This window comes from Anastrepha obliqua, chromosome 1, assembly GCF_027943255.1.
Source record: "Anastrepha obliqua isolate idAnaObli1 chromosome 1, idAnaObli1_1.0, whole genome shotgun sequence".
Classification (NCBI taxonomy): Eukaryota; Metazoa; Arthropoda; class Insecta; order Diptera; family Tephritidae; genus Anastrepha; species Anastrepha obliqua.
The window spans coordinates 127,360,435-127,504,613 of record NC_072892.1 but is presented as its reverse complement, the minus strand read 5'-3'; the positions used below and the strand labels follow the sequence as shown (position 1 = coordinate 127,504,613).

The window sequence follows — 144,179 nt, the reverse complement described above, 5'->3', positions numbered from 1 at the left end:
AAAAAGGTTTTAAATATCAGGTCAGTCCATAAGTTCGTGCGTTTCTTAAAGGTGGTTTTAAATTAATAAAATGTTTAAAGTATTTATTAATATATTTTCCTTCATTATTTACAATGTCTTTCCAACGTTTACGCAAATTTTGAATTCCCTACTCAAAAACTTGTTTGTCCTTTTAGCCAAAATACGCTTCGATATCCCTTTTAATAGCTTCTTTTGAGGAGTAGTTCTTCTTACTCATATCGGATTGAAGTTCACGGAAAAAGTGATAATCACAAGATGCAATATCCGGAGAGTATGGTGGATGTGGCATTAGCTCCCATCCGAGCTTGCCTAATGTTTTACCTTGCGGTATGAGGTCTTGCGTTGTCGTGGTGAAACAGAACTTTGCGTATATTCACTAAAGACGGTCGATTTTTGTTAAGTGCCTCATTCAGGTTTGAAAGCTGATGGGAATAATAATCAGCAGTTATCGTCTGGTACCGGCCATATCCCACCAAATAGACAGGAGAATCTTCTTGGGGTGAAGGCCATCTTGAGGGATCGGTTCTGGTGTTTCACCTTTATCTAACCATTGGCATTTGAGAACAGGTTTATTGTAAAGGAAACATTTTTCATCACCAGTAACAATACGGTTCAAAAAAATTTCATTTTCAAGCCGTTGCAGCAGCTGAGAACACCCATTCACTCTCTGCTGAAGGTTGGCGACGGAAAGTCTATGCGGAACCCATTTTCCCAGCTTTGTAACTTTTCCCAACTGAACCAGCTGCCTGCGAACTGTTCCATGCGATGAATTTAACCCCTGAGCTATCATATCGACTGTAAAATTTGGCTCAGCTTCCAAGAGTTCGAGCAAGGCGTCGGAGTTAAAGACTTCAGGACGACCAGCGCGCGGGGCATCCTCCGCGTCGCAGTTACCACTTCGGAATTTTGAAAACCACTTTTATGCAGTCCTTCCTCACGGTATCTTCTCCGTGAACGGTGTTTATTTCTACAGCAGCAGTTGTTGCATTTTTATCGCTTTTATACAAAAAATACAAAATATGCCTCTTATACGCGTTCGAAGATTCCATTTTATTTTTTAACAACACGTGCTTCTATCCGCGATTAAAATCACTTGTTGAGTGCGCAATATATCAAAGAAAATATAAATAGTTCCGCTATATTCCGCGAATAGTTTTTTGTATATTAGAAAAGTGAAATTATTGGTAAAATACGCACGAACTTATGGACTGACCTAATATATCCACGCTGGAAAAAAATATAGTAAAAGTACCTCTAAAAGGGGAGGTTAAATATTTAGGAATTATCCTGGATAAAAACTCACCTGCGAAGCCCACGTCAACCCAGAAATAAAAAAGGCAACGGAAAACCTTTGGTCAACAAAACAACTTTTCAGACCTGAGCCCTAAAACGATCTTCTGGATCTATGCCCAAATAGTAAGGTCTATCCTACTATATGGGGTATTGGTATGGTGGACAGAAACCAATCACATTGCAACTATATCAAACTGTGTATAATACAAAGGCTGGTGTGCCTAAACATAATAAAGGCTATTCGAACAACCCCAACCGCTGGCATAGAAGCGCTTTTAAATCTACCACCGCTACTCTTAGCAATACAAGAGAAAGTTGCTATGCAAGCACTCTCCTTTCATATGAAAGAAAAACTTCAACCAGCAGATCTTACTGGACACCTCAATATCTTGATGCAGTATGCATAACCCAGGCGAATGACCACACGGAACCCATACTCAATTTTTTAAAAAGATACCAGGTTATCTTCCCGCCTCGAGAAGAGTGGAACACTGGCCCAACAAGCCTACATGATGACTCGCAAAAATGGTATACAGATAGAACCAAAAGACTCCAGGGGGTAGGGGCAGGAATAGTGGGGCCTAGAGCATACAAATCTTTAACACTGCGTACAGATACCACAATTTTCAATGCGGATTCTTTCGCCATAATGGGAACAGTAGAAATCGTAAAAGTAAAAATTCAACAATTTCAGGCAGTCAATTAGCCCTCAAAGCCTTAAATAGCTATGCGTTTAGTGCAAAAGTTCATACAGAGTGTAACAATGCACTCAACAAACTGGCAACTCTCAATCAGGTTTCCCTTTTTTTTGGGTACGAGGACACGAGGGACACGAAGAAAACGAAAAGGTAGACTTTTATGCTAAAAGAGGGACGGAAGGGCCAATTATTGGACCAACTCCGTTCTTCGGCTTAAACAAAAACAATCGAAAACAGGAAACCAAAAAATGGAACCAAATAAAAACTAAGGTACTATACTGGAACGGCACAAACGGCCTTAATCTCTACCAAAACTTCCTGAACTTTAATACCAAAAGTGCAAAACCTGCTCTAACCCTGGGCTTCAGACTACTCTGCCGAACACTTACAGGCCACTTTGCCTGCAATAAACATTTCAAAACAATAGGACTATCAGGTACTAGTTTATGCAGGTTCTGTTGTGATGAAAAGGAGTCCACGGAGCACTGCATCACCAATTCGAAGCACTAGGCCATAGGAGACACATAATACTGTGCTCGTAACTACGAGAGGATGAAAACAAATGCAGCTGGGAACATTGAAAAAGCTGCTTCTATTCCCAACAATAATAAATAATTAAAATTACGCACTTAGGGGCGCACGATAGACCAATCTAGCCGGAGTGCATAAAAGCCTTAACCTAACCCGTACAACCATTACCATTACCCAGACGCAATAGTATATTGTGAAGAAATATTTTTTAAGGCCAAGCAATGAATTTGAAGATTGTAGGCTTGATCGCAAAATCTAATATATCGGTTTCGAAACAAAAAGAAACATTAAAAAATATGTCTATTGTACAGTGTGCTAAGAAATGATGGCACCAACCACATTTTCTACGATAGTTTCCCAATTACGTGCGAAAAATTTAACTGGAGCTTTCTTCTGAATATTTATATTTTCTTATTATTTTGAAAGCTTTCAAAAATGTAAGCACCACTGCAGTTATTTTAAATTCTAAAAGGCTTTGAGCGTAATATCCTGCATTTTTATACATAAGAGGGTCGCTCGAAAAGTCCGCGCAAAAATAAGAACTACTTAATTGTTTGGCGTAAACCTGTTTTATTTACCGAATTAGTCTCCTTGAAGGCTTATACACTGTTCTATTGGGTTGGCAACTAAGAAATTCCGGATTTTTTTTTAGATAAGACAATCAAAGACAATTTTTTCATGGAACTAAATAACTTTATTCTGTAATGTATTGCCCATTTTGATCTATGACCTTTTGCGATCTTTCAAGTATCATAATCCCACGTTTATAAAACTTCTGGTTTTTATGAACGAAAAACTGAATCAGGTACGATTTGACATCATAATTATTGAAATGTTTACCATTCAAGAAGTTTTGTAAAGATCGAAGCAAAAAGTAATCAGATAGTGCAAGGTCAGGACTATATGGTGGATGTGGCAAAACATCACAACCGAGCTCCAATAATTTTTGCCGAATGGTCAAAGAAGTGTGTGGCCCTGCATTGTCGTGATGGAATACAATACCTTTTTGATTTGTCAATTCGGGTCGCTTTTCTTCAACTGCATTGTTCAATTTCGTTAGTTGTTCAATGTTGACTTCAGAATTGTTCGTTCGGTTGAGTGCTAAGTGTTCAAAGTAGACAATTCCTTTGTAATCCCACCAAACTGGAACAAAACCTTCTTTTGATGAATATCAGCTTTTGATGTTGTTTGATGTTGTTTTGCTTGATATTCTTGTCAGCAACCCATCTTTTATCGCCAGTTATCAGTCGTTTTAAAAATGGATCATTTTCATTACGTTTCTTTAGGAAATCGGAGCTGTTAATGTGTTGCGTTAAATGCGTTTCTTTCAGTTCGTGAGGAACCCGTGTATCGAGTTTTTGAACATAGCCAAGTTTAAATGATTTTCAATGCATGTCTGCGATAAATGAAGCTTCTCTGCAATCTCACGAGTTGTACTGTGACGATCCGAATCGATTATTGTTTGGTTAGGGCGTCATTAACTTCTACGGGTCGACCAGAGCGTTTTTCATCTTTGAGTGAAAAATCACCAGCACGAAATTTGGCAAACCATTTTTGACACTGCCGTTCTCTTAAGGCTTCGACACCATAAACAGCATATACCTTCTTATGAGATTGCGATACGGTTTTCCCTTTGCAGAAATAAAAAAGCAAAATATGACGAAAATGTTCCTTTTGATTTTCGATTTCTTAACGCACGCCAAACGAAAACTACGAAGCCGATCAAAATACTTTTTTTTACTGATTGACAGCTGAATTGTCAACTATCAAATAACAAAATGTGTTTTACATTTGTACTACGCAATTACTTAGTTGCCAACCCAATAGTTTGTTGATTTCTCACGAATAATAATAAGATTTGTTCAACTCTGAAAAATAGTCATTCGTTCCTGCAATCACCTCTTCGTTTGAATAAAATCTTTTTCAAGACAGCCATTTCTTTAAACTGGGGAATAAATGGTACAGTAAAATAAGCGAATGCATGAAAATTCTCTCTTTCTCCTTGTTTTGTACCTATTTGGGGTCGGCTCTCCTTGTTCTCATGCGCCAGGTTTCTCTGTTCTGCGTCGTCACATTATGAAAGTGTTGCTCTCTTAGTCTGCCTTCTCTCATTTTCTCCACATGAAAGTTAACGTCACAAAAATTTTATTTCGGAACAATTTGTTTCAAATTAAGTTTATTTGGTAGAATGAAAAATGGTATAATCTCGATGGTTCTGATCGTTTTCGTCATTACCAGACTAGCCTGCAAGAAGAGCTTCGGTATTTCTTCATCTGTAATGATGACAGCGTTTTCTGTCCATGGAAAAGCAACTCTTACCTTTATTGATACGGAAATGAACTCAGAACGAAACCAGGAGCTTCTTGAAATATATTTTATCCAACATGATATATAGAGCATTCATTACACATTGAGCATTCACGTTCTCTCTAAAGCGGCCGCATCTCTGCAGGCAGTGACAAACATTCCAATGTATTTCCAGCATGAAAAAGCTTGGCACTAATTGCCGGGAAAGGGTCACAAAGTGTATACTCTCAGGTACAAACATATTGTATAACGCTGTCGGAGCCCCGGTACGGCACTGCATCTTTCTGAAGATGCTGCAGGAGAACTAGTGATGAGAGAACAATTAAATAGTATTTTACACCTCGTCATGGTAAAGGGTGTTTTTTTAGAGGTTAGGTTTTCAAGTTGGCACTAATTTTTTCGTAGATGGTCTTTTTGACAGCTGTCACTTGATTTATGCTCAGTTTGGTTTGCCATTTCATAATGAATAGACTTACACCTGAACAACGTTTGCAAATCGTGCAAATTTGGGCCCAAAACGAGATGGCCACCGATCCCGATTTTCACAAGAAAATTTTGTTCAGCGATGAAGCTCACTTTTGGTTGAATGGGTATGTCAATAAGCAAAATTGTCGCATTTGGAGTGAACATAATCCACAAGCCATTGCTGAGACGCCGTTACATCCTCAAAAAGTCACTGTTTGGTGTGCTCTATGGGCAGAGGGAATCATTGGTCCATATTTCTTTAAAAATGAAGTCGGCCATAATGTTACAGTCAATGGAGAGCGCTATAGAGCCATGACTAATGACTTGTTCGTGCTTGAATTGGACGATGTTGATGTGGACGACCTTTGGTTCCAACAAGACGGCGCTACATGCCATACAGCCAACGCAACAATCGATTTATTGAAGGAAACTTTTAGTGAGCGCATTATCTCGCGCCGTGGACCTGTGGCGTGGCCTCCAAGATCGTGCGATATAACACCGCTGGACTATTTCTTGTGGGGCTATGTGAAGTCGCTTCTCTACGCAGATAAGCCCGAGACGATTGACGTCTTGGAAGAGAATATTCGGCGCGTTATTGCTGACATACGGCCCCAATTGCTGCAAAAAGTGGTAGAAAATTGGGCCTCTCGGCTGGAATTTATTCGAGGCAGCCGCGGCGGCCACTTGCCCGAAATCATTTTTAAAACATAATGGCAAACCCTTATCTTTATAATAAAGCTAAATTCTTGGCCATAACATTAAATTATATACGTTTTATTTCATCTTGAAAACCTAACCTCTAAAAAAAACACCCTTTATAAAAACATGCTGAGGTATTTATATGGGGTATGATCTCTGCGTGGCTTCGGCCAACCAGTATAACATAACCTAACCTTACCTTATATTGCGGGTCAATGCTTCTAGGAGACCCAATTCGTATAATGGATATCGTCTTGAGATGCCTAAAGCGATTCATCAGACATACTGAATAGTTCGGCAAGGCGGACAAATAAATATACAAGCATTTTCAGCCATGCACAGCCAGACAAAATGATATCACATCAACATTTTGACCAACTCTTCCAAATTTTTTTTTTTAATTTTTAGCAGCAGACCAACTCGGGTTAAACTGGAAGCAGATGAAGGCGTCAACCAGTAATCGGACGAGATGATGCGTAGATGTTGTTGGTACCCTATTTCTCGCTAGGGTTTCAAGGGAACAATGATGATGAAAGTGTAAACTTGACCTTACTAAAAAATCCCCTTGATTTTATATTATTTTTCCTCTGACAGTGTTGCGTATTTTACTACCTAAATGAAATGTCATGCATTTGTTATGGGGAGAAAATCATAAATTCAAAATTTTTATCACCCAATGTGCCTTTATTTTTGGCCTTAAACCACATACTTTCATTTCGATTCACATCATTTCTAATTATCTGGCAATAGCCGTGGCAATCTGCTACACGTAAATGCAACAGAATAACTATTCATATGCATGCAACCATATCTTTTGATTAAATCTCGTCATATCAATGGGAAAATGCTTTGCTCTTCGGCCGCTCATAAATCATGAAATTTTGCATCAGGATTTTTGATGCCCACGCACAATGTGTTTAGATGTCCATATATACATATTTGTGTATACCTAATAGATATGTCCTTGTACAGACATTTGGTTTTGTGCATTCGTACATTTGGTACAGACTTTTGATTTCACTACGCTTTTCACTACCGTTAACCGAGCGAAAGTGGAGTTGGTTGATTTTGTGAGACAACTTTTAGACCTGAAACTTCAAAAAGTCATGGTTTTGCTAATTTTTCTAATTGCAGTCGATAGGCATTGATCGAATAAGCTTCGTATGGGCAATTATAATGGAATGAAACTATTTGAAAAGAAGTTGCAGCGATGTAGAAAATTCTATGGTGATTTTTCAAAATCTTTACGCAAAATTTCAGACATCACCAATTATTCAAAATTTTACTTGCTGTGTGTTTTTCTCTTGGGTTTGGGGAATTTGAGGAATATTCATTTATAAGGAGGTTATAAGGCAGGCAAAAATGAAATTAGTTCGAGCGTATGCAGAAGTACGAGTATATTGACTTGCAAAGAGAATATTTTGAAAAGCGGCAAAGAGAATTTCATTATTATTTTACTGTGTTTCACAAAAATTCAGATGAATTGGACGATCTTTATTATTTTTGTTTAGAAACATTCATGACACTTTTTTTTTTTAAATAAGCCCTTTGTTGGCTGCGACTGCGCCGTATTTTGGCCATCCGTAAACACCAATTTTGAATGACTCGCTGGAGGACTTTGGTCGGTATATCGTGAACACAAGACACTGCACTCGAAGTGTAACCAGTGTGTTAGTTGTCTAAATGACAGTCCAGAGCATTGTTTACAAGCGCGCGGAAGTATTTTGCGAGAGTGAGAGAGCCAAAAAAGAAAAGCGATTATTCGTGAACTCGAGCACCTTAAAATAAATAAAGTTTTTGTTTATCGCACCATTACTTGGTTCAACATCACAATGATACTGGTAGCACCGCGAAACTCATGGAGGTAGTCATCAAAAGAGTGAAGAAGCGACTTGAGCGAAATCCCCGACGAAGTGCCAATCAAATGGCGAAAGAAGTGAAAATATCTGACCGTAACATCCGCCGCATACTGAAGAATTATCTGAAAGTCAAACCTTACAAGATCCAAAAGGCGCATTATCTCACACCAAAGCAGCAATAAGTCAGACTTGAGGGAGCGGAGGTGTTGCTTCGCTTCGCCGAAAGTGGTCAATCTCCGACCATTGTGTTTTCTGACGAGAAAATTTTTTAAATTAAGCAATTTGTAAACTCCCAAAACGATGAGATTTATTTGACCGACCATTCATACGAGAATTTGAGTCATCGATTGGCCACCAGGAGGCAGCTTCAGCCATATGTAATAGTTTGGGTCACCGTAACCGCAGATAGGCACTCTCCAATCGCCTTCATCGAGCCTGGCGTCAAGGTAAATGCGAAATATTATCGGGAAATTATTCTGAAGGTTGCTTTGAACCCGTGGGAAGACAAAAATTTCAGTGGCAGACCAAGGACAATTCAACAGCACTCGGCACCGTCTCGCAAAGCTCGAGTGAACCAAGAAAGGCTAAAAAGCAACGTTCCGAACTCCACAACGTCCCCAGAATGGCTTTCAAATTCACCAAACGCGAATCCGATGGATTATCTCTTTGGGCCATTTTGGAGCACAAGGTCCAAACTAAAAATTAACCAGTATCGAGGCGTGGACCAAAATACCTGCAAGTCAAATTCGAGTAGCTTGCGATTCGTTTTTGGACCGTCTCAAGGCCGTAGGCAAAGCAAAAGGTGGTCATATCGAGCAAAAGTAAACTGGATTTAAATTCTGTATTATTTTCACACATTTCTTACTTTGAATTAAATGAAAGTAATTTTCCGAACTAAATTGATTGCCTTTTTAATTGGTTACACTTCGAGTGCCGGATCCTGTACCTTTAGTAAAATTGGCTTCCAATGCCTCAATCAAAGCTAGTATATCCACGAAGTATTTAGACTTTACATATCCCCGGTTGTCACTAATAAAAGTCCAAAGGTGTTATATCACACAATCTTGATGACCAATAGAGAGTCCGAGACACGAGATGACCTGCTCACCAAAACGACAATGCAGTAAATCCATTGTTACACTGGATGTATGGCAAGTAGCGCCATCTTATTAAAACCAAATGTTGTGGAGATCACAGTCGTCATTTTCCGATATCAAAAGGTCATTTATTATGGCGCGGCAGCGTTCGTCATTCACTGTTACATTGGCGCCAGTCTCGTCTTTGAAGAAATATGGGCCGATGATTCATCCAGCTCATAGGCCGGTTGTTTTTAATGGATGTAATGGCTGTCCTTGAATGGCTTCGAGTTTCGCTTCAACCTCAATACGACACTTCTGTTCTTTGACATATCCATTAAGCCAAAAACGCGCCTCATCGCTGAACAGCGCTAAGTTGGCGTGAGCGCGCGTTGAACACTTTTCACTGAGCGTTGATTTTCGCAAAACAATTGTACGATTTGTTAACTTTGTTTAGACGTAAATCTTTCCATGATTAAATGTCATTGAATACTAAAAAAAATATGTATTTAGTTTGACAGTAGTAACGCGTGATCTGTCAGAAAACCCCAATTGGAAAAAGTACCACCAATTTGTTTACTCTTTGCAATATGAAACAAAGTATTCTTTGATTTGGAGAATATGTAGTGCCTTTAGAGCATTAGAAGCATTTTTTTGCAAATTTCAATGGTTTTTGAAATTCAAAATTTCGCAACTTTGCAGTTGGTAGTCACTGAAGCTGAGGGCAGGTTTTCTATAGCATCGCCAGCCTGATTATTTAAATACTTGAAGCCAACCAGATATATAAGCTAATATTTAGATGGAGGAAAATGTTGCTTAGATTTTGCACACAACTGTAGGCAAGTTCTTCTTAGCGAAACTCAATAATTATTAACGAAACTCTGCTGCTCACGCTCTCGCTAAAGTCAAAGTGAATTCAATTAACTGAAAATTTCAAGCACATCTTTCGTCTTTTTCAAATTATCAATTAACAAAGGCAACAACAACTCTGTGCTCAGTGCAAGAACGTTTTAAATTAGAAACAAAGCAAACACTATTATTAACGCTGAAACCCAAGAAGACAATCAAAGCCATTCATTCGCCACCCACTTAAGCAATCCATTAAAAAGCGAAGTTCATTAAGAGCGCGCCGAACTGTCAATTCGCCATCGAAGCATCTTTGCCATGGCACACAAAATGCCTTGGTCGGACACTTGGCTGAAGGGTGCGCTCTTCATTGTACAAGTAGACCGAGCGGTCATTGTGGCAACTATTGTACTCGTACATACAAGTTGTACAACAAAACAAAACAAATGAAAAAAATTAAACACAAACTCTGATCTCACGGTCACGCAACGCATCACAACGGTATCTCGCTCGTATCTTTCGAATCTGCTATAACGCAATAAATGAAATAAATGAAATAATAAAGTGATATAGAAATGAAAACTCATAATTGAATTCTTTACTTGACTTCATTTTGTGATTTACTTTACTGCTTCCTCTTCAACTTTGTTTTGCAATTTAGGAAGGCTACAATCGATGGACACCCACACATATGCACGTTCTTTGTTGCATTTGCTGTTTGTTGTTTCAAGCGTTTATGCTGCGCAATTTGACAATTAAATGTATACTATAAAACGACACACACTCATACAGCTACATACTCACTTGGCGATGACCCACTAATATTTCGCTTTTTTCGCCCACTGGCTATGGGAATCCTATGAAGCACGTTGCGTTGTGGTTTATTTCTTAAAAGTGGCTACCACAGTTTTTCTACATGTATGGAGTAGTACACCACACGAAAAAAATATTCGGCCAACTAAATTCTTTTAATTTTTATTCACCCCTATTAGGGTTGCCAACGTAAATGTCAACGTCAATTCATTGTCAACACCACTTCGTATCAACATCACGTCAATGCCGAATGGGTATTTACCAAAACATTGTATTGATGTGGACGTGTTATCGATAATTTGACAAAAATAAATACGATCTTTGCATTTTATCCGTTACCTTTTGCTTTTGTGTGGTTTTTCATTTAAAATGTATGCTCAAAAATGATTTTCCTGATAGTTCAAGTGATGAAGAGAAAAAACAAAAATTGCGGTTTGAGAGAAAGGGAATGACAAAGATCCAACATTTTTAATTTGCCAGATACAAAGTACGTACAATAATGCGCACTCTTAAAATGTGTAAAGTACTGCATATATTTCATTTGTTTTAGATTTGTAGATTACTTTCGAATAAGTAAGCCAGCATTGCAGTGAGACTTTCGAGCAAGTTTTCTCGTTGCCTCCGATCGCGAATACGGCTTCTTGTACTAGTAGAAGCTGAGGTTGCATTTTGCACAACAGTTTCATCTATTGAGGGTAGAGTCCGTTCGTTAGTACTGGCTGTGATGTTGTGATCAGTGAAGTCATACTCTTCTATCTCTTCAACCTCAATGGTTGTATCTTGAACTTCTTCAAAACTTGTATCTAATACACTTTGATTTTCATCTTGCTGCACTACAACTTGGGCGACTGCAACTTGTTGAAATTCAACTTTCTCAACTTGGCTATTTGATACACCCTGCAGCATTCCTTTGGGACTTAACTGTTTTCCAAATTGAAGAAGGTTAGCAACCTGTTCTTCTCTTGAGACTCCCCTCTCCAGTTGCTCTGCACTTTGCCTTGTTGTGAATCAGTTTTCGCTTAACCTTGCATTTAAGATCTCTTGAAATACCTTGAAATTAAATAAGTTGAAAAAAGTTTCCTAAAACCTATGAACCTTTTATCTTTTGCCAACCATCGCCATCTCTTAATGGAGGCGCTAGAGCATTTAACTTTGTTGCTATATCTTGCCATTCCTCTTTAAAATTAACAGGTACTGTCCCCTATTAAAACCTTGGGCAAGGGTGGGATTTTTTTCCAATTCTGCAACTAGCTCCAAAAATTGATTGGGATTTGTTATCATAACCATTTTCCTAAATTTAATAAAAATTAAATAACGCACCTCTTTAGCAAAACAGATTAACTTACAAACTTTATTACTGTCGCTGTCAAAAACTATATCGACAAATTGTGTGTCAACACATGTCGATTTAATAACAATGTCGCGTTAGCCGATACCAAAAAGCTGTGAATACCTATCGATAGTTACAGATATTGACAACGCTGATACCGATTTGTGAACATCAACATTGTTCATGCCAATATTGACAAGCATAATAGGGGCGATTATCTGTTTCAGGCTAACAATTTATGTTTTTAATATTTAAACTTTTAATGGTAAATGTTTTAGAAATGTACAAAAATAAGCACACATTTCACGATATTTCAATTAATTAGTAAGAAAAGTAAAATCTACTGAACGAAAAAGTATAAAACCAATGCTATTATCTTTAATAACTATAAGCAAATAGAATTCGATGTATACACAGATGGCTCAAAGCTCGAAGGCAAGGTGGGCGGATGTGTATATATGGAAAATCTTGGCATCTCCTTCATTTTTCCGCTTCCCGACTACTGTAGTGTCCTTCAGGTTGAAATGATGGCAGCAATGAAAGCCGTAACACTGGTACAGTGTGATGCGATACCTGGAGCTGATAACCACATTTTTGCCGATAGCCAGGCTACGATAAAATCAATCCCAAAGCAGTCGACAACCTCCAGCATTGAAATACTGCACATCTCTTAACGAGATGGCAATGAAATTTCACTTACAAGTAGCATGAGTCTCTGCCCATTATAGCATTGAGGATAACTGCAGAGCCGATGTGCTGGCGAAACTCGGCACTAAGTTGACTGGATACACAGAGGAAATTGAAAGATGGCGAAATGAAACGACTTGAAGAATCGCCCGACAATTGTGGCCGATTCTCAACGCTAAACGCACAGAATCTCTGCTAAGACGAGATAAGCACAGTCTTAGTACACTAATCTCAGTTATAACGGGCTGCTTCATAATAGTAAAGCACGCCCAAAGGATGGGTGTTCAAACGCATGACGTCTGCAAAAGCTGTCTAGATGAGGAAGCGGAAGTGACGATCTTGCACCTATGCCATTGTTCTGCTCTATACAGACGTAGATTTACCGTTTTAGGCATAAAGTTTTTTAATAAATTGGAAGAATTCAGTACTGCGGAAATCAGGAAATCAAGAGAACTAAGGACAAGTCCCTCACGCAGCATCAGAACGCGCTAAAAGCCTGGGTGTTTGCCACAGTGGACAACCGCTTCAACCTAACTTAACCCATTTTCGGCAGCTGGTCGATTTTTCGACCACCAACTTCGGACTCCAATATCTCAGAAACTAAATGTAAATTTATTGATCAGTTTTCACAAGTTTTAAATTTGGAATTTAATTAATTTCCAGAGCATAATTTTTTAAGAAAAAAAGGTTTAGGGCAGATTTTTGTAAAAGAATGAAATTATCACTATTTTTACGTGTTTTTTTTGCAGATGAAAAAATAATGAAAAGCAAAAAAAAAAAATAATTGTTACTAATTTATTGTGAAGAGAAAAGATGAAATTGAGAGAAGCAAAAAAGTAACATATCGATATTGCAATAATTTTTACTGTTTCATGGACGTAAACTTTAGTGGTCGAGAAATCGACGCTGGCCAGGAACTGTCATGTAGGATAGAACAAAATCTAGCAATATTTTTTCTTATTGAAAGAGATGGAAGTGATTATCTTTGTGGTATAGGAAAGGTAATACCCCTGCAGGGAAAATCGCTACTAGTGAACCAAAATTCTAGTTCAGCACTAGTACCTTACCTCCAAAAACGAACCTGTCCTATATTGGATGGTACGGGACTATTAGAAAATACCTACAAATCGAACTAGTTCTCATTCGTCTAATATCGAACTAGGGCGGAACTATCCTAAAAGGGATGCAGCGGTGGAATGTTGGCATTCCGCTAAGATTTTTAGTTCTAGAGTTTTTCGCTTGAGTAAATCGGATTTTGCCCGTCCCATATGGGCAAGGACCGCAATTAATGTGGAAGCAATCAAATTGGAAGAAATGTTTTCAGAAATTGGTAAGCAATCAATCCTTTTTTTTAAACGTATATATAATTGCACTATTTTGTAGGCTCAAAATCCCCCTATGATCTCTTTACATTGTTTTTTGATCACAAATATTACCACTTTCACAAATGAGTATGCAAACCAACACAATGCTCCAATTAACATCACGCCAATCGAAATACGTAGGTTTATTGGAATATTGTACCTATCGGGGTACCATACTTTGCCACACATTGACCACTACTGGTCTGTTCGACCGGGCATGGGAGTTCCAATTGTGAAGCGGGCTATGAGTCGTAATTGGTTTAAAAAAATTAAGCAGTTTTTCTATCTCGCTGACAACACGAATTTAAACGCAGCAGACCGTTTTGCGAAAGTTTGTCCTATTACTGACGCTCTCAACAAAAAGTTTATGCAGTTTGGAGTCTTTAGTCATAATCTCTCTATAGACGAACAGATGATTCCATACTTTGGACGCCACTCCTGCAAAATGTTTATCAAGGGAAAGCCAATCCGGTTTGGGTTTAAAACATGGTGCTTGTGCTCTGAAAGTAGGTACTTATTTTCTAGTTCATTGTACGGGGGAGCAGCAATCCCTCACGATAAAACTATTGGTCTAGGCGCACAAACAGTCTTAGACTTGCTTGCCAACGTATCTGACCCTGAGTGCCACATCATTTTCTTTGATCATTTTTTTCTCTTCATACCATCTAATGTGCCCTCTGAACGAACGTCGATTTTTTGCAGCTGGTACTATACGCGATTCTCCTTTAAGAAAAGAAATACGAGGAACATCTGACCAACTACTTGATCATCAGCAAGAAATATTTACTGTTCGGTGGAATGATAATGCTGTAGTCAATGTTATAACTAATAACTCCACAGTCAATCCAATTATTAGCACTAAAAGATATTGTCGGAAGAAAAAACAAACTTTCACTATCCCGCAGCCAAAAGCTATTCAAGAGTATAATTATGGCATGGGTGGTGTGGATCTCCATGATAATGCGGTGGCAAATTATAGAATAAAGTCACAACAGAATTATTGAATTACGACAAGGACGAGGACGAGGACGAGTATGAAAACGAACATGGAGATGAAGGTCCATCGAACCTTCCTCGGATCAATGAAAGGGTACACGCCGTCATGAGAAGCATTGAAAACAAATTTTGGCGGTGTAAATTTTGCAAGAAACATACTATTTTTACTTGCAAAAAATGCAATATTCCTTTACATACTAAATGTTTTGATGATTATCATAAAAATTTGTAAGCTGACTTTTCTATCAATAAAACAACAAAAAAATATTTGTATTTGAAATAAAATGAAATAAATTGACTTTGTGTGCTAAATTTTTTTCATAAATGTTGCATTTTTTTTAATATATTTGACGGTTTTTGGCCAGTGGTCGATTTTTCGACCAGTCCATATCTAAAACACCGATGGTCAGAATTTTTTTTTTTTTTTTAATTTTTCTTGGTTGTGGTCCTATAAGCACTGACTAAAAAGGAAATGGAAAAATTATGTCGAATTCTTGTAGCGGCCGAAGATGGGTTAACCTTAACCTTAGTAATTTGTGTTGGATCCACCTTTGATTGTAACTGTAGTTGAAGTCGTCGTGGCATCGATTTCTTTCTTCTTGGCATCTGACATCTTTATTTCTCGATTCTTGCGCTTCTTCGGAAAGCTGACCAATAGGAACCATGCATGACGATATTATATGTCTTGAATGGAACAGTATTTTATGCAGACTGACTGGCATATTGTACCACTAATATTCCCTCAAATAAAGATCGCGTGTGTCTCTCACGTATACCTCAAAGGCCTCAGCATTTATTTGAAATTCACACCCTAAGCAAGACAATATGGTGAAAAGCCTTTTTAAGAGACATTAGTTAATGCCTGTAATGTCTGCAGTAACTTCTGCATTACTAAAAAAACGTCGTGCTGTGTTTCCGTCATTTGTATTGCAAGATTTCTCTTTTGGCATATCAATTAAAAGCCCAGTTTCGTTTCTAAATCCGCTTTGAATGCTTTCCTTGCTCTGTTTCAGTTTTTCCTTATTTTCGGCGCCGCTTACACACCATGTCCTTAGTTCCAACCGATATGCAATGTGCAACATACACTCCATGCACCGTATCCATGAGTGAAGTGGTGAAATACCGAATCTTAGCATGTTTGCGTCAACTTTCCGTTCCGACAAAGCGCTAAAATTATTCATATCCTTCGCTGAAGCACCACATATATAGCACGCTTGAGATGAGGTATATGCTGAAAGTGCATTACATACTTTACCGTCAATCATACACAAAAGTAGTGTACTAGTAACTTTAAAGTTTAAATTTTCCATCTTAATTATTGTAGGAAGAAGATTAGAAATTTGGTCTTCCACAATCTTTACTTCTCTCACAATAGCATCTCGCGTTTCTTTTTCAAACAAAAATTTATTGGGTCGGCAATATCTGGTTGATGATGGAACAGAGTTCCTCCATATAACAACTCTACGTTCATTAACTAGAGTATACATTTGGAGAAGTACGAGTGAAACAAAAAACATGCTGCTATCAGATTGATTTTCTTCGCTGAACTTTTGCTTATACCGTTTTTGCTCCGAGCCATCGCAACCCCATTTGAAAGTCACGAAAACTTCTTGAATACTGGGAATCGACAGCAGTACTTCTTTTTGTGTGTTACACAACCTTTTTATACTATGATCAATAAGCGCTTGCAACTCAATTTCGGTTACTGTGATTTTTTCTGGGTAACATAAAGCTTTGGACTTTTTTATGCAGTTATACGACGGATATAATTTGGGATTTATTTCTGCTGTATGCTGTCTATGCATATTATAGTCATGTCTTGAATCATTTGCATCTATTATCAGCGCAAGTGCTTGGTCTGGCGATAAACTTTTGTTGCGCTCTTTCGAAAGTCGAGATTTTTTCAACACAGTACCTCTGACGGTGAAGACAAGCACAGCTCTTTAAATAATATTGCGGAATTTATCTTACCGTTTGATCTAAGTCCCATTTCTGCCGCCATTAACACTTGTTCGCTATTTGATACTACTAAAAGACTCTTTGCTTTTCTTTTCTTTGTGCGAAGAGAAGAATCGGAAAACGCCACATGTGGTCTACCTACATTGGATCTAATAGAGGATGAAGTTGATGGTCCAACATCAAGACGGTATTTTCCAAAGTCTTCACTCTTGGATAACCAACTATAATTACGGGCTAGAACACGGGCAAGACCCCTCCCACTTTGAAGAAAATTGGTAACACAGTTTTTTTATACGCTCTCCTAGCTTTTTAGTATCCACGTCTCTTCTCTTTTCTCTAACACCGCATCACGACCCGTTTCTTTTGAGCTCGTCAGCCAAATTTCAAAAAGTTCTTTCCGAGGACTCGCCATGAAAATTTCTTTTAAAGCTGTGGTAGCAAATTGTAGCAAAATTTTATTCCAGTATCTGAAACACAGAATTCTAAAGGTCGTTTCGCTGTTAAAGAATGGACGGAACTCGATGGATCAATATAAGTTTTTCTCAGTAAAATATCAAAAATAATATTAAGCTATGGCTGTTTTAGTGATATTTTACTGAGCGGATTTGTATCGATAGTAAAAACTTTATAATCCCCTTACTTACCCCTGAAGTACAAAATTGTTGAAATTTAATCAGCAAATACTCAATTGAAATTGATACTTATTCGTATTATATTATATCTTTTGACAAACTTCACAGCGATGTTCGGATAATAAATAAAAATTATTCAATTGACGCACCGGCTTGTGTTTGTAAACGGTTATCTTTCTTAAAACTATTGTTTTGATAAATTTTGAGTACACTGTCGTAAAATTTGGTCATTTTTACACAACATACCGAAAGAAAATCATTTTCGCAGAACTTTTCTTTTTTAATTTTGGCATCCTAAAACGATAAAAAGTCACAGTGTGCTTCGGCGGGAAGTACTTTATACTTGACACTATTCATTTTATGAATATGAAACATATAAACGTTTTGCCTTTGACGTTAATGGCTGTCCAAACTTTGACAGTACTCCCTCTGAAATTGCGAGCCATTCTCTCCTCGTTTTTATTTCCTTTATCATCCAAAACGTTTGGGAGCCATGCGGTCTGTCCAGTTTGAATTCTTTTTCATCGAAAACATTACTTTTCCCCCCCATTGGTAATTGTATGCAAATGTAAGTCTGGCCTGTTTGTGTCGCCTGGTTAACTTAGATTCAGATATTCGTTTTAGATATTCTGGTTTGGCATCCATTTCCAAAATTTGTTGCAAACGACTGGCAGTAATTTCGAAATGAAGAGTGTATTTAATTTCAGCAGGGCTATTTGATTTATTTATAGCTAACGTTTGATCTCCCGCACATCTCTAGCGCTAAGTTTCGGTTTTCTACCACTTCGCTGGGTACATCCGTACTTTTCTTTCAAATGAAAGTAATGCAAAATCACAGTTTTGCTTCTTTTTAACATTAAAACAATCTCTCGCATTTAAGGCTTCTCTCTCTCCATACTAAAATTTTTCCCACCTTATGGTCAGACAAAGTTTGTCCGCGCTTTTCGTTTTGCACGGAACAATAACTTACCCGTTACTAAAATACCAACTATAAATGCGGAATAATTTCCATTAAGAGATACTAGATAAGGCGATTCCTTATCGTGCGACTTTTTCAACTTGATGATGGAGAAAATTTTTCGCGACGCCACTATTTTGTGTAAAAGCGTCATGCTGCTCGCTTACGCTGATGGTATCAACATTGTTGGCATTAGTCAGCGGCCGGTCAGTGCAGCTTTCTTCAGCCTTGAAAAAAATTCCGTCGAGGAAGTCTTGCGGTAAGCGAGGGCAAGACAAAGTACCTTGTGTCAACACCCAAAAAGTCTACGCGTATTGGAAAGCAAGCTGCTATTGTCAATTATGCGTTCGGCGTAGTTAAGGACTTTGTCTACCTATTATTCAGCATTAACACCAACAACAACGTCAGCTAAGAGATCCAGCGAATAATAAGTTTTGCCAGCAGGCGCTCCTTAGACTGAGAAGTAGAGCTCTCTCTTAGAAAAGTAGAGCTCTCTCTCAATGCACGAAAAAACACTATCAATCCGTCTCGTCTGTGTGGCGCTGAGTCTTGGATGGAATGCGCGGTTATTATTAGCTTTTGAGGGAAAAATTCTTCGCGAGATCTATAGTCCAATTTGCGTGAATGATGCATACCGAATAAGATGGAACCACGAGCTGTACCCTTACACCTTCGTAGTGAAGCACATTAAAATTCAGCGGTTGCGCTGGCTAGGTCACGTTGAGCGAATGGACAATAACACTCCAGCAAAGATGGTGCTCTTTTCGGAATGTACTGGTGGTACTCACAAAAAAGGTCGTCCTCATCTACGTTGAAAATACCAATTCGACGTCGACCTGTCCGCACTTGCGGTTTTTAACTGGCGTCAAAGCGTGCATTGCAGAGGCGATTGGCGCAACATTTTGGTAGCGATCAGGACCGACCATCAGTTGTATCATAGCTAACAGCTAACTAAGTAAGAATTGTGTTGTTTCTCGAAGAAATTAAATATACCGGAATCGCAAAGAAACTGCGAAGAGGTCGAGTTAGAAATATAGTTTTTCAAAAAATTGTTTTTTTTCTATTATGCCTGAGATTGATTAAAAAGCGTTCTTTCGTATCTCAGTAAGTGCCAACAATCTGAGCAAAGTTCTAGTATTTTTCCCATGTTTCCAACCTAGGGTTAGGCATTCAGATTTTTAGCCCTTAGATTGGCATCCGCTCTCCTACAATATATTTATTTCAGTTGAAAACAGAATTTGTTTTTGACTCAAAAGAAGAGGTAGAAATGCCATTATGAGGAACATAATTTGAGCTGAAAAACTTAGCAAATAAATTGGCGACATCCTTTGAGCCATGAGCAAAACTAATATTTAAAGATCTGCGAATGGTTTTCTATGACCAGGTTTTTGTGAATTAATAAAATGCCAAAAAGCGAAATTTCTAGCGAAAATTAATCGAGACAGTTCTGGCTTCCAGTTGCATTAAACTTTCTATAAAATTGATTACTGAAATTCTGGTACTATTAATTCGTAATGAACAAAGCTTCAAACCTGTCAGAATACTGAAATCAGCTCAATCACGGGTTGCCTCCTTTTGTCTCCTCTGCAACATCTCCACAACAAAGCTTCCATTATGACGGTTAGGAGGCATAACAAGATACTTAGCAAGCAATTCCTGCTGTGTTACTACCGTAGGAATCACCCTTGCAGGCACTTACTAGAGGCTGAGCGCCCTTAGGTAAGTCAGGAGATTATTATGACAAGATCCAGGATCAAACACGGCCACAAATCAGTCGCTAACCCCCTTTCTAAACTCGCAAATCCAACCAGCACCTAACGTAGACGAAGAGCTTCAGCTGCCTCGTGAGAGCCGCGTAATTTTGGCTCCATTACATTCTGGATATTGTAGCTTGCCAAACTCCTATCTATCAGAATCGATACCCAAATTATTGAGTAAATGTTCGGCATGTGAAGGACACCCCGCACGATACTAATCATCTCTTTTCATGCCCCCTCAAACTCACTCACCGTTCTGGCAGGACTTTATGAACTACTGCAACAACAATAACAACAACAATCGATCATAAATCATGAGAGTTTTACATTTTAATGAGTCAAATGCGGCAGTGGCGTCTGCTTGAAAATGAAAGAAAAAGAGTCGAAGCGACGCCGACATTAGATTCATTTCTTAAAAATATTATACGAATAAAGTAGGTGCACTTAATAAAAATATGCATTAAATACAGAAAAATACAAAGGAGACTTTTTAGTAATACGAATCTCGTTTTACGATGATATAAATAATTGAGAAAATAATTGAGAATGGAATGAATGAGTGTAAAAAGTGAAGAGTGGTAAAAAAATGTATTTCATTATGAATCCCATACAATATCGAATAGAACAACAAAGCAAGGTGAAATATCACCTTGACAACGAGCATAAACCTTAAACTGTTTGATTGATACTTTACGAGATATCGATCACTTCAGCCATCTACCGAGAAAATAATGGATTTTTTTAGTTCTGGCCAATCAAGTCAATTGAGCCAAGCGGCAACAAAGATGACTATTAACCGTCTATTTACATGCCACCTTAAATCCATTCATCAAACACCCCTCTTCCTTTGGATCCCACCCGTCGAAAAAGCATGTTTCCTGGGCCTATCGTGAAATGAGGTAGACGATGACGATCGGCGACTGCACCACACTGGCAGGGCTTGAAGAATTGCTACAACACCAACAACACATAAACCACAATATCTAACAACAACAACATTATTAACATCAACCAAAACAACAACAAAGCTGTAAGCATCATTATCAACCGAAACAACACCAACAACAAAAAAACTATTAGCATCATTATCAACCAAAACAACAACTGAAGTTTTTCAACTATTTTAATTCAATGTTATAGCATGGAAACATAACTCGTAAGTTTTCGACTTAAGAACTGGAACATTATTTATGCAAAATTCGAAAAAAAAACATTTTTTAAAAGCACTGAAACATTTGCATCATCTTAACACAAATGTAAATCATCCTAATTTAATTGGAAAAATTGGAGGTAAAACTGCTTTCCGCTTGTTGTTAAAAGAAAATCACAGAGTCAAAAGCATTGGCATTGGCATTAATTTTTTCCAATTCCATAAATTACGTAAAAAATTATTTATCCTTATTGCTCATTTAACATGATTTTGAATCCAATCCACTCGATGTGGACTCATTTGCATATCACTAAAAGCAGAGCCCGAATTTTATCAGCTTAATATTGAGCTGATTATTCTAAATAATATAAAAATACATATAAATTTGTTTTTTTTTTTTTTTGTTTTTGAAAATGTATACAGTAGAAACTTCTGCAAGCTAATAAAAGTGTATTGCATTACATTTCATTTTATCTCAACAACTGCAGACGCACGCAGAAATCTTGAAATAAATGTACACATACATACATATGTACGGAAAAATGTATTGAAAATATTAGGAAAATGACCCGGCAGGGAAAATCTGAATCGGTGAAAAAAATCTTCATTCAAAATTTATAAAGCTTCGTCGTATTCGAATCACTTTACTATTTGTTTTCTTATTAACGAACGCTCGGGAGTATAGAGCCTCGACAAGACTTTTCAATCACAAATGGTACTGGGCTGTTGTTTTTGTGGCGTCCCATATAATGTCTTCATCTGCTAACTCGCGGAACATAGACTTTGTCTAAGTATTCTTTGGCCGACCGCGACCTCAGCTCCCTTGCGGGTTCCAGTCCAGTGTCATTCTCGTGATGCTATCTGATAGTTTCTAAAATAAATGGCCTATCCATCGCCACTTTCTGCATTTGATTTGCGATAAGATGGTCCGTTGATCTCCATAGCGCGTCGTTGTTGATGGTGTTCGGCTAGAATATGTTACTGATGATAAGTAGGCATTTGTTGACGAAAGATTGTAGCCTCTGTTTGATGGTGAAAGAAGCAAGCCATGTTTCACTTCAGTACAACAATACTGATTTCACACTTGAGCTGAATATTGGCAGTTTGGAGCGCCTGGATGTTTGCGAAGTCGCTCATAATGTATGAATTCAACCGATCGCCACCCTTGCTTTGTTTAGTCTCCTCATCTGCTCCCCCGTCTGCCGTGATAGTGCAACCGAGGTAGCAGAAACTTTCAACAAATTCCACCGGATACCCGTCAACCACTATAGGTCTCGCTTTATTGTGGTTGACTCTCATAACCTTCATCTTGGCGATGTTGACCTCGACAAATAGTATAAATTTATACCATGCAGCGTCATTTGGGTCTTAAGGGAATTTGAATTTATTAATTGTTTTGACGGAAAAACAATAATCTAAGAAATACATAAATAAATAAAGAAAAAAGGGCTATTTCAAAAGTGACACCTAGACGTTGGTGATGAATATTTAATAAACGGTGCCGTTTTTTATGTCATCTATGACATTTGGCAAGTAAAGATCCACAATTTAAGACGATAGAACTAGGCGTAACATTTATTGAAGCTTATTAACTTATGCACACAAGTAATTTTATGGAAATAAAGAGTGCTTAAGTTTCAAGGGCCGGTGTTGACATTGAATAAAATACAATTTTTTAAGAAACCATTGCCACTTCTCTTTATTATGATAATATTAGTATGGCTCAATTATGCATGGAAGAAAATATCGGCCAAACGGCTGCCGCGGCCTCGGCAGCACACCTCCATCCGATGGTCCAAATTTTCGATGACGCTGAGGCATAATTGAGGTTCTATGCCGTTAATGTGCCGTATTATGTCATCCTTTAGCTCTTGAATTGTTGCTGGTTTATCGACGTACACCTTTTCTTTCAAATAATTTCAAAGAAAGAAGTCCAACGGTGTCAAATCACATGATCTTGGCGGCCAATTGACATCGCCGCGACGAGAGATTATTCAGCCATCAAATTTTTCGCGCAAAAGAGCCATTGTTTCGTTAGCTGTGTGACAAGTGGCACCGACCAGTTGAAACCACATATCGTCCACATCCATACCTTCCAATTCGGGTCATAAAAAATTCGTTATCATCTCACGATAGCGAACACTATTCACAGTAACTGCCTGACTGGCCTCATTTTGGAAAAAATACGGCCCAGTGATGCCGCCGGCCCATAAACCAAACCAAACAGTCACTCTTTGTGGGTGCATTGGTTTTTCGGCAATCACTCTTGGATTATCATTCGCCCAAATGCGGCAATTCTGCCTATTGACGAATCCACTAAGGTGAAAATGTGCCTCATCACTGAAGATGATTTTCTTCACGCGATATGCATTTTATTTGAACGCTCGTTTTCATAATAAGCATGAATAACTTTAACGCGTTACTCGATTGTGCATCTTTCCATGGTTGAAATTGAGCTAGTCTCAAATTGAAAAATGTCGAATGAAATGCAGAAAAAAACTTGACGATTAGGTGTGGTTTACTTTCGACATCGGTCTTTGAAATTTAACCACCCTTTATCTCTCGCAACTTTTAAGCTTCTCATTAAGGCCGCACTAATCAGTTCTGCAAATCAAAGATGGATCAGTGTTAATACCTGTGAAATTGCCAGGCAAACATGGCCAAGGCTAAATCTAAGCTTGTCAAATTAGGACCTTAGTAGGGGCCCTCACAGGACATTGTGTCATAGGAAATCTTGCAAACAAATTAGGCGTTTATACGCATGATTTCTGTCGTAGCTGCAGAAATTAGGAGGAGTTGGAAACAATTCAACACCTTTTTTGTACATGACAGGCTCTAGCCAGAAGCAGGTGCCGATTTTTAAAATCCTACTTCTTAACGAATATAGATAATCTATACACTTTAGGTATCAACAACCTTTTACGCTTTGTCAAAAGCTCAGGATGATTCAGTTTGGAGAGAGAAATTTTCCCAACCTCCGCGGCTCAAAACGGACCCATTTCGTGGTCTAAGTGGCATCGCTGTCTCTATGTGCGATGCGGCTGCCAAACCTAACCTAACCTAACTTTTAAGAAAATAATCGATCTTAAAGAAAAAAGCATATCGCAAAATTTGTTTATTTTTTTTTTTTGAGGAAATAATCATCCGAATGAGTCGACAATTCAAAGGTTGGTGAAAAAATTTCAAGAAAGTGGTTCGGGCGTAGGTAGAAAAAGAGAAAATGTAGATTGAGATTTAATCTTTATTGAAAATTTGTGTATGGAATTTTTTAGAGTTCCTTTAATTATTTTTAATTTTTAATTTTTAGGATAAAATATACTTGAACAAAAAAAGTACTTTCAAAAAAATCTAAATTTTTCCTAAAAAAATTTGATATGGGGTTGTTTTGCATTATTTTCATAAATTTTAAATTTTAATTTTTTTATTTATTTTTAATTTTTCTATAAAAAATTTTCGGGAATCAAGTTTTTAAAGTCAAATGTTTTCGGTTCATTTTATTGTTTTTATAATTTTTATATTTTTTAGTATAAAATATACTTTTTAACAAATATTTTTGGGAAAACTTTATTTTCTTGTGTTCAAAGTTTTGGGGAATGATTTTTTTATTAATTTATTATTTTTGTAATTTCTAAGATAAAGTATTTATACTTAAATCAAAAAAATGTTGGAAAAAATTAGATGTTTTTGTTTTATATTATTATTGTTTTCTATAAGGCAAATTCTTTAATTCTGACCATTATTTTTAAAAACTCTACTTAAAAAAATTTATAAAAAAATTTAATTATTTTTGTAAATGTAGTTATTTTTGTATTTTTTACGATAAAATCGACTAAAAGCAGCAAAAGCTGTAGCCCAAAGTGTTGCTGTACAACCTTCAACATCAATAACTAATATCTTGACGTTCTCAACAATTAGGCGTGTTGTAGACGTGGTCATGGTGGGCATTTAAATGATGTGAAACCTGAGTTTTTATATATTTTATTTTAAAACAACACATAAGCGCATCTTTTGAAACACCCTTTAGCTAACCTTTTGACTACTGCAGAAGCGTGTGATAAGTTACAGCTTAAAATACTTAGCAGTTCCAAACCATCCAAAAGGGATGCCGAGCTTATCAGCTGCCAAATTTAGTACTGGCTTCGTCCTATCAAAAGAAACGCCTAGCTCGTGGAGGCACACTTCCCAGAATCATTCTGTGCATATTCCGCTGGTTTCTTAAATGGGTAAGAAGTGGAAAGCGAACTAAGTAGTCATAACACCAAATTCACTCAAAGCACATCATTTCGGTAATAAGTGGATTACCCTGCAGGGGCGTTACGCGTATGCTTCGTTAATAAGTTGCTTCTGTTCTTGTGACGCTTCAGATATGCGTTTAAAAAATTAATATTATATATAACCTGCTTAGGTATGTGTGTATGCTTTACGTATGCGTATATGTGCCATGTATATGGGTGTGTGAGTAGATGGGGGTGAGTGCGCGTTTTTAATCTCACACCAAGTTAGGAATGCGAAATTCTCATATCAATATCTCACTTGGAAAAAAATAACGGAATTTTACGAAAGCGTAGCACAACAACACCTTGAAACTTTATATCGCAAGCAAACGAGTAATATGCGGATTTTTCGACGAAGTACGTCGTCGCCACTTTATGTTAATAATCCTAATAAGTTTATAATGTTACACATCAGAATACATATTTGGGTATGTGAGGTAGCTAAACGAATTTACAAAGGTGCATATGTATGTATGCATATGTATTTGTGTGTTACAGAACCAAGTAAACAATTTGCCTGTAATCTGCCAAAACAACTGGTTAGAGACTAATCTTACAGTAAGGATTATTTCGGACTGAAAAGACAAATGGGAAATAAAAGAGCAGAAAAATAGATCACCTTCGACCGAGGGTTAGCACCCGGCATCCTTCCTTTCTGCCAGTTAAAATATAGCAGTGCCAGTTGAAAGCACGAGAGGAGACTAAAGTAATATAATATAAAAAGTTGTTTTTAGGCGCGACTTGCTATTCTTTTAAATATAGGGCCCGCCATCTATCGTTACGGATTTGAACTAGGTATTATTTGAAGAATGGTAACACTTAGCTGCCATCTGATTTGACAGAAAATTAGTTTTATTCTTCAGCTGAACGAAAATTGTTGTGTATACGCTCAAAGAACGCTGGGAAATATTGCCACATTACTTTGAAAATCATGGTGGAATGTGTACGAAAATTACGTACGGCAATGGGAAGAATAAAAGCACCGAATGAAGCGTATGTGCGTTACTTTGCGAAAAAAGCAAGAGAAACTGGGTTGCTTATTGACAAACCAACGCGTGACCGACCAAAAACCGTGCGTACACCCGAAAATATTGCTGCTGTGGCCGAGAGTGTTCGTGAATCACCAGGAACATCAGTTCACCGTCGTTCTCAACAATTGGACATTTCGGAGACATCATTGAGACGAATTTTGCGTAAAGACCTTGGTATGACGCGGCATGAGATGGTGCATGGCTAGCCGAGGCGGCCATACGGAACGATTGTACTTCAAAATAAAAAAAACAGTTGGGAAAAATATTGAGTAGTTTCTTTTTTATAGCATTTTTATTTCCGTAAAGTTATATGGCGGACCCTGTATTTCAAGTTGAAGAATAACAAAGTCCACACTTATTTTTATCAAATTTATATACGGAGGTCGTTTATCTGCGCAAAAATAAAAACTACTTAATCGTTTGTGGTAAATTTTTGTTTATATTTCAACAGAGTCTCCTTCTCTACATTTCCTCCAACGCTGTTGTAGTTTGTTCATCCCTTCCGAATAATAGGATTTGTTCAAGTCTGAAAAATAACCATTCGTTTCTGCAATCCTCGTTTGAATAAAATATTTTTCCTGCCAGCCATTGCTTCAATTTGGGAAACAAATAGTAGTCCGAGAGATCTAGGGGATCCGAGGGCGCCAAGTTTGGATAATAGGCGGACTGTGGATTGACTTTAAACCCTATTTCCCTTAATTTTGCGACCACAGTTGCTGAGGCGCGAGCTGGTGCATTGTCGCGATGGAAAAGTAAAATCATTCGTCTTCATCGATTCAAGCGAATGCCAAACGCAAAGAGATATACCGATCTTTGAAACTTCGTTTGTGTTCTTCTAAGAGATGCTACTAACTAAGCTTAACCTCAGTACGTATCAGCAGTGCCGTCTCTTTGATTTGGTCACCAGTAAAGTTCCGTACGTACCGTGCCATGTACGTGTACTCGCAATTCACCGAGTATTGGATCCAATCTAAAGCTAAAAGCGCCACTTTTGTGAAACAGGCGTTAATTCTCAAGCCTCTCAGTTTCTCTGTATGCGTATATCAGCTGTTCGTTATTATTGTCATTTCATATATACGTATGCATGGTCCACACGAATTGTATTGCCTGTAAAATCCTTTGAAATTGAGTGCTACTCGTGCACCGGAAAATAGATAAAATGGGCAAATACCTCATCAAGTATAAAAAAGACGAAAATAGTCCCAATTTTTCGCAATCAAATAAAAATTCGGCATCACCGAGTGAAAGTGCCAACAAAGCAGACTTCATTCAAGGTTCGCTAGCCCAATACTCGGAATTTTCCTCTTTCGCCGACCCTGTGTACCTTGATGTTGACTCGAAAATGAAGATAGCTAAACTTTTATGCTGCCTTCAAGCGCCGCACGAAACTTATGAGAAACATTTTCTTGGCAGGAATAAAGTATTAGCAATGCCATAACCTTTTAAATATTTTGTATTAATTTAAATTCCTCAAGTTTCTCAATGTGTTTCGAACTCAGACCAAACGAATCGTAATCACGCTCAGACTCAGCTATAGCAACTCCAGTGAGAACATATAAAAACTATTGAATACATTCGGCCGCTGAAGCCGAATTGGTTGGGCGCTGACGACCAGACGGAAGTACACAGGCGTGAAGTCTCGGGCATGAAACACATACTGATAGAAAAAGTTTTTTCTCATAACGGTAGGCAATGGCAAACCTTCGATTGGATCTCTGACATTCCAAAGCTTTTCATGAAAAACTATCTGCCGTTCGGGGCCGACTTAAAACTGTAGCGCGTACAATTTGTGGAAAACCATCAGGACGCACATCACAAATAGCAGGAGGAACTCGGCTAAATGCCCAAGCACAGGGTTCAAGCAACAATTATATCAAAGCTTCCCTAACCTATTTGTTATGTGTTATTTGTTAAATTTTTCAGCTTTCGGGTAGATACATTCATGTTAATGGCTTTGTAATATTGTGATTTGTAAGATCTAAACTAATCAGACTAATGAAAACGAAGTGCCGCGTGTTAAACCGTGAAAACACAAATTAGTTTTAAGCCTCCAAATGCAGTTTGTTTGTGTTTTTATGCGCCCGGCAAACACTGTTTTCGCATTTTCACGGATGGCTCCAGGACCGAGCACGGCTCCGGCTCTGGGGTCTACGTAGAACCCAGCGGGGAAAAGCTACAGTTTACTCTTGGAATTCATGCATTTGTGCTTCATGCTACGCTCATGGCCTTAGATAGTCCTCCCAACCACTTGAAGTGTAGTCGAGACCTCTAAATTCAGGCTGAGCTATGTCGATAGACATAATAGCCTGATGCTAACGGGGGTTCTGGGACACGTGGGTATCGTGGGTAAGGAGATCTATAACTCTTTAGCCAGAATAAGCTCTGATGCCAACTTCATTGGCTCGGGTTTGGTTTCTGCCACTCCCTTATGCCGCCACCTGAGCCACGGTTAGCAAACGGGTTACTCTAACCCACAAGCGAGTTTGGCAGGCAGAGAGAAGCTGCAGATGGACAAAACTGATGTTACCTGTAATGTCCAACGCAGTGGCGCAGTTCCTCTTGTCACTAAGCAGAAGGGACTGTAGGAGGCTGGTTGGACTGGTGACGGGCCACTTTCTGTGGGCGAAGCACATGGAAAGGTTGGGCATCTCAGACAATGTAGTCTGCCCAGCTTGTAAAGAGGAGGATGAGATGGCGGACCCCCCCGTCTTTGCTCGAATCAGCCTTGAGGTATTTGGCACTGCTGTGTTACCACTTTGGCTGCTTGGCACCACAAGATCTACTCAGATTTCTTCGGAGGTCGCGTAGATTTAAGAAAATTAAAAAGCGCTACACTCGGGGCACAATGGACTTAATTGTATCTGAGTGCTGTGCTTCTAGTCTGTCCCGCCAAAAAAGAAAAAACAGAAAAGGAAATGTGGAAGACGGCATGGCAAGAAAGTGTGTGTATGCGTATAATTTCCTGTGTTTGGTTGTTTCCACTGCTTTGGCCTGCTCTTCTTCTTCAGCAACAAGTAATTCCCATTCCTTTTGAGCTTTTACGACACAGTGAATTCCGAAAGCGCAGCCTGTATTCTATCATCCTTGGCCACACGGACACGGCAAAAAAAAAAGAAGTCTACTGGTTTTCAAATACCACCTTTAATAGTTTCGCCTTGGATACTTTATTCCATCAAAATAGATATTAGCTTAATAATTCTTTTTCATTAACTGAACAAACTTACTTGTCTCTAAAACAATTTTCACAATACAGGGTTTGATTGAAAAGTAATGAGCCCTATTTTTTTAAGCAGTTTTATTAAACCTATACAACTCATATTCTTCAAAATAGAACCTTTGAGCGTCAATACACCGCTGGTAGCGGTCCTTCCACTGCAGAAAACATTTTTTAAACTCATCCGCCGGAATCGCGTTCAATTCAGCTGTCACAGTTTTTTGGATCGCCTCGATGGAGTCGAAACGCCTCCCCTTCAGCTTTCTTTTCAAGCGCGGGAACAAGAAGAAGTCCGGAGGAGACAGGTCTGGCCTGTAGGGAGGGTGGGGAAGCACCGGAAGCCCCATCTTGGCCAATGCAGAGGTGCAGAGGAAGGCGGTGTGCGCCGGCGCATTGCCGTGATGAAGGGTCAAATTGTTGACGAGGTCGGGCCGAACCCACGCGACGCGGTTTTTCAGCCGAAGGAGCACTTCTTTGTAAAATGCCGCGTTTACAGTGCTTCCCGGAGGTACAAACTCCTTGTGGACGATGCCTCGAGAGTCGAAAAAGATGATCAGCATGGTTTGGATTTCGACATGCGCGCCTTGTTGGGTCGTGGCGACTGGCTCGTGTGCCACTCCACACTCTCTCTCTTGCCCTCAGGATCGTACTTAAAGCACCAGGTTTCGGTACTCGTTTTCTTTAGCATTACGCAAAATTCGATCGAGTAACGTTACTCCAACGATCGCTGCATTTTCGCCACTGCAAAATCCTAACACACTTTTAAAACAGCTTTCACGTGCGGAGCGATGTTGACTGCACCGCTGTTGCCAGCGAACTGTTACCGGTTTCTAGTGGAAGGGGAAGGTCCAACGATCATTTTCCCACACCAGCTGATTCGGTTGATCGCTTGGCAGACGCTCCGCGCGGAAGGGTTCATTACTCTTCAATCAAATCCTGTAGTTTCCACAATTTTTTTGTTTCGTTTTATTGATGAAAAGTAGGAGGCACTTAGCAAAAATTCGTAAATTTAAACTTGAGAAAACAGCCATTTTTAGCTGTCAGTGTTTGGCAGTGCATGATTTTTAATTTTTGTTAATTGAGTTGCTTTCTATCTGAAAAAGGAAAGAAATACAACTTTCGAATTAAAATAAAAAAGGGCTATAGTCTTCAAAACCAAACATCTCGAAAACTGTTAATCATATTACCTAAGCAAATTAAGCAAAAATAACTGAAGTATTTTAGACGACTCTACCGGTAAACTTGTATTTAATCCACTACCACTACCTGCTCACTATTTTTTTTCTCTACCACTACTTTCGTACTATTCTCCTTCTAATTAGGGTTCCTACATACACCTACATATACTTAGGAAGGACAGAAGATCCATTTCAGAGTGCCCATTTATTATTAACATCAAAACTGGCTCTATTCACTTCCCTTTTCTTTAGAAAACTCCCTCTAGAACTCTTGGCCATTCAGAATACTTTAAAATTCCTTTTTCTAGAAAAAATTATGGTGACAACGCTCTCATATCTCAAACCATTGCTGAACTACATGTAAACTTAGTATTCAATGCTTTAGATTTTGATTTCAGGCAATCAAGTAAAATCTTTGCGGATGTTTTTCTCGGTGAGAAATCACTAGTATTTTATCTTAGTTTATGTATTTAATATTTGTCCACATTTTAAAATTGATTCACCTTAAGTTTGTAAGAATATTTTGTATTCCAAGGCTTGAAACTAAAATATGTACGTATAAGTAATCCGGCATTGATTCAATGACCCGTCAAGAAAAAAATCGTTCTTTCCATTTTTCTATCAATTTTGGTTACATGAGTCGAATTCCTTGCTGCGATCTCATCAATTGCTGACAGTAGAGAACAAAATAAATCATGCAACAACGCGTTAGTAATTCACGTTACCTTCCACTGCAACCACCCGCACAGTATTGACTTTCTTTACCTCACTACGGACCTATTAGCATCGGAGAAGTTACAGCCTTCGTACTCACAAGCCTCTGTTAAAATTGCGGCTGGGTATGCAAGTTAGCAATTATGCTACTGCTTTCCCTATCCACCCCTGTTTCAGCCACTTATTTGGGTGTGAGTGTGCAAATATATGACTCAAGTGTCATATAAATTTCGACTTAATTTTCGTTGAAGGTGCCACAAACGAGTATTAAAAATTTTCTTACGTGGGTCATAAATAATAAGCGCTGCTAAACCGGGTAACATTTTGTGTTGTATACCTACCTTAATGCAAATACATACAAGCATATGTATGTATGTATGTATGTATGTATGTATGTATTTTTGTAACTACATCCATTCAGAATTGCTGAAAATTTAAACTGAAAATGAAATTGGATTTTGCAGTAAAGTGTTGCACAAAATACACAGTATCATTGGTGATTTGTCTCTTGTGGATTTTCCCCTCAAGTATTAAGTTTTATCTGAATTTCAAATTAATTAAAATCCTATTAGCCATGAGCGAATAAATTGAGAATATTGAATTGCCGAAAATGCAAAAATGTGAAAAACATTCAACAATATGCACCTAATAAAATAAAATAGAAAACTTTTACAAAGTGTTTTTTGCTTATCACAATTCATTTAAAACTTATGAGCGGCCGCTGCAGCCGAATGGATTTATCTCGTGCTCCCGGTAGGCAAGGAAAAATCTCAACATACCTGCCAGTCCTCGTATAAAACTGTAGTTTTTGACGTGTGCAGCTCAAATCAGGGCGTTTATTTCACTTAAGAGAAAAAACTAAACCGAAGACCTACAAATAGCATGTAAGGAAAACTAAATCCGGTATCGACAGAACTTTCTATATATCAGCGCATTTTAATTTGAGCTGGCTGTTAATATTTGGAATCAAGCACACTTGTAGATAATAAAAGTTATAGCTTGTAACATCAGAAGAACGGACGGAAATTTAGTTTTATCATGCGAAATGTGGGTGTGGTTTTTAACCGTTATCAATAATATTCAAATCAGGTCTGAATAATGTGGAGTGCGATAAAAGTCCCAAGTTTGAGCAAGTTTTCTTAAGTCGTCTGCCGAGATATATGCATTTGGACGTGGCACCTCGGCGAACACAACTAACACTCCATCAACCCCGTCCTAACGTATGTCACAGAAGCGTGGACGACGACAATATCCGATAAGGCGTCTCTCGGAGTGTTTGAGAGAAAGATTCTGCGAAAGATTTTTACACCTTTGTACGTTGGTGACAGCGCGCAGGGTTTTATGTACCTGACTTACTTGATCTCCTGCATATATCGTGCCTTCTTTAGCTATTTCGTCCACTATCTCATTTCCCTCTATGCCTTTATGCCCCGGAACCCAATGTACACAAAACCGGCGGTTACGAGCGAGCTTTTTAATTGCTTTCTCGCATTCATGGACATTTTTGAAGGATAAAGATATAGCTTTCTTTACAACAAAGATCTCAGCTTGAAGCACAAGGCAATATTTAAGGAGCCTAAATGATATTTTAATGCTTCGTTTCGTACAATATATGCGAGCGCCAACCCCTCATTCCATTTTTGATCCATCTGCAAATGCATTCATGGTGCTACTTCTGAGAACTAAGCCTTTGTGCTATCCATCGACTTCGATAACAGTCTTTAGTGGTTTTCTAAAACTCGTAACTAGAGCCATATAGTCTGAATTAACCATACCATTCCCAGTAATAGAGCTATGTGCAAAGGTTCTAGAGGTAAGTTGATCGGCTGTATGTAGCCCCACAGCTGATTCATAAGTTACCTTAAAAAATCAATCGATTCTTATATACGGCGCCTAAAATTTGCTATATCCATACTAAGATTGCCTTTTCCAAATGTTCCACATATTACTTTTTTGCAGCTTCGGCTTTTTGCACTTGCATTTTGAGTTCTTAAAATGAAAAAACTCTATTAGTTTCATTAGATGCAGGCTTGCTGCGCTTCGCACTTCGCTGAACTCTCAGTAGGAATCGTACTCTACGTTACCCGATGTGTCTATACACAAGCTTTCAGGTAGCTGTGTATTAGAGTTGTCAAACTACCGATAACTGAGACCATCGATAGTTTTCGATAGTTGATATATAGCTTATCGATTCTATCGATACTACCGAATAATACACAATTAATTATCTTGATAAGCGAGAATGGAAACACTGCTGCACGAAATCGCTACTGCACCTTAGGTGCCAGAATATGTGAAACACGATAGGGCTACAAACAGAGCATTGTCTGATTGGCAGTCGTGTAAATAGACCCGGGTTACCACAAACTGACTTTTGGCGAAGCTGTCAAGATATCGAAGAAGTGGAAACCGTGGGCACCTCCTATGTGCATTCATTGATCTATTTATAACTAAAAAGGCTTTGTAAGCTCGAATTCGCCTTTCTTGAAGAGATCTCTCAAATAGGGTTGCCAAAATTATTTAACGAAATTGATTAAATCCACAGGTTGGTTCAGGAAGATTAAAAAGCACAAAGGACAATCTCCAGTGGTAGCACAATGGGACTCTTCAGGTATAAGTCTGTTGGATGACACCCCCTCAACCTAACCTTGCCTAACCTAGGCTTTAAGCTTGGCCGCCGCGCACTCATAATTTAAGGGGACCGTCTAGTTTAGCACTTTCAAAAAATCAATTTTTTTTTTACATTTTTCGAAAGTATATGTATGTAGAAATATTGTGTTTAAATTTCAGAGAGTTCGAAGCAGTGTAAATATATTTTTTTTCTTACCTGAACATGACTACCTAGAAGCGCTTTTTATATTATATTAAAACAACTTTAAACGCGTTTTTCTCAAAACAACGTTTTAAAAACGGTACCAAGGAGTTTACAAAAACTGTTAGACCGATTCTTTTGAAATTTCAGCCACATAATCTACACATACTAAACGAGGAAGTATAAAATATTAAAATATTAAAATTTTGCATTCTTACTAATTGTTTATTTAAAAAAACAGCGAAAAAATTGCATTTTTTTCAATTTTTGTCCGCCATTTTGATATTTTTCGATAAATATTGATTTTTATAGGTGAATTAACTAGTATTTATTATACTGCATATAAACCATTTTGATTTTTTTTTTCAGACTAGCCGTTCCCGAGATCTGCTTGGTACCGTTTTGCACTTCGATTTTAAGGCGTTTACGCGCGGCCACCATTTTGTACATTAAAATGCAATAAAATGAATAAAAAAAATGTTTGTACACAATTTAAGACTTTATTTATTATATCTAACAATATCTACATTCTTTCATCTTTCATTCATTACATACTCAAAAATAATTCCGAAAAATAGCTTTTTTTTTAACGCATGATCTGGACGGTCCCCTTAACTCGCCCTGCTGAAAATTCATTTAGACTCAATTGAAAACGAGGTCATGCAAAAAAATGTCCCTGCCAAACTAGGCAGCGACTGTCTGCGGATTGTCTTCCATTAATCTGGAATAATAAATTTAAACAAATAAGAAATAAAATATTTTATAATTATAAAAATTTGCATGTGAATTTGGCACGATAAAATCGATAACCACAAAAGCATCGATGTGTCATAAAAGAAACACCCTAGCGTTAACCCTTGTACTCTTAACTACAATAAAAAAAGTATTGACATTTTTAAAAACTTTCGAACATACAAACTTCTTCGATTATCCTCTGAAAAGAAGAGACGTTTTTATTTTGGTCTCGACATAAATACATTTAAAATGAAAAGTCAGCGAGCAATCAAAGGAATTGCTAAAAATCGCCATCTTTTTTTAAAAAAACTGAAATTGGAATAATCCAAGAAAATTATTAAGAAAAAAAAAAACAAATTAAATAAAAAAACATCCATAAAATTGAGTTTATAAAAGTCACGTAAAAAATAACATTCAAAAACTTAGCACAGCTCTGGTTATTGGTCTTAGCCAAAATTGGTTCAATATCATTTTGTATGAATATGTATGTACGTATGCTTTACTGGGTGCTCCAAATCCAGTCATCTTTTTTAACAATTGAGAAATTCTTGATCAGCAATCAGTATTAGTATTGCATAGGAAATCAGTTTCTTTAGATTTGAATAATATTTTGAGACGTAGCTCAAGATCTGCATTTATTGAGAAGGCATTTTTGTCAATAACCTGCTTGCGGTATACAGTTTATGCGTCACTGAATCGTCCAATTGGTCAGCACTCACGTACCTCATTGATGTACTAACAAAAATACAGATACTATCATTTGAGCTCTTCGATCTGCCTATGACTGATTTGTGCACTCTAAACTTTAAAAGTCACTATCGATCCAATAACTTAAAATTTTTCATATCAGTTTTTGTTTCTTAAGTCCAATAGAAAAGCTGTCAAACTTTCTTCTAAAACTTTTAAGAAAAGTTGGTTTCTGGTCGATATTATCACCGTACACAACCCATGGCCACCAGTGGAATCATTGAGCGTCCGACTTGCATGTCTTGCTTAGAGAAAATGAATAGCAATGAGCATTTGCTCTGTGAATGTCCTGCCTTTGCTGGAGCAAAGCTAAGAATTTTGAGTTCCAGTGTTATGAGAATGAGTAAAATTCGTTCTCTCAAACTGGAGGATATTTTCAGATTTGCCAAAGATTCAGAAAATTATCACAGGACTTGCTATCTCTGTATCTGCCTCTATTCTACCCTATCTCTTTCTCTTTATCACTTCTCTCCTTTACTCCTTGACTATCAACCCTTTTACTTTCCAAAGCTTTGAATACAATGGGACTTTTAGCCTGAGTGTCTTAGGAATTGCAATCTCTCGGTGCTCTTGGCTCGCTTTTTTTCAAATTTCAAGATCAATAGACTACTTCTGGTTTCGCAGCTTGGGTCTTACAGCCCCAGGTTTAAAATTGAATCAAATAAAAGCTTGAAGCTTATGATTACAACAGTTGTTGTTGTTGTTGTTATTTTCATATGCATGATTTGACTTTATGTGTGAAATATAATTGAAGCCAAATGCCGTCAGGGCTCCGCTGTAGATAGCACCACTGTTGAATGATGGTCGCAGCTTCGACGTAATACGGCCGAAATAAAGTTGCCATTAAACAGTATTTTTTTTGGTCTAGAGACGCCTGATGAATCTGCCATGGAGTTTGCTCATTTACAAATCCCCTTAACTACAAATGAGCCCCATAACTGAAGAAGACTTTTTTCTCGAAGTCGGCGCATGTAGCGTTTCGCGAACACAATTTGATTTTGATAGCAAATTTTAGCAATTTCAAAGTGTTACTGAAGCCCTCCATGGTTAAATACTGAGAGTAAGAAAGTATTTCCTCCCAATTTGAGAGCTGTGGAGTAGCCAGAAGCTGGCACGATGACAACATCCGATGAGGCGTCGTTTGGAATGTTTGAGAGAAAGACTCTGCGCAAGATTTTTCAACCAGCGAGAAAAGATCCAGCGGCTTCGTTGGCTGCTTCATATCGGTAGAATGCATGCTGCGTCATGGTGGTAGCAGAGGAAGAGGAAGGCCAGTTCTGCGTTGGCAAAATCGCGTAAGCGGTTATTGCGCCAATCAAGAAAAAGAAGAAAGGGTAACCAAGATGGCCCTATACACTTTGAAATTTCGGCACATATTAAGAACTACTTTATAAACTTGAAAGTTCTTGCCAATCAGTTTTTTCCCATTATCAATTCTTCGAACCCTATAAAAAATCGATATTAGCGCACTGAATTCGATGCCCGAGTTATCAGCCGTCTTCGCGAGATCAATTAGTCGCATTGAAACTAAGGTTCGATCCTTCTTTTTTAACCCTTTTTTAATGTGTTGTTACAGATCTTTAAACCTTACGAACTGTTTACAGGCTCTTAAGGTGACAGCAGAAATAGCGACATAAGTGAAATATTGTTCCTTAATTATTGAAAGTTTCTGTGCTTTCTTCCTTTCTAATAAAGCCATTATACGCACAAATACATGAATTTTGTTAATTACATTTTTTTTTATCATTAAAAGGAAGCTTATGTTTGGAGCACCCGGTAACCTTAGGAAGCAAAGTGTTGGAAGCTCAGCAAAGTGTTGGAAAAAAATAAAAATTTGTAACTGTATGTAAAGTGTCCGCAGTATTCTTTGTCGTCACATTGCCGTGGCGGCATCTGAAACTTTACCGGTTTGCTGCATGGCATCAATTTCATTTGATTTTCTTCATTTTTCTTTTCCCATGCATAAAGTTTTAGTGTCTTTGTTTTTCATGCCACACTTCTTGCTGCTTGTGCTGCCAAACCTTTCGCCACTCGCGTCAAAATATGCACCAAAAGGCGTCAGTTGAATACAGATTTGCAACAAAAGGCATTTCGGGGTGAAATCAAATCAAATGAATGCATGCAAAGTGCGGCGAACGCGACCAGATTTCTGCGAGAGTTCATGGCGACAAGGATGAAATGTCGCGAAATGGCTTAACTTCGTCATAAGTTTTTGGCAAAACTTCTTTTCATAACCAGATATGTAATTGCTATTTTGCTCTTCTGCAGCAGCAATCAAGACGATGGCGCCTAGTGGCAGGAATTTCCTCTGGTCCTACTTTTCATATACTCGTTCGGGTAGTATCAAATACTGAAATGTGAAAGGTTGCGTAGAAGAGTAAAGAACACGAGGACTATTTTAATCCGGCATATGAGGGGTGTGGGATGTCAGGACAAGGCACCTGAATCATTCTTAAAAACGTCTCATATAATTCAAATCAGAATTGCATCGCTTTCAATAGCTTTCTTAAAAAAAAGATTAAAAAATATATTAAAAAAATAAATAAATAAGTGAATAAATGAGAATTCTTATTTACTCGAATAATTCCTTTTACATTGCGAAAATCTTCCAAGGGCGTCCTCTTTTTTCTGCTGTCTTCCCCGTTCCGTTCGAGTGCTTGTCTCCTTCTTCATCTTTCATAGCGTTACAACGCGGGGTGCGTCAAAGCTTCCTTCAAAATGCTCCTCCAAAGCGGCCTATCTTGAGCTGTTTCTTCGGACTTACGTATTCCCAGCTTCTTAAGATCGTGTTCCACTGCCTCTATCCAACGGTTCCTCGGTCTGCCTTTGGCCTTCACGCCCATTAGCTTTCCTGTCAAGGCTTTCTTCACGGTACAGTCAACAGGCATACGGATCACATGACCTAGCCATCTTATGCGCTGCGCTTTTACAAAACGCACAGCTGTCTTGTTCTGAGTTAGATCGTTCAGTTCAGAGTTCAATCGGATTCTATAGGTACCATCATCCATTCTTATTGGGCCAAAGGTCTTTGTTAAAATGTTTCTTTCCATGCGAGCAATCTGAGCACAATCATCAACCTTAAAAGTCCATACCTCACAACCAAATATTAGGATTGGTCTAATAAGGGTCTTGTACATAGTGAACTTTGTAGCTTTAAACAAAAGTCGGGACTTGAGCAAGTTAAGGTGGGCGTAATACGTTTTGTTGGCGGCGTTGATGCGATCCCTGCCGGCGGAAGTTGAATCACAGCTACATGCGAACATAACTCCTAGGTACTTAAAATGCTGCACTACTACAAAAGTATAGGCTCCCACATGGAAATTTGGCATCTGTGCAGGCCGCCTCGATTTCACCAGATATGTGGTTTTGCCCTCGTTTACGAAAAGGGGAATATCGTTCGCAATTTTGTTAATTTTTAAGAAAATTTCTTTTAAGTCATTCCTATTTCTTGAGAGAATAGCGATGTCATCTGCATAAGCACATATTTGGGTTAGTTATCAAGGTACCACCTTTGTTGACTTCCCTTACGACGAGTGCTTGTCTACATATCATGTTTCTGTAGGACTCTTTCGAAGAGTATGGCCAATCTATCTCCACTTCCTCTGTTTTATTTCGGTCGTCCAAAGCTCTTTATTGCTGATTGTTCTTGATCGGCAAATCCGCAATAAACGTCTTAAACATTTATTGACAAAAAGTTACTGCTTACTTGCAAGCGTGTCTGTCATCAGCCAGGTCCAACAGCCATAGAAAAAGAACCGATTTTGCATTTGAGTTGAAACTACGCAACTTTGTATGTAAGGAAATCGACACGGAATTTCATATCTACACACAAGTAGGTCATCGCCTTGCTATGCTTTTAATTTCTTTTTTCTTCAAGAAAGAAACTACTCGAAAATAAATTAAATTTTTGTTTCGCCATACAGCTAATTTAACAATTCATTGCAATACATCTTCACAGGACACACTTTCTTGTAGAGTCATTAATTTATTGCATATTCACATACCTATGACGTAAATGAATCAGCATGCGAACAATAACATTTATGTAACATTGGCATAATTTCTGCTGCTACAATTTATCATATTGCATAATAGCCAAATGTACATTCACACCAAAGTGACCCAGCTCCTACACCGCCGCCATCTCCTTCCTCCTGGTATTTGCTCATTCATGCCCAAGTGAAGTGCGGGCGCTGGTGTTTACAACGCCATATGTAAATGTTTGTATGTGTGTATTTGCATATGTATAGTGTATGTATGTATGGGTGTATATGCAAGTGGCAAACTACAAGTATAGTTCGCTGGTTCGCTGAATTATGCCAGTCATCACAGAGTCATCAGTAACAAAGGCATTGAAAATTAATGTGCTAAATGTCAAATGCATAAGAACAAACTTTTAATGAACTTAAAAATGTTGAAAAAACAAAAATAACCCACTGTGAAACAAAAGTCGTCGGAGTGCATGAAATGAAAAGAGTATGACGACAATGCAGTGCAAAGACAAGGAAGTTAGTGGTGTAAGTGTCGCAGGGCGATGTGTGAATGCGGTCTACCAAAAGGATGCCGGGATTTGGGTGGATGGAATGTTAAGCGTATGTTTGTAAGCAGTTAAGGAAGTTTTATGTTCATATGCAGAAATGCAACAGAGAAAACTGAGAATTTCGGTTTTTGCATAACAATGGAAGCGTTTAGCATAAAGCGACACCAACTCCTGCAAGGTGGTGTATGTTTGTATGCATTGTTGATGGTCGCTGGCGATAACGAAGATGATGGTGGTCGCGAATTCATTTCGAAAGCTGCGCGAAAGGATTATGCGAAATAAGAGGGTGACTACATAAGTTTTGAGATTGGCAAGATAGTAGCGGCCGACGTAGCCGAATGGGTTGGTGAGTGACTAACATTCGGGAGTGCGTGAGTGAACGTCAATAATAACACAGGTTTTTTCTAATAGCGATTTGTGTAATAAAATCAAGACGCACACCACAAAGAGGAGGAGGAGCTCAGTCAAAGACTCAACAGAAGTGTGCGCGCCAATTATTGGATATGGGTATAAGTTTCCGTCCTCGTAAAGGAGGTGTCGCTCCTGATATTGATTTTGTGTTCGCTCTAGTACTATACTAGTGATTTGAAGGTGTATATATGAGGTCTCGATTGCAGTGGTTGACATTCGTTTGAAGTGTAAAGATCCTTTTTTATCTGACGCCAAAAGTGTCTACGTTCGTCCCGAAAAAACAACATTTGCGGGAAGTTATGCTTCATCATTACCTCCTAAAGAAAAGTGCAGCTGAAACGTGTCGTATGTCGATCAATATTTACGGTAATTAGGCTCCATCAAATGCAACTTGTAAAGAGTGGTTTCGACGCTTCCAAAGTGGCATTTTTGACTTGGGTGATAAAGACCGCGAAGGCGCACCGAAAAATTTCGAAGCTACTCAACTAAAATAATTACTGGATGTATACGCATGTCGAACTCTTGGTGATATGTCGAACAAGTTGGACGTTGACAGATCAACCGTTGGTAAATATTTGCACGCGATGGTAATGGTCCAGACAGCAGGTAACTGGGTGCCACAGCAACTGAAGGAGAGGGATATCAAGAGAAGTTAGGTGACGCGTGAGATGCTTCTTGAACGGCAGAAAAGACAAGGTTTTCTGCATCGCATCGTCACTGGTGATGAAAAAGGTTATGTTGTGCATCTGGTGGAATCAGAAGGGTGTCATCTATTGTGAACTCCTTAAACCATCTGAAACCATGACTGACGACTGCGATACCGCATTTGAATGGAGCTCTGAGATCTCGTCAAATTCGTAAGTGAACGGAGTTGCTGACTTGACATGCAACAGAAATTATATCATTCCACTTGAAAGTAGTAAAAGATGAATTAAGATGTTGTGATTTTTTAAGCCTTCTTGACCATTATCAAGCACTTTACAATGTTGACCATAACTTATTATGTTCAAAGTAAAAAAAACTGTTGAATTTCTGGTATGCAGCATTGAATCTTTTCAAGTCGTCAAGAACGTTCGCAGATTTTTTTAAAATTCTTTTTCCAGTTGTTTCATATGCGTAGTTAAAGGTGTCTAGCAAGGTTCTTCTTTCGGTTCTCTGTTATTTGTATCATAAGAAATGGGTAGAATTACTCGTATCAATGAAAACGCTTTTGAGGAAAAAAAGGTGTGCTTTGCTGTCTTTCTGGATACGTAGACATGCATGCCGAACTTAAGGAAATAAAAGCTGGCGTCCTACAGGGCAGCGTTCTGGGACTCATTCTCAATACTCAATATTATTTTCACATGTGCTTTGCCCAATGACACAAACTGCTCCACAGCAACTTTTGCTGACGACACATCCATCAATTGCAAAACTTCAAATTTATTTGAATAAAATCTGCGAGTGGACCACTACATGGCGCAGAAAACTAAACGAAACAAAATCGATTAATTTAGACTTCAGACAGAAGAAAATCAAATATCTGCCACTCCACATAAACGGCGTGCAAATATCGTACCACAACATCGCCAAATACTTAGGTATGACACTAAACAGCTTAGATGGAATGCTCACGTTGAAAAAAGAGTTAGAAATCAGATTTAGAAATATGTACTGGCTTATGGGCAATCAATCAGCCTTGTCCATAAACAATAAAATCCTTTATAAAGGTCGGTTAAGTTTTAAGGACCGGTATTGATTTTGAATAAAATAAATTTGTTTTTTAAATTATTGCCATTTCTCTTGATTATGATAATACTGGAATGGAATCAAAATATTGATCAAATTGCCGCCACGGCCTCGGCGGCACACCTCCATCTGATGGTCCAAATTTTCGATGACGCTGAGGCATATTTGAGGTTCTATGCCGTTAATGTGCCGAGTTATCTCATCCTTTAGCTTTTGAATTGTTGCTAGCTAATCGACGTATATCTTTTTTTTTCAAATAACCCCAAAGAAAGAAGCCCAACGGTGTCAAATCACTTGATATTGGCGGCCAATTGACATCGCCGCGACTTGAGATTATTCGGCCATCAAATTTTTCGCGCAAAAGAGCCATTGTTCCGTTAGCTGTGTGACAAGTGGCACCGACCAGTTGAAACCATATATCGTCCACGTCCATATCTTCCAATTCGGGTCATAAAAAGTTCGTTATCGTCTCACGAACACTATTCACAGTAACTGCCTGACCGGCCTCATTTTGGAAAAAATACGGCCCAATGATGCCGCCGGCACATAAACCGCACCAAACAGCCACTCTTTGTGGGTGCATTGGTTTTTCGGCAATCACTCTTGAATTATCATTCGCCCAAATGTGGCAATTCTGCTTATTGACGAATCCACTGAGGTGAAAATGTGCCTCATCACTGAAGATGAAGTGCGCGATATGCATTTTGATTTGAACGCCCGTTTTCATAATAAGCCTGAATAACTTTAACGCGTTTCTTCATTGTGTATCTTTCCATTATTGTAATTGAATTTGTCTGAAATTGAAAAATGTCAAATGAAATGCAGAAAAAGCTTGACGTTTAGGTGTGGTTTACATTCAATAACGGCCCTTGAAATTTAACCACCCTTTAAAAAGAAAAATATTAAAAAAAAAAAAAAGAAAATAAAAAAAAAAAAAAACAAAGGATAAAGAATGGATAACAAAAATATTGATCGGGCGAAAATCGTTATAACATCAAATTTATATAGAATATTAAAGCAATTTCTATTATATTTTTCTACATTTAAGCAAAAAACCTATATCCGTTATCTTTGTTATTAATAAATTGGTGCAATTTAGATTTTACTCCTCTCATTAGGCGATGGACTCTGCCAAGTCATTTAAAACTGATACTAATTTTTAATTTCTTTTTTCATTTTTATCAATTTTTTTTTAACACTTGCCCAATATTTTCCAATAGGTCGCAATTGTGGACATTTTGGTGGGTTGCGGTTCTTTTTAACAATATTTACCCCATGATTTTCATACCAGTTTCTAGCAAGACGACAATTATGATGCGATGCAAGATCGGACTACAACAGAACTGAGCCTTGACGGTTTTCTATGAACGAGAGCAAACGTTTTTATAAACACTCCTTCATATGAATTTGTTGACTTATAGTGTCTGTGGTAATGAAATTTTTCCTTTTCATATCACACTGGCAGATGGTTTGGCAAACCAAACATTTTTTAGAGCTTTAGCTTAAAGATACCTGGAACTCTTCCTACCTTCGTTGCAGTATACAACTCGGCGTGCTGAAGTTGTTTAAAGTCTGCTGTGACGTATGATATGTTTCATGCCCCATAACCATCCGGCCACATTTATGAATATTTTAAGTATATAATTTTAATATGTAATTTCCAATTTTATTTATCATTTTCATTGGATCTTACAATCCGTTTACATGATCGTAAGCCTTCACTTTTTCACACTTCTTGGACGTATCCTTCCGGCATATGGGCCTGTTTTGCAGCATTTCGAAGTGAATCGTCAGTTTTTTTCAAAATAATGATACCATTCTTTGGACTTTGTTTCAGGCGCAAGTCCCTTTCGTCTTGCATTGGCAGGCCTTCGTTCCACCGACAAGGTTTTATTCAATGTATTAATATGGTAACTTACCATACTTTTAGGACAGTTTATAGTTTTCGCTTTGTTATTGCTTTTTGCGCACAAGTTTCTTCGCAAGCTCACAATTAACCGATCATATTTTGAAGAATACGTAGAACTTATAAGAAGTGAATACGCCAAATTAATAGTGACAACGAACATTATGAAATGTACACTTATTTTTTAATTGCAGTTGGTTTAACGCAAGTAATGAGTAAATACAATCAAATAGTTTGTTTCATCTCCCTTACTTATGATCATCCCGAGGAAATTAATCACTGTGATATTCATGTCTATACAGGGTGCGCCATCTCGAGCTTCCGTATGGAAATATTGAATAACTTTAGCAACTAGCAAAATTGTATGTTTGTTGGTGTTTTTTTATTTGATTTTGTCCTTTACAATCTGTTTCAACTGCACTTAGAGCACAACATCCAACAAATGACCACCTGTACGAGCCACACAATATTGTGCTCTTTTTTGGAATTTTCCATTACTTTTGCTAGCATTTCGGGTGATATTGCCTCTATTTCAGATTTAATGTTGGTCCTGAGCGCTTGCAATGTAGTGGGCTTGTTGGCGTATACTCTACTTTTTAAATAGCCCCACAAAAAAAAATCCGGCGGCGTCAAATCCGGCGATCTTGGAGGCCACTCAACATCGCCACCTTTCGACATCAACCGGCCAGGGAAATTTAGCTTCAAAAAGTTCATCGTTTTGATCGCCGTGTGGCATGGGACGCCGTCTTGTTGAAACCAGTTGTTGTTGTTGTTGAGGTGGTTGAACATTTCTTAGCTGAAACGCTCCTAATTAGTGACCAGCACCGTTTTTAACCAGAAGTAAACCAGAAGTTCAATAAATTTTTTTGCGCATTTCTGGAATCACATACTGCGCCAAAATCCACCGATAACGGTCCCCATCGACGGTTTCGCCTTCACGAAAGAAAAATGGTCCGATGATGGTTTTAGCGCTACCGCCGGCCCAAACAGTGACTTTCTGGTTATGCAGTGGCTTCTCGTGGATAATGTGAGGATTGTCTGTGCCCCAGAATCGACAATTTTGTTTGTTCACTCCGTATGGTGTTATCAGAAGGCACTTTACGACCGCGGTATATTCGACGGTATGCACGTTGAGCAAGCACAATTGAACGACCATTTTCCAAATACATGGTCACAATTTCCGCGCGTTCTTTAGGTGTAAAGTTATTCATCGTTAAAATTGTACTGTTTTTTTAAAATTGTAAATTTTTTCTCAAGTCCTTCTGACAATGGATAGCAAAGTTATTCAATACTTCATTACCGAAGCTCGAGATGGCGCACCCTGTATATAATTGGTGTCGATGACATCTGCCTCCTCTCTTACAAACTCTCTGACATGCAAGCAAAGGCGGACAAACTAGTAGCGCTAGCATGCACTGTCAGACCGGAGGTCAACTTCGCCAGGACCAAGGCCATGAGAGTTAACCACAATAACGCAAGGCAGATATTAGTTGACGGATGCCCGGTGGAATTTGTCGAAAGCTTCTGCTATCCCGGCTGCATCAACACGGCATATGGTAGAGCAGATGAAGATGTCAACTGCAGCCTAAACGAAGCAAGGGCGGCATTCGGGCGAATGCATACAGTGTGGGGGAGTTCGCAAATCTCCAGGCGCACTAAACTATGAATATTCGGCTCGTATTGTTGTATGGAAGCGAAACATGGCTGGTCTCTAATACCATCACACAGAGGCTACAATCCTTCACAAATGCCTCCGCATCATCTGTAGAAGGTCGACCGAAAAACACTTGGAGAAGGTCGATGTTGCGCGAACTAGCAGATGCCGACATCTCTTGGGACGGTGCAAAAACCACAGCTCAGAACCGTGTTTGATGGAAAAGTCTTGTCAAGGCCCTATGCTCTCGAGAGGAGTGAACAAGGAGAAACAAAGTATAATTGGCGCGTACACTCTTTTTGGGTGTTTGGCCGAGCTCCGCTTCCTATTTGTGGCGTGCGTCTTGATGTTGTTCCACAAATGGAGTGACAATCATTGCCTGCCGAGGGGCGACCGCTATTAGACAAAACTATTTCTTCATTTCTGGATTTCACCGAGATTTGAACCTACGTTCTTTTTGAATTTTAGGTTTGAGAATTATTTCCTGTAATTGTTAGCCTTTACGTATACGCATCCGGCCTGCGAACTCCGTACCACTCGCTGGGGAAATGAGGTCGGGATGTCATTAGCTTCGCGAAAGATTTTTTTTCCGTGGTCTCACAGACTTTACTTTTGAGGTAGGCCCACAGAAAAAAGTTCATAGAGTTAAAATCGGGCGACCTGGATGGCCAGGATATGTTACCAAACGGCTTATCAGTTTATTAGGGAAGAAAACACGCAGTATCGCCATGGCCTCTCTGGCCGTGTGCGTGGAATAAATAAATAAATAAAATAAAAATAAATATCAACTGGTCTTTAAATATTATAAATATATTTATATCAGCCGGATAGTTTAATGATAGCTTGAAGGAACAAAAATGTGTTTACCACCCGATAAAGTGGCCTTTAGGGTTAGAAGTTAGTTGAGTAAACGGCCCTAAGATTTATACGCTTACTACTATCGATCCAATAAATGAAGTCACTTATTAAAAAAAATAATAATTATAATTGTGTACAAAATTTGAATAATCATGTATCGCTGCATCGTTTTTTTCGCTAGCTCAAATTTTTCCAACAGGGCCATTACCATAAATACGAATTTGTATGTAGGTAAACAAATGGATTCCAACTTTTACCACTACACTCATAACCCTAAGAATGCACACAGAGATGTGCATAATTTTAAACGCTAAAGCAACAGCGACGCCACAGAACATACATACATACAAACAGTCAACTACTACCACAAAATTAAGGGTTTCAAAGCTGCGCCAGCCAGGGAATGAGTTGCACGAGGGCAAGCGAGCAGGGTAACAAAAATTCATTTATTTCATTTCATTTGCAGCTTTTGTGTTTTAATTGCGTTAACCAAACGACTGTCTGCTTATCTGACTGTGTGGGGATTTATGTATGTGCAGGTGTTCGCACACAGTACAGCTGTTCTTTTATGGGTTTATTGTTTGGGAAAGGGAGTGTCGCTAAACGCTTTACTACTGAATTTATTCGCTTTACAATTCAATGACTTGACACTGCATCATATTTCATTGCGAATTTAAGCTATGCATTTATGTTAAAATAATCTATAAAGAAATGCGAATATGAAAGCGAGTTTTTGAATAATGTATCGTGCGGTATTTTTTTGTTGCTTTTATTATTTTTGTCTGCTTTAAAATTGTGGAGCTGCGCTTAGTACAATAGTATGGTAAACAAGTCGACGTTTCTTTTCAGTGACGTTCATTGACCTCTGGCAAACTGTTTTGTTGAATGATGAAAATTTCAGTTTTATTTATGAAAGGTTATCATTAATTTCAAATTAAAATAAAACAAGGAAAATTCATGACATTTATTGAAAGATAATAACTGCGCCGTAATTCGGCCATACGTAAAAACAAATTTTGAATGACTCGCTGGAGGACTTCGGTCGGTATCTGGTATCTCATGAATAACTTTAGTAATGTTGCCTTCCAACACCTCTTCGATTGAGGTTTATCCACAAGGCATTTACTCTTAGCTATGCCTCGTAAGCGGCATTCATCACTTCCTTATCTTCATCATTCATTAAATAAAATTAAAGGTAAGCCATCCTTTTCGTCCTAGCAGAACACTCACCTAGGCCACCTTTTTTGACGCAGCAGTTGACAAAGACGGCGATCTGGTGCCTGACATACAGATCAATCTTAAATTATGGAGGGAACACTTCTCGAACCTGTTGAACAGTGATTGCTGCGCATGTCACAGAGAATGTGAAGATCACAATACCACAATCGTTGACGAAGAAATTGTTGTTTCGCTACCCGACCATGACGAGGTGAGAATAGCAATATCACGGCTAAAGAACAACAAAGCCACGGGCGCCGACGGAGTGCCGGCTGAGCTATTTAAACATGGCGGCGAGGAGCTGGTAAGGTGCATGCATTAGCTTCTATGCAAACTGTGATTGGATGAAAGCATGCCTGCCGATTGGAATTTAAGTGTGCTCTGCCCAATCCATAAGAAGGGCGATCCTGCAATTTGCGCCAATTACCGCGGGACTAGTCTTCTAAATATCGCCCATAAGGTTCTAGCGAGCGGGTTGAGTGAAAGGCTGAAGCTCACCGTCAACCAACTGATTGGACCTTATCAGTGTGGCTTCAGACCTGGAAAGTCTACCATCGACCAAATATTCACAATACGCCAAATCTTGGAAAAGACCCATGAAAGTAGAATCAACACACACCATCTTTTCGTTGGCTTCAAAGCTGCATTCGACAGTACGACAAGGAGTTTCCTGTATGCCGCGATGTCTGAATTTGGTATCCCCGCAAAATTAATACGCCTATGCAAGATGACGCTGCTCAACACCAGCAGCGCCGTCACAATTGGTAAGGGCCTCTCCGAGCCGTTTGATATCAAACAAGGTTGCAGACAGGGTGACTCGCTGTCGTGTGACTTCTTTAACCTTCTTCGCACGAGCCGCAGAACTTAATCGCTCAGGCACAACATTTTATAAGAGCGTACAATTGTTGGCGTATGGCGATGATATTGACATCATCGGCCTTAACAACCGCGCTCTTAGTTCCGCCTTCTCCAAACTAGATAAAGAGGCAAAGCGAATGGGTCTGGTGGTGAACGAGGACAAAGCGGAGTACCTCCTGTCTTCACACAAACAGTCGGCGCACTCGCGTATCGGCACCCACGTCACTGTTGACAGTTATAATTCCGAGGTTGTAAAAGACTTCGTATATTTAGAAACCAATATTAACCCCTATAATAATGTCAGCCTGCAAATCCAACATAGAATCTCTTTTGCCAACAAGTGTTACTTTGGCAACTTAAGCAACTCAGCAGTAAAGTCCTCTCTCGACGAACAAAACTAACACTCTACAAGGCTCCCGTCCTAACGTATGGCACAGAAACTTGGACGATGACAACATCCGATGAAGTGACGCTTGGAGTGTTTGAGAGAAAGATTCTGAGCAAATTTTTGGACCTTTGCACGTTGGCAACGGCGAATATAGCGATTGGAACGATGAGCTGTATGAGCTTTACGACGACATAGCGCAGCGAATAAAGATCCAGCGAATACGTTGGCTGGGTCATGTCGTCCGAATGGATACAAATGATTCGTCTCTGAGGAAAAGGAAGGCCTCCTCTGCGTTAGAGAGATCAGGTAGAGAAGGACTTGGCTTGAATTGGTGCCGGTTAGCACGAGAATGAAACGACTGGCGCGCTTTGTTAAACTCGGCCAGCATCGCGTAAGCGGTTATCGCGTAAGCGGTTATCGCGTAAGCGGTTATCGCGCCAATTAAGAAGAAGAAGAAGTTGACTTATCTACTAACGTCCATATTCCAAGTTTCTTCTTATATGATTGATGTTATCAATAAATGTAGGTTAGACCAGGTACATCTGGCTGATCTAAATAGATCACACATAGACCACAAGAGTCCATAGTGTTACCAGTGATGTAGGAGTCGGGCTCAAGATAGTTCGTGATATACGTCTTGACGAGTTGTAATGAATGCTTAGAGCAGGGCTGTGGCAAACGAGATGTTCTAACGTACGCCTTTCCTCTTCGCCTAAGTTACATGCGTCGTTCTGGACCAATCTCATTTTAGCTGCGTGATATGAAGAGAGACATTACCCCGTCAATACACCTACCAATAGGTTACATTCCTTCCTTGGAGTGATAGAATATAGTTGGTTGTTTTCATGTCGCAAGTTCGTAGCATGACTTTGCAATCCTGTGGGAGGTCGAGGCTTCTATATAGACAGTACTTTCAGAGTTAGTTCCTCGTCTAGTTCCGCATTCAAAACTGAGAGTGAGGGATATATGTTCGTCGTACTTATCCTACGCAACCCCGTGGCTGCCTTAGCAAGGTCGTCAACTCTTTCATTTCCCTCTGTTCCTTTGTGCCCTGGTATATTTTTACCCAGTATATCTTTCCCTGTCTTTTTCTCGCACATCCGTCCATTTTGGACAAGTAAGTGTAACATCGTGGCTTTTGTTTTCCTCTATACGCCTTAGGGATTCTTTTACGACACCTGCTACGATAGTGACACTTCATATTTTGAATGTCACCTTGCTAAAATAGTTGTAATTTGGAGGTCATATTCGGTGGAAAGAACACCAATTCAATGGTTTTCAGTTTAGCCGGACAATTATTGACGCACACCTTTTCCTTTTCATGTTGAAAGTGCTTATCTAGTTTCAAGTCCATTCTCAAGAATTACGCCTCAACAATGTACAATTCTATTACGAAAATCGACGCTCTGTGAAAAGTGCGCATCCCGCACCAACGATGAGAACTTAGCGATGAGGCCCATTTTTCATCAGTAAGCAAAAAATTGCAATATTTGTGCTGAGCAGCAACCCGAAGCCATCAAGAACAACCATTAAATCCATTGAAAACAACCGTTTGGTGCGGCCTATGGGCTGAAGGAATCATCGGCCATCGGCCAATATTTCTCCAAAGACGAGACTGGCGTCAATGTAATAGTGAATGACGAATGCACAAACTAGGCCACAAATTGAAGCTCTTGATTTCCACAACATTCCAACAAACGTTCCAACAAAATGGCGCTACTTGCCATACAGCCGGTGAAACAATGGATTTACTGTGTCAGATCGGATCGGATTAAAAACTAAAATTAGAAATAAAAAGACTGTGAATCCATTTTAAGGACTTGTTTCCAGGAACGTTTTTATAATTTCCAGTAAAATACCTCAGTCGCTGAAGCAAAGTAGAGTAAAAGTTTTAATTAGCCTTAATGTACAAGGTGGCGCAAAAGTAACCTTGCGATGTTTTTTGGCTGTAATTTAAAAAAAAATAAAAAACTTTGATTCTTCTTGTGGATTATTTTTATTTGGTCTTTTAATTTTTTTTACATCAAGTCGAGAATATGATGTCATGTGAAAGGCCGCCGCCACAGTTGATTGCCATTTGAACCATTTTTATGGCATTTTCCATCACTTTGGCCAAAACTTCCGGTAGGTCCTCACATTCTTGACGGATATTGTCTTTAAGAGCTGCAAGAGTCTGAGGCTTGTTGACATAAACCCGCGATTCCAAAAAGCCCCAAAAAAAGAAGTCTGGAGCGGTCAAATCAGGCGATCTTGCTGGCCAGTGCAAATCGCCAAAACGGGAGATTAGGCGCCCGGGAAATGCATCCTTCAGCATATCGGTTGTGACACATGCAGTGTCTGCCGTTGCACCGTCCTGTTGGAACCACATCTTTTCCAATCCCAATTCATCAAGTTGCGGCAAAAAGAACTCGTTGATCATTGCTCTGTAGCGCTCACCATTCACAGTAACCGTTTGGCCCGCGACGTCTTTGAAGAAAAAAGGTCCGATGACTCCTCCAGCGAAAACATCACACCAGTGACTTTGAGCGGGTGTAATGGCTCTTCGTGGGTTACACGCGGGTTTTCAGTGCCCCAGAAGTGTAATTTACGCTTATTTACGTACCCGCTAAGATGGAAATGAGCCTCATCACTCATGATTATTTTTGATGAAAAATCATCCTCCTCTTGGTGGTGATTAAGTATGGCTTGAGCGATTGTTAGACGCGATTGGCGGTCAGCAGCTAACAGCTGATGCACCGTCTGGACTTTGTACGGAAACATCTTCAAATCTTGTACCAAAATTCGCTGTAAAGACCGTCGACTGATACCCATTTGCGTGGCACGTCGTCTGGTCGATATCGACGACGCTTCCATGACATCCTCGGCTACAGCAGCAATATTCTCTGCAGAACGGCTACTCCGGGGTCTGCCACGCCTGGCAGCATCTCGTGTTGCGCCAGTCTCTTCGAGGCGAGCGGCTAAACGTCGCAGTGTTTCACCAGTAGGCGTTGGACGGCGAGGAAATCTGCGACGAAATTCACGTTGTGCCAAAGTCACCGACCGATTATTGGTCAAATAAATAGTCAGCAATATTCCGCGTTCTGGAGCAGTGTAGCGTAACATTGTTTATTAACGTGTATATCGCATGTGTTTACTACACAAATGTCAAAACAGAACTGACATTAGGGGCCAATCGCAAAATTTATAGCATTTTCTGATAGGAGGATTACTTTAGCGCCACCTGTTACTTGCTGTGTCACTTCGATTTAGATGTTCTTGTACTGATCGATACACTCGGCCCGATATCAAATTAGCTGTCACAGAAAATAGTGTTGCCCATTTAAAATTGTCCGCCTCAAAAAACACCTATAATGCGCCCATTATAATATGAACTAAATATACTTAGTAGGTTTACCTGCGCATGTATTCAGTACAAAATTGACTGAAAAGACATACATAGACAAACTGTGTTAACAAGCGACTAGCTGGTAATCGATACAAAATTAACGCTCAAATGAATTAGGAGGTTAAAGCTGCCTATACAAAATATTTGCCAAGCATCAAAATCAAAGTAAGCCAAGCAAATTGGCAGTAATTAGTTGTGAATATTATTTTCGCTTATTGGATTACGAATAAATGTAGTAAAAAATTAATTCATATCATTCTAACTTAACTAAATTAGATGAGCAAATATGTTGGCTAATAAAACAGATATGGTGCAAATGAATTCAAAGGGAACCAACAAAACCGAAAAATACTTTGGCGTAATTTTATTAATGCAACAACTGCGAAAAATTTCAGTCTTTTTTGTGTTGCCCTCGATGGATTTATGGTTTGTAGTTTCATACATTTTCCAAATTGAGTATAATAAACGGCACAATAGTTGGTATGGGTAGGTAAATGCATATGTGTGTATGAAGAAAGATACCTACAGGAAAAAATATGCATAATACAAAAATAAGCAAATTGTTCGAATGCATTTTTTTATTATAATCTGGAAGATAATTTCACGGCATTCATATTTTGAATATGAATATATGATATGACAGATTTGGCATATATGCACCGCGGTTACGAGTTACATGGTCCATTCGGCCAGTACTATTTTTATTACTTTTCCAATAAATCGTTTGCTAAGCACGCTGTATGCCAAGTTGCGCCTTCTTTTTGGCGCATAAACTGACTTTGGTTAGCAACAGACTAAAGTTAAAAATCCGACCTTTCCATTGTGCGATTCCACATCAAATGTTCAAAGTATTTGGACATTGTCGTAAATTTTTCCGAAAATTGCTATAAAAAGAAGTAAGGAAATTAATTAAAAATTAAAAACAAAAATGTATAGTTTTGCGATTTAGGTTAAAAGTTGGGTGTACAGTTCTTTAAAATGGAATGTCTTCGGTTCTCTTTAACTTGTTATAAATTATTATTCCTTTTTATTAAATATATTTACCACAATTATTTTTGTTCACAACTTAACAATAAGCAATTAAGAAAAAAAGGACTATTTTTTTGTGGGAACAAACATTCCGTTTTGTTCAAAACTTATGAAAAAAAGATTTCTGTTTAATATTTGAAAATGAAAAAAATATGTTTTATTCCCAACAATTTTGCAAGCAATGAAAAATATTATTTCTAAAAATGGTTTGGAAAGAAATGATTGATTTTAAAACCGTTTACATTTACGAAGAAGATAAAAACAAATCAAGTAATAATTTATAGACACTTTTTGGAAAAACATTTTTGTTTTTTCAAAGCTGTTGGAAATATTTTTGTGATCAAAATTAAATTTATAAATTCGGTTTTAAAAAATTACATTTTTTTTTAATTTTAGAAATATTTATTTGATAATAAATAATAAAAATTTATACATTTTTTTCGGAAAAATCAGTTTATATTAAAACCAAATTTTGAGGAAATTATTTTTTTTTTAATTTTTAAAATGGAAAACAAATATGTTTGCCTAAAAATAATATTTTTTTAAACTATTACTAGAATTTTAAATAAAAATTTATAAAATTGTTTGGAAGAAAATTTATCCTTTGTTATGTTTGAAAGTAATAAAAACAATTTAAATAAAAATTTATAGTTTTTTTTAAATAAGAAAAATAATTTTTTTAAGATAAAAAATTGTAAATGTAAAGTTTATACTGTTTTTAAACTTATTTTTTTTTATAAAAAAAAAAAATTTTTTTAGATAAAAATTTGCAAATGTTTCTTAGAAATATGTTATTTTCCATTAAAAAGTTTTGTTAACTTTTTTTTTATAATAGTTTTGAAAATGGCGACCAAAAATTTTTGCAAAAAAATTTTCCAAACAATTATTTCAAAAAAGTATATTTTAACAAAAAATTATAAAAAAACAGTTTACAAAAATATTAAAAAGCCACAAAGATATTTCAGTTTAAAGATATCTACACCGGAATTTATAAAATTGGGCTTGGAAAAATATTATTTTTTATGTAAAACTTTTGTTAAACATTTTTTTTTTATTTTCAAAATGGCAAGCAAATCTGTTTGCCCAACAATTTTGGAAAGAATTTTTTTTAACTATTTTCTAACTATAAAATATTAAATAAAAATTTATAAAATTGTTTGGAAGAAAATTTATCCTTTGTTATGTTTGAAAATTATAGAAAAAATTAAAAACAAATTTATACTTTTTTTAAATAAAAAAATAGATTTTTTTAGATAAAAATTTGTAAATTTTTTTTCCAAATATATTATTTTTTATTAAAAGGGTCTTTTTTTTAATTTCCAAATGGTGCAAAAACATTTATGTCCAAAAATTCTGCAAACAATTATTTTAAAAACTAACTGAAAAACTGTATATATAACTAAAATATATAAAAAAGTCTATAAAGATGCTAAAAAAAACAGTTATATTTCACTTTAAAGACATCTGCACCGGAAATTATAAAACTTTGTTTAGAAATATATATTTTTTTTTTAATTTTTGTTCAACATATTTTTTATTTTCGAAATAATAAAAAAACATGTTTGCTAAAAATTTAAAACAGTTTTTTTAATATTTGCTAATTAAAAAATTAAAAAAAAAAATTATAATATTTTTTGGAAAATACGTATTTTTGTTTTAGTTAAAAAAAAAGATTTTTCATTTTCGAAAATCATGAAAAAATTCGTAAATTTTCTTGCAAAAATATTATTTTTTAATTAAAAATTTTTGGTAAACATTTGCTTTTATATTTTCAAAATGGCAAAAATAATTTTTTACCCAAAAATTTTGTAAAAAAGTATTTTGAAATGTATGTTCCAACTAAAAAATAAAAAAAAAAAACATTTATAAAAATGTTAACAAAAACTAAGATATTTTGTTTCATTTTAAAGAAATCTACAACGAAATTTATGCAGGGTTTTCCAAACAGAGGAGTTATTTTGATATTCAAAGGGAAATGCTATTTTTTATTTTAAATACTCGGATGTTTATTTCATTATAAACAGGAAGGAATACCGTTAATAGTGGAATATAACATCAGGCGAATGACCACCACGACCAGCTTACAGGACAATATCCTTTTCATGAAACTTTCCATAACGAAACCGCAAAGTGGCTGCCCTATGTCCTCGATAGCCTCACGAATTCCATCTTTGAGATCTTAAATCGATCCTGCGCTGTTGGCGTAGACCTTCTCTTTCACGTGGACCCAAAAAAAAAAGTCACAAGGCCAATTGTGATCACCTCTTCGAGAGGTAATGCAGTCCGGAAACTTTTCCCGTGAAAGATCAATGGTTTCGTTGCTTGAAGCACGTAGCGCCGTCTTGTTGAAAATAAACGTTGTCCAGATCAATACCATCCAATTCCGGCCATAGAAAATCGTTAATCATCTCTCGATAGCGCAATCCATATACCTGTAACACCTGTTATTGGAAAACCCTGTTTTTGTATTTTGGAGAAATGTAACGTTTTTCTTCATATTTTTATTAAAGAACTTTTTCTTTTAATTTTCGAAATGACAAAAAAACGTTTGCCCAAAAATTTAGAAACAATTTTTTAAACAAAATTTTCTGAAATAACAGAATTTAAATAAGAATGTATAAAATTCTTTGAAAAAAAAAATGTTTATTTTTAATTTTTGGAAAATTTAGTTTTAGTAGTATTTCATTTTTGAAAAAAGAAAAAAATTAAAATAAAAACTTAAAGAATTTTTTGTGGAAAAATATTTTTTTTTTAACATTTTTGAGCAATAATTTTTTTTTTAATAAATAAAAATTGTTTCACAAAAAACTTGGCAACCAATTATTTTAAAAAGCATATTCTAACTGAGATCCAAAGAAAATGTAGAAATGGCAAAAAAAAGCAAAGATATTTCACTTTAATGAAATCTATTGTATAAATTTTTTTTTGCTAAATACTTGTGTTTTTTGTTACAAAGTTTTGCCCAAAAATTTACATTGACAAAAAAATTCTTTGCAAAAATTCGCAACATTAATTTTAAAATTTTTTGTTGCAACTTGTCACACTGCCAAAGTTACACTCGAACTTTTGGCTAGCGTTTTTGAAAACCAAATAATCAGCCGAAATTCCGATATCAATTTCCCGCCTCGGAGCTGTTATTTAAGCCAGTTGGACTACTTTTTGTGGGGAGCTGTTAAGATTAAATGCTATGCGAACCATCCAGAGACGATTGATGATTTAAAACACGAAATCGAAGTTGCCATTTATGAAATTGGAGCCCAAACAATCGAAAATGTGCTTAAAAATTCGGTTGATCGAATGGCCTACTGTAAAGCCAGTAGTGGCAGTCATTTCAACGATATTATTTTTCATTCATAAATGACAATGTTTAATCTTCAAAATAAAAAAAAAAGTTTGAAAAAATATTGATTAATTTTTTTTTTATAGCCGATTCAAAAAGCAAATTTTACATAGCTCACCCAATAGTTTGTGGGTTCACAACTGGTCTCCCAGTTTCCTCAAGGTTCGCTGCAATCTTAGGTGCTCCAATTTTCGGGTCAGCTTTAACCATTCGTTGTATTATTCGCTCCGTATACTGATTAAAAATTTTTTTTTTGTCCCCTCCCTTTTGCCATGATAAACGTTCCATTCTTTTCAAACGTTTTTACGACGAATTGAATGGTGGCATGAGGTCTGTCAACAGTTGCTGATATCTCACCGTAGCTTTTTCCTTCTAGCTTTAACTTTACAATTAATTTTTTAGTATCAACCGGTACTCCTAAATGCGTTTTTGGTGCATGACTCTCCATGTAAGAACGCCCTAAACAAAACGAGTATGGTTTCTAGGAACTGTACATATGTCGCAAAAATATTTACCGCTATTTAAAACTGCAAGCATTGATTTTCGTGATGTATATTTGCTGTATGCACAATTATTTGAGCTAAGTTTAACGGAATGTGGGGGTTTACTCAAATGAAAAGGAAATGGTTAAAATTGTCAAAGAATTGTTAAAGCTATTTCATCCTCATAAAGTTACAATTAATCGAGAGTACAAATTTTCACCAAAAATCGTTTAATCCTAAAGATATTATCACTTTCTTCCGAAAGTCAGTGCTCTATTTACAATTTTTCGATGCAGTGTAGAAGAAATATCGAAAAATAGAAGATATTTCTTTTTTAATATATTTTTAATTTTTCATCGAAATTTCCCATATTGAAAAAATCAGAAGATTATCAAATTTTTTTTAATTTTCTTCGGTGTATCAAGTCTATAAATAAACTAATTTGCAGAAAAATGTACTAAAAATATATATATATATATATAAAACAATACAGTTTAGTATAGGGTGTAGTACTTGTTAGTATCGACTTTGCTAACCTTCACCTCGGCACCAATTTTTACAACGAGTTTACGATGCTTACAACTGTACGTTAAATATTGCGTGCGCTTGAAATTTAAAATTAGAGATGCCAACATTACTAATCATGTAATACCCACACAATGATATTTTAGTCACGATTTAAATAATTTAAAAAGATGGCAACTCTATGCAACTAACCTCAAGCACAAGCCACATCGATTAACATAAGTTAACCCTCCGTCGGGCGCACCCGATCTGTGAGGCACAGCTCACACATTTTTTTGTCTCACTCTATTATTTTTTACCGTTTACTACTCTTTTGCTCAATAGCTGCTTCTTATGGTGTGCTCTTTATATCAAATCAACTCAGTTTGTGTTTTCCCTTCCCAAAGTGAAGTTATACGCAGTTTGATCGGAGAAGCTCATTGCGCCCTAACTCATCACATTTTTTAAAGTAAGTATTTTCAAAATTACTGATTTCGAATTAACTACTGCCCCTTTTTAATACTAAATAATTTATTAATATTTAATAGTTAGTTGAAAATAACCTGATTTATTGATGTGGCCTGCAGGGCACATTGCGCCCAAACTCGTTACAAAGGTTTTATGTTTTAATTTGTTTTATACTCTTGACAGAAATGTCTCGTCGATACTTCAATTTAAATGAGTCGAAAGAAGTGGAAGAAGTTATAAATTTGCTGGTGGCTGATGACGACGATCCCACAATGGAAGACGAATTTGGGGAGGAAAGCGATGTTGATTTAGATGACGAGGTAGAAGAACGGGGTGAAAATTCCGAGACAGAGCAGGATGATGAGACCGACCTAGATGATGAAAATTCTGGAGACATACATTTTTTTTTTAGGAGAAGATAAGATCAGTAAGTGGAATCAAAATCCACCTCTGCGAAGTGCACGCAGAGGACCTCACAACATAATTACTCACTTACCTGGATATTTTTACCGACGAAATATTAAACATAAAACACCAACCAAAACATTGAGACCGTTAGAAGCAATTTTTCTAGAGAAAGGGACATTACACCCACTGACCGTATAGAAATACGAGCTTTTATTGGGTTATTATACCTTGCAGGAGCATATAGGGGGAATCGTCAATATCTGGAAGAACTTTGGGGAATAGACGATGATGGGATTGAAAGATTTGGCCGAATGTATAAGAGATGAAAGAAAAGAACTGGATCGGCTCGCTCCAGTTCGAGACATTTTCGAGAAATTCATAAGAAGTTGCCAAGATAGTTACATTCCTAGGGAAAATATGACTATAGACGAAATGCTACCCGGTTTTCGTGGAAACTGTCCCTTTAGACAGTATATACCATCTAAGCCAAATAAATATGGCATCAAGTATTTTGCTCTCGTCGACGCGAAAATGAATTACGTATACAACATGGAAATCTATGCTGGAAGGCAACCAGAGGGGCCCTTTTCTATTAGCAACAGGCCAAGGGACGTAGTTTTGAGAATGTCTGAGCCTCTTTTTGGCACTGGACGCAATAAAACAGGCGATAACTGGTTTACTGATATGGATCTAGTTGACGAACTGAAACAAAAAAAACTATCCTATGTTGGAACCGTAAGAAAAAATAAAAGACAATTGCCACCTACTTTGTAGCTACTAAGGGAAGACAACAATTCACAAGTTTGTTTAGGTTCAATGACGGAAAAACTTTGGTTTCATATGTTCCACGTTCTAAAAGGAATGTTATTCTCGTATCGACTCTTCATGACAACAAGAACATTGATCTCGATTCCAAGGAAAATAAACCAGAAATCATCTCGTTTTATAATTCAACGAAAGGTGGCGTTGATACTGTAGATAAAATGTGTGCAACGTACAATGTATCACGAAATATCAAACGCTGGCCAATGGTTATCTTTTTTACAATGCTGAATGTCGCTGGTATTAACTCTCAAGTGATATACCTCAGTAATAACTTAGAACCACTGCGTAGAAGGCTTTTCTTGAAAAAGTTGGCTCATGAACTGACAATCGAGGAGCTACGTAGAAGAAGTTTGAAAACCCACGGAATACCGTTCAGTCTTCAAATAAGGTTAAACAAATATCGACCTTCACTTCCAAATGAACGAAGCCCTTCTCCGCCCCCTAAACGAAGACAATGCTCAACTTGCACTAACGAAACTGGTTTGAGAAGACTGACGAATCACGTATGCAAGAAATGTAAATCACCACTTTGTTTATCCCATGCGTATATGATGTGTGAACGGTGTTATACTCCAGAGGACGAAAATACTCTATCCGAAGAGACCTAAAACAAGCGCAATAAAAGGATTGTTTGAGTTTTATATTTTTATTGTACCTCTAATTAATTAGTTTTCTTGATCATTATATTTACAACAAATTGAATTTTTATTGGATTCTTTCATTTTTTGTAAACTATTTTCGGTTGACTCTTTTAACTTTTTATTTTCAACCGTAATTTACGACTATCTTTTGTAACTGATAAATTTTTGTCAAATAAACGGATTTTTATGAAAATATTTAGATTTATTTCTTATTCATATCCCTTAATGCCACTTCTGTATTTCACATATGTATAAACTATGTAATCATACTTTTATTATGTGTTTTTAAAAGTGTGTCACTTAGGCACATTGCGCCCGAAGCTCACAGCCTGATAGTTGCGCCTGACGGAAGGTTAAGCAAGTAAAACATACCCAATATAAGGATAAGAAATGTTGTATGTGAATATTTCAATTTCATTGTCGAAATAAAGCGAAAATGCATGGAGAATTTCTTACTTCACCTAATATTTGCATACGTATTTTCTTTACTGCAAGTACATATACGCGCATATTTGCTAAAAAATAATTGCTCCTCTAATTAATCAGCATCAATTCTACTGAAAACATCATCAAATTACTTTGATGTTGCCGCCGCCATTTCTTGCAGGGATATCTATATAAATCTGTGAGTGTAAGTTTGCGTGGGAATATTCATTTAATGATGTTTGGCTTACGCCCACCAATACAATTACGAGTACATGTGTGCAAGCATATGGAGTGCCGTGATGCACAATATTTTACGCGTTGAATAAAATGAAAGCTTCGCTAAAAATATTCTATGGCAAATATGTAATTAAATGAATGTAACCAAACTTTCGTGCATAAATCAACAGGAATGCTTCTCTAATTAGCTACTTAACTCGTGTGTGTTTATGTACAAGCATAACCTGCAGTGAAATTCATTACTTTTGTGGAATAACAGCATGAATGAATTTGGAATAACAGCAAAATGTAAAGTGGATAAGATCCGCTATGACGAGCTCTATGAGTTTGAAGTCCTTGGGAGCTAGTCTTCCGAAGCACAAATGTCGAATATGATTCGACCCACATAGTATTGTATGTACCTATCTCTTTCTCTCTCGTGGCACGCAAAATCGATTCTTCAAACACACATTTTAGTGAGATACTCGTTTTGGTGAATAAATTCACGTTTTTCCAAGCTCAACAGAAACTAAATTCTAACTAACTCTAGGCAGACGAAAAGCGCTTTAACTGTCTTCTGCATATCTAAACTTCACGCTACGAGTAATTCAGAGATTATTTTTTCTGCGGAAAGCTTCCTGCTAGTGTGTCAGTTCTCTACATAATTGTGCACCTGTCAAACCGAATGAGGCTGTAGATGTTTACACGAACAACTTTCGAGCTCACTTTTTCCACTGAACGCACTTCCCTCGCCTCAAGTTCGTTCTCTTCACTGTTGCTCCCCTACTAATAAAGCTTCGACGAAATACTTATTAGCGGCCACTGTAGCCAAATGGTTTTGTGTGGGACTTCGATTCGAGAAGGATCGGACTCGAAAAATACTACAAGCGTGAAACACCGAATGATGTAAAGACTTTTTTCTCATAGCGGCCGCCCTTCGGCAGGCAATGTCAAACCTTCTCATGAAAACTAAAACTCCATAGGCTCCTAAAAATTTGCAATAACCTAAAGACTCACACCACAACTTGGAAGGGAAGGTCGGGCAAAGACACAACAGAGAATGTACTTATATTTATATATTATTGTGAGTTGAGTAAATAAATCCACGATTTTTGCGTACAATTCAAAACTTTATTTAAGATGTTTCCGGATTGTCCAATTTTTGGTCAAATGTGCACCGTTTTGCTGTATAATTTGTTGCCACTTTAAAGGGAGCTTCATAACACCTCTCTCATCGAAGTCTTGGTCTTTATTAGCGAAAAACTAAAGTAATCGATTTTAAAAATCTTCTCTTTATACCAACTTCTCATCACTCAGGAAGTTTTGCAATAAGCGAAAAAGGTGGTAATCGCTTTGTGCCAGGTCTGGACTATATGATGGATGCATTAAAACTTCCGAGCCAAGCTAACAAAGTTTTTGGAGAGTTGCTACAGTTATGTGCGTTGTCCTGATGGAACACAACACCTCTTCTATTGGCCAATTCTGGCTGTGTCTGGTCGATCGCTAGCCTCAAGTTGTCCAGTTGTTCACAGTAGATATCTGAATTAAGTATTTGGCCATACTGAAATCTTCTTTCAAGTCCCACAAAATATACAGTAGAACCTTCCTGGCCATTAGTTCTGGTTTGGCCACCATTTCATCTGCTTCATCACGCCTTGATCACAATCGCACAATATTGTCGTATGTGACCCATTTCTCATCCCCAGTCATCATGGTCGGTCTTTAGCTCCTGGGCTACGCTACGACTACTAACAGGCCGGGTTATAAAGAGGAAGGTATGCCGTGGAATAATAGCGGAAAATAACATCACGCAAATTGGCACCACGACCACGCTTACAGGACAATATCCTTTTCATGAAATTTTGCAAAACCGAATTGCAAAGTGTCTGCCGTATGTCCTCGATAGCCTTACGAATTCCATCTTTGAGGTCTTGAATCGACCCTGGGCTGTTGGCGTAGACCTTCTCTTTCACGTGGCCCTAAAGAAATCAGTTGCAAGATGTTAAATCACAAGATCTCGGTAGCCAATTGTGATCACCTCTTCGAGAGATAACACGGTCCGGAAACTTTTCCCGTAAAAGATAAATGGTTTCGTTGCTTGTGTGGCCATAAAAAATCGTTAATCATCTCTCGATAGCGCAATCCATTCAGCAATAACACCTGTTATTAGAAAACCCTTTATCATACATCTGGTGGCTTAAGCGGTTAAGGGGGTATTCTAGTGTAGAATTTTGAAAAAAATCCAAACTGCATATTTTTAAAGTTTAGACATTTAGGAACTCTTCTCGTACCTGTTAAACAGTGACAGCTGCGCATGTCACAGAGAATGTGAAGATCCCGATACCCCAATCGTTGACGACGGAATTGTCGTTCCGCTACCCGACCATCACGAGGTGAGAATAGCGATAACTCGGCTAAAGAACAACAAAGCCACGAGCGCCGACAGACTACCGGCTGAGCTATTCAAACATGCCGGCGGAGAGCTGGTAAGGTGCATGCATTAGCTTCTATGCAAAATGTGGTCGGATGAAAGCATGCCTGCCGATTGGAATTTAAGTGTGCTCTGCCCAATCCATAAGAAGGGCGATCCTGCAATTTGCGCCAATTACCGCGGGACTAGTCTTCTAAATATCGCCTATAAGGTTCTAGCGAGCGGATTGTGTGAAAGGCTGAAGCCCACCGTCAACCAACTGATTGGACCTTATCAGTGTAGCTTTAGACCTGGAAAGTCTATTATCCGCCAAATATTTACAATATGCCAAATCTTAGAAAAGACCCGTGAAAGGAGAACCGACGCACACCACCTTTTCGTTCACCTCAAAGCTGTATTCGACAGTACGAAAAGGAGTTATCTGTATGCTCAATGAGATGACGTTGCTCAATTCGAGCAGCACCGTCAGAATTGGGAAGGACCTCTCCGAACCATTTGATACCAAACGAGGTTGCAGACAGGGTGACTCGCTGTCGTGTGACTTCTTTAACCTGATGTTGGAGAGCATCGTACGAGCCGCAGAACTTAATCGCTCAGGCACAATATTTTATAAGAGCGTACAATTGTTGGTGTATGCCGATGATATCGATATCATCGCATGTTGGCAACGGCGAATATCGCAGGCGATGGAACGATGAGCTGTATGAGCTTTACAACGAAATAGACATAGCGCAACGAATAAAGATCCAGCGGCTACGTTGGCTGGGTCATGTCGTCCGAATGGATACAAACGTTCCGGCTTTGAAAGTATTCGATGCGGTACCAGCTGGTGGAGCAGAGGAGAAAGAAGTCCTCCTCTGCGTTGGAAAGATCAGGTGGAGAAGGACTTGGCTTCACTTAGTGTGCCCAGATGGCGCCGGTTAGCACGAGAAAGAAACCACTGGCGTGGTTTGTTAAGCTCGGCCAAAATCGCGTAAGCGGTTATCGCGCCAATTAAGAAGAAGACATTTAGGAATATATCATTTAGAGGATTTTTAAACCTATTCCTATTATTTCATGAGTTATAGCCTTTTTGGTGACATTGGTTCCGATCCGTCTTGTCTGAAAACTGTTTTTCTCAAAACAACTTTTTTCGATCTCGAGTTCTAATAGACCGATTTACTTCAAATTTGTGGAGGGTATTTTTTATACATTCTCGGATGACCCTAACTCGAGACTATTACTTTTCAGTTAGTATTAAAAAAAAATCGGAATTGTTGAAAAAATATGCAAACAAAAAGCTTGGTTTCAAACAGCCGCCAAATTTTTAACAAATTTTTCTTTAACTTGTCCAAGACTCGTACGAGAGCGACAGCTATAATAATTGAAAATCCGTTTGGTTTTTATTTCCCAGATCACCAGGATAGTTGGAGTCATGCACGCCAGTACACCCTTTTTTTGTTTTTTTTTTTTACTTTGACTGCGCATAATTTTGCCAATTTTATTTTTTTTTTATTTTTTTGAGTTAGTTTCTAATGTAATAACTAATAATCAATAAACGAATGGTAAAAAAGTGAGTGGTAACATTTTTTTTGTTTCGTATGCACAGCGCTTCAAATTCGCGCCAAATGCATGCTTCTACACTAGAATACCCCCTTAATACGAACGTAAATCGCCGCCGTTGGTCATCATCCTCTAATCCAAAGTTCCTTCTTCCTGCCTGGTTCCAGCTGTCAGGTTCCTTTTCTTCTTTCCCTCTTCTCCCCTGTAGGTATAACAACGGACAATTTTTTTGAATATTTGTTCAAGTGGGCTCCTCGCAAAGGCAGCCATTTATCCTAACCTATTGAACCGGAAAACTTATTGAACAACCTAGCAGTTTTGGTGTCGCTTTGCGTTTACTTTTGGTTACTTTGTTGTGTGAAATATTTGTTCGGTTTCTATTTCCATTCATAGATACGAGCTTAGACTTCAAAAGCGATTCACAAAAAGTAGAGATATTCCACATTTGTTTGCTACTCAACCTTAGCGTATGGCTGATACTGTCCACGGCTTCACAATGGAATATTCTAAACTTCTATATAATTTCGGTAGTCTTGCACTGAATTGGCTTCAATTATACCTTTTGATCAGAAAGAAGCGGGAATGTTAAAACAACAGACTTAAATTTCAGGCAAATTTATTTGATCTCCTTGAAAATATGACCCGTCGGAAGCAACACACATGTGACAACGTTTAACCCAGTCATCCATGCACTCCTGGTAGGCCGACGAAGGTACGGCGTTCAGCTCGCACAAGGTCATATCAGTTAAATACGGTGCAATACCATCGTGCATATTTACTTGGTGTTTGGTAAAATAATCCAGCACATTATGAGCTCGGTGCGATGACCATTATCATCATGCAAAATCCAAGAATTGTTTGCCCACATTTCCGGCCGTTTGCGACGTACAGCATCTCTCAAACGCTTCAAAATGTATAAATAATATTTATTATTGAAGGTACTCATGGTGCACCACGCCTTGGCAATCGAAGAAAACAGTCAACATCGCCTTCCCGGTACTTTTTGATCATAGAGTATTTATGTATGATCCTTACGAGTGTTAATTTTTATAAGAATCAGACAATTCCAAATGCAAATTTAATTTCCAGCTAAACACCAAAAAAAAACGAAATTTTCACCTGTCGACCAGCCTTTAAAAAAGTAGAAAATGCAATTTTTCATTTTGATTTAAAATTAACATATATTTTTTCATTATTTTATTTCTGTATTTTTTTATAATGGAATTATTACTTCTTTATTATACATATTTTGCATCGTTTTATTCAGGTTACCTTTGTCAATTGCACGTGCGCGGGCAAATCGGCTCGAGCTAATTTCGATTTTGTTTTCAATTTTTTTTTATTTTTAAATAAATTACAGCATTATATGTTACCACTTTTAAACATTTTCATGTTTCATTTATTAGCGCCGGACCTACCCACATTGCCTAGCACACGCACTTAAGACAATTTTGCTTTTTTCTATTTATTTTCACATACATACATATGTTTTATAAACCTTCAATAGCTTTTGCTGCGCTGTTTTATTTATTTAATTTTTATTTATTTTCACTATGCAAATTTCGTTTTATTTTGTTTTTTGTTCATATTTATTGAAACAAATTATTTGTATTTTCTTTCAGTTTCAATGCATTGCCTATTTTATTAGGTTTAAACATGCTTCGACTTAAGTTCAAGGCTATCAATTGGTATGCAAGTATGTATGTGTACGCATATTTTTAAGTTGTATTTGTTTATTTGCTTGGGTTATTCACAACTTGCACATAGCTTAGTAAATTTTACTGACATAACCTCAATTTTCCAATCAAAAGTGAAAAAATGCAGTATCTTAAAAACCTAAACACAGCTTAATTAATTTTTTTTATTACATTCATTTTTTTTTTGGAAATTTTTTATTGAAATATTTAGCGCATATCAATGCCATCAGCAGAGCCGCAGCAATTAGCGTCTCTTTTTGTTATTTTTATTTCTTTTTTGTTTGTTTTGTAATTTTTTGCGGCACTCCTCCTCAAACAGGCACCAACCTCACGCCTCTCTCGACTATCTCTTTTACTGCTCTGCTTGTTATAGCTTACAGCTGTTGCGCTCATTTATAATCTCATTAAATGTAATTATCAGCATTTTTTATTGTTTTTTTTTTTTTTTTTTTGCTATTAATGGCGCTTTTTGTTGTAATTACACGTAAAACATAAGACTCACTTAAAATTACTATAAAAATACAATAATATTATATTAATTAGCCTAGTTTTTTTTCTCATTTATTTATTTACGTCACTTAAGCTTCTTCATCTTCATCTTCGCCTTCGTCTTCTCACTTCGTTTTTAGTTTAATTTTTTCTTTCATTTATTTATTCATTTATTTACTTTTAATTCAATTAACACATTTCATTTGATTTAAGTTATCTGTTGGCGAACATCGGCTCGCTCACCGCCAAATAGGAAGTAACGGAATTCATGCATTGTTGTTCTTGTCGCGCATAATTTTGCACCAACTGCAATTGATTGGGCAACAGCAGATGATGCCAGCTTTCATTTTGTTTGTCATGGTGTAGCTTTTCACTTGGCTGCGGTATTTGTTGCACTTGTAACGATTTCAGTTGTTGTTTCTGCTTTTGTGCTCGTTCTTTGTGCTGTTGCTCCACACAAATTGAGCGGCAAAATTTGTGTGCGCACACCGACATTTGATTAAAGAATGCAAATGTTGTAATGCATAATTCAACAACAGCAAGTACCACTTTTGTTGTTGTAGCGGCTGGTGTTGTTGCTATAATGCTAGCAATCGCCATCAGTAGCATAGCAGCGGTTGTTGGTGGTGGATATCTACGGCTGCTTGAGGAAAAGTAGGAGCTGAAAAAATTGGTCATACTGGAGCCGGAAGAGAGAGTAACTGTAAAAGGAGGAGAAAAAAAGAAGGTAATATTTATATTTGCATTACATTGTAGGAATTTTTATTTTATTATACTTGTATTCGAATACCAATAGATATTGAAAATAAGAAAATAATACTTTGTTGTTCTAAATCCGTGAGAAAATTTCCTACTCGTTTTAAATTCTCATTTATCAGTTGATTAGGTAGTCACCCGGCTGATCACACTCTCGTACATATGTATGTGTGTATGTAAATAAGTAGATTCATTTTGTACGGTAGGTAAATCAATATTTCGGTTTTTCATATACGCAGATATTTTAGTAATAAAATCGTAGGAAGGTGAGTTTAATTTCTTGAAGATGGCGCAATTAAAAATATTTTTTCTTAAAAATTTATTTCAAAAAGGCCGGTACGATAGCGCCATATAAAATTTCATCTACGACATATTTAGGCCTAAATGTATTTCTAACTTCCATAATTCTACTTTTATTTATTTATATAGAATCCCCAACGCACACTGACCATCAAAGAAATAAGGACGGCTTTTACAACAAATCTGAATATTTATATAACTAAATTAGGTATCAATATCTTAGTAATATGTGCCAACCAGACAACTTATTCGAAATTATTCATGAATTTATTTTAGCTACTAATGAAAAACAAGAATTAAAAATCTAACGCGAGCTGTTTTTAAAAAATTAAAAAAAAAATCCCTGAAAAAATACTTTTCTAGTTATATTTTACCCTTAAGTACAAAAAATAGTTTAAAAATGTTAAAAGGAAGCAAAAATATTTCTATTTCTTAATCTGGTGCGAAAACTTTTACAAAAATTTCCAAACAAAAAACTTTTTTTCCAAGCAAAAAAAAAACAAAATAAATAAATAAAAGAATTTCCCAAAAATAAATTTCTTTAGTCATATTTTACCCTAAAGTAAAAATTTTTAAAAATATTAAAAGGAAGCAAAAATATTTCTATTTATTATTCAGGCGCGAGGGTTTTTACAAAAACTTCCAAACAAAAAACTTAAAAAAAAACACAAAATAAATAAATAAAAAATAATAAATAAAATTCCCCAAAAAAAATTTGTTTACTTATATTAGTTATTAGTTAAAAGTAACCAAAAATATTTATAATTCTAAATCTAGTACGAGGTTCTTTTAAAAAATTGCAAAGGAAAATTTTTGTCAAAAAAAAAAAATAATAAAGAATAAAAAAAATAAAAATAGGAATAATAAACAGAAAAGAAAAGAATTTTCCAAAAACAAAAGAAAAATATTTAAAATAATTATATTGATACCAAAGTATTACAAAAAAAATTTGAAAATGTTAAAAGGAACCAGAAATATTTCAGTTTAAAAAACTTTTGCAAAAACTTTTCGAAGCTCAATACATTTAAACATTATTTTTTTTTTTAATTTTTTAATTTATTGCTGTAAATGTTTGTTGTAATCAAGCCTACAAATTAAACTAATTTTTATGACAACTGACAACATCGCCCAAAATACTTTGATCAATTGATATGGAATCACTCACAAGCCAAATGTTGTTCAAAATCAAATTTTCGTAAAATAATTTTTTGTTCGTTATAATAAAAGAAATAACACTTTTGACGGCGCGCTATCAAATAATTATAAGATATATCATACAAGTCGTCATGATCAACAGTGCAGCCGGCAGATGTTCGACCTTCTCTCGAACCTACGGCCCTCAAGTAGCCTCCTATACGTACATCTATACATACATATATTGAACTGACCAGGCTTATATGCACCTTTCGGCGAAGAGTCGGTATTCCTTTTCTATAATTTGTCGAAATTAGTAAAATTATAACAAATTAATATGTTAAAGGAAACACAAAAATTCCTCAGACTATCTCACAAAGTACTCAGCAAACCACTACTCAATAATATTCCAGTACTCAAAGGGGAAATCAAAGCCTATGTACGTTATATTTTATGCCTATTCTCTTATTCCCGCCTCACTGATATACGCCTATGAGTGCAATCTAAGTGTGCCAATGTATGCCCAAGTATTTAGATAACAAACATACACACATTTATAGATACACAAATCAAAGTAAGCATGCACGCATACATGCATTGTTATCTCAACTGCATATTTGCATTAGCCGCCGACTTCCCCGCTTACCTCTCGCCGGCACCGGATCCTTTTGCGGTGTGCCCAGTTCAATTTCCTTATACTCCTGATACAAATCACCAATTTGTGCTGTACAACGCAAAATCAGACTGCCAACATTATTACCACCATTACCAATGTTGCTGCCGCCACCGACGCTATGCACCGAGTTGATGCCATAACCATTGCCAATGCCGCTGCCCCCATTGTAGCCACCATAACCATGACCGCCGCCATGGAGCAGTGATGGATTTGCGTTGGTAAAGTGGATGCCCTGCAGCTGCAATTTTAAGCTGATGCGCGATGCCATCAAATTGTCAATGGTACGAATGTATTGTGTTTCCGACGTGCCAACCTGCAATGAGAGAGAGAAAGAGAGAGAGCAAGGGAGTTATTAGTAAATCAGAATGAAATGAATGTGAAGCTGAGTGATATATGTAGTTCCATAAAGAAGCAATCACGCAGCTGATAGGAATAGAAGGAATAATTTCAATTTATAAAAATAATCTTAATCACAAGCACGAAGGAGGCCATGGAGTTTGCGTGTATTGTAGTATCATACAATCGGAAATTAGATAGCACCCGTTGTTTGAATGAGCTGCTTTATGATGATGATTTAAGTAGAGCAAGAAAAGAAACAGATAATAAAATTATGCTTTTAAAATTTCTTACATTATTTACTATTCAGTAAGCCCCATAATAGTTATATGATTTACCACTTTCTAAGCCTACAAAAATGTCCAAGAAAAACCAAGCAAAACTAAAAAATTCCTTCCCTTAATGTGATTATGAAGAATCGAATGCCGTTTTAAAGTTTTTGAGATCGGCAAAACCAAAGAGGCGCAAAACAGCAAAATAAGATACCAACACGAAAGAGAGAGTACAACACTACTAGGTGTAATCAGCCGTTGTATGAATGTGTGTAAAAGTAAATAGTACCGCTATCAGCAAATAGTGGCATAATGAATTTAAATATGCTGATGCCTGCCTTTTTAACATTTGCATGGGATTTTTTATCTCTAATCATATTAGCAAAATCTAAATCTTTAGACAGTTGTAGTTAGTTTGTCATCAATAAACATTCAAAAAAAAGAAAAAAAAAAATGAACTCAATAAAAAAAATTCTCAAATCTTTGAAAAAATCTTAGTCAAAATCAAATCAAATCAATTTTCAATTCAGCATTCTTTATCATGAGAAACTAAAGTTTTCCTAAAATGTTTCACATGATATCATAATAGCAATCACCCTTCGAGAAAAAACTCACACACCGCTTATGCTTAAAAATTCCATGCTTTGTATAAAGTTCAGAAAAATGTCCATAAAAATTTTTTCACTTTTCCATCAGAATATGGAGGAAAACTGTAAAAATAAATATACAAATAAGAAGTAAAAAAGAGTACGTCCTTTTTTAGCCTATTCAATTTCATCATAGGTAGGAAAATGAAATGGTTGAAGTGCCAGTCTTGCACTCCTCAAGTAGCACTGAAGCGCCGTTTTGATGCCTTCATGAAACCGCCAACAGACAGATATCTACAACCAACCAGAGCTCTTGATATAACGCAGAAGATTTATGGAATTTAGGTTGGTTCACTGCCCTAGGCTGTCGAAGAAAGGAGGAGACCTTAGTGGTCTAGCTGCCAAGCCCGGACATTTACAGAGAAAGTGCTCAACAGTCTCCATCTCTGAAAGATCCCCACAGCTTCTGCAATGGGGCTTAGCCTAGCCTAGCTTTTCCGCATGTGTGCCGATAGTCCAGTGACCGGTAAACACAGCTACGCGTATGGAAATTGAATGGCGAGGAGTCCAAAGGACTTTCTGCATCCTCCGTATATTGTACTGAGGTCAAAGGGTTTTCGAAATAGTACATAAAGAAATGGAACATGGAGATCTCCATAGAACAAATGGAGATCTTTTCTGCGCTTTCCTCAGAAATAATTTGTGTAGTTCCACTTTAACAACTGTCAGAGGGATGCCAATGACCGGGTAGGAGGTCTCTCAGACCAACTCAGTCCCCTTCCTGGCAAGCTCATCAGCAATTTCACTTCCCTCTATGTTCCTATGTCCTGGAACCCTGATCAGAGAAATATTATCTACACAGCCAAGAGATTTGAAATCCTCCTTGCAGGAGTTTACTAATGACCATGGCGTCATAAAAGCTTTGATCGTGGCTTGACTATCGGAGAAAATGTTAATATCTCCCTCGCTCCCGCGTTCCCTAAGCAGTTTGCATGCCTGCAGGATTGCAAAGACTTCTGCTTGAAAAACACTAGCAGTGTTCGCCAGTTTAAAGGAGATAGATAAAATGGCTGATTTAGAAAATACCCCTGCTCCGACTACCGATTCCGCCTTGGAACCGTCAGTGAAGACAGAGATGAAAGCTTCGGTGCAGATTTCCCCTCGATCCAATCCTGCCTATTTAGAATGATTGCGCTGGCACTACCCCCAATGCATGCAGTTGTTTTCACCCTCCCTAGTTTATTATAGCCCTTCCGAAGAGCTTCCCTACGTAAAAATTAGCAGAACCACTGCGTTGTACATCCACAGCACGACCTGTGGCTTGAATCCCCATTTTTTACTGAACATAGATTTGCAGGAGTAGAAGGCTACACTGGCATTCTTTACCCGATTTTCAAGGCGTAGCTTCCAATGGAGTTTGGAGTCAAGAATCACTACAAGATACCTAACTTCCGATGAGAGCCAGAGAACGTGGAAACGGACCCGACACCATCAGGACCAAATCATCGGCATATGTTTCTACCTTAACCCAACCCTTATTTAGAAATTCGTCAGTAGCAACTAGCCAAAGTAAAGGCTAAAGGACACCACCATTTTATCATAATAAAGAAAAAATTTGAAGTGTCTCAAAAATTGCGTTGATTTTGGCCAATTTTTTCCCCATTTAAAGCAAAGAACATTAAAAAAAATGCAGGTTTCGAATATATTTATTTATAATTTTCTCTGCAAAGTTTTTTACAGAAGTGCAGAATAGTTTTATGGGAATCTTCGTAATAGTTTTCTTACACTGCTGTGACTAATAGGGAGTTCTCTGCTATAACTGATCGAACTTCAAAAATATTAGCAGTGTTGCCTTACAAATTTAAACATGGTATTTGCAGCATCAATCTACCGCTCACGCATACCAGGGAATGTGCATACGTTTTTTTTGCACAAATATGCAAATGAATACTAACAGCGCATTGTGCAACACTTTTGCTTGCCACCAAACCGCAACCAACAGTCTTTCAGTCGAATTCGCGCTTTTTGGATGTTGACCAAATATTGTGGCTGCATTTGTAAACAGCCAAATTGGTGCTATCCGATCGAGGGTGCTAAAGCGAAATGCGTTGTGGTGGAAGTGAAAAATTTAGAAATTAGTTAATCGTTGGCACAAGTCGCTGAGCAGAAATAAGCCACTTCAAAAAAAAAACGCTAAAGTGGTTGCAGACAGCTTTCATGCCATTTGGTTTTAAATACCTTTAAATCATCTGTATTTTAATAACTTTTTTAATCCATGCTCGTCAAATATTTACATCCAAAATATTACCAAAATGATTGCGGGTTCCGCAGTCAGTATTGAAGAGTAGTTATTATAATGGGAAACTTCGTAAAGATCATGTTTCCATGTTTGTTTGTTTGAACTCGCCAACCTTCAGAACGAATGAATGGAATTTGACTAAATTTTAATGGATTGACGGTTGATTTTTTTTAAACAGGTTATAGAAAACTCCCCGCAGGTTATTGGGTTAGAATTTTCCCGAGGTAACAGACGCCTGTCGTAAGAGGCGACTAAAAACCACACCTCAGCCTGTTATTTATGAGTTAACTCAACGATAGGGGGTGAGCGAAACAGTAACGGTTTGGTGGCGATGGGAACACTGTCGTCATTGGAGCGTTCAACCACCTAACAGTGCATAATTTTACATTTGCTTGTCGTGCTTGTGTGTCATTCCGCACTTGGGATTTGGTCTCACGTGCAAGTGAATGTAACATAACTGAGACTCAATCTGCTCTTATGCATATTCTTTTGGAGCGCAACCAAAACAAGTCTCTGTCGACCGAGTCAAGCCGATATAACTTTGTCAGCACTTTAAGCTAAAGTGTTGAGGTACCCGTGCTGGGCACACTCTCGGAAGACAAGTTGCTGGCTTCTAGCCAGGACACAGTGGTCGGACCCAGCACGTTGAATGCTCACCATAGTACTCCGCTGCTGAAACCTAGTCGTCTAAAGCCTATAGCTCAACAAACGCAATACTCTTCTCCGGCGACCTCTAGTAAGGATGCCAAAAAGAAAAATAAAAAATCCTTTGGCTCGCTGCTCAAAGCACGCTACCTGAGAGCCAAATTCATTCTGGCTAAGATAGATAAGAGTTAATTGGTCGGTAGACCACATGATCCCAATGCAGGGGACAAGGTCAGATAGGAGGTCGTAGTTTCGGAGTACGAAACCATGGCCGCTAGGAAAACTTCCGACCTCCAATCACATAAAAATCCTCAAAAAACCAAACAGCGGCTAAGCGTAATCGATCACAAGATGTGAGCGGGCGCGTTGCCAAGAAAATAAAAGACTTTCTCGACTTACAGAGTTGAGGGCCCTACAACAAGTGCGGTGATTGCTTATAGCAAGTCACCCTCGTAAACGCAAAATCCCATAGTGATAAGGAGGTGCTGGCCAATTGGGGTACTATTGAGGGAAATGTCAGAAATGATCACCTCATGGCAAACCAAGGACAAGTACCTCCTTTCGACTCGGGAGATATTTGCCGTGGCTGTAGGGTGATTAAGTGTGCCGATGAGTTCTGGTACTTCAACCACTTCCCCTACGTACCTATAGATGAACTTTTATCATGAAAATATTACTCTTCAGATGGCGCTGGCGTTAAAATATTTCTAAAAATTCTATTTATGATCCAGTTCGTTTCAATTTCAGAATAAATACTTCATCAACATCACGCATAGCACTACAGCTCGTTGTGAACCTTAGCTTTTTCCACAATATCTCGGTCCACAACCATACTACGATAGTTGGTCACTCCTATGCTTCTTAGATCGTCCTCAATGTCGTCCAACCTTCGCTTCCGCGACTGTCCTCTTCGCCTTTCACCAAGCATGCGCGGGAGGTATTATTTCATCTGACATTCTGCAACCGTATCCCAGCCATCGGATGTGCTGCGATATGGTAAAGCGCCCAAAGTTTTCCCCTTGAACGAATTCCTCTAGCTTGCTATACCGTATGCGATAGAGACAATTTTCTTCTCGTACTGGACCCAGTTTTCTTCTTTCCAATATACTGGAATGTGTAATAGTAACTCATTTCACATCCATATGTTCCCACGGATGTTGTTTTATATATTCTGATTTTCAGTTTCCTACCCAAGAGCTTGTTTTTTAACAGTTTCACGTGGGCAAAATATGTTCTGTTTACAGCCAATACACGGTCTTGGATAGCAATCGCTACATCATCTGTTCTACAGAGAAGCAGCCCGAGGCATTTAATTTCAGGATTTCAAATTCATGATCGCCATTTCTAAGATCTCGCGTTTTCGTCAATGTGATACGTCCTGCGAGAAACTTCGTTTTGTTTCCGTTGATCTTCAATCCGAAAAATTTTACTGAAATGAAAAAGACTGCGTGCATTGGTATCACCAGATCATGTAGAACTTGCCCCAGTGCTTCCCCGAAAATCGTTTTGCACTTACTTCCCATCGACTTTGGCCATATTTCCATCTCAGTTCAAAGTGCAATCAGACTAAAGGAGATTGGCTTCTGGCGGCAGTCTCTCAAACTCTATCCGCAAACTAGAGTTTGAGGGTCTTGCTAGGGCAATCTTTCCAAATAGGCAGGATTGGATCGAAGGGAAAATCTACACCAAAGCTTACACCTCTGTCTTCACTGACGGCTCGAAGATGGAATCGGGAGTCGGAGAAAATGGGGGTTTTCTTTAAATAAGCCAATTCATCTATCTCCTTTATACTGCCGAATACTGCTAGTGCTTTTTAGGCAGAAGTCTTTGCGATTCGGCAGGTATGAAGAATCCTTAGAGAACGCCGGAGCGAGGGAGATATTCACATTTTCTCTGATAGGCAAGCTACTAGTAAACTCCTATACGGAGGAGATCAAATTTCTTGGCTGTGCAGGTAACATTTCCCTAATCTGGGTTCCAGAACATAGGTACATAGCTGATGAGCTTGAAAGGCGACTGAGTTGGTGTCAGAGACCTTCTACCCGGTCATCGGCATCCCCCTGACACTTGTTAAAGGGGAACTGCACAACTTATTTCTGAGGATTCAGAAAGTCCTTTGAACTCCTCGCCATTCAATTTGCAGACTCGTAGCTGTGTTTACCGGTCACTAGACGAACGGCACACACGCATAAAGGCTATGGTTGCCATTTGCCACGAAGTGGTAACTTCAACTTGGGAAACAAAAAGAAGTCGCATGGATCCATATCAGGTGAATACGGTGCTTGCACGATAGTGTTTGGTCAAATTATACAGCACAATTTAGGCCCTGTGCGATGACGCGTTATCGTCATGCAAAAGCCAAGAATTGTTTGCCCGGCCGTTTGCGACATACAGGCAGACATCAATGATCCGATGGCATTAAAAAGTGACAGATGTGTGTCTTACAGACCTACCAACATAAGATATGGACCGGTTCCCACGTGCGCGGTACTTTTTGATCACAGGGTATACGTACATAATTGGCGCTTACACTCTTTTTGGGTGTTTTGCCGAGCTCCTCCTCTTATTTGTGGTGTGCGTCTTGATGTTGTTCCACAAATGGAGGGACCTACAGTTTCAAGCCGACTTCGAACGGCAGATATTTTTTATGAGGAGCTTTTTCATGGCAGAAATCTACTCGGCAACCGCTGTGAGAAAAATGTGTTTCCAATCCATTCGGCTCCCGCGGCGCACATAGACTTCCATTCCAAACTAATTTGAAAAAACGAAAAAAACCGATCCCGTCTCGATTATTCTATTACAAAATTCCAATCGGTTGAAATTGTATAATTGTATGAGATTTCGTTGAAGCAGAAGTGAAGGGCGATTTCATTACGCCACCTTTCTTTCGCTTTTTTTATTCAGTATTTTACCTTGGGAACTGTTCCGCTAAGTACAGGGTGCGCCATCTTTTATGTCGGTATGTACACGATGAATAACTTTGTCATTTATTAACCGATCGACTTCAACATATATGTTTTCGATACGTCAATTCAGTACAATTTCAACCATGGATCACTTCACACCGAAACAACGCACTGAAATAATGACGCTATACTATACATCGAAAATAGTCGTTCTAACTCAACGCGCATATCTAAAAAACTATCGCAGCAAACAGGCACCGTCCGACAGTACTATTCGTCGCTTGGTGTCGAATTTTTTTGAGCACGGGACAGTAATAGATCGTCAACATGCCCTTCTTCAACGCACGTTCCAATGAATTTGTTGAAGCAGTGAGGGAGACCGTTTCCAAGGAGTCAACAGTGTCGTATCATCGTAGCGCTCAGCATTTTGGCGTCAGTGAACCCACAATGCGGCGCATTTTAAAGGATGATTTAAATTATTTTCCGTACAAAGTGCAATTGACACAAAGGATATTGCCAACAGACCATTCACGTCGCTTGGAATACGGCCAAACAGTCGCTCGAATGGTTGACACTAAACCCATTTTTTGGAAGCAAATTTTAATGACTGCTGAGGCACATTTTAACCTCACTGGCAGCGTGAATAAACAAAATTGCCGCATTTGGGGAACTGAGAATCCACAAGAGATCCATGAAACGCCATTGCTTGACCGTAAAGTAACTATTTGGGCCGGCTTTTGCGCCAAAACCATCATTGGGCCATATTTTTACCGAGAAAACGAAATGGTCGATGGAAACCGATATTGATGGATGTTGGCTCATTATGTCTGCCCGCAAATGCGCGAGATAGGTTTAGACGGTTTTTGGTTTCAACAGGACCATGCCACACTCCGAATGTAACAATTGAATTTATGCAACGAAAATTCACGGAACGTGTAGTGTCAAAAAGAGGCGACATGGACTGGCCCCCCTAATCACTTGACTTAACCCTCCCGGACTTCTTTTTGTGGGGTTATGTGAAAAGTAAGGTGTACTCCAACAAGCCGCAGACTATTGACCAGCTTAAGGCAAATATTCGTGCCGAAGTCGACGCTTGACAAGGTGATGACAAACGCAGAAGAAAGATCGCAGTTTGTGATCGCTAATAAAGGTTCCCACTTGATTGATATTGTATTCAAAAACCAAATAAAAATATCTCACTTATACAAATCATTTTTTTGTTTAACAAAGTTATTCAATTTTTTCATACCGACATTAAAGATGGCCCACCCTGTACTACTACATTAGCGGTACTGTCAAGCAGCTTAAAGCAACGGCTAACTATGCTGTAAATCCGCCATTTTGTTTCTTAGGGCGCTGATATACTTCGCAAACAATGTTACATTTTTTTTATAATAAAGACCGTTCTTCCGAATTTCAATATTTTGCTTAGATTCTATCAAAAACATTCTCAAAGTGTCTACTATTTTTCGTCTTCTAGAGCAGCTTTCGCCTTTAAACCACACATTTAACGATCTTCGTATAATATCTTCTTAAATTCCTTCACTTTATATGTATTTATATAAAATTCTACATGTGTGTGTACGTCTTTTCAGATAAAAAAAAATTACATTTTCAATTCGCAACACAAAGATCTCTCGAATTGTTCTTGGAGAAAAAATCATTAAAGTGGTGCAGCTCAACTATTTTGTTGCAGAAATTGCAGAAATTCAAAGCACAGCAGTAATGAAATGCAAAAATTTATTGTTGCGTAAAGCAGTTAAGCATTGGACTTGTATGTGTTTATTTGCAACGATATACATATGAATGTGTGTAGGCATGTGCGTGAGGCCAGAGCAAGTGGCAGGCAGCAAGCAAACTAGAAGTAGAAAAATTGTATGCAATTTAAGAAACGCTGTAAAAAACAAGAAGATATGAAAGGAAATGAAAAACAAAACTTTGTTGAAAATAAAAGTGGCACCGAGCGTGGGCACGGAGGGGCAGCAAGCAGTACAAATGGAAATGCAACGTGGCAGCAGAAATCAGGGCAGCGCTAAAAATGCACAACAATACAAACGAGGAGAGAAAAAAACTAAAGAAAATTTAGAAAAATGCGATGTTTACCGCTGAAGAAAGTGATGAATTGCAGGAAAATAGCGTTGAATAAGAATTGATAAAATATTCCTACCCTGCAGTAATAAATAGAGAAATATCTGTGAGTGAACCTATGTTATATTACTTTTACACCCTTTATGTGCTGGTCCACAAAACCAGATTCACCCAGGTTAGGTTAGGTTATGGTGGTAGTCGGTCTGCACGACCAACTCACTTAGACTTTACAGGTCCTTCAACCCACGTATATATTATGGTTGTACAAGGCGGTTATACGACCAATTTTAACGTATGGCTCGGTGGTTTGGTGGAAAGCTCTAGAGACAGAATACAACATGAAATTTCTTGGCAGAATACAAAGATCAGCCTGTGCAATTACAGTCGGTGTAATCAGACCATGTCCTAGTGAGGCCCCGAACGCACTGACCCACGTTATTCCGGTAGATCTACACATCAAGAAGATGGCAACAATAAGTGCACTTAGGTTAAATGAAGCGGATCACTGGAAGGAAAAAACGAATGGTCATGCCAGTCTATTACTGTAACAAACCCAGTATACCTCGAAAAAGACTGGCTACTTCGTCCCTACGGTAACATTCAGTAGACATTTTGCCACTATCTTTCCGTCTAGGAAAAAATGGATTAAGGGATTCTCACTAAACAACTTCGACACTACAGTCTATACAGATGGCAGTAAAATGGATTATGGTGTTGGAGCTGGCATATATTCTCATAGACTTAAAATTTAAAAATCTGTGCGTCTCCCTAATGCTTGCAGTGTCTTTCAAGCGGAAGAAAGTACTTGCAATTGGGGAAGCTTGGTAACGAGGATGTGAAGAATCACCACTTAAAACAACCAACCAACCAAGCCGTAGCCGAAAAAAGGCAACATTGTAAACTATGGTGTAAGATAGCTGAATATGAACAGAGAAGGTTGCCTTAATACTTTACCATTATTATTTTTCTATCAGCTTGAGTATAATAAGAAGTAAACTGAATAAATTTTGAAAAAAATTTTATAATATAGTTTTGAAGTTTATTCAATGTTGAAAATTACGGTACATAATGACGTTTTAAGCACTTTTATAATTTTTATGAATTACAAAAAAAATATTTTGAACTTTTTAAAATAAAACATACATTTTAAAAAGATTTTCTGTGAAAAAAAATTAAATTTTTTTATATTATTATATTTTGAGAAATACAATTTTTTTTGTCATTTTATTTTTGTTGATAGTTTTGTTTTTTGAGAAAAAAACTATTTTTGTCATTTTAATTTGTGTCAAAATTTTTTGTTATCATTTTTGGAAAACAGGAGCCTCAGGTTGTTTTTTTTAGCCACAAATTAGGATACGGCTCTGCCATTGGCCGCAAAAAGTTTGCAATCAATGTTCTGTAAGAAGCCCCTGAAATCGATTCCGGCGTTTCATCCTCATTTTCGAAGAAATATGGACCGATAACTCTAGTGGCCACAGCACCACACCAAACAGTACATTTAGATAGGTGCAACTAATGTTGGTGTGTTGCCCTTGGATTTTCAGAGTCCCATAATCTACAGTTTTGTTTGTTGACATAACCATTTAAAAGGAAATGCGCTTCATCCGACATCAAAACATAATTTAGAAAATCAATTTGTGTGGCTAATTGTGTAAGAATAAAAAATTCGATATTCGATAGACTTGGACTTTAATATCCTGAAATGTATTGGGCGGACACAATTTTTTTTTTCAAATTTTCTGATTAAAATATTTGAAATTTTAATGAAAATTTCGTGAGTTCCTGTAAATTTTATACAAAGTGTGAAGCTTTGATTTGCGTGATACTTGTTATACACATATTTTAATAAAAATAAAAAAAATAAACATAAAAAAAAGCTAAAAGGAAAGTAGTCAGTACTGCTCAATATGCCGTGGTGCGATACTTCTTTTGCGCACTGTTTATGGAATCAAAATCAGAATTAAGAAACTGCATGTACGGAATGTACGATAATGAATCATAGTTTATTGCATTCTTATGAGTTTGCGAACTTTTCGTAATAAATCTAGGCTTTTGGCCAGAGTGAGTTGCTTTTATTCCCACCTTCAGCACATGTCTGACTGCACTCCCGGTGTAGCCCAACAGAATTGCTGTTCTCTAGCATTGTTATACCTACATAAAGTATATACCGCTTACAACACTGATTGTTGCATTTTGCATTCTGCAATTTTTGCACTACCACCATTGCATATTATCTAACTGCAAAGCGCGAAGAAGAACAACAAACTGTAGATGAACAATAACTACACAGACAAAACAGGCAACCCCTCAGCTGTAACAGAAATAACTGCCAGCAAAATAGTGAAAGCACTACTCAACTTCGTTGCCAGAAAATTCGATTGAACTTATTGGGGCATAAATATCTGATTTTAGTTTTACTCCTTTTTCATGCCTAACAGCAACAAGGGTATTCGGGATTTGAGTGATGAGTAAGATTGCTGCTGCCTGCTGCCAAGTGAAAGTGACTCGATATTCAAGTACATTTTATACTCTGCAGGTACATAGATACATACATATGTATGTATATGTATGGACTGTTGGTGCGAGTGTCTACTTACTGCTTACTTATGTATTGGGTTGTTCGGAAAGTAATTTCGTTTTTTCCCGACATTAAATTTTACACTCATATATCTTCCTTGTACATGTTCGCTAATCTACGAGGAATCCATCCTTAGGCAAATCAAACGTAGAAAGTAGCTATGGATAGGTCACACATTGAGAAAACCACCAGATAGCATCACGCGAATGGCACTGGACTGGAACCCGCAAGGGTCTCATGGGACGGTGCGAAAACAACAGCTTGTAGGATGGAAGAGTCTTGCCGAGGCCCAATGCTCCCGAGAGGAGTGAACAAGGAAAAAAATATCTTCCTTGTACATTTGCCGATTTGGTTGTCTGATTTATGTTCGAGACTAATGCCTAGTCTCCAGTTAAAGTTCCATAAAAATCCAATCAGTAGTGAATGCAAATAAGTAAACAGGCAAATAGACAAGCAGATAAACAGACAGACAAAAAATCTAAGAGCTATACAAATACATTCCATGACATTCCTCGCATCACTTTCGGTTATTAATTTAGTCAAATTTTCACTCTTTCACGACTTTTCTACACTTTTATTATACATATATTATAGAGGAGTTTTCCTAGGTTCAAAATCACAAACGAAATTTGGGCATAGAGTCCCTCTCTTGGCGTGAAAATAGTCTGGAAAATTAAAGAAAATCAGCCTACAACATAGAACGATACAATTCGCTAGGAGATACTGCATATTCACTGCAACAGTAGTCAAAATTGTCAAGAAAAAATGTTTTAATATGGAACTACGCAGTTTTTTTTTTTTTTTTGTTTTGTTTTTTTTTTTTTGAATGAAAGTTATTTGCCTCTAACGCAAGCCCACTACTTGAGTTTGTCTTATATCCACTAGTTTCGAATGTTCGACAATTTAAAATTTATTTCATTTTATTAAATTTAATTATTATATTAAATTTCTTAAATTTACCAAAACAAAATCACTTTTCTACATACTTTCGTAAGTAACCAAAAGTATTTTCACACTACCTTTAAATTCCGCTTCAACTCCTTTGACACTAAATCCTACCTTTACAACAAATTGTACTCTGAATTACACTAAATAACTGTCATTAGACATAAAGTATTTTCTGCATGACCGCCGCCGACTGTCGCTTACCTAGGCTGGGAGCTAACAATAGCCTGCAATAACGGTAATCTGGCAGCAGCAAGAAAGTGCCAACTAACTCCATACGAGTAGAAACTGACATCTGGAAGGTGCGCGCCCTGCAGTGAGCTGCGAGAGTGCAAAGCATTTTTGTTTTTGAGACAAATGCAACGAATGCAACAACAAAGACAAGCCGTGCCAAATGAGCATTTGTATGGGGAAATAAAGCAACTTGAACTCCTAGGCAAGATAATCAGCAACAAAAGATGGTTCACAGAGTTAGAATAAAAGTAGCGGCAGAGATTCTGTAATTCTTGAAAATTCCCAAGCATTGCTTGTATTCAGGGCCTAGCTTTCAGTATCTTTCAAGAAAGCGCGTGCCAATGTATGTGGCTGGTGTTGTTTTCATGGACTTTCATTGCTACAATTTAAGCTTATAGCTATTTCTTTGAAAAACAAAAAACAGAAAACTTGCTATGGCATGCAAAGCATAGTTGATAATAATACTTCAAAATGTTTGTAACAAGTGAGGAAAGCAAATTTATCATCCACTTTTATGTATTTAAAATATTTTTCGAAATGATTTCAGGTTATATTAACTCAGTTATAAGTACATATGCCTTTTACAACGGGCTTTTCTTAACTTTACTGGATTTTTATCGACAGCTTTGAATTTACATTTATAGATATTTTTTATTTAAACATTTCTTTAAAGGTCAGTAACAAAACTTGCCGTTGATTTCTCTATTTGTATAGAATTATAAATAATTCTACATACACGGCATAAATTATTTTCTGCATATAATAGGTCTATGAATAAGTTCGTGCGGTTTTTTTTCGAAATTTGAATTTCGGATCATTCCCATGGCTTTTAAACGTTTGGAAATGGTTGATTGATCAACTCCCAAAGTTTTTGCAACCTCTTCTTGCGTTTGAGCCGGATCTTGATCGAGCAATTCCTCCAATTCGGTATCCATGAACTTTGGCGGCGCGGCCAAAATCACCACTTTTAAAGCGTGCAAACCACTTCTGGCACGTTCGCTCAGCTAGAGCATGCTCACCATAAACTTCCACCAAGATACGATGACTTTCGGCTGCTTTTTTCTTCATATTAAAGAATTCCCCGCAAAAACACATTATTTGGCACGAAATTCGACATTTTCAAGTGTGGTAAAAATATTGTTGTTTACGCTTCAAATAAAAAACTTATACTGACGTTTGTGCCTTACGACAGTAGCTCTCCAATGAATGTTTGGAAATGTGGATCGATGGAATAATAATCAAGTTACGCCATCTGTTGTAAAACCGCACGAACTTCAACAAAAAGCTCCCAGAACAGCCGCCACATGGCGCGCTAAGTCAATTGATTTGAAATATGGTTTTCGATCGGTTACGTAAGGCGCTTATATGTATCAGCGGCGCTCTTAGAACTACGCCACTAATGCTCTGAATACTCTTTTCTTCTTAACCCCCCTAAATTTATGGGCAATTTAGGGGCTGAAAATTCGGCCATAATACTTGATCTGGGCCCAAACAACCTTACTGATTATTGTTTGAACGAACCATTTTTTTTTTGTCGGAACAAACTAGCAAGTACAGCTCTCAGACACAATTCAGTCCATTGTACTGCACTCGGATTCCCTTTTTAATTTTCTTTAAGTCTACTCGACCTCCGAAAAAATCTGAGTAGATCTTGTGGTGCCAAGGAGCCAAGGTGGCCGGTTCTTAACACATCAGTGCCAAAGACTTCAAGGCTGATTCGAGCGAAGGCGCGGTAGATGCACAGAAGTGCTGAGCTGATGCACTGTCTGAGGTGCCCACCTTTTCCATGTGTGGGAGTGGCAGAACGGGCTCCGGGTCAAGAAAGTTGCCCTCAGAGCCCATTCTGGCTAAAGAGTCAGAGATCTCGTTACCCGCAATACCCACGTGTCCCGATACCCATGTTAACATCATTACATTGTGTCTGCCGACATAGTTGAGTCTGGATTTAGAGCGCTCCTCTACCCTTAAAATGGTTGGGGAGCTATATAAAGCCATGGGCGCAGCTTGACTGTCGCTGCAGACACATAGATCTGCCTCTACATCTTTTTTCCACAACAAAGTCAATCGCTTCTTGAACAGCATACACCTCCGCCTAAAACACAGATGCACGCATTCCAAGAGCAAAATACAGTTTAGTTCCGTTGCATTCCACGTAGACCCCAGAGCCGGAGCCGAGCTCGGTCCTGGAGTCATCCGTGAATATGCGAAAATAGTGTTTACCGGGCTCATTTTCTGAGTTTGACCACAGTTGAACCTCTCGCAGCACAACACTGTATCTCTTATTAAGTACGACTCTTTATGGCATGTAGTAAAGGGACATGGCAAGGATCGTTGGATCGAAGTCCATGCGTACTCTGTTGTCCAATGCCGTATAGGGGCCGTACCAATTCCCATTGTGTTTCAGCCTGTAGATGGCCTTCAAAGCCTCTACTTGGATGAAAACATCAAGTGGTGGTAGTAGTAATCAGAGCATCTAATGCTAGACCTGAAGTAGTCGGAAAAGCTTTGATGCAACATATGGCCACGAACCGTATTTTAACAGGTTATTTAGTACTAGAATTCCAGCTAGATGTAAGTGGGTTGACAATATGCCTGGTCGGAAAAACTGCCTACAGGCTGCCTGATGGCTCAAAGCTTGACGATAAAGTTGACCTTGGGGTCTACTGTAGGAAGCGTTTCTCCTCGTATATTTAAATCTCCTGGTGGGGTTGTCACTAACTCCATGATTGTTCGCAAATGCCGGACGTCTCTTAACGAGATGCCGGAATATTTCCGCACCCATTTGATATGGTTGCCAGAGCGTAAAGACATACCAGGGTATTGTAAGTCAGACAAATTAGCGAGAGAGTGCACTACCATTCGCCTCCCTCTTGATATGGAGATTATAAGTATATCCCTCTCAACCTATAAACAGCGTGGCGCAAGTAGCAATGCCACTTCTGCCAACACGAGATGGATTGATAGTCTGACAAGTAATGCTACAATAAGAACTTTGCCAGAATGGGATGTCAGGCGCTCAAAGACGTTTAAGGAAAAACGTTTCTATGTTACTTTCTTTAATCACATGCCACTGCCTCATAGATCGAAATGCTCAAAGATTGAACGTACCTCGTTTCAACTATTGCAGAAGCTGGAAGAGTGAGGAGGAGAAAGAGCCCATTAGACACCTTCTCTGTGCCGCGTGCCATACCACTAGGTTTAGATACTTTGGCTTATCATTATAAGTGTCAGCCAGATCAATGGGTTTGCACTTAAAACCAAAAGGTTTAGCGACGAGCAGCAGGTAAACAATGGATCGTCAACGGTCAAAATGAGTTGGTTTAAATACCGACTGTCACTCCAACCTACCTACCTTCCTAGGTTGCCATATCGATGATTAATATTCCTACCTAAAAAATAGCGAAAACCCTATAAATGTTAGAAAACTCTTTCGGTAGCGATACTCTAAAGAAACCATCCGTTTGCGAGTGGCTTGAAGGCTTGAGAAAAGATCGTGAGATCTTGAGCCCATTGAGGATGGCGACCCTAATGGCAGGCCATCGGCATCGAAAACTGATGAAAACATCAATAAAGTGAAAGAAAAATTGATCAATAACCGAAAATTAACCTTAAATCCGTTGAGGACATTAGAGTTACTGATTTGGGCTTGCGCAGTGCTGCTGCAAAGTTGGTCCCAGCAGTTGGTTGAACCCGAATTTCATGCAAAAAGAGGCCGCGTTTCATCAAACGCATTAATACAGGAGACAAGACGTGAGTTTATGAGTACCACAAACAATACATACATCGAGCGAGTGAATAGAGAGCTCGGAATGAGAGCTTCGGCTTTCGATCGGAATGGAGAGCTTCGGTTTTCAAGCAAAAGGAAAGCGATGCCTATGGTTTTTATTGAATAAAGCGGAATTGTACGCCACGAATTTCCGCTAGAAGGTCAAACCGTTTATAAGGACTATTATTTGGGAGTTAAGAGACGTTTACGTAGCAACTCGCCGAAATCGCCGAAAAATAAAGGATTCGTAGAAAAACAACTCACTGTGCCATCATTAGCCACGAATTTTTTAGCAATAATGAAACAAACACCATGCAACAGCCATCGAATTAACCTGATATGGTTTCCTGTAATTTTTGACGTAATAACGTCTTATAATTCGATTTAACAGGTTGCACGCACGAAAAAATGTGTCGTTACCTTGCTCATATGTAGTTACCTTGCTCATTAGTGTTACCTTGCTCATATTAGTGTTACCTTGCTCATATGTAGTTACCTTGCTCATTGCATTGAATGAACTGCAAGCGAAAGCGCGGAAGGAACGACAAAGCAAACAAAGCAAACGAACGGCAACGTTCGACATCTTGCTCTCCCCTACTTAAGTGAGCGTATATATGTATGTATATGCGCATATGTACATATATAAATTCACGTATTTGTATTGGCATATGCCTTCTTATTGATTATTATTAATTTGATTTACTTGAAGAATTTAAAATAAAACCAAGTTTGTTAATAATACCTGTTGTTTTAATGTTATTATTATTATAATTTTATTATATATGAAGGAAAAAATGTATGGTAATATTTACCATATCTATACTAATATTATAAAGAGGAAAACTTTGTTTGTTTGGTTGTAATGAATAGGCTCAAAAACTACTGGACCGATTTAAAAAATTCTTTCACCATTCGAAAGCTACATCACGAGTAACATGGATTATATTTTATTTTGGAAATAGGGCTCGAGATATAGGTCAAAACGTGCACCCGGGTAACCTTCGGATGTGTATGTACAATATGGGTATCAAATGAAAGCTGTTGATAAGTGCTTTAATACGGGGTAATTATCATACCTATTGATGACTAAGGTCTGGAATTAAACCAACCTTCCACACATTATTAAGGAGGTATTGAAGATGGTTTCCGTATAGTTAGGGTACCTATTGGTAGATATGGTCTCGAGATATAGGTCAAAACGTGGACCCGGGTAACCTTCGGATGTGTATGTACAATATGGGTGTCAAATGGAAGCTGTTGGTGAATGCTTTAGTTCAGAGTATTTCCATCCGTTCCGTGACTAGGGTCTCGAGATAGAGACCAAAACGTGGACCCTAGAATGTGTTTGTACAATATGGATATCAAATGAAAGCTGTTGATAAGTGTTTTAATACGGGGTAATTTTCATACCTATTGATGACTAGGGTCTGGAAATATATGCCAAAACGTGGACCCGCCGTGTCTTTGCACCGAATTAAACCAACCTTCCACACATTATTAAGGAGGTATTGAAGATGGTTTCCGTATAGTTAGGGTACCTATTGGTAGATATGGTCTCGAGATATAGGTCAAAACGTGGACCCGGGTAACCTTCGGATGTGTATGTACAATATGGGTATCAAATGGAAGCTGTTGGTGAATGCTTTAGTTCAGAGTATTTCCATCCGTTCCGTGACTAGGGTCTCGAGATAGAGACCAAAACGTGGACCCTAGAATGTGTTTGTACAATATGGATATCAAATGAAAGCTGTTGATAAGTGTTTTAATACGGGGTAATTTTCATACCTATTGATGACTAGGGTCTCGAAATATATGCCAAAACGTGGACCCGCCGTGTCTTTGAACCGAATTAAACCAAACTTACACACATTGTTAAGTAGGTATTGAAGATGATTTCCGTATAGTTTGAATACCTATTGGTAGATATGGTCTCGAGATATAGGTCAAAACGTGGACCCGGGTAACCTTCGGACGTGTATGTACAATATGGGTATCAAATGAAAGCTGTTGGTGAATGCTTTATGATATGTTATGTTATGTTATGTTATGTTATGTTATGTTATGTTATGTTATGTTATGTTATGTTATGTTATGTTATGTTATGTTATGTTATGTTATGTTATGTTATGTTATGTTATGTTATGTTATGTTATGTTATGTTATGTTATGTTATGTTATGTTATGTTATGTTATGTTATGTTATGTTATGTTATGTTATGTTATGTTATGTTATGTTATGTTATGTTATGTTATGTTATGTTATGTTATGTTATGTTATGTTATGTTATGTTATGTTATGTTATGTTATGTTATGTTATGTTATGTTATGTTATGTTATGTTATGTTATGTTATGTTATGTTATGTTATGTTATGTTATGTTATGTTATGTTATGTTATGTTATGTTATGTTATGTTATGTTATGTTATGTTATGTTATGTTATGTTATGTTATGTTATGTTATGTTATGTTATGTTATGTTATGTTATGTTATGTTATGTTATGTTATGTTATGTTATGTTATGTTATGTTATGTTATGTTATGTTATGTTATGTTATGTTATGTTATGTTATGTTATGTTATGTTATGTTATGTTATGTTATGTTATGTTATGTTATGTTATGTTATGTTATGTTATGTTATGTTATGTTATGTTATGTTATGTTATGTTATGTTATGTTATGTTATGTTATGTTATGTTATGTTATGTTATGTTATGTTATGTTATGTTATGTTATGTTATGTTATGTTATGTTATGTTATGTTATGTTATGTTGTGTTGTGTTGTGTTGTGTTGTGTTGTGTTGTGTTGTGTTGTGTTGTGTTGTGTTGTGTTGTGTTGTGTTGTGTTGTGTTGTGTTGTGTTGTGTTGTGTTGTGTTGTGTTGTGTTGTGTTATGTTATGTTATATTATGTTATGTTAATGTTAACTCATTCTCTATATCCATACAAAATATCTATCAAACAAAATTAAAATTTTCTTTTCAAAAATGCAACCATTCAATCAGTATTTTTTTATCACGTTAAACTATCGTCAGTAAACCGACTTTACAGACAACCTCTTTTTTTCTGTTTGATCCGGTCAAAGAACTACTTTGGGAAAATACTTGACCGAAAGGAAGTAATGGAAAAATCGAACACGACACTGATGTTTATGCTGAAAATAGAGTTCCGGAAAAGTTTCGAGAACTGAGTCAAACGCTCGCATAAATGCGTTGCAGTTGAAAGGGACTACTTCGAAGGCGATAATTGCACTTTTGGGGAATAAACATGGATTTTGAACTTTTAGATCATCAGAAAAAAAAATAAGCAGAGGAAAAACACGAACAGATATCCCTAATAAACGAAGCAAATATCAAAGAGTCCTAAAACACTACCCTGAGGTACACCAGAGGTGGCAATGAACCGTTTCGAAGAAACCCCATCAATAACTACAGTGGCGCATCTCTTTTTTAAATATCCTGGAATCCAATCAAGGAAAGCCGAATAAAAACCAAGAAATGCCAATTTAGTTACTAAAATCGTATGGGAGATTTTATCGTAGGCTTTAGAGAAGTCCATGCAGATCGCGTCAATTTGGTAAATACTCTGGAAGCCTGCATGGCAATCTTCAGAAAAACCTGATAAGTTAGATAACGTAGATCTTGCAACTACAAAACCATGCTGTCTAGGACTAATCAGACGTTTTACGCTAAAATATAACTTGTCATGGACAATACATCAAAGAGTTTAGAAACAGCAGATAATTAGAGAAAATGGTCTGTAATTTGCAATAACGCTCTTATTGCCGCTTTTGTAAATTGGAGTGGCTGAAGTCAGCTTCCACTCATTGATAAATATTCCACAGCCAAGGTTTTATTTATTTATGTTTGTATGTACTGGATTAAATTTACTACTGCGAGCAGTAAATAGTGGGGTTTGAGGTGAATTTTAATTTTTTTTTTGTAATTTACTCACTTACTATACTTCTGATACCTCTGCATTAGTTAAGATACTACACAAAACAGTGTCAGCTTACGACTCATCAAGCCAGTAAAATTAATCAAGCTCACCGTATTTGGAATAATTGATTTAATTCAAAATCGTAATTAAATCACGTATCTAAATGGAATCAGCAAATATTTTCAATTATTTTAACTAAATGCCGCACACAACTAAGTCACTACTAAAAGTGTAGGTTTTTCGCAGTTGCCTGTCCTTTTAACCATTTCCTCTTTACCCACCGATCAGTGGATGGCACAGAAATAAATATAACACTGGATATTAATTTTTTGGTGAATGGCGTTCGTGCGTACAGCGACTCGTCAATCACCTCACTCAACGTCTTTCAACGCTTGCCAGCCACCCAACGGCAGTGGCTATTTAAATAACTGAAATGAAAGCATGAGTCGTAAAGCGTTCGAAAAAGGAGTTCATTAAAAAATTTTCTTTACTCATTTGTGCTACTTTGTGTCGCACACAACCCGCCACGCACCAACCGAATAATTTCTGCAGCGCGGGCCTCTTCAGTAGGACGCCACTTCAGAGCTGTTATGGACAGCTTATTGACTTGTACATTTTTGTTGTTTTTTTTATAACTTTTTTTACGCCTTTTGCTGTTAGTTTCGCTGTTGTTATTGTATCTCTTGTTGTTTTTATTATTTATATATTATATTACATCAAAAGTACATTACTCATTAGCATATTGCGACTTTGTGTGACCATCTCGCCCAACTTCTCCCCCCAAAAAATAAGGGTACTTCAATCGAAATGACTACCGTCGTAGCACCGACCGCTAGCTTCGGGCTCAAGGCATCTTTTCTTGTGGAAATTAGCGAAAATTAAATTAATTGTGTGCACTCGCTGTCTCTGACGTTGGCCCCTATCACCGCATCTCCTTCACCAGTGGTAATTGTTCTCTTTTTTGAACTTCAGTGTTGGTGTTTAACTGTTGCGGGGTTGGGTGACTGAATTACAATATTTTATGTTTTAAGTAACTTTGTTTTCATGTCCACTTTGAAATTTTGTTATTATTTGTGAGCTGCTGTGGTATAAACTTATTTTACTAAAAAGAGGTGTAGCTGTTTGGCTCATAATGAGAAACAGTTTTTAGAAGGAGTGAGTTTGGAAACTTCTTTTCCCTTACCGAATTAAGGTTCTTTGTTTTTGTTGTTAAACAAAAGTTTCTCAAATTTCAAAGATAAATTATACTGTTCACTACTTTCTGCAAGCTTCAAAAATTATCAGGTTGTTCTCATTTAAAGAAGGGCTGTTAGCATTGTGCGACAAAAAGCATATTATTTACTTTTCCCATGTTGTAGGCTTAGTCAAGACAACTGCAGCTAAAAGTTTTGAATTGATATATGTATCTAACAAGGCTTGTTATTTTTATATTGGCCACTTCTGCCAAGTTATTCAGGGAACTTGTTCCTTCTTCTATCCAGAGCCATGCACCCGCATAGAAAGTGTTCTATAGTATCTTCTTCTTAAATGTCGTTAAGCTTCTGCAATAGTCATTATGGGGTGGTCGCAGTCTAGTGGCATACCTGCCAGTCAGACAATGCCCTGTTAAGAACCCGAAGGGTTCTCATGTTCTTCCTGTTCAGTTTCAACAATGCGGCCCCTGTTCCATTCTGGCCACGTCATTCTAACTACTTTAAAGTTTATTCTCATACGAGTATAATTTTGTAAATAAAATAATTGTTTAATACATTGAGTGCCAACAGGATTTGACGAAAATCTTCACCGGTACCCAAGCAGGTGTTTTGCTAGAAAATAGTTTATATTGATTTTTGAGCGATCCTGAGGTAAGGTGCACTAGACAGGGCTAGTTTACTGGGGCGGCAGCCTTCGGTCGGGAAAAACACGAGTCATTCCGGCAACTTAGAACCGGCTGCCATGGGAATGGCGATCTTCGATTTGCTAAGCGCCTTATGAAGGAACTTTGACAGTAAAAAGCATATTTTTTTATAAATATAAATCTACACGACAAATATAAATGCATGCCAAACGATAGCAAAAAACGAAATAAAGACTCAACTGAAATAACCCTTGTCGCTTTCGGAAGTATTGGGGGTTTTTTTAGTTGTTTTAACTATGTTTTGACAGCTGAGAATGGCAAACTGTTCAGTATGGTTTGGCAAGTCACTATAACTCGTTTAACGCCAAAATAATGCTTCCAAATTGTGGAAAATTACTTTAGAGAGAAAGAATATTTATCTAAATAAATTCACAACATTTACAGAGAATACAAATACACAAAATTTACAAAAAAATAGTACACGTGGTACATCAACTGCATATCTATATATATAAAATTCAAATTATGTATGTATCTATAAATCGACTTGCGTCCTAAACGCATAAACCGATCGTAACCGAATTTGAAACACGAACTGGATACCTTATCGGGATGGTCATGGGCTAAAAAATATTTTGATATATATAGGGGCGCGGCACCTCCCACACAAATGGAATTTTTAACAGTCCGTATTTCTGGAAGAATTTACGTTAGACTACTGAAATTTGGTAAAGGGTTATATGACATTAATCCTTACCACATCCATAAAAACTGCGTATAACGAAAAAGGGGGCGTGGCACCTCCCATACAACTGGAATTTTTTATAGTCCATATCTCTGGAAGTATTTAGGCTAGACCAATGAAATTTGGGAAGGGGTTATATGAGGTTAATCCCTAACACCTCCAAGAAAACTGAGAAAAACGAAAAAGGGGGCTTGGTACCTCCCATATAAATGCAATTTTTCATTGTCCATATCTCCGGAAGTATTTGGGCTAGACAACTGAAATTTGGTAAGAGATTATATAAGGTTAATACCTAACACCTGCATGAAAACTGGTGATAGCTAGAAATGGGGCGTGATACTTCCTATACAAATGGGATTTTTCATACTGCATATCACTGGACGCATTTATGGTAGAATACCAAAAATTGGTAAAAAGTTTAATGAAGTTAGTATTTAGTACTCCTAGAAAAAATATGAGCTTAGAGAAAAATGGGGGTTAGACCATTTGATATAGAAACGAATTTATATTATCAACGATAGAGGTATTGCTGAATTGAATACATGCTCTTATTGGTAAAGCTTTATCGGTAAGTAAACAGTCCAGCAATCTAAGCGAAATATCAATTTTATTTAAAAAAAAATGCTTTAAAAACTACGCCATGTCTAGATAATAATGCCGGCTACATAAATATTACACTCAAAGCTATATGATTACGTATGTAAGCTAAAATAGTTTTATTTTGAAATTAAATATGAAATAATCCAAATTAATAAAATAGCAAACCACACACATCAAATTGAAGTGCAAGTTTAACTAGCGGAAAATATTGACAGTGTACACCACAAGTTATAAAATCATCGTTTAATCGCCATCACTGTAAATATGTAAACAAAAAACAGCTGATGCATTCCATTGTAATATCTATATTCGCAAAAAGCTTTTAGAAAGGGGGTCATGATAATTATGCTGCGTAATTTGGATCCTCCACGTTTATGCAATGGCACAAGGCTAATCATCACGAAACTTTTACCGAATGTTATAGAAGCTTTGGTTTTATCAGGAAATTTTGAAAACCACAAAGTTTTCATACCAAGAATTCCAATGATACCGACGGATATACCTTTCAATTTTAAACGCCTCCAATTTCCTATTAGACTGGCTTTCACAATGTCCATAAATAAAGCTCAGGGACAATCATTAGCTGTAGCAGGAGTCAATCTAACCAACTCATGTTTTACCCATGGCCAATTATACGTAGCCTGCTCCAGAGTTGGCGCACCCTTTTTATTTATACTAAAAATAATGTAACAAAAAATGTCGTATATCCGATCGTTTTAAATAATACCTAAACTGACTTAAAAAAGTTAAAGTTGTTTTATTTGCATTGCATACTTTTTGATAGAAATGTGGCGTGAAACCCACGGGTATAAGCTAGTATAATATATAGCGTCTGCCGCCAACGCGTACTGCCAGAGCACGCACAATATGATCTGTCGTGTTCTAACTGTACGTTGCTCTCTCTCGCTCCAAAGTATTAGCGTGGCGTTAGAGCCTTACGCACATATAGCGTCTAACACTATAACGTGCACAGACAAGGCACGCGCATGCGCAATACTATCTGTCCTATTCTTACAATATGCTGCTCTCTTTCACTCTACTATAGTAATATGGCGTTAGTGCGTCACTCTCTCTCTCTCTCTCTCTCTCTCTCTCTCTGTTATATTCTAACGCCTTGTAGATAATATATACGTGGTTCTCTCTTGCTCCTACAATACGAGTAACGTCGTACGGCTTATGCTGGAAACAGTCACCGACGTAAACGCAGTCCCCTGTCAGCTGTTACGTTAGCTGTTAATAACTTAGCCAAAAGACCGGCTCAAAGACTGCACATGTTAGGGCAATTCTTGCAGAGGCTTTCTTGTCACAGCGGCAGTCTGGATTCAAACAGAAGGTCAGACTACGTACTTCTACAAGTTAATTTTGGCAAAAACCATGGCGTCATTGCCGACCAAAATGGATGGCAGGAAGGTCTATAATTCACATACCATTCATACAATTTGCACAATGGCGGAAGGCGTAGAAGTGCCTGCCTTTTGTCCGCAATTTGATATCCGAAAGTTTTTCAGACTCCCTGAATACTGCAGTATATTTTAAGCTGAAATCTAAGCCGCAACAAAAACAGCTGAATTGGCTCTGGAGTTAGCTACTCCTAATACCCGTACAAACATTTCCATTGGTAGCCAAGCGGCTATTGAAGCAATTATGGCTCCTTCCAATAACGCGTAATGTGCTCAACAATGCAGCTCAAAATTGGATGAATCTGCGGGAATGGGCAGGTCATTATTTACTGGATACGAGAACATAAAGAAATAAGAGGAAATGCGAGAGCCGATGAGCTCGCTAAGGCAGGTATTCGCTTGTAAAGATTCAGCATGTCGGAAATATGCCCAACACACTCCTTTCTGAAAACTGAACTGAATGAGGAACTAACTCTGGAAACGCAGTCGATAGGAGGACACTCAATCTCTTACAAAACTGCCAAAATTATGCTAAGGACTTGGAATATGAAAACTACAAACATTATTTTATCACTTAGGTAGGTTAGATGGCAAGAGTATCCCAGGTACACTACAAGAAGCACTTACGTACCGTTTTGATACCATAATGTGGACCACTGCCTACGAAAAAAATTAGGGAAGAGAAACCCGTCTATAGCCATCCAGTGCTGTTTATGTAGTAGAGGAGAGAAAAGGAATCTAGCCAGGAGAATTTCTTCAATCCATCCCCAAAGGGCACGCTAAGGAAACTCAAGCGCCTAGCCGCCATAGCAGACAATTGCAGAGAAAGTGTTCAACAGTCTCTTTTCCTGCAGGATCCCCACAGCTTATGCAATAGGAGTTGTACGGAATTGCAAGCCCCCCCCTGAGTACCGATTATCCAGCGACCAGTAAACACCGCAATAAGTTAGGAAATTGATTGGCGGCAGATTACCATCACCTTAAGCGTTCTGTTTACATCGTTTTGAGGTCATAATGTTTTCGAAATAGTTCGCGATGAGACAGACCTCCATCTGTCTTGGGCTTTTTTTTTAAAGAAATTGTGTAGTTTCCCTTTAACAACTACTTACCTACCTATGGTTCGAGTACTGATGGGGAACTGTCTCACCTCATATCACGCAGCCAAAATGGGATTAGTCTAGAGCGATGCGCGTAATATATGCATTGAAGCGAGGCTAGGGGTACTTTGGAACTCTTACATTGCCACTACTCTGCTCTTTTTAGGACTCAACAAATGTGCATATTTTTCATCCTTGATGGGTATTGCTGACAAAAGGCTAAACGGCTAGTTAAAACTCGTGAATATGTGCATTATGAAATGTATATCAAATAATAATTCGACTGTAGATACATAGCACTAGTAAGACAATAGCGGACCCTAGCGGCCTATGTGAGATTTTTCTACAGCTCAGCCAGCACTACCTAACCTAACCTTCCATATGTCGGCCGCCGTAGTCGAATGGGTTGTTGCGTGACTATTATTCTGTAGCTCCCCGGTTCAAAAGCGAGTTAGACTATATCGATCATTTTCTTCTACACCCTACTTATACACACATACATTCATCTACACCCTACTTATACACACATACAGTTTGCCTAACATATTGAGTTTCGACAACCGCCACATATGCGACACATTCGAAGTATTGAGTTTAGTGAGTGCATTTTATGGCAATACAAAGCTGAATGTTCTCCTAACCTAGTCAGTTGAAATGCATCAGCAACAAACAAAAGCATAGCAGCAGCAATTTAAGCAGAGCGAACTTTTTTCCCACTGCATTACGCCAATGAACTAATATTATGAAGGCGCACACATTCACAGGCATACACATCCGCACACGCACACATAAATCGTCTAGTAGCTAAGTCAATTATTGTAGCTGGCAGTGCTCCAATGAACATATGTTGGCTGTATGAGCTGCACATATACAAACATACATACATGCATACACACATACATACACACATTCGACCATAAGTACATGCATTCATACTTGCATACACATATGAAAAGGATATGTGTAGTATTTGCCAAATATAATAATATGTGCGCTATGATGTCGCATGTGCACACAGGCATGTAACTGTATATGTTGTTGTAAACACATACAAGTTATGAGGAAAATGCAACGAAGAGAAATATGATAAGTGTTGATGTGCGCTGTGATTGGTTCGGTGGTAGTGCTGATGGCGGTGAAGCCGGTGGTAAAAGGTAGAGTCAGATGCACAAATACCAGTGTACTTGCACATATACACCTTTATGTATATATATATATATATGTATATTAAATACATATAAATATGTGCATGTCGTTCTCTGCCCGTTTATGTTGCTGTGCATTTGCCTTTGCTTTACTGTGTGTGGTGACTTGATTGTGATTATGAACATTACGGTTGGAAACTTTTAACATATTGCAAGTGGCATCAACGCTTGACTTCACACAACTTAAAAGTTTATTTAGAGAGAAAAGCATAATTTCGGTGCACTCATTTGGAAAATAAAATAGTTGACTAGGAGAGAAGTAAGCAGTGCACAGGGAAGAGCAGCTGACGAGCTGGCAGAGGAAATACAGCTGGTTGCAGCTAAAGACAGGCAAGAAGAAAAACATACCAGTAGATATATTTAAGTTTATATAATATATGATAAATATAAATACAACTACGTTAAATAACTATAGAAACGGGGACTTTTTGAAAAGATTTGAAATTTTATTTAATTTTTTTTCTTATTAACCCTTTAGCGGATAGAGCCCATACATGGTAATGCAGTTTTGATGCAAATTTTATTTCGAAATAACGTATTATAAAATACAATAGTTTAAACTAAATTGTGATTTTTTAGCTATTATCTTTTTAAACAGTTGGTTTAAACAGCTGACGCACGTTTCGTGTTCTGTTTCACTGTCAAACATCTTCAGTTTGGTCTATAATTTAACCATGAATCGTCTCACAAACGAACAACGCTTGCAAATCATTGAATTTTATTATAAAAATGCGTGTTCTGTTAAGAAAGTTTATCGCGCGCTTCTTCCATTTTATGGTCAATTTAATCGCCGTTCGCAGCAATTGGGCCTCTGTTACTCAACAACGTGGAAAATTTTGCGAAAGGATTTAGGTGTGAAGCCTTTGAAGCAAGAATTGAAGCCGAATGACCTAGCGCAACACAGAATTTTTGGTGAATGAGCTCTTGGAAAGTTGGCCGAAGATCCACTCTTTTATCGAAAAATTGTGTTCAGCGGCGAAGCTCATTTTTGGATCAATATATATATAATTGGAGCGTACACCCTTTTTGGGTGTTTGGCCGCGCTCCTCCTCCTATTTGTGGTGTGCGTCTTGATGTTGTTCCACAAATGGAGGGACCTACAGTTTTAAGCCGACGTCGAACGGCAAATATTTTTATGAGGAGCTTTTTCATGGCAGAAATACACTCGGAGGTTTGCCATTGCCTGCCGAGGGGCGACCGCTATTAGAAAAATGTTTTTCTTAATTTTGGGTTTTCATCGAGATTCGAACCGACGTTCTCTCTGTGAATTTCGAATGGTAGTCACGCACCGCCCCATTCGGCTACGGCGGCCGCATAAGCAGAATTGTCGATTTTGGAGTGAAGATCAGCCAGAAGAATTGCAAGAGTTACCAATGCATCCAGAAAAGGTCACAGTTTGGTGCGGTTTATGGGCTGGAGGTATCATTGGACCGTACTTCTTCAAAGATGCTGCGAATCGTAACGTAACTGTGAATGGTGAGCGCTACCGGGAAGTGATATCCACCTTTTTTTTTTACCCAAAATGCAAGAGCTTGACTTGCATGACATGTGGTTTCAGCAAGACGGTGCCGCATGCCACACAGCACGCATAACAATGGACTTGTTGAGAGGCGACTTCGGTCCACATTTTAGTTTACGTTCGAGACCTGTCAATTGTCCACCCAGATAGTGCGATATAACGCCTTTAGATTATTTTTTGTGGGGCTATGTTAAAGCTCATGTCTATTCAGACAAGCCTGATTCAATTAACGCATTGGAAGACAACATTAAAGCATTTATATGTGAGATACCGGCCGAAACATTGGAAAGAGTATGCCAATGCAGTCGACATTTGCTTGAAATAATCTTCAAACATTAAATTATATGGACTGTACTATCGATTTAAATAAAAATTTCATGCATTTTCTGAATTTTACGTGTGTTTGTTTTTTTAAACTTTCCTATAGCTCTTAAAAAATCACCCTTTAGTACCATAAGATCATGAACTCAACTTCATGAAGATCGCACGTACAGGTCACGGAAACCCGAAAAACAAGCGGAAAGCATTTAAGTTGAATTAAGAGACTTATATGTATTAGGAATTCTCTATATAAATATATATTCCTATACATAAACATATTAGATATGTATATATTGTATATATGTTTCATTATCTCTGTCTGAAAAATGTTTGCCATTTCTTGCAAAGCAGACAGAAAAGGCCCATCTATTGAGGAGTTAGAGGGTTAAGATGTACCACAAAAATATTCCCCGTTATTCTTAGCTAGAATCGCTGAACGCCTCGTATATTTAAAATGAAAGGAACTCAACGTTTCCTATGTCGATGTACGCTAAGAATGCGCAAAAGGTGAGAATTTGGACACCTACTAAACGTAAGTTTTTAAACTGCCGATACACTTCCTTTTTGTTTTTTTTTTTGTTGGTTTATTTTGTCTTATACCTGAATGTATTATTGAAAACTTATATTTTTTTCTCATAAAGTGGAAGTTTGGAAACTCACTAAAAAAATTCCAGACGTAAACTTTCAAATTGATGAAAAGATGTGGTTTCGTTTAATTTAATTTAATTTCTTTTCCATTCTCCAAAAAATTTTTTATTTTTGTTTTTGTTCTCATAATATGTTATTTGCAAAATTTTTATTTCGAAGTCACATTTTTAGTAATTTGTTCGTAGCTGTACATTCATATTTTATCTCTGTTTCATTCATTTATCTGTCGTAGACCAAAGTAAAATCATTTGCACTAAATCTAGAAAGGAGCGTGAACAGAAATTTAAGATTTACAAATTTTAGTGAAACATATTTATTAAAATATGGCAGAGAATTTCCCCTTTAAATAAAACTACATTTAAATCTGGTTATCGCTAACAAAAATTGAAACAAATATTTTCTTGGAATAATAAAAAATGGTACGAAAATTATACCTGTCACGCACATACGAGTACGTATTCATATGTGTACGTGTAAGAGTATTTGTTTGCTACAGAAAGTAATTTAAAACTGCACATGGAAAAAGACAGTGAGTGAACTGCAGGCGAGGGATAGGGTGTCGTTACAAAACCATGTAAAATGAAAAAGCTGAGTAAGGACGCGCTGTTTTTGGCTGGTAAGAAATTTAAGCGGGTAATCTGGTCTAGAAATTTGAACCAATCGATTTTGTTTTTGCATATTTTCAAAGTCTAGACCTTCAAAAGCATGCCCTTTAAAGAATTTTTCAAAATTCGAATTATTTTCGGAGATACAGCGGATTTTGTGACGTGGCGTCTAAGCCGGCCGAGTGGAGCGAATCGCACAATGAACGGCAGATGTTACCGGACGACTTGAGGACTCGTTCTTTCCAGAAAATCGTTTGTATCCCACACAACCTTTATTTATTCTATACATATATATATATACTTTATACTTCTATTATATATACCTGGAAATATATCGCCGATTAATTCAGAGTGAGTAGTAAATATTAAGATCTAAGTTATTCTATTGGAATTGTTGCTCAAACTTCAAACGCGATTTTCTCAAAACTGTTTTTTTTTTGAGCTGGTCGTCATGATATCTCAAGTTCTAAATACTTGACCGATCGCTTTGAAGTTTGATAAGAATTTTTTATTATACATCTGTCTATCGCACCTGCCTCGGATTTTGAAAAATTTAGGTTTCAAGTATTTTTAAAAAATTTGAAAAGGTAAAAACAGAGAGCCAAATATTTTTTTTTTTCAAGTTGACGCAATTTTGTGAAATTTTTTTTCTTTGATTTGGCGTAATCCGAAAGCGACATCCTAACTAATGAAGAATTTTTTTAGCTTGTTTGTTTTAGATCACTACAAGGGTTGGAATCATGTCATTCATGGAGCACTGTTTTTTATGTAGCCCCCACTCCGCCGGCCTGTAATTCAATGATGTTTTTTGTTATTTGCAGCAGCAACGGCTTGAAAATGAAAGTTTTTTGAACCGTATCGTTACTGGTGATGTAAAATGGGTCCTTTACAATAATCCTGTTCGCAAACGCCAATGGTTAGATAACGATGAAACATCAGAACCGACCCTTAGAGATGGCCTTCACCCCAAGAAGATTCTCCTGTCTATTTGGTAGGATATGGCGGGTATTGTTTATTATGAACTTCTGGAACCAAACCAGACGATAACTGTTGATTATTATTCCCATCATCTATGAAACCTGAATGGGGCACTTAAAAAAAATCGACCGTCTTTAGTGAATAGACGCAAAGTTTTGTTTCACCACGACAACGCAAGGCCTGATACCGCAAGCCAAGCATTAGGCAAGCTGAACGAGCTCGGATGGGAGCTAATGCCGCATCCGCCATACTCTCCGGATATCGCACCTTGTGATTATCACCTTTTTCGTGGACTTCAATCCCATATGAGTAACAAGAACTACTCCTCAAAAGAAGCTATAAAAAGGGATATCGAAGCGTATTTTGGCTCCAAGGACAAAAAATTGTTTGAGCAGGGAATTAAAACTTTGCCTAAACGTTGGAAAGACATTGTAAATAATGAAGAAAAATATATTATTGATTAATAAATACTTTAAACATCTTTTTTTATTAATTTTAAAACCACCTTTAAAAAACGCACGAACTTATGGACTGACCTGATACTTTTTGAGTTATTCAGCAATTAACAAAAAACCCTCGGGCGCTCCAAAAACTTTAAATACGTTTTTCTGAAAACTATGATATGTTTTTTTGAACTGGTGATCGCTGTAACTTAAAAATCGCTTGGTAGATTTCAATTAAACTTATAATACTTTTGAAAACTTAAAAAAACTCGTGCTTGATCGAAGGATATTGTTTTTCAAAAATTTCAATTTTTTTTAATTCTCGGTTGTTTTCTCGAAAATCTCAAAAATATTTCCTAAGGCGGTCATATTGTTAATTTTGAAAAAAAAAACAGGTTCGACCAGGTTATTTATTAATAAAACTAATTTCTCTTATCCGATTGATTTTATTTTTATCTGAAAGTACCGGAAATATTTAAATAAAACAAAACAGAGTTAAGTTTCAGGCAAATTTATTTTATCCCCCTCAAAATATGACCCGTCTGAAGCAAAACACATGTGTCAACGTTTCACCAAGTCCTCCATGCACCCCTGGTAGGCCGACGAAGGGATGGCCTTCAGCTCCGTCGTCGTATTCTGTTTGATCTCCTCTATCGACTGAAATCTCCTTCCACGAAGTGGTAACTTCAACTTGGGAAACAAAAAGAAGTCACACGGTGCCATATCAGGTGAATACGGTGCTTGCACGATGGTATTTACTTGGTGTTTGGTCAAATAATCCAGCACAATTTGGGCTCGGTGCGATGGCGCGTTATCATCATGCAAAATTCAAGACATGTTTGCCCACATTACTGGCCGTTTGCGACGTACAGCATCCCTCAAATGCTGCAAAACAGATAATATTCTTTATTAACTGTCTGGCCCAAAAACCTAAAAAAAAAAATATGGATCGGTTCCCACGTGCGCGGTTCGTTTAGATTAAACATTCCCGGTACTTTCTGATCACAGGGTAGATAAATCTCCAAGGACTTGTACTGATCACCACAAGGGACTTCTGGAGAAACGGGCTCCACACAAAAAGCGATAACTTTAACAATTATTATTATTATTTTTTTAAATTGTGCTACAGTCAAGTCGAAACATGAGATATTAATGATATTGACTTGCAAACAAAAATTATTGAAAATCATCATATTCTTGGGCCTCTGACTATCCCTAACCCCTTAAAGATCGATTATTTTTATAATAAATTTTAATAAATTTAACGCCTTGATCTAACGTGTAAAATTGTATATCTGACTACTTAACAAATGACTATTAAGTCAGAAATCACGTACCGCCTAAGAATTATCCACTACTGACATCTAAGCGTCACGCTTGAAAGACTCTTTATATATCTTTTTTTTGTTTTTTTTTTTTTGTAAATAATAAAGGGAACATTTTCAGAGACATCAATGCACAATACTGAGAAATTTGTCGTATTCAAAATATTGGCTCGGGTGCGCCGCTCATATCGGCGTTTGAATTGTTGGCCTCGAAGACCACTTCTGCCGTGTTTTTTGTAATGATCTTGAAAACGAAAAATTTCCCAAAATAAAATTTAACTCTAATTAAATGGCTAATTAAAAGTTATAATCTAAGTCAGTTTTCAAAATAAAAAAAAAGGCTTTATATGACTTTTTTTTACAATTTGAAAGGTTACCGATGTGATGATGAGGAAGAAAACGTCCAATACCGTCAACAAAAAAATTACAAAAAATCAGCGCGATTTTTTAACTAACTCAAATTTAAAATTCTATTCTCTCAAAATGCGGTTGGTTGTAAAGCTATCTTTCAAAAAAATCTGAATTTTCTATTATAAATTCTCTAATATAACTTAACTCCTTCAAAAACTGCTTCATGATTTGATTCTCTTCCAAATTTCAGATCTCATATCTTCTTATCAGCACGGCTCGGTTAAGGAGAGATCTATTGTTATGAATTTACATGAAGATTTTATCTTGAAACAATTTGAAACAGACCAACCATGCAATGTCATATTCAACGACTTTTCGAAAGTATTCGATAAAATCAGTCATAATATCCCACCTAAATAGCTGGGCCCAATTGGTCTTTAGCCTAGCTTTCTTAATATATTATAACATATCTCACAGCTAAAACTCAATTCGATCTATACGATCAACAATATAAAATGTGACGCCTTCAAAGTTACCTCAGGTGTACCTCCAGGTAGCCTCTCGGGTTCTTACTCTTTGTTAATGACATTTAAGACGTTTTTGTGTCATCGCTTAGTCTGATCTATGCAGATAACTTGAAAATTGACTGTCGTATAGTGGACGTAGCTGACTACAGCAGACTTCAAGAAGACTTAACAAGATTGGAAGCTTAGTGTGATGATAACTCCTTACCTCTTAATGTTGGTAAATGCCAGCACTTGTCTTTCAGTGGACGCAAATTTGCGATTGACTTCGATTACAAGTTGGGCACTACCACCATCATAAAAATGTATGAAAAGAAAGACTTGCCGGAAATGCCGTTTTCTGAACAAATAGACTTTATGATTGTCAAGTCTAGATCTATGCTCGGTCTAGATCTTTGTAGTAAGGAATCAAAGAAGTTGTAGAATCTTTCTGCGCTGAAGAATTTGTATCTTTCTCTTGTTACATCACACCACAAATAATGCTGCATTAGATGGGATCCATTCCACATGGGTTCCTCTTTAAGAAATGAGAAGGTTCAGAAACGTTTCACTAGGCTTGTCTTCCATTCCTTTCGCTAACCTTGTAGCTTGTCCAGCGTTAGAAATTGGAAGAAAAATATCATTGGCAATATTTATAAGGGACATAGTCACGAATCACATGAAATAGCACTTCTTACTGGAGCTACCACTTCTTAGTTGTCCTAGCCGTGACCTTAGGCTCAGCTGTATGTTAATTACAGCAACTAATTAACACACAATTTTTAGTCGCAATGAACCACTTACACGTTGCATAAAGCAGCCTAACCAATTTTGTAAAACATTTTTATAAAGGGTGGTTAAATTTCAAAGACGACGTCAACGACAACGTTGGACTTCTTTCTTTGGGGTTATTTGAAAGAAAAGGTGTACATCGATAAGCCGGGAACAATTCAAGAGCTAAAGGATGAGATAATTCTCACATTAACGGCATAGAACCTCAATTATGCCTCAGCGTCATGGAAAATTTGGACCACCGGATGGAGGTGTGCCACCGAGGCCGCGGCGGCCATTTGGCCAATTTGTTGTTCTATGCGTAGTTGAACTACACCAATATTATCATAATAAAGAGAAATGGCAATAATTTCTTAAAAAAATGTTATGTTATTCAAAATCAACACCGGCCCTTACAACTCAACCACCCTTTATATGTTTTTTCTGTATCAAAGAGTCTTTTCGATTGCCGCATGCGCGTTTGGACTCTCCAGTACCCCGCAGAAAGGTTCAAGACTAATGAAGGTTGTATTTGCACCTTTTTTTGCTAAACTGTTTGGTATTTCATTCCCTTCATGTCCCGATACCCACACCAGAGTAACAAAGCTCCTTGATGCTAGAGTTTTGAGAAATTTTAAAATATTCTCAAATCAATCTTGATGGAAATGAGAAGCAATCTAGTGATTTTAGAGCTGTTTGACTGTCGAAGAGAATGTTGATGTTCACACCACGCGTGCCTTTACCGAGACATTCCCTAGCACATAGCTCTAAGGCGTATCTCCGCCTTTAAAATGGAAGTAGCTTTTTCCATTACAATTGCCTTCATGAAATGTGGTCCCGCAACTCCAGCTCCAGCACTGCCATCTTTCATACCATTTCCATCAGTAAACCACACCTGTGCGCCCTGTTTGAACAATATTTCATTGATTCTCCATCTGAGGATGATAGAAGATGTTTTTCCTATTCCAATCGCCTCTTGAACAACTCCAGCCCCGGCACTGCCGTGTTCCATTTTGCACCTATCAGTAAACCACACTTGTGCGCTTTGTTTTAAGGATATTTCATTGTTTCGCCACGCTGAGCGATCACTGATGATCACCTAGAAATGTTTGAAGAATTCTAGTTTTTTTTCCATCTTGTCATATACCGTCAGGCACGGAGAGTTCAGGATTGAACCCAGAACTCTTACATGCCCTGTAAGACTGCCTTCTTTATGATGAAATAGAAAACCCTAGGACTCCACCGGCTGCCGACAGTTTGGCTACAAAGTGGAGTAGAATGTGTACAGTGACCATTCCTAAAGTCGTTGTGAGGTGAGTTCGCATTGCGCTCGTTACGCTCAGACAGGCTATTCTGTTAAGTATCATTTGAGTATTAATTTTGTCTACTTTTGGTCACTATACCAAAGAGCCGTATGCTTGTCTTATAAGACTATGCCATCATCTTTGACCGCAGACCCCATGTTTTACCATAAAGCCTTTGTATCTTGTACAGGGTTTGATTGAAAGTAATTAGCCTTATTTTTTTTAAGCAGTTTTATCAAACTTTTTGGCTTATACAGCTAATATTCTTCAAAATAGGACCCTTGGGAGGATTTTTTCCCCTTTTTTACTCCTCTCGGGAGCATAGGGCCTCGACAAGACTTGTTTTGCGTTAAGTTTCGTTAATCTATTTGATTTCTGCCAGGGTAGGTGATCAGCCTGCCGCTACCAGTCCTAAATGGTGGAAATGCCCACCTGTCGTTGCCTAGCCTTCTTACTGCTTGGAGCACCATCTGTTTTAAACTCCTAGATAAATACAAATGTATGTTAGGATAATGCTAAATAGTCTAATTTTATCATAACTTTGTAAACTCCTATGTTAAAATGATTTTGGGCAATAAATGAAGTGAAAAATGAAATGAGCACCATCTGTGTTTCACATTTTTTTTTTCAGAAGGATCGTTCATATGGTTGAGGACTTCGCTAAGTTTGGTGTGTCTGCGCTATTACCGCGATTGCCCGCTTCCTCTTGCTGGCGCCACTGACGCAATATCTAACTGTTGGTTTTTGCTTGTTTTACCAGCCACAATGCAAATAATGCGCTGACTATTGTGCGGGAGTAAGGATAAGTTGTTGGGTTTGAGGAATGAGTTTTTTTTTGTTTTCTTTTTAGAAACAGGGTAAATTTGGAAAAGTATGAGCAGCGTGCTTTCAGTAGGATTTGAACCCACAACCTCTGGGATGGCAGGCTAGTGCACTTGCGCTAGACTACCGAGGCCGTTTTTCAAGAATTACTCCCAGATATTTCATATCTCCGGATAGAATTAAGTTTGCGTTCCCTAGCTTTAGGGTGCCTAAACTTAGCTTCCTTCTTCTATTTTAATCTGCACAAAGTTTAAAACTTGCTTGTTGTATGATTTTGGTAAAAGAATTGTCTATACATATTTCCATACAAGAATCTCTAAATTGAATGGGGGTCATTGCATTCGTCTAGCGGTCAGGGAAATTGCTATTAAGCACCGGTCACCAAGATGGAGAAGCAATCGGTTCTAAGTGGCGAAATCGAGGAACCCTCACTAAATGTTGTTTTAGCTATCACAATAGGCGTAGATCGGAGAGTACCTACTCCGCACTGCAGTCTCATTGCACAGTAAATCGACTGCATTTAAACGAAAATTTGAAAATAAATTCTATTTCCAGCTGAAAGCGTCCGTTGCTAGCGCTGCGTTGTCATTTTGTGTGTTTAACAATTTTATTGTTATTTAAGCTTTAGAAAAAAAAAGTATTTATTTATTTTAAAAACCTAGTACATGCAGCTAACATTGAATTTCGTGAAGGATATAAAAAGCGATCGACGAGCCGAAGAAAATAGGATATGAAGCGGGCATAACTAACAAGCACAACAATCATTTATAGCAACAATGACACCGACAACATCAGCGGCGACAGCAACGAGCAACCAACAGCCAACAACCAACAGCAGCAATAACAACGGTACACAATGCAGAATGGAGTGAAACAAGTTTACGAGAGAGAAATTAAGAAAATAAAATAAAAATATGAAAAAAGTTTAAAAACGGACAACAAAAAAGGAAGCGCATAGAAGGAGCTTGAAAAGCATCCTAATGAGATGACAACCGCAAATCGAAAACCTCAGCAACACAAAACAACGCTGACAAGTACAAAACTAAGACAACAACAACAAAGCGCAACTACTCGCAACAATAGTTGCAACAATGTACACGGAACAACAAAACGGATGAGAAAAATAGGAAAAATGCACTGGTGCTGCTGCCACTAAAAACAGTAACCGTAACAAGTGCGGAAGGTCGCAAGAGCGGAAGCCTTTAGACGATTTGCCGCCTCCGAACCGCATACATACGTCTAACTACACACACATACATACATATATACATAACACACTTTGCAAGAGAAATAACAGCAACAAAATAAATAAAGCAAAGACCAAAAGAAGAGCATAGAAGAAAAAGTAAGTTGAGTCTTACTACAATGCATACATACAGATATCCTCGCATTGTTGCATGCTGGCAACATACTTCCGGGCGCTTGCATCACACACACTCGCGCATACCAGCGCACGTACACGCACACACACATGTACGCTCCAGCAACTTTCGAGCTACTATCACCGCTCACCCGGTACGCGTTGGCTTTCGCCCACTAAAATGTGGCTGTGTTGTTGCTGTTGCCACCCTTGTTGGCCGTATGACTGCTGACGCGCAGCAATAGATAGGTAAAAGAAAGCACTACAATACAATGAAGTATAAAAATGTATAATTTAATTTGGTGACAAGAGCGGAGGTAGCAGCAGCAGCAGCAGCAGCAGCGACGGCTGTAGCGCCAACTAACCTCGTTTGCGTGCAACAACAGCTACAGCAGCAACAAGAGATAAATAAGAAGAGACTCGTGTTGTCGATATCAACAATGAATGCGAGCAATAATGAATTGAACAAAAATAAAAGCAAAAACAACAACAATGCACACCCCTTGTCAAATCATAGCACCAATGCAATTATAAATGTATATACATACATACATACAAGCATATATATGTACGTGTATCGTCAGCAGCAATAACAAGCAACTATTAAAGATAGCGCCAGTTGTTTGCAAGAAAATAAACAAGCAAGCACAATTTTCCCCCCCTGCATTTTTCCACAGCTACAGCGCTGGAGGATACGCGAAGGATTCGGGAAGGAGACCAATTGCTTTGTTGTTAGCTCGAAATCAGCGTAGAATTGCGTTTTATATAAATGGCTGGTGAATAAAATACATTTAACTTATTTATAATGTACGAAATGCAATAAAGTACAAATCAAATCGATGCATATAAATCGCACGCATTCACACATATACACAGACATGCATATATACATATTTACATGCTTGCTACATACGTGCAGTGATTCACCAAAGTAGTCACAAAAAATGCTAGATTAAACTTGCATTTCTTGACTAAAAATGAACTAGTCCGAAAAGGACCAGATTGGTACCAATAGAAAGCTATTTAGGTAAGTATGTAGGTCAGGGATGGCCAACTTGATTAGACCCAAGATCTACTGTTCACTGACGACACCCTGTGGGATCTACCAATTACATACTTCTTGAAAACCTTAAATAATAATAAATAAATAATAAAAAAAAAAAAAAATAATGTGACGGAACGGCGATTGAAAAATGATACAAGATGATGCTTTTTTTTTGTTTAATTTTAAGTAAAACAATTCTCACTGCACTCAACAAAATTACTTTCACAAGCCAAGCGACGCTACAAATGAATAAACGCGCAATTTATTTCAGTGATGTGTAAACAAAACTGTCGGTGGCACTATCGAACACTATCAGTCGACTCGATAGTGCCCAACCATCGATAGTGTCGATAGTTTACCACCGTTAATGCGGTCTGTTCCACGTATGTATATTGTATTTATATATTTTTTGACTTACCACGATCGACTGGACTAATAGTCGCGATCGACCGTTTGGCCACCCCTGATGTAGGTGAAACGGTTGAACTACCACTCTGGTACTCCCCAAGTACCACTAAAATGTCGTTTTATTGCCTTAATGAGACCTCCAACACGCGATATCTGCAGCCAGCTTAAGCTGTTGTTATAATGGAGAAGATTGATGGGATTTAGGTTGGCGTACTGCCCCAGGCTGTCGAAGAAAGGAGCATCTAGCGACCTTAGTGACCTAGCTGCGAAACCCGGACATTTACAGAGAAAATGCTCTATAGTCCCTTCCTCTGAAAGGTGTCCACAGCTTCTGCAATGGGGGTTAAATGGTAACCATAGCTTTTCCGCGTGTGTGCCGATAGTCCAATGACCGGTAAACACAGCTACTCGTATGGAAATTGAATGGCCTGGAGTCCACAGAACTTTTTGAGTCCTTCTTCTATTGCACTGGGGCCAAAGAATTAGCGAAACAGCACATTAAGAAATGGAACTCCATCTTTTCTGCGCTTTTCTGAGAACTGAGTTGTGCGATTCCCTTTAACAACAGCCAGGCGGATGGCAGTGACCGGGTAGGAGGTCTCTCAATCCAATCCAGTCAACCCCTTTCTGGCAAGCTCATCAGCATCTTCATTTCCCTCTATGTTCCCATATCCTGGAATCAAAATCAGAGAAAAGTTACCTGCACCCGCAAGAGATTTGATTTCTGCTAACAGGAGTTGACAAGTTTCGATCTGCACCATGGCGTAGTCAGAGCCTTGATCGTGGAGAATATGTTAATATCTCCCTCACTCTCGCCAAGAGTTCCGCCTGAAAAACAGTAGCCGTATTCGAAAATTTTAAGGAAATAGGTAAAGTGAAGACAGAGGTGCAAGCTTCGGTGCAAATTTTCCCCCAGATCCAATCCTACTTATTTGGAAAGATTGCACTAGCACGACCCTTAAACTAAAGTTTGCGGATAGAGAGATCTGTCCTGACAAAGCGATTTATTCATACCCGTTTTATTTGAATTCAAGTTTTCAATTTACTTTTATTTGGGAATACTTATAGTTTAAGCCAGTAAAATTAGTGCAATTCTATCAAGTATGCAATTAAATATGCTGTGAATATCTTGAAAGCTCCCGCATACCCAACATGCTTATTGTGTAGGCAGATCAGTGGAATCTGTCCTGCATTCAGCTGCTAAAGATATTGAAGAGACTCTTTATCAGAAAGAGTTTGCAGTGGGCGCATTCCTCGACATTGAGGAGGTTATTAATAAGCAAGTGGTACCTGTAGACATCGCCGACAAAACAGTCGCTGCGCGCACCGCAATCAGGCTGGGACATTTAGGCTACAGACTCGAGCACGGACACTCAAGTATGCATAGAAACTTTGGGTTCATCTCCCTTTGGGATCATACACCCTGACTTAGTCCAAGCGGAACATTCTCCACCCACATTTCATTACGTTAGGAGTGGGCGGGGTGCAACACGGGGAGATAGGGCTTGCTGGACCGGTTCACGGATGGCTTGAAGTTGAACAGAAAGTTTGGCGGCTGAGTAGCTGATTTTCATGATAACTGTCAGGAAAGTAAATATCTACTCCGATAGCTAAACGGCAATATGGGTACTGGGCTGAAAGACGGTGCTTTCCAAACTGCTCAGGGAATGCCTGACTTCACCTTCGATCGGATCGGAATTCTTTGGCATAAAGCTCGTCTGAATACCTGGTCATACCGACATTGCTGAAAACTGCGAGTAGGATGAGCTGGCCAAACGAGGCACCTGTGAAGTAGTTTCCCTGCGAAAGGAGAGGATTGGAATCTCCTGAACCGCCTGCGGCCTACTACAAGAAAGATGGGGTTCACTAACAAAAACTTATTTACTCTTCTTGGAAAAGATAAAAAATATTAACCCGCAGTCCGTAGAATGGGATGAAAAAAGCCCTTGCTTTCAAAAAAAGCCGGCCTATGGCTTCACGCGATTATATTCTTAACACATTCTGTGTGGTTTTATTAATTTATTGCTAGAAATTATAGAACATGCATCCATACAATGCCACTGGTGTCTTATCCTTTTCTCAATGTTGGGTTTCCACATTAGCTTTCTGTCAAGGATTATACCTAAATATTTCACCTTGTCAGAAAGCACCAACTGAGCGCCCTCAATTGAGGGGAATTGTACTCTGGTTAATTGATATTTCCTCGTAAATAGGATGAGCTACGTCTTGAGAGAATTCACCGATAGACATCAATCAGCCACCCAACTAACAGTTGCGCTTTAATCGAAAATTGCTGACTACGGTAAAAAAATACATTTATGGCCCACAAAGCCAATTAAGGGTTAACCAAGGTATGGATTGGCACCCAAAATGCAGTTTGATGATATTTGCAGACCTTTGGTCATTGATTGAGCAATTTTTTCAGCAACTAAAGTGGCCAGCTCAAAGTTCACCAAAAAAAAAAGGTTAAAAATAACTCGATTTACTCGTTTCTTTGCAGTTTTTGGTCCAATTTTATATTCATTAAATATCTTCGTACAATATTTTATCTTCTCGTGCACCAAACAAATACCCAACGGTACACAAAGTCCGATGAAGCCATACTTTACTAAGCCAACAATTAAATAATAATCATTCGACGCAAAAAAAAGAAAATAAAAACATAAAAAATAAGTTGAGAATCTGAAGGTGAAAGGTGTTATGATAATGCGAACAAAGTGCTGCTCAAAAGTTTGTTACGAAAAGAAAAACGATCAAGGAAGTGAAAATGAGTGAAGATAAAAAAGGCACACAAGTCAGATGAAAGAGCAGAAAAAAAGTTAATAAGAAAAAAATTAATGAATGAAGGTACCATGAAGGTATAAACCAAGTTAGAGTTAAAGTTAAGTAGAAAAAAGTGCGCTGAATGAGCGAATGCAGATGGGGCAAGGCAAGTGAAGAAATTAAGGTACATACATAGTGCAACACGCGTACCACGTCACTTTGCCTCAACTCAACTGTGGTCGGTTGCAAGGTGGAAGTGCGCTTCGGTTGCTCGACTGCTTGGCCGGCGCTTTCTTGCAGCCGTGGGCAAGCTGTAAATATCTAACATTATGAAGGAAAGCAAAAAAAAAAATATTATAAAACAAAATACTAGTAAACTTTGCCAAGACTTGCTTCCAGACTTGTAAAATTTAACTTTTATTTTCGATATTTCCGCGCGCACTCACACCAATAAAAAATGTTTCTTTGCCATGTCAGCGCGATGTGGATATAACTTTTGACTTTTAGTTACTGCTGCAGGTTGTTGGTTATGGAAAAGCCAACAGAGGTAGAGCGAGAAAATTCCAAATGCTTGTGCTTCACATAGCGCCTAGTTGTATTTGCATGTAAATATATGGAAAGGGTATTTCAAAAGTGACGATTAGATGTCGGTAGTGAATGATTCCTCAACAGTACATTTTTTTTAGCCACCTTTGACATTTGTCAAGTAGGCAGGTATATCTAAAATTTTACAGTTAAAACGATTGAAACTTACTATTGAAAAAATGCTCGACCTTTAAGGACAAAATATAGTAAAATTCGTGATTATTTTGGTGCAAATAATCATCCACACCTATTGAAGCTTGGTGAATATATAATATGTCCAGAAACTGGTTCTGTCGACTGTTTCACGGATCTTACTTGCAGTCCTCCTCTTAGCGGGCATTTATACACTAGCGATTTTTAAGAGTCACATTTTGAATAAAAATAGTGAAATCTGAAAGAATTAAAATTTGTATATGTTTTATTCTAAAACCACATCTAGGCGCTTCTTTTGAGAGTGTCTTCATATGCGCTTTTTATTTTCACGTAAGCTATAGAAAGTGAGTACTGAAAAATGCAGTAGTTATTGGGTCGATTCAAAATTACCAGCTTCGAAAAAAAGATCTACAAACTAACGGATGAGTGTTTACTGGGAGGCAAATGTTTTATTTTCTTTCTATTTGCTTTCTCTACTTTTGCAGTACCGACAAAGTGATTGGGCTAGGTTGACCCTGGTATACCGTTCTTATAATTTTTATGTGATAGAAAATAAAGTTCGAGTTTTCAAACTTACATTTTTAACTCTTTCTGAGAACTTGATTCCTGGTTAAAAGAAAAACATTACGGGACATAAATTATCGTAATAAAGGATGGCTAAATTTCAAGGGCCAATATTGAATGTAAAACACACCCAAACTTTTTTCTGCATTTCATTTGGCATTTTACAATTTCAGACTAACTGAATTTGAACCATGGAAAGATACACAATCGAGCAACGCGTTAAAGTTATTCAGGCTTATTATGAAAACGGGCGTTCAAATCAAAATCAAAATCATGCTCAGTGCTGAGGCACATTTTCACCTCAGTGGATTCGTCAATAAGCAGAATTGCCGCATTTGGGCGAATGATAATCCAAAAGTGATTGCCGAAAAACCAATGCACCCACAAAGAGTGGCTGTTTGGTACGGTTGGGCCGGCGGCATCATTGGGCCGTATTTTTTCCAAAATGAGGCCGGTCAGGCAGTTACTGTGAATAGCGTTAGCTATCGTGAGACGATAACGAACTTTTTATGGCCCGAATTGGAAGATATGGATGTGGACGATATGTGGTTTTAACAGGACGGTGCCACTTGTCACAGAGCTAACGAAACAATGGCTCTTTTGGGCGAAAGATTTGATGGCCGAATAATGTCACGTCGCGGCGATGTCAATTGGCCGCCAAGATCATGTGCTTTAACACCGTTGGACTTCTTTCTTTGGCGTTATTTGAAAGAAAAGGTGTACGTCAATAAGCCAGCAACAATTCAAGAGCTAAAGGATGAGATAATTCGGCACATTAACGGGATAGAACCTCAATTATGCCTCAGCGTCATCGAAAATTTGGACCATCGGATGGAGGTGTACCGCCGAGGCTGCGGCGGCTATTTGGCCAATATTTTGTTCCATACGTAATTGAGTCATACTAGTATTATCATAATAAAGAGAAATGATAATAATTTCCTAAAAAAAGTGTATTTTATTCAAAATCAACACCGGCCCTTGAAACTTAACCACCCTTTATTTGAATGTGAAGATGGCATTCAAATGCAAATGCATCGTAATGTTTTTTGAATTGGCAATGGTTTTTAAGGTCCCTGTGTTTTGGATGTTATTTTTCCACGATAAATGTGGAATTGTTAAAATAATTTTTAAAATTACTCGAATTAGGCGAAGACTTGAATTTTCTATTTAAGTTCAAAATAATAGCAAAGGATATGGAAAAATAATGAGGCAGCTGAGGGAGTATTAAGGCATCTTTAAGAGTATTAAGAACTCATTTTCAAACGGATAGAAACGAAAAGAAATAAATTCAAATTTTATCGAACGAAATTTCCACCAGCAGAGCCAAATTTGAAAATGAAAATGAAAATTGTAACTCAATAAAAATTAAAGATTTTACGTTAAAAGAAATAAGATAATAATACCTCGCCACTTTTTCACAATTAGCCACATTCAAAATGGCATAGACTTCCTTAAAGAATTCTGTGGCTATCTGTCCTGTGGCTTAGGAGTACTAAGTGTCTTTGTCTAAGTAGCATCCAGATCCGCTACCTTCCGTGGTTTTAGATCAGTCGTTGTAGAAAGTGTGCTGATATCCCGTTAATAGGTTCTCTGGACTTACTCATAGTACTGCTGCATATCTATAACTTAATTTTTGAAAGCATCTTTAAGTTTCAAAGTACTAAGTTTAAAAAAAAAGTTTTATACTTGCAGCTGCTCTCTGACATCAATAGAGATATCAGACGAAGGTAGATATTATCGAACTATTAGGTGCCCAACTCAATTCTCGCTGTTTTTTGATGAAAATACAACTTTATTCTGAAAAAATGGTTACAAGTGAATCATTGAAAGTATCGCCCATCGATGGCTACTACTTTTTCCCATCTTTTTGGTAAATCTCGTATGCCGTCGAGACGTTTGAGTTCCTCCTTACAGGAGTTCACCAGAAAAGAGCTGCAATACAACGAGGGGTCTTGATCGCAGCTTGACTATACGAAAAAATATCCCGATTCCGAAGCATTTTGCATGCTTGCAGGATCGGGAAGACCTCTGCTTCAAAAACGCTGCTCGTTTCCGGCAGTTTAAAGGAGACCGAAATGCTGGCTGATGTAGAAAAAACCTCAGCTCCCACTCCAGATTCCATCTTGGATCCATCAGCGAAAACTGAGGTACCTATATTCGTGCCGACTCTCGCCATTTTCCAATCTCGGAAAGATTGCCCTAACACAACCCTCAAAACCCAGTTTGCGGATAGAGAGATCAGAGCGAGGTACAAAGAAGGAAGGGGAGATCAGCTTCAAAATGCTACTATGTCCTACAGGAAGTTGCCTCCAGAGTCCAATCTCCTTCAACCTAATAACGCTCTGAGCAGCAATGGGTTTAACTTGCAGATCCACGGGAATTAAGTGCAGAATAACGTTGAGGGCAGCAGTGGGACATGTTCTACAATCACCACTAATACCTACACATGCAGTTCTCTGCACTCTCTCTAGTTTAGTGTTGTTGTAGCCCTTCTGAAGAGCTACCCATCAAACTAGGCAACCATATGACAAAATTGGCAGAACCACTAAGTTGTACATCCAAAGTACGACACGTCGTGTGAGACCCCATTTTTCGCCGAACGTATGTAGATTTATAGGCGTAGAAGGCTATACTAGCCTTCTTAATTCGATTTTCTATGTGCAGTTTCCAGTAGAACGTCAAAGAAAAGTAAATTAATCAAGACAATAAATTCTTTAAATTCGTCACCACTCTTTTCTCGAAAATATAAAAAAAATTCGTTTAGAAAGTAATTTCCTTACAAAAGCCGTAAAAAATTTCAGCCAAATCGGAAATGCGTCGGTAAATATTGGTAGTCGAAAAAGTCTTTTCGTATTTCTAATCAAACTTCAACTCATTTTTTTATATTTATAATGAACTTTATTAAACCAAATATGTACCGTTTTGGTCGACCACCTTTTGCCATTTTTCTTCTAGAGACATTATTCCATCAGTGTAAAGCTTTTGTGGTTTCTCGGCGAAAAACTGCGACAAGTAATTTTCACAGGCTTCTGTTGAAGCCAACTTTACTCCATTAAGGGAATTCTGCATTGCCCGAAACAAATGGTAGTCCGATGGTGCAAGGTCAGGGCTATATGGTGGATGCATCAAAACTTCCCAGCCAAGCTCTCCCAGTTTTTGCCGAGTCAGCAAAGATGTGTGTGGCCTAGCGTTGTCCTGATGGAAGACGACGCCCTTTCTGCTGTTCAGTTCTAGCCATTTTTTTTCGATTGCTTGCTTCAATTTCAGCTCATAGTGGATGATCCCTTTCCAATCCCACCAAACACACAGCATAACCTTTCGAGGCGTCAATCCTGGCTTTGCGACCATTTGTTGAGCTTCACCACCCTTGCACCATGATCTTTTTCGCACATTATTGTCATATTTTATCCACTTTTCGTCTCCTGTTACCATTCGCTTCAGAAATGGTTCGATTTCATTTCGTTTCAGCAAAGAATCGCAGATGTTAATTCGGTCCATTCAATTTTTCACAGACAATTCATGTGGTACCCAAACATCGAGCTTCTGTTTGATGATGAATGTTTAGTGCCTTAGCGATGTCATGGCAGCATATGTGACGGTCCTGATCAATCTTTTCCATAATTTCATCGACTTTTTCAACGATAGGTCGACCGGAGCGAGGTGCATCTTTCACATCGAAATTTTCAGAACGGAAGCGAGCGAACCATTGTTGTGCTTCACGAACTGATACAGCATCGTCTCCGTAAACTTCACAAATTTCATTGGTGGCTTGCGTGGCATTCTTCCCTTTTTTATACAAAAATTTCAAAATATAGCGAATTTCTTCATTATTTTCTCTCATTTTTGAACAGCTATAACTTTTTTTCCGAAATTAATTTTTTTTTAATATAGTTAAATGAAGCTTAAAATGTCAGCTTTCTAGCACCATATGATATGATACAATGTGATTGGTAGCACTGGAGATAGATGATTCCAACAACACCTATTGACAAAATACGAAAAGACTTTTTCGACTACCCAATATTTGTCCGAGTCTGTCTAATTTTTGTCCCATTTGTAGGTATAAATTGAAAAGCTCGCAGAGAATATCACAGCTCCAGCGCTAAAAAAGGCCTTGCTGGTGTTGGTTTCTAGGGAATGAACGAATTGCTCTACTTATTACTCCTAAATGCTAAAAATTAAATACAAAAGCTTGTAAATGGTTTGTTTGTAAACTCTTTTTCGAATATTTGCACACAAATTTTTTCTCGTTTTTTCTTTTCCTTTCAATTTTCAATTTTGAATTCAAATTTGTTTTTCAGGAAACAAACACATCAGCTCTCATTAAATGAATGACGGAACACTAAATTACGTAACTCTAAACAACAAAACCCAAAAAAACAAAAAAATGGAGAACTGTCTGTTAAGGTAAAATAATACGTCACTAATTCCCTATTATTATCAGCCATTCGATAAAACTAAAACAATCCGTTTCAAATACATTTCACCCTCAATTCAAGTTCGTAGGGAAGCATTAACAGAGTGCGCCCTCCTCCTCTCCTTTCTAAATGCACACAAATTTAATCACATTTGCACAAATCCTTTGCAAGAAGCCTTTCACGAGTGTCCTTGGCATAGCAGCAAGCGAAAATTGTAAAAAACGGGAGTAAAAATGCAATCATAGTTAAAAGGCAATCGAATACAGTACCGCTATTTCAGAACAAGTGGCAGAAATTTCAATTACCGAAAAGTGCTTAAGTTGTTGATAGTAAAGGACACTGAGTGAATGGCAGAGATAATGATTACAAGTATGCACTTAACTGTAAATACATACGTACATTTATGGCAATGGTGTTGTGAGCAAGAGCGGAGTGGAGAAGAGAGGAAGTGAGGAAAAATGAATTTGGATTCTACGTACATTCTCAATTAATACGAAAATGATGAGTGAGATGGCAAAATTTAAATTGACGTTTGTTCAGAATTATTCTTGAGATCGTGAAGGGAGTTATGCCTACTCATATTACCGCTCTCACCTTTAACAACGAGTTGCACTATTCGCTCATGTATATGCAGTTCATTACTTACTATGAAATGGCATATAATTTAAAACAAATTTATTTCATACAAAAGAAAACAAAATTTTGCTTAAAATCCAAAATTTTCGTAATTGGAACTGGTCAAATTTTAGTATTGTAGAGTCGAGTTTGTTTAATTTAGCAAAAAAATGGTTCTGGATCCAGTTTAAGCACTCACTCGGTGAATAAAATTTATAGTAATAGCATCAAAAAACGTACATCTACCTACGCAAAGAATGTTCGACATCGAAAAGCTGCAATCACAACAGACAGCCAGAAGATTCGCCACTCGATTCTCACTCCTGCTCTCAGAGAGCACTGCCCAACAAACCGGCATGCATGAGCAATGGAGCAACATTTCTCGTTCCCTACGTACCGCCGCCGAAGAAGCAATCGGATTCCGGCGAGCCCGAAAAAACAATTGGTACGACGAGGAATGTCATGCTGCCGCAGCAAAAAAGGATGTCGCCTATAGAGCCACGCTGCGATCGGGCGACACGCGAGCAATGTGGGATCGCTACAGAGAGCTGAAAAAGGAAGAGAGACGTATTATCCGACAGAAGAAACGAGAGACCGAAATACGTGAGTGCGAGAAGCTTGAGATGCTGGCCAATAGGAACAACGCCCGAAAATTCTACCAGAAAGTTCGGCGGCTTACAGAAGGTTTTAAGACCGGGGCGTTTTCCTGTAAGAACAAAGACGGCGATCTGGTGACTGACGTATAGAACAATCTGAAATTATGGAGGGAACACTTCTCAAACCTGTTCAACAGTGACAGCTGCCCATGCCACCGAGAAAGTGAAGATCCCGATACGCCAATCGTTGACGACGGAATTGTCGTTCCGTTACCCGACCATAACGAGGTGAGATGGACTGCCGGCTGAGCTCTTCAAACATGGCGGCGAGGAGCTGGTAAGGTGCATGCATCAGCTGCTATGCAAAATATGGTCGGAGGAAAGCATGCCTGCCGATTGGAATTTGAGTGTGCTCTGCCCAATCCATAAGAAGGGCGATCCTGCAATTTGTGAAAATTACTGCGGGATTAGTCTTCTAAATATCGCCTATAAGGTTCTAGCGAGCGTATTGTGTGGAAGTCTGAAGCACACCGTCAACCAACTGATTGGACCTTATCAGTGTGGCTTCAGACCTGGAAAGTCTACCATCGACCAAATATTCACAATATGCCAAATCTTGGAAAAGACCCATGAAAGGAGAATCGACACACACCATATTTTCGTCGACTTCAAAGCTGCATTCGACAGTACGGAAAGGAGTTACCTGTATGCCGCGATGTCTGAATTTGGTATCCCCGCAAAACTAATACGGCTATGTAAGATGACGTTGCTCAACACCAGCAGCGCCGTCAGAATTGGGAAGGACCTCTCCGAGCCGTTTGATACCAAACGAGGTTTCAGACAGGGTGACTCGCTGTCGTGTGACTTCTTTAACCTGAAGTTGGAGAGCATCGTACGAGCCGCAGAACTTAATCACACAATATTTTATAAGAGCGTACAATTGTTGGCGTATGCCGATGATATCGATATCATAGGCCTTAACAACCGCGCTGTTAGTTCTGCCTTCTCCAAACTGGATAAAGAGGCAAAGCGAATTGGTTTGGTGTTGAATGAGGACAAAACGAAGTACCTCCTCTCTTCAAACAAACAGTCGGCGCGTTGGAAAAATCAGGTGGTGAAGGACTTGGCTTCACTCGGTGTGTCCAATTGGCGTCGGTTAGCACGAGAAAGAAACGACTAGCGCGCTTTGTTAATCTCGGCCAAAATCGCGTAAGCGGTTATCGCGCCAATTAAGAAGAAGAATAGCATCAAAGATATTATACTCGTAAAAACATAGAGCTTAATAATCTGTGTGAGCTCAAAGGCCAACTACTCAACAGCGGCTAGTCATCAGTCCGCACTACAATGACAGTTATGTGAAAGCGCAATGGCTCTACTCATCACCCATGACTCAATAATAATGGCTTGGTCAGTAAGTAGCTTTCTCATTCCCTCTCGACAAATCGGGCACTGGATTGCTAATACTAGAAATTTTGAGTCAAAGTAGAGGGAACGTGAAATTTGTAGGAGAAGGGGTCGTTTTCAAAAGTGTGTGCTTATGAGCAGGAACTAACTTGATATGTCAAGAGCCGATACGATATGGAATACATCTTGACATACCGCTTAAATTAGGATATCATAGAGCATTTTTTCGGGACATGGCTTTTCGGGACTGCAGTTCATCGAACTATATTTTCATAAAAGCATTATTGAAATTAAGTAGGAAACTAATGTGAAAGCTTGTCAATAGTTTTCTAGGTGTAGTTATTCAATGCAATGTATTTAATTTACCTGAACAAAGGTGTACTTCAGTAGGGTTAAGTTGAAGCGGTTGTCCAGTGGGACACACTCAGGCTCACAGCCCATTGTGATGCCGCGTGAGGAGCTTTCCCTATCTTTCCTAAAACCAGTGTGTGCTTTTCAAAAATTTTAGAATATCTCTGATTTCTGTAGAACTGAGATCTTCGAACTCATTAAAAACCATTGTGTACCTAGCATAGTATACCTTTTTTTTTTTTTGTTTTTGTGGAGGAGGGGATCAAAAGCCTTTGCCCGAAGCCGTGGTGTGGGACTTTAACCCAACTAAGCCCCCCCTCATGTCCTACAGTATGTCCTCCTGAAACTTCACTATTAAGTCAGGAGACCGTTGTAAGTATATTATTACTCAATCGTCTGTTATTGTTATTCTGTTCTGTACATTGTGTTAAGGAGCTCTTTCTAGGGACCTACGTGAATATTCCGCGTATTGAAGGTTCTTCATGATATTTGCGGCCACTACGCATGTAATTTTCCAGTTTTCTTCATTTTCGCACTTATGTGGGATAAGATTTGTCTCACTTATGTTTTCGCCAAACGCTCTCTCAAGCATATTTCGCTCATTAATGAACCGCGGGCATCGGAACAAGATATGCCTCGCCGCTTCTTTTTCTTCGGGGCACTGCGGGCAGTACGGGTCGTTCTCAAGATGGAACATGTGTAGGTATGCTTTGAAGCAACCGTGTCCAGTCAGCAACTGTGTGATACAAAAATCAATTTCTCCGTGTTTTTGCTCAATCCACCTCGCAATGTTTGGAATCAGTTCAAAGGTCCATCTACCTTTCTCGAATTGCTCCCATCGTATCTGCCATTCTTCAATTGTTCGCAGCCTTTCTTCTTTTTTAGCCACGTTCGACGGTTTCTGCCCAATGGTATTATGTAACCTATACATCTCACCCGCGAAAGGGTCGATAGGCACCATTCCCGTTATCACATGGATTACGCCATCTGAGACAGTGCGATAGGCACTGGCTACTCGCAGGGCGCCGAGTCTGTATGTGGCTCGTATGTGTTGAAGGTACGATGGCTTCGTGTTTGCCCAGATTGGTGCTGCATACGGAATCACTGAGCTTGCGACTGTTAACAGAAGTCTCTGTATACTTGCGCGAGGGCTGCCAATATTACGCATTAGTGTAATCAACGCGTTATTTGTTCTTACGGCTTTTTCACTGACTGACTGTAAATGATGCTTAAAGGTCATTTTCGAGTCAGTAAGTAGTCCCAGATATCTGATATATGGCTGCGACCTTATGTCGAATAGTATACCTGCGTCTGGATAGAGCAGTCCTTATCTAGACAACGTCCCACGTCCTTATCTAGACAACTTCTACAGAAGTCATGTGTTTGCACACCCATCCTTTGGGCGTGCCTACCTATTAGGCAGTGCCCCGTTATGACTGAGATCATTGTGCTAAGACTGAGATTTTGGCTGAGGTTTAGCAGAGATTCTGTGCGTTTAGCATTTAGAATCGGCCACAGTTGATGGGCGATTTTGAAGCTGGCTTCATTACGCCATCTTTCGTTTGCTTTCCTTACGATTTCTTCAAGGATGAGTAGCTTACATATTTGTTAGGGTATGCCTATGTCATTATCTATGTACTCATCAGTCAATTTAGTGCCGAGTCTCGCTAGTTCATCGGCTCTATAGTTACACTCAATGTCGCAATGTTCAAGAACCCATGTTACCTTTAGGTGAAATGACTCAGCCATCTCGTTAAGAGATGTGCGGCATTTCATGGCTACCTTGGAGGTTGTCGACTATTTTGTGAGGGATTTTATCAGCACTTGGCTATCAGTGAAAACATAGATATCATTTCCGGATACCGCATCACACTGTATCAGTGTCGCGGCTTTCAATATTGCCATCAGTTCTGCGTGAAAGACACTACAGTAGTTGGTGAGCCGAAGACTGAAGGAGATCCCCAGATGTTCATAGTACACACCTCCGCCCACCCTGCTCTCGAGTTTTGAGCCATCTATGTATATATGGATGGCTCGCCTTGTCTCACATCGTCCCATTCCTACTCTTCGCTTGAGGGTAGGAGGGTCGTAAACGCTGTAATGGCAAGTATGGGCGGGAGTGTATAGTCCACCAGTCCAGAAAGCCCCAAAGTGCTAGCCAGGATTTTACTTAGAGTATTCAGCCTTATAGCCGCACTGCGTGTGTTACATATTACCTGCAAATCTACCCGAAGGAAGTTTAATATTGCATATAATGCTTTCAATGGTGTGGTTGACATGGCACCGGTTAGCAAAACAGATGCTAGTCCTTGAACCTTGTCAAGTTTTTGATGTTCACAGCCTTCTCAAGGGCATTCCACCATATTACAATACCATCGTAGAGAATTGGCCTAACCACTGCTGTGTAGAGCCAATGTATCATTCTAGGTTCCAATCCCCCTTTCTTCCCAATAAGCCTTCCGCAGGAGTACAACGCCATCATAGCTTTACGCGCTCTGTCTGCGACTGTGCGAGCCCTATATATTTTGCCCTTGTGGTTTCTCTCGTAGGAATATTTGTTTAACCGCAGATGTTTTATGTCTCCTACTAAATAGTACAGATCCGTTTTTCCGTATTTACTTCTAGTCCTCGACTTTTACACCAAAGTGATAATCTGTTGAGAGATCTTTGTTGGAGATCGCACATTGTTGAAAGGCGTTTACCCGAGATTGCTATTACAATACCCTCGGCATATGATATTATTTCGCCTGCCATTTTTCAAGTTCTTGTAGAAGATTATTGACAGTTAGATTCCACAGAAGTGGAGATGTTACCCCACCTTGGCGAGCACCCCTGATCGGAAGTTTCTTAATAGATGTGTCCCCCAAATTTACGCTTGTCCTTAGCAAAGAAAGCAAGGGAAGCAAAGAAAAAATTTAATTTGACAAATATATGACTTCGAGGACATAAGGTTCGCTTGTGTACTTCAGGGTTAACAAAATTTTAAAATTGCCAAAGATCTCATTATTTACAAAGCCTACGTGCGAGTTTATATAATACGGCCTTTTTTTATTTTATCTCACTTTGTCTACTAAATTCGTCCCGTTTTTTTAAATAGACTTGCAAAATAGTACAAACTACAGTTTCTTTTCCACTCCATTTTGCAAAGTTTCTAATAAAATAATTTAATAACCAATTACTTCAATATATTTATATGCAAAAAATGTTCGCCTTTCAATCGCCTGCCTTAAATACAATTTAAATCTCAATACATCTTGAGTCCTCTTTTCATTTAATTCCCCTAAACTTTCCACCAGCTCTTCCTTTTCAGCGAGCACCTCAAATGCAACTTTGATTTCAGAGCATAAGAGACATACACAGTCTGATAGTTGCCACAAATGTTGGTAAAATACCAGTCAAATAAATCCCACTTGAGTAGATAACAAACTTCAGCACTACGTAGATGCATGCGCACACATACACATGTGAAAATCAACTGGACTCGCTGGGTTTCACATGGATCTCGTTCCAAATGGCACATCGGAAAATTTTATGAATTATGCAAATATAAAAGATTTTCAACGACAAACGTAGCTGCAGCGATTTGGCCACTCAACAGCTGGCTAAGAGAAAATCTACAAAAATCTCAGCTACGAAATGAAATGCCCAAGTGAATGGACGAAGAATGTGAAAAGCCAAAAAGCTTGGCGTTTACTGAATGTTCTGAATGTTGGCAATTGTAATTGCATGGATGGTCGCACGAATGGCATGCCAGTGACGCCAACAACGGCATGTGGCATGTTACATGCCACATACTCGTGCTGTGCTGTGCTTGCGGAATATTTGTTAGGGGAAATGCAGAAATAGCAATGCGAAAGTGCACAGAAACATATGTGCGTACACCTGTGTGCGCAATAATGGCAGCGCTATGCAATAGAAAGTTTTGATTATTTATTTATGTGGTATTTAATTTTTTCTGTTTTTTTTTAATTTAAAAAAATTAATAAAATGTTCATCAAAATTTCAAACATTTCCCTCAGAATCTGAAAGTGCAATATTTTTACTGGCAACCTTGGCCTCAGTAGTCTAGCGTAAGTGCACTAGCCTGCCATCCCAGAGGTTGTGGGTTCGAATCCCACGTAAAGCACGGTCCTCGCACTTTCCCTAACTTACCTACACACCAAATTTAGCGAAGTCCTCAACTATCTGCGTGATCCTTCTGCCAGAAAAATGTGAGACACAGATGGCGCTCCAAGCAGTAAAGGAAGGTGTAGTTCCTAAGCAACGACAGGTGGGCATTCTTACTACTTAGGACTAGTAACGGCAGGCTAATCACCTACCCTGTCAGGAAGCAAATAAATTAATGAAACCAACGCAAGACTGAGTCTTGTCCAGGCCCTATGCTCCCGAGTGGAGTGAACCAGGGAAAAATAAAAAAATCTTGGGTATTTTCTTCATATCCAAAATTTAAAGTTTACCCAGACTTTGAAACTATGATGAAAATGTTTTGCATTTGTTAAATTTTATAATGGCTAACCTCACCACTTTTGTTGCTGGTCAAGTAGCGAAAAAGGCACTTGTCTCAACGCCCATCAATTGTAGATATTTTAAAAATTTCAGGAGGTCTCTCTCGCTTATCAAACAACACAACACTACACCTTGTTGGGTCCCCTGCCCGTCCGGAGTGGAGAGAAATGAAAGAATGAATGAGCGTGCAAGGAAAGTCTCTGAGCTGGACCTTCAGCGAGTGGTAGAGGACAGAAGCATTCCTCTAAGCGAACTGTACACTGCGATTGACTTGAGCGTAATTGCGGGAACCAATAGAAGGTGGTGGTCTCTGACTACTAACTAAAGGGTCTCCAAAGCGCTCTGGCGAAAACTAAATATTAAAAGTAGAAAATGTATGCTTGGATTCAACAGATCAACTACCAACATCTTCATAGGCGTTATAATGTGTCACTGTTCTATTGACAGCCTATCCAATACAATGGGTGTACCTCAGAATGATTTCTGCAGGAGCTTTGGAAATGAAGAAGATATTGAGTCGGTACAAGTACTCCTCTGTTAATGTTCAAAGAAGTCGCACCAAATATTTTGACGATTATTTCTTTGAAGTCCTGAGAAATTTGCAAAATGTCACACTGGAGCAACTTAGTTAGGGGATGGAAATTACATGCAGGTATCCCAATGGACCTTGGGGCCACAGTGTCTTGTCTTAGAAAGGCAACCTGGCTAACCTAACCTTCATCTGTTTGAACTTTTTTTTTAATTTTATGTGAAGCTTGAAACTGTCAATGATATGGTTTTTGCGGTAGTATAAACTACATTAAAAAAAATAATAAAAAATAAATAAAAAGTCCAAGCTTTGCAATACGTCGCGCTGCTATTATTTCGAACATAGGTGTACATACACGCGTGAGCTCATATTTAAGAACGAAGTTTGAGTGGAAGTCTGTTTTCCACTAATTTCTTTATCCTTTTTTACATACACGTGTGACTTTTTTATTAACCAGACTTCGGGGAATTAAATAATTTTAGGAAACGAAAAACTACACTTTCAAGTCTCTACGAAATTCTTTGTGCTTTTTTGAAGTCCAAATTGGAAAATTGCTTAGTTTTGAGCAGATTTTGTAAGAGTTCAGTTGCTGAACTGTGCGGCCCCATTTAGTATCGTTAACTTGAACAACCTCCCTGTAACTGGTGCCTTCCCAAAACTGGATAAAGAAGTGAAGCAAATTAGTGTGGAGATGAGTGAGAACTTGACGAAGCATTACCTAGGATAAAAGCAACAGTCAGATCATTCGTACCCATGCCACTGCTCACGGTTGGATGCTCAAGTAGTGGATGACTTCGTTTACTTGAGAACCAGCATCAGCAGCGTTAATAATGTCAAGCTTGAAATACAACATAGAATCTCTGACGAAGCCAGCATACACTACTTGTTTTTCCTATGGATGATAGATTGCTAGGTTCAGCCTTCGTACGAAGTTGAGCGAGTACTCGACAGCGGGTACTCGACAGCAGAATTCCACTCGCTCATTTTACACGTATTCACACACTCGGCGAATCAGTCGTTGTTGAGACGGTAAACTGAGATTGTGTTGAGAATAATCGAAAAAAAATCATATTGCTCATTACCGTCTAAACAATGACTGATTGGACGAGCATATGAATACGTGTGAAATGAGTGGGCAGAATTCTCTTGCCGAGTACCCAATAACGCGGCAGACCAAGAATGATAGAATAAGAGATATCGCCTTCCGAATTCGCTGTGACGTCAGGCTCTGAGAATATAAAAAACAGAACGAAGAGGACATACTTGTTTTTTTATATGCCGCATAAAAATGTCATCCAAAAAACTGTATTTGGAGGCTTTACATTCATTTGTGCTGCTACAATTTAACACGTCGTCTTCGTTAGTTTGTATATAATTGTTTGCTTAAATATCACAAATCACATAATTACGTGGCTATTCTATGAATTTTCACAATCATATAATTTATCCTACTTTTGTTTGTTTCGTAATATTAAGCGGCCCGACGTCACACTTGTCAAAATAGAAAAATAAAGTAACTTTTTCGAGAAGACGCCACCTTCAGTATTCGTTATTCTTCGTAGTTGAAGGCCAAACCTTCAGAATCATCCTTGGATTCTTAAGGCTGAACCGAATAAAATCGAACTTCTACCCATTTCAGCCGAAGCCGAACCGAAACTGAATATTTTAACTTTCCGTTGTACACCCAGTTCTGGCTGGACCTTTTTGACTTTGTACGAGAATTTAACATACCTGCGTTTATTTTTTTGCTTACGACTTCTGCTTCTAGGTAGCTTCCTAAAATTTAATTTTCTATTGATGAATGAATACAACCAGGTATTTTAACTGGATCCTCGAACAGGACGAAAAAAAGGATGTAAAAAGTTGCATCTTTGGTTGTACACCTCGGGTCTGGCTGGACTTCTATACAAAATGTATGGAAACATATGTGATATGATACATTTTGACTATTTTACGTGCTTTTTTTTCTCTTTCATGGTAAATGTATATTTAGACTATCTTTTACGACCATTTAGCTCATATGTACATATATAATAGGGCTGGTCGATTTAAAAATCGCTCATTGCTCTATAAAAATCGTATTCTAGGGATCAAAACAAGAAACTTTGCCGAAGGAACCATACCTCTAAAACGAATTCTGATGTCCCCCAATTTGGGTCGAACGAAAAATCCCACTTTGACCCATTTAGAGTGCTCCAATCGAGTCCAAATGTATGACCGACCCCCACTAACTTTGGACGGCCGATCCACCCATGCCAGTGGCACCACCCCTGGAACTCCCCTGGGGGGTTCCCCATACAATCATTTCAAAATATCACCATTTTTGGCCTTTACATGAGAAAAGAAACTAAAAAGTTCGACCCAAATTGGGGGACATCAGAATTCGTTTTAGAGGTATGCTTCTTTCGGAAAAGTTTCTATTTGATCTCTAGAATATGATTTTCACAGAGCAATGGGCGATTTTTTTGCCTCCCCACAAATCGACCCGGCCTAGTATATATGTGTGCACACATGTGTACGTTCATGTATAAACCGGTTTTTGTCTCGTTTCTTTGTTCTTTCTACGCATGTACTGAATAATGAACGTTTAACGCATAGCAAAATAGCGCGAAAATAATGAACAAAAACACGAATGCAGTGAAACTGGACCCTATGTGATTGTGTGTATTGGTTATATATGTATTCTTCGTCGTTTCTTTTTCGCATTCTGTTCATCAGTTGCCCAGTAAATGTTGAACATATAACACGTTAGTGACAAAAAAAAGTTATTTACGCGCCAAATAAAGCGTCACTTACGCGATATTTTTTTGACAGTGACGAAGAAATCGAGAAGGATTTATTGCATGAGCCGACGGTTACGCCAGAACAAAGTGCTAATGAGCATTCTTTCTACGGCAGAGATGGAATAGAATGGAAGAAAGATGAGCCATGTGCGGCTATTCATACTCGTCAACATAATACTATGCGATTTCGCTCTGGGTCAAAACACCAAAACTCCGTTGCTATTGAGGTGTTCAAGAAATTTTTTACACCCAAAATTTCATTCATTATCATTTCGGAAACAAATCGATATGCAAGAGAGGCCATTCAAAAATGGAATGAAGCACATCCTGATTCAAAATAAAAAGTTGGAATTGATTTGACTAGCACTGAAGTTGATGCATTTATTGGTATACTTTTGGCCATGAGTGTAACACACAATAATTTGCAGAAAGCGGTAGTTTTGTGGCGTTCGGATCCATTGACAATTATTCGTTCAGCTATGTCTTACTCGTATCATCGATTCAGAATTTCGACACGAAATATTCGTTTTGATAACAGTCGAACCCGTGAATTTCACCCAAGAATCGATAAAGCTGCGCCCATTCGTGATATATGGAATATCTTGAATGAAAGCCTCAAAGATAATTATGACCCGCATTAAAATATTACTATCGATGAGCAATCGAACAAAATTCACTCAATATATTCCATCAAAACCGGCGAAATACGGCATAAAAATCTGGTGGGCATGTGACTCCAAAAGAAAATATCCGTTGCAAGGAAAGTTGTATTGTGGCCGAAAAGAAAGAGAAGAGTGTGTAGTTGATCAAGGGGAAAATGTGATGCTACATTTATCCAACCGACATGTAAACAGCGGCCGTACAATAATAGCCGATAATATTTTCGTCACAATGAATGGGGCTAAGCGTCTCGCTTATAGTGCACTAAAGCTGGCGTCGATTGTGTGGATCAAATGATCACACATTTCACATCAAAACGCCCAATAACTCGATGGACCTTTGCTTTCTTTTGCAGCATGTTGGATGTCATGGCATTGGCAATGTTTTGTATTTGCAAGGAAGTCGATGGGCTTAGAATAGTGATGCCAGGCGCTTTTGACGATTTTATCGAATACATTGGTCATTGCAAACATCGAAAATCGTATGAATAATCAAAGCATTATTTCTCAATTTACTACTCGTTTGGCTATGGAATCGTTTTTCAACAAAAAAATAAATATCCCTGTGAATATCGTAGTTAATCAACCAACCGGTGCCGATACACTCGCAGCGAAAAGAGATTGTCGTCTTTGTTTACAAGAGGGCGATAAAGTTCGTCGAAAAACTCGTTTTTATTGTACTGCACTCTTGCACTGGAGTATTGCCAGTTTGTTAACAGCACTCAAAAGTCTCATATACATGTTTTGCTTGCCTTCCCCCGATCCCATAATAAAGATCATTTCATATTTCATCATAAATTTTATTGCTATCGCATATTGTTTCTTCAATCTTTTTTGAAATGAGTCAAAATAAAGAACAAAAAAAACGAACAAAAAAGGTTTTCCGTTACAAACCGAAATATTTTCAGCGAATATTTTCTTCTGTAGGTAGCTCAACGTATGCCAAAGCCAATGAAAAAGGTAAGAAATTTTAAATATATACCTGCGATGCTTATAAATGATCGCGCATTTGCCATATAATTCACACACAAATGCATGTAAATGCATAGGGTTCTAGCTAGACCCGAGGTGTACAACCGAAGGTTTAAAAAGTGGTGTACAATGGGGTTAATAGGCCTAAATAATAAACAACCGATGATTTTCTAAAAATCCAATATTTTTATTGATAAAAAAAGGGGTCTCAATTACAGTAATTCCAGTTTATAATACACAGCTGTATGTACCAGGACGTTGAATAATGTGTGTGACTGACACATAGATGGCGGCACTAGTACTAAATCAATATTTTTTTCGAAAGTTGGCAACCTTTTTAGGCTTACTGTCAAAATCATATGTTAATCCGATCATTTGTTTACAAGTTACAGTACTTTAAGTGACGCTACTTTTGAGTTTTTAAAAAAAATGAATTCAAAGCAATTCCGTGTGCTGATTTATCATTGACGAGGAATGGCTTGAAAAACATTATTCGGACTCTGCTCCATCAAAAAGAAGCATTTGTTATTGGTATGCCGAATTCAAACGTGGTCGTACAGACACCGATGATATTCCATCTACTGGAAGGCCAAATGACGCTGTTATTCCCGAAAACGTTGAAAAAACACTGAAAATCATTATGTCCGACCGTTAAGTGAAAGTGAGGGAGATTGCCGACATTCTAAAGATATCTGCAGGCAGTGTACACACCATAATACACGAACATTTGGGTATGAAAAAGGTGTTTTCCAAATGGGTGCCACGTTTGCTCACACCTGAGCAAAAACAACAATGAATCGATGATTCAAAGAGCTGTTTGGATATATTTACGCGCAATAAGTCGGAGTTTTTGCATCGGTACATCACAATGTATGAAACATGGATCCACCATTTCACTCCAGAGTCAAATCGGCAGTCTGCTGAGTGGCATGCAGCCGGTGAAAGCCGCCCAAAGCGACCAAAGACGCAGCAGTCGGCTGGCAAGATTATGGCGTCTGTATTTTGGGATGCGCATGGAATAATATTCATCGACTATCTCCAGAAGGGGCAAACCATCAACAGCGACTATTATATAGCGTTATTGGAGCTTTTGAAAGATGGAATCGCAAAGAAACGGCCTCATATGGCGAAGAAAAAAGTGTTGTTCCACCAAGACAATGCACCGTGTCACAAATCAATGAAAACGATAGGAAAATGGAAGAAATGGGCTTCGAATTGCCCCATCCACCGTATTCTCCAGATTTGGCCCCCAGCGACTACTGACTCTTCGCAGACCTCAAAAAGATGCTCCGTGGTAAGAGATTTGGCTCAAATGATGAAGTAATCGCCGAAACTGAGGCCTATTTTGAAGGCAAAGAAAAATCGTTTTACAAAGGCGATATCGAAAGATTGGAAAAGCGTTGGAATGATTGTATCTCCCAAAAAGGATAGTCCCCTTGTTGATGAATAAAAACGAATTTTGGGGGAAAAATGTGTTTTAATTAATTAGTCACAAACATTATTCTTATTTTTACGTTTGTTTTTTAGTAAGTATTTAACATTCCAAGCTTCGGTAATTTTCTATTATAATGTAATAGATATTAGATTGCACGTTTTTATAACTTGTAAGTGGCGTCACTGTCCTAACAATTGCCCAGTAGCCATGCTCGATGGCGGAGCAGATGATATTTCAAAGCAATGTAAAAAAAATTGTGGTTTCGTAGAAATTCAGTTAAACAAATGTTACCAAAACTAAGAATTTATATAATCTTTCCACAAAAAAAATTTTCGGTAAATTTCAGCTCTCTTTTGGCTGCAACCAAACCAAAACCAAACTGAAATTTTTTGGCCGAATATGGCGGAAGCCGAATCAGGAGCCGAAATTCGGTCGTTCTCTTGTTATAAGTTACTTCAGATGGCCATGAAAACGTTTTGAAACCAATCTAAAGTTTGGATTCTGCACACCATCAATTTAAAGTGAATACAAACTCATACCAAACCTTGAAGGGTGGATGAATAGGAAGCATGGCGATACTGACTACTACCTAACTCAGATACACACCGGACACGGCTGCTTCCTTGAATATCTACACCGTTTCCAGCTAGCCGACAGCCCTTTTTGCCCGAGTCGCTCGTATACAGTCGAGAGCGTAGAACATGTGGCTTTTTGTGAAGAACAAGCGGTGTTTCAGAGAAGCACGAGGAATGCTGGCGAAGGCATTCAAATACCCGCCATCTCACAGAAGAAGAAAAAAAAAACTTATAAATAATATTGTTTATAATGCAGGTACGAGGGGTGCCTTTTATTTGGCAGGATTTGGCAGTTTGACATTTTTTGGCTTTTACGTACTCAGAACGTTTTGAAATAAATACCAGCGCTATTTGTTTTGTTTACAGTAACTTAAAAGATTCATCTCGATCCAAAAATTGAATTAAATCGTGAACATTTTCGTGCGATTATTTTTTACAACTTTCGACGTGGATTAACTCAGCAAAATTGCATGGATGAACTTTATTCATTTTTTGGCGATGAAGCTCCATCAAGGACCAGTGTTTATCGATGGTATGGTGAATTCAATCGTGGTCGTAGTTCACTCCAAGACGAATTTCGTGAAGATCGTCCAAAATCAGTTGTTGTTCCGAAAATCATTGATGCTGTGCGCGAACCGATATTGCAAGATCGTCATGTGGCCTATCGTTAGATTGAGACAATCTTAGGCATTAGTGGGACCAGCATACATTCAATATTGCATAAATATTTGACTGTAAAAAAAATTTGTTCGCGTTGGATCCCACACAATTTGTCAATCGCTCAAACAAAGGCTCTTGTCGATTGGACGAAGGAAATGCTCAAAAATACGATCGCGGGGCTTCGAAACACGTCTATGACATCTTGGCAGGTGATGAATCATGGATTTACGCGTATGAGCCCGAAAGTAAACAGCAGTCGACTGTATGTGTGTTTCAAGATGAGCCAAATCCAACAAAAGTTGTTCGCGCACGAAGCACTTCCAAGCAAATGGTCGCCGGTTTTTTCGGAAAACCTGGACATGTCGCAACCGTACCACTAGAACAACGCAGAACAGTAAATTCTGAGTGGTACACAACCATTTGTTTGCCAGTTGCCTTCCAAGAAATTAGGAAAACCAATCACCAAAGACGGATCACTCTTCACCAGGACAATGCGAGCTCTCACACATCAGCTCAAACAACTGCATTTTTGAGCATCCCAAACATCAAATTAATGGGTCATCCGCCGTATAGTCCTGACTTGGCACCGAATGACTTCTTTTTATTCCCGTACGTAAAAAACAAACTGAGCGGTCAACGTTTTTCGACACCTGAAGAAGCGGTTACGGCATTCAGAATGCATGTTTTGGAGGTACCTCATTCAGAGTGGCAAAAGTGCTTCGACAATTGGTTCAAACGCATGCAAAAGTGTATAAGTCTTCATGGAGAATATTTTGAAAAAGAATAAAGTGATTTTCGATGATTAAAATTTGTTTTTGTTCTCTAATCCCGACATATAAAAGGCACCCCTCGTATAGTCTATTCGTTTATTAGTAAGTTTTTTTGCACCTTTGCTAGCAGTTGGACAGTGGAGATGAATTGTTTTAGACAAGCCGACGACAGGTGCAGATGCTTAAGAGTGAAACACTCCCAACAGTACCAAACTGAAGACAAGACAATAGTTTGTGAGTATCGGACTATTGCACATTCTCCGATGTTTCATTTTCTCCACAGTAGCCTGAAAAACCAGTGGGAGTACCAGTGAATACAATCCATGGCGTAAAGTCTCCATACACCCACAGGAGCGAAACCTTGACGCAGGAACCTGCTGTGTCTATTGACATAAACGCAGCTCCACCTTGAAGATATGTTAACGCGGTACCAGGGTGGAAATCAGCCGAGGACGAGGTGACGGCACCTTTTATGATGCTTCTGACATTTTGGTTTATACCGTCTGACTAACAAAAACAAAAAATGGATGTGTATAAATATGAACGCGGGTGCATAATTGGGAAATAAAAATTTTAAATTTTGAATATAACTTTTTTCCAAAAATTAATGGTGTTGGGGGCACCTCTTAATATGCGGGAAGTCAATTAATAAGTTTTATCAATATTTCTGGCATAGAAAGCCAACTATCAGCAGGTCTGCCAAAAGTCATTAAAAAAAATCACTCTGCCCTAATGTGCATTCAAGTATAGTTCAGCCGCACTTGAGAACCACTTTAAACTAAATATTTACGGAACGACAGCATAAATGGCAAAAATATGTACTGCAGATAGTTAGACCGCTGAACTTTAAGTAAAATTGTGCAAAATTGTCACTCCAAATATGACGGCACTCTTACGAGTGGTATTGCCGCCGAGAAGCGTTACACCAGTCAGTGTCACATTTACAGACGCAAGTAAATGTGAAACTGAAAGTAATTATCTGCTGTACTTGCCAATTTGACAGTTTAACTGCATTTCCACAATGGCAAACGGCAAAATGCAGCCAAAGGAGTGCAGATGATTTTTCTGCTGCTTGTAGAGAGCAGCCAAAAGTCTTCTTCCTTTTTTGTACAGTTTGCATACTTTTTTCTTCTTTTTTTTTGTTAAATTTCTACATTTGCCTCAGTTTGGCTCATTGCGCGCTGGCAATGCTCACTGATGTTGACGTTGATTGTTAATTACAACTTAATGAAAGTTTTTGCTTCACTTGCCGCACAGCACATTCAGCCTTTCACTCACACCTACGCATATACACATACACACATATACTTAGTAAATTTTTTGTGTGTATAAATTTTCGCTGCAACCATTCGTTAATGATGCCTGCATAGCTGAGAATTTTGTTCGAGCCGTAATTTTCACTCCAAGTGTAGTTATCAGAAAGCGCAGACAGTCGTCAGCTTCAAGCCGGCCAACCCAAATCAAATTTTCATCACTCACTCCACATGCCCTGATGAAGGTCATTAAATTGTAATTGAAATATTTAACTTTGCAAAGCAGGAACTCTTTACCACTCGATTTACTTTGAAGTGGGCGCAAATATGTGCCTGTGTTGGTGTATGTGTTTTTGGTGGTCTTGTAATTGCCGAAAAATGACAGAGAATAGAAAATTCTAATGGTACAAAATTCGTGATTTGCGCCACGTTACATTCCATTTAATTGCGTTAAATTAAGCATTGGATGTACTTTGCTTTAATTTCTCTTTCGAATCGCTTTGAATTTCGCTCGATCGCTTCTCAAGTGTAAATTTGCATTGACTAATGTCTTTATTCTGATTTAATTATAGAGTTGATAAGCCTTAAGGCCTTTACAATGGAGTTTATTTAGTTTGTTTTCTTTTTGTTGTTATAGTTTCAATAGAAACTGAGTTATTAAAGTAAATTTTTTTGTATAATTACAAATTTAAAAAATTTCTAACTTTTTTGTTGTTTTTCCAGTTTCGATAGAAAGCTTATTTGATTTTTAAGTTTATTCGATTTTTTTATATATCTATAATTACAAATAAAAAAGTTTTTTTTGAAGTGAAACTTCTTAGGCGTCGATGGACGAGCGAGAATGGAGAGTAAAATTTCAAGGTCATGCAACGTTTTGGGCATTTTCGTTCTGCGAGAGAGAAAAAAGATATAACGTAGAGGAAAAGGAGAGAGAGACAGCTATACCTTATATATATCTTAGATACGCTTTAGGTTAATTTTCCTGAGTTTTTGCTTGTGGTTGCTAATTTCTAGTGAGAAATAACACTGCCTACTTTTTAGCGCTTGTTTATTGGTGCAAACTTGTAGGAAATATATTTTTGGTGCCTACTTTTTGGCGTTATATTTCGTTGGTGCCTACAGTTTGGGGCGTTTTTTAGTTCCAATTTTTGGCGTTTTTTTTTTTGGTGCCTACTCTTTGGCGCTTATTTCCGTTTCGTGCATAGTGCTTGTGCGTGCTATAAAGTGCTATCCATTCCGGCGTCCGATTTATTGGTATTGCCTTGCGGAAATTTGTGCCGTTGCTGCGGTCCTGGAATCGCTGGGTTTGTGCGGGTGATAAATGCTCGGAGTAGTCCGCATTGTTGCCACGGTTTATGTCCCGCATTTATCTACACCGGTCGACTTCTCCGTTTTTTGTAAATTTTGTCAATTTGTCTTCTCTGCAAATGTCGCGAATTTATTTGGACAAATATTCTTTCTCTCTCTCTCTCTCATTCTCTCTCGGGTCTCTCTCTCACTCATTCTCTCTGAGGCCTTTCCCTCTTTCTTTGTCTGCCTTGAAAGTTTCATTTCTGTTTTGTGCACTACGCTACACGCACTTTCTGTTTTTACTTGGTGTTGTTGTTGCTTGCTAATTTAATAATTTCTTGTAAAATTCACTGTCATTTGCCGCTAGATCCGAATATGAAGTCAGATACTCAGAAGGTTTTCATGATTAAGCTATACTGAGCTTATTGAATTCTAAAGAAAGTGGTTCACGTAATGGCCTAGTCTCCTAAAGAGCTTAGGATTTAGTGAACTACTTAAAAGTACTCTTTTAGAAAATTAAAGATAATTCAATTTTCCTCTCCTCTATCAGACTGACGGTTTTGTTGTTCTTCATGAATTTGTCGAGAATTTTTAATGATCTATTACAAAATATTACTTTCAAACTCTTTTATTTCTCCCTCTTTTATAAAACGCGTTCGACATGGTGGCTTACTTTGCAAGATAAAACTCATTCAACCAACACATTTCTATACTCTACTTCAAAGATCGACACTTCTTTGTTAATAAAAAAACACCTAGAAACAGAACAATCTGAACTCTAGGAAAGTTTAACTGGGGTACCCCAAGGCAGTATAATGGCACCAATACTTTACTTGATTTAATTGGAGCTTTTGCAGATGACACTGCCCAACTCGCCTCAAAGTGGCTTTCCTCAAACTCCAGAAAGGACTTGATAAAATAGCTCAATGGCTGAAAGACTGCAAAATAAAAGCTAATGAGACAAAATATACTCTAACTTGCGCTAACTTTACACTCTTATCGAAACACTTGCCTTCCAGTTAAAATCATTCCCCAAAATAATTTTACAAAATATCTTGGCATGCATCTCGACGACAGCAAGGAGGAAATGGAAAACACATATTTTCACCAAACACAAACCACTTGGAATGAAGCTAAACATTTGCCAGCAGTTATCCATATTGCAGCAGGCGATTGGCCGAATAGGTAAGAAAAGGCAAATAGAAAGAGATGTATGCTCCATCAAGATGACGTCCGGTTTCGCACAAGCGATACGCCAGAAGCTCCAAACTTATAAACCTGGACCCAGCAAATTATTCACTTAGCACTTTTGGTATTGTTCTTGTATTTTACCTTATTATTGACCTTGACCTTACACTTCCTTTTGGTGTGGGTTTTGACATTGATCTAAATCTGCGGCTTGAATTCAGTCATATATTTAGACTTCACTTGAACTTGAGCTGGAACATTTGTTATAACATTCGAATTTTGTTATTTGTACGATTTTGTGATTTTAATGATTTTTTTTTGGTTTTGCCATTTCCACAGTTTTGTTATTTAAATGTAGCCGCAAAGGACGACAAAAGTTTGACTGAAGATTAACTACGAAAATATCAGACCATCTTTAGATTTAGAAGCAAACAGTCACCAAAAGTAGAAAGTAATATTGGAAGTGTGGAATGAAGTAATATACGCGTCCACATAACCTGGCTGCAAACTGACAATATATAATAAAATAAGTCTTGCTACAGAAGAGTAAATTCAAGCAGCTAATAGGGCATACGCATCACTTATAAAACTTTTCAAATCAAAACTCCAGACCTTGCAAGCTGACCCTATATAAAGGGTGGTTAAGTTTCAAGGCCGGGTGTTGAATGTGAACCACACCTAAACCGCAGTTCGACCACTCTTGAGTTTACCATTGAGTTAAAACGATAAGACAAAACGACAAACATTTGAAAGAAAAGTTCTTAACAAAGCTGGCGCAGTCAAAAATCCACAAGTTGACGAATACGTTGGAGTGGTGAACTGGAGGAACTTATTAAAGCGAAAATGTAGTATGTCGCATTAAAGTGCAATGAATCCGAGGCTTCGTTTTCATTAGGCAGGATTTTTACGGGGCGAGTCCCAAACCCAGCGCCGAATCAGCTATCCTGGGTTACTTTACATTCTCACATTAGCTCGCCCTCGAGAGGGTGTTCGGGAGCCCGGAAGTTGTGAGTTGTTTGGACCATATGATATAGAATCGTCCTAGCAACTCCCAAGTGAAACGAAATCAGTGACTTACCCCACTGCGCGCACTTCTACATGTGGAATCATCCTCCTTTAAACTCGGCTAAAATCTCGTATGCAGTTATCGCGTCAATCTAGTAGACAAGAAGAAAGTGCAACCACTGCGATGACTAGGCCACGTAATGAGAATGGACAGTTCAAGAGCCCAAAGGAAAATACTGCAAGAGGTCACCCCAAAATCGAAATGGATAGATGAAGTGAAGGATGATCTGAAACAACTTGGAAATGGATAGATGAAGTGAATGATGATCTGGCGCAACTTATACAGAGGAACGGGAAGGAAACGGCAACTGACAGAGCAGCATGGAGGACTACTGTTCAGCAGGTCAAAGCTCATAAGCAACTTTTGTGCCAAAGGGTGGTGACGATGATTGTGAAGCTTGCGACCATATTTTCGTATTTTTATTAGATTCTTTTATTAGTTATTAGCCTTAGCGCTTTGAATAGCTTTAAATCCATTGAATTTGTAGTGAATTTAAAAATGAAAAAATTCCTATTCCTGAAATATTTTCAATCTGCAATGATTTAAAATTAAAAAAAAAAATTCTTTAAGTTTCTAGATATGCAAATAAAAAAATAATTTAATGCACTTAATTGAACTTCAACAATACTTTTAAATCAATTGAAAACCTTCCAACTATCCAGAATAGGTCACACACTTCGCTCCTTGAACGCACAAACAATTTAATCGAGCAGTTTTTCTAAGGTTTAAAAAACATTCAATTTAACTATGAAACTTCTCAAATAGCGTCTTCGTACCAGCATGCAAATCTCATTAGAGGTGGCAAAAAAAACGAAATGGACACAAAAAGTTGAAAGTTTTCGGTAAAGTTTTGTTGCAAACTTTCGCTGCTCAGCATTGAGTTGAGCGCACAACAACACAACCACAAGCAAAGGAGTTGCAATGGCACCGTGGAGTCGATGTGCCACTGCAGAGGCCAACAAAGATGCTCTAATGTGCACACCACAGAACTAATGGCCGCACACACACACGCACATTGACATACAAAAAAAAACATACTTGTGAGCAGAAAATATTAAGGAAGCTTACAACTAGAAGTATACATATATATTTAGGTGCAATATGCATTGACTTTATATGTGTGTATGTGTATGCGTTCATGCGTATGTTTGCAAGCCCACGTGCACAGAATTTCGGAAAATTATTCGAGGCAAAAAGCGCTTAAGGCAAGCGTACACAAGTCAGTGCAGGCAAAACTTTCTAGTTCGTTTAAGGAACAATCAGTGATACTTAACACTTTCTCACGAGCAGTCAAGGTGAGTGATTATCACACCCAGGAAGCTGGGCAAGCACCGATCACAGATTCGTGCACGGCCATGCTTTTGCATATTTATTTAGTGTACTTATATGGAAGTTTGTGGTCCTGTGTATGAATCTTGAACTAAATTTCAAAAAGTTTGACAGTTTTTTTCTTTGCATACAATAGATTATTCCGAATTTCGAAATTATTTCAACTTATTATATTAAAAAATATTGCATGTACGTCCAAACATTTGCGAAAAGTTTGAAAAGGAACTGGCGACTGAGAAATAAACAAATGCATTTACAGTATCTAACCAACTACTTAAGAACAGCAAACAAGAAAATCACCAATAGGAGTAGACTTTTAGAGGCCAGCCGATTGCAAACTAGGAAGGTACCTATTGTAGACTTGCTTTGTGAAAGAACCAAACAGAAAAATAGCGACCTTTCTCCTAAAAATCAGCAGAAAGGACCTGAGAATACTGTTGGGTGTAATCACAGGGCACTACGCCTGTGGTCAGCATATGTCTATTCTGTCTTGAGGATGACGACACTGCAGAGCATTTTCTCTGTAGCAGTCCGGCCTCCTCCAGACTCAGACTTAGGATATTGGGTTGTAATATACTGAGTATGGATAAAGTTTATACTCTTCCTCTTCCGGATCTCTTAAAATTCATCGATGAATCCAAGAGAAGAGTAACCTCAAACTAATTTATCCGTCGAGGACTAAAAGTAAATGTGGAATAGTAAAAGTGAATAATTGAAAGTATTGCCCATCGCTGGCTACTACTTTTTTTCATCTTTCTGATAGATCTCGTATACCGTCACGGTAAAACTGTTCATCTTTTGAGGCTATCCATGGATCAAGCCATTTTTTGATGTCTTCATATGAAAGGAACTGCTGGTCAGCTAGACCACTCGCCATCGATCGGAACAGGTGCTAATCGGCCGGCGCAATATCTGGAGAATATGGCTGGTGGGGTACGATTTCCCATTTCAGTGTTTCGAGGTAGGTTTTAATGGGTTTGGCAATGTGAGGTCGAGCGTTGTCATGCTGTAGAATCTCTAGTTCATGTCTCCCCGCATATTGCGACCGCTTCTCACGCAGTGCTCGGTTTAATCGCATCAATTGAAGTTGGTACCGATTTCCAGTGATGGTTTCGCTCGGTTTCAACAGTTCATAATAAATAACACCAACTTAGTCCCACCAAATACACAGCATAACCTTCGCAGCGTGAGCCAGGCCGACGACGTAGAAGCATGACCGGGCAGTCCCCATGAGTTTCTTTTCTTTGGATTGCTGCGATGAATCCATTCTTCATCACCCGTCACTATGCGATGAAGAAAACCCTTCCTTTTTTGCCGCTGGAGCAGTTGGCCACAGGCGAAAAAACGACGTTCAACATCCCTTGGTTTTAACTCATAATGAACCCAAGTCCCCTGTTTCTGAATCATTCCCAAAGCATTCAATCGTTTGGAAATGGATTGATGGATTTGCGGGTAACTCCTAATACTGAATCAAGCTCATCTTGCGTTTGACATGGATCCTCGTTGAGCAATGCCTCCAATTCAGCGTATTCGGAGGTTTGTGGCCTTCCTTCACGCGGACGGTCGTCAACATTAAAATCTCCGTCTTTAAAGCGACGGAACCAATCTCGGCAGGTAGTTTCACTTAAAGCAGCATCTCCATAAACTTTTTGTACCCCTCGATGCGCTTCAGCCGCCGCTTTTTTCGAATGAAAGAGGAAAACCAAAACTTCCTGCAAATGACGATTATTCGGCACAAAATCAGACATTTTCACAAAACCAAAAGTATATGATACCAAAACAAAATCACTAATGTGTCGGATCAGTTTGTTGACCGTATGTCTAAGCTTGGTTTATGACGTTTAGGTTATGTTAGAATCGACTAGCACACACTGCTGGCGGCACCTATTGACAAACAGCGGGAACTTAGTTGCGCAAGTAATAGATAGTATGACAACGTTGACAAGGTTCAAAGACTCGCATCTGCTCTTATTACCCAGTCAATGTCCTGCAAGCTAAATTGTAGAAAGTTCATGATTATCTTACACGGTGTAAGTATGATGTCAATCCGTGCGAAATCCCGCCATTTATGTGATGCTCCACACTTGTCACATTCCATATCTTCGAAATGAGTCATTCTAAGAAACTTTTTCTTTTTTGATTATTTCTTAAATTTCTTAAAAAACGTATATTTAACAAAAAAATAAAACCGACGAATTTCGTTCTAAAAAGCCTATAGTTAATAATATTTTTAACCATGAACAAATTATCTGGTATTATCTCATTTTTATTTCAATTCATCTCACTTCTTCCGACAAATCCCAAAAAGCACATGCAGAGGATTCGAAAAGTCATTATAAAGAAATGTAAATTTTGAAAAGCGAATAGTGCAGAAATCGTATAGCTTTCTCTGTGTCTTCTTCTTTCTTCTTCAGGCCCTTAATCCCTGGTGGGGCATAGCGCATCAATCCCGCCTGTGCACCCTCTTGTACAATTTTTGCCAATGTACTTCAATTGATGTCAAATCTTTCCGATGCTCACTTCTTCCCTTTCAACTGTTCGCCTCCAAGTTTTCCTTGGTCTACCAGGCTTGCAGCCAACATTCGTGAGGGGGTTCCACTCCAATGCCATTCGTGCAATGCATGCATCGTTTTTGCGCAGAGTGTGCCCAATCTCAATTTTTGGCGTTTGATGAGCGTTTCAACTGGCTCCATTAGCACTTTTTTCAGCAGGTCTGAGTTCGAAATTTTTTTGGATTAAAAACTGAGGACGAGTTTTCTCTTAGGCAGCCATTTATAAAAACATGAAGGCTCGAAGTGATAGTACTCTGTGTGATATAGAGGAATACGGGCTTATGGAGGAACAAACATATGTTAGTATGTTCTTTCGAATGTATTTTAGCCAAAAGCCCTCTTTTATGTCACCAAAGACCCTCCAGTTTGACGCCACCCAAATAGTAGTCACGAATTATATTTTGGAACCTTAGCCTTCGCATTCAGTCGGACTGGTGTCGCAGGTCATTAAAAACCATATAGTCCGCGAAAAAAATAAATGTAGCACTTCAACATTACTCGCTACAATGATACTGGTGGCATCGCAAAACGTCATGGAGGTGGTCATCAAAAGACTGCCACCTCTCGTGAAATGGTTCAAAAAGTGAAGAAGCGACTTGAACGAAATCCCCGACGAAGTGCCAATCAAATGAAGAAAAAACTGAAAATATCTGACCGTAACATCCGCCGCGTACTGCAAAATGATCTCAAAGTCAAGCCTTATAAGATCCAAAAGACGCATGATCTCACACCAAAGCAGCATCAAGTCAGACTTGAGAGAGCGAAGGACTTCCTTCGCTTGGCCGAAAGCGGTCAATTTCCGAACATTGTGTTTTCTGACGAG

General features: G+C 38.1%; 1 protein-coding gene across 1 annotated transcript; it reads right to left on the bottom strand.

Moving 5' to 3' along the window:
* Positions 1 to 66,608: 66,608 nt before the first annotated feature.
* LOC129237192 (uncharacterized) lies at positions 66,609 to 142,920 on the bottom strand. The gene is made up of 3 exons (XM_054871709.1): positions 142,780 to 142,920; positions 70,427 to 70,769; positions 66,609 to 68,291 (listed from the first exon to the last, which is right to left on the bottom strand). Exons 1-3 carry the CDS (start codon positions 142,918 to 142,920, stop codon positions 67,804 to 67,806), a joined length of 972 nt encoding a protein of 323 aa, XP_054727684.1. The 3' UTR covers positions 66,609 to 67,803.
* Positions 142,921 to 144,179: the final 1,259 nt, after the last annotated feature.

What these genes read in the sequence shown, in the direction of transcription:
- LOC129237192 (XM_054871709.1), bottom strand. Translation starts at nt 142,920, where the DNA reads ATGACTCATTTCGAAGATATGGAATGTGACAAGTGTGGAGCATCACAT. An exon ending in GCTTGCAGGACATTGACTGG is followed by an intron (nt 70,770 to 142,779) that starts GTAATAAGAGCA and finishes CTCTCATTGCAG; the next exon opens with GTTGGCACGTCGGAAACACA. An exon ending in GGATCCGGTGCCGGCGAGAG is followed by an intron (nt 68,292 to 70,426) that starts GTAAGCGGGGAA and finishes CTCCTTTTACAG; the next exon opens with TTACTCTCTCTTCCGGCTCC.